Source organism: Diadema setosum, chromosome 4 (assembly GCF_964275005.1).
Source record: "Diadema setosum chromosome 4, eeDiaSeto1, whole genome shotgun sequence".
NCBI lineage: Eukaryota > Metazoa > Echinodermata > Echinoidea > Diadematoida > Diadematidae > Diadema > Diadema setosum.
Window position 1 is genome coordinate 27,688,240 of NC_092688.1, and position 113,697 is coordinate 27,801,936.

At 37.8% G+C, this 113,697-nt stretch overlaps 3 protein-coding genes across 3 annotated transcripts; 2 read left to right on the forward strand and 1 right to left on the reverse strand.

The window, feature by feature from the left end:
- Positions 1–231: 231 nt before the first annotated feature.
- Positions 232–14,461, reverse strand: LOC140227076 (uncharacterized). The gene is made up of 12 exons (XM_072307505.1): positions 14,353–14,461; positions 13,087–13,379; positions 12,526–12,721; positions 10,370–10,536; positions 8,700–8,801; positions 7,482–7,559; positions 6,603–6,696; positions 6,117–6,218; positions 4,195–4,381; positions 2,391–2,568; positions 1,428–1,553; positions 232–283 (listed from the first exon to the last, which is right to left on the reverse strand). The coding sequence occupies exons 1-12, from the start codon at positions 14,459–14,461 to the stop codon at positions 242–244; spliced, it is 1,674 nt and encodes a 557-aa protein (XP_072163606.1). The 3' UTR covers positions 232–241.
- Positions 14,462–40,461: 26,000 nt separating this feature from the next.
- Positions 40,462–92,873, forward strand: LOC140227078 (retinol dehydrogenase 12-like). Its single transcript, XM_072307507.1, has 4 exons — positions 40,462–40,648; positions 89,001–89,243; positions 92,020–92,325; positions 92,608–92,873. The coding sequence occupies exons 1-4, from the start codon at positions 40,462–40,464 to the stop codon at positions 92,871–92,873; spliced, it is 1,002 nt and encodes a 333-aa protein (XP_072163608.1).
- A 7,796-nt stretch (positions 92,874–100,669) lies between these two features.
- Positions 100,670–110,455, forward strand: LOC140227080 (uncharacterized). Its single transcript, XM_072307509.1, has 7 exons — positions 100,670–100,769; positions 102,757–102,839; positions 103,765–103,938; positions 104,575–104,724; positions 105,367–105,439; positions 107,454–107,772; positions 109,637–110,455. Exons 1-7 carry the CDS (start codon positions 100,763–100,765, stop codon positions 109,809–109,811), a joined length of 981 nt encoding a protein of 326 aa, XP_072163610.1. The 5' UTR covers positions 100,670–100,762; the 3' UTR covers positions 109,812–110,455.
- Positions 110,456–113,697: the final 3,242 nt, after the last annotated feature.

The following is a 113,697-nucleotide window of genomic DNA, read 5'->3' on the forward strand; positions in this document are numbered from 1 at the left end:
ACTTAAAAAATTCAGAACAGAAATGCAATATCCAACTTGTCAAAACATAGGAAAAACACTGAAATTCAGCAGAAACATGCTGCATTAAACCCAGGAATGCTGCACAAGCACCAAGCATACCACCTGATATTCCTCTGTCTGACTCAACGAGTCTCATCAGTTTGCTATACAAAGTCTTCTCTAAGTCACACACTGGAATCCCTTGATGGCTACAGAAGATCATTTACTGTTGGTGCACTTCCTATGCATAGCTGGCAGACTTTGGTGGGGATTTTGCTTTCTCCTACAAATGATAAATACGCACACATCTTTCAATACTCACCAGCAAGGCATGCTGAAATCATCCTGGCAGGAAAGTCAATGGATGATGTTAACAGACCGACATTTAACATACGAGCAGCAATATTCATTTATCTTTTTTTGCATGCAGAAAGATATTGACATGTGTATTTGATTCAAAATAAAGGAGGGCTGAAGACTGTTTGTACCACCTCTTTCTTTCTCTCTCTCTCTCTCTCCCACTCTCTTTCTCTCTCTCTCTCGAAGTATCATTGGAGGAAAAAAAAAACACACATGGAAAGTTGGGAGGGACCCTGAATACACCTGCTTTCACATCATCTATAAAATTCACACAAGGCTCTTTTATCTACTAATTATTCTTTCAATCTTCTTTCAAATGTCTGTACATATGAGTTATGTCTCCATTAAAAATATGGGCCTACATTGAATTAGAAACTGTAGTGAGTGTTCTTCAGAATTTAGCTACTGCAAATACAGTAAGCTTTTAAGGACTCAAAACATACAACAATATTAATACAAAGACTGGACATTGTAAAGCATCTGAATATTGCCTGGATCATGTTCACTACGATGCATTCTTAAAATCTCTCTAGAACTCTGGAATGTAAAAACAGCAAAGTGAAAAGTATGAACAGGACACATACAGTCCAAAATATACAAAGAAATAAATCAGATTCACCAGCCACATACATAAAGATGTCCCAGGGCTAGGGAATACAGAAATGACAATATGTTTACAAATTTGGTTGCTTCAGTAGTGCATTGATCAAATGTTTTTTTTTTTTTTTTTTTTTTTTTTTTTTTCACCCGTGATGTTGATGCTAATGTGACTATAGTCATACAGACTTGATGTAAAGTGGTGCCATGAACCATTCATAAACACCATAGTAGGGTTATAAACACATTTGATGCAGGAAAACATTAGACATATGGGTGCAATCATACCCATATATCTCACCTGAAATGGGTAATAAACAGGTCATTCAAATTAGCTCCCACTAACTGCCCCTCCCACTGCTCTTCCACTGCCCCTCCCACTGCCCCTCCCACTGCCCCCTCCCACTGGCCTTCCCCTGCCCCTCCCATCCACTGCCCCTCCCACTTCTGTGTCATCGAGGCCACATCACCTGGTCACTACGAGGGCTTGTAGCGTTGGCCACATAGGGAGGTAGAGTTGACTGCTCCAAGTTTTCAACCATCTGTCTGGACTCCGTCAACAGTCTATGTAGCTTGCTGGTAGGGGACAGTCCCAGCTAGTATTGTGAAAATTGACAGAGGAACATAAAGATATTTTACCAGAATGAAAAGATTGCATCTTATAACACATACTTCCTTTTTCTATCGCCTATTACGAAAGGTAAGGCCAGTTCTTTGAATAATGGGTTAGTAAAGATAAGTAATTTTTTTTACATGTCTACTCACTTGGCCCTGCCTCTAAAGAAAATTCTCTGACAATCTTTTAGACTCTTACTGCTTATGATGTTGTCTTTGGCATATTCAAGGATGTATGAAAGGATTGCCACATGCTTGGAATTTTTATTTTGCTGTGTTTTTTTTGTTGTTGTCATGTTTGTTTGCTTGTTTGTGTATTTGTTTTTGACACTTTGGCATCTTGGACTTTTCCATACAATGCTTTTCTTTCTCTTTTTTTGTTTTGTTTGTTCTATATTGACTTCTCTTTTTTTGGGGGGGGGTTCTCCTTCATATTACTGGATATGAGAATGATATTATGTATTTCTGCTCAACATTTTGAGAAACATTTTGAGAATTTTGTTCATGACTCTCATGAAATATGCTATTAAGGTGATGTCACATTGTGAATAGAGCATTATCTTGAATAGGTCACAAACTCATAGAGATTTCATCCATATCATCATGAGATTAATTTATGTCTGACTTCACTCCAATTCTCACTAGCTTGTTCCTTTGCTTTCATACTGGCTTCATTCATTAGATCTTCCTATTTTGATTCATACTGTCCATCACCTAAGTTAACCCATTTATCTTCGCGAAATTGGAAGGTCCGGTGAAAAGTCTATGTAGAGCTCACGTTCTGGCAGGGAGCAAGGTAACAAGGGCCTGTGCTATACCTGTTCTGTGTGATTGGCATCCAGTAGTTCCTCAGTATCTACACTGCTATGGTTGGCCATGACTCCTTCTCCAGCACTGCTCACCAGAGGGCTCCCTCCATTGACAGGACTGATGGAAGACGACAGGTGACCTTTCACTGGTGTGGTGGGCTTGGAGTCAAACAAGGAACTATTCTCTCTGTTTGTGTGATGTTACATTATGTGGACAGATGAAACAAAGAAAATGTTGCATGAATATCAGAACCAAGTTGATATTTATTGATATTTTCTAAGTGAAGATTTTACGTTTGCTACTAGAGCAAACATGGCATATTATTCATATTGAGTTTATCGAGTTTGTCTGAAGAAAATTACTTATTTTGCATGGGAGGACACATACAGTTAAACTCGCATAAGTCGATCTTCTCCGGACTGAGCAAAACACATCGACTTAGGCGAGTTTCGACTTGTGCGTAAGTCGAAAAAAATCGACTTACAGTTACACCACGCGTACACATGTATAATGTACATGTATGTTGTCTACTCTGGAGCCGAGAGCTGGAGCGGTGTGCCCGATATATGCCCTTCAGCAAGACACTTTATCCACATTGAATATTACCGTTATTCACTTCCAAAAATAAGAGCAAACATCTGACATTTATTCTAGCATCTTATGGAGCCGATTGTTACCGCTGTTCATTTCCAAAAGTGAAGGCAAACATCCGCCTTTTTTTTTTTTTTGGTGGCCCGGCGTGCGTTTTTGGTGACCCCGGTCGCATATTAACCATTCGCGAACTCGTGATTCGATTCGCGAAAAGACTCCGCTAAGTATATAAGGCATAGATCGCTACACTCGGCAGGGGCTACCAGGTCTGGGTAACGGAAACAAAAATCTCGCGTGAGTTCTTGCGAAACATCGTTAATTTGCGCTTGGGATCGTTACTCATCGTTACTACAAACGTTAATTTCCCCGATCGTTAGTTTGCGTTAATAACGATTCAGGTGAAACCGCTTGCGTTAATGAAACGTTAATGTTATTAACGCAAAGTTTCTTTTTGTATATACTGTATGTAAAAAAAAACTGGCGTCTCGTGATCTTGACAGCGATTTATTACACAATAAAATCTTATTCCACTTAGGCACAGTGAATCCAATGGTTTTTCCGTGAAAGTGTTCTTGGAATTTCATCGACTTAGGCGAGTATTCGACTTAAAAAATTCGACTTGTGAGTGAATTAATACACGTAAGTCAATGGGGAAAAATCGGGACTTTTTAAAATCTTCGACTTGCGCGATTATTCGACATGTGCGACGTCGACTTAGGCGAGTTTAACTGTATTACTAGAATGCCACTAGCACACCTCGCACAAAATAGAATCATTATTCCACTCAAGAAAATTTGCAGAGGTACACTCTGCATACAGACAAAGGGGGGAGAATCAAACTGACATTACAATCACATCACTTGACCAGTGACCCTGCCATTCAACGACATGGATTTGAGAAAAATACACATAGGATAATCTATACCAAGATATCAACATCTTAATGTAATCCATCAAATTTTGTGACAATACAGTCAACCTTGCTCAAGTCAACCTCACATAAGTCGAATCAACGCCTGAAGTCAAAGGTCTTTTCAAGTTCTCTTCTCTTTATATTCTATTGATTTTAATCCCTCATAAGTCGAATTTTCTCTAAGTCACAGATATTTCTTCAGTCCAAATAAGATTCGACTGCAAGGTTGACTGTACGAACAAATCAGACTACAGTGTTAAGTCAGTGTTAAGTATGTTTTAGTGCTCAGCCACTGTAGTTCAACTTACACAGAAACTTTGAGTGACTCGCTGGTCTTGCTTCGCTCTCTCTGGCTCTCGGCACTCAGCTGGAGAAGAGAGAGCTCCCTCTGTTGGCGCTCATAGGCCTGTCTGAGGGAGGTGAGCTCGGCATCGGTGCGCTCCTGCTTGGAGCGCTGGAGGTCTAGGAGCTGGTCCTTACGCCTCTCTCTCTCACCTGTGTTCATTGGAGGCATGGGAAGAGGGAAGATCAGAATCATCTTCAGTGAGCACAAACACAAAAATAACTCCAGTGAAATTGCTGCATAAATACAAAACTTTATCATATCTGCATGCTCCCACGTACAAGCGTTCATTCAGCCACCATGATGCAAATTATCAACTGAATATGTATGCCATATGCTTATTGGAAAGGGATCACAGCAAATTATTCATCTGTAGCAGACTCTAGAAGATTCATGTTTCAACCAATACTTCACCGCTTCCTCATTGGTGAATAATGAGGGGACTTAAAGGTCATATATCCCTTTTGCAAGCATCACAAAATTTTGCTCAGATGAAGAATGTCTCCTAACATCATGTATGAAATCTTATGGAAGCACACCTCAGAGTTTTTACAAAGAAATGAAAATCTAACCCTATGTCACTAGAGAATACGTTCCTTTTTTGTATCAAGAACAACAGCTTATCTTTTTTTCGGGGTCCGAACAAATTCACTGGAAATTTATAGCACTGATTCCCCCTCCATTTTAAAGAAGTTTCCACTGTTATCATTCTGAGGAAAGGTCTGAATTACCTACCTCTACAATGTACAAGCCTATGAAGAAAATGTAATTTTCAGTATTACAGAAGGGACAGACAGACTTTAGATATCAAATTAAACAAGAATGATTCACAATGGAAAGAATTCAGCCAATATATTTCAAAGCTAGCTGTCCTATACCAGTGACACCAGAAGTACATTTTCACTGGAATGCTCAATAAGGGAACTCCATGGCTCTAGTGGCCACACTCAAGTGTGAATATCCAGCAAACTCTCCTTTATGAAGCTGCTGTTTAGAGTTCATAATGAGTTATTATGTAACTTGAAGACATCAGAAGGGGGAGGGCAAGTATGTTTGTTGTTTGTTTGGGTTGGTGGTTGTGGGCAACCAACATAATGATGGCCAAGTTATGCCTGATTTGTGGAACTGCAAGTAATACAAACTTTATTTTTAGAGACAGGACCTTCAAAGAAAGGAAGATTACAACTGGTATGTTAATAATAATAATAATAAGGTCTTATTTACCCAGGGTAGCCTCTTCAGTGTCGCCACTGCTCTGCCTGAGGCCCTGCCATTATTATTACCCTAGTGTTGCTACGTACCCATTTATACACCTGGGTCAAGAGGGGCATATGGGTAAAAACATCTTGTCCATGGACATTAGCACTGGGTGGGATTCGAACTCGGGTCCTCCGATCAAGAGTCGGAAGTCTTATCCACCATGCCACAGCGCCCCCATATGTTTGGCAAATTAATCAAGTTCCTTGATACAAACCCTGAAGGTGCAATATTTTGTATGCTTCCCTCTACTGACCAATCATCACCTACATATCATGAGGTTACTTCATTCATACACTGAGGGTGGTAACAACAGGTTGAACTTCAGAAGTGTGTAAAGAAACTTTTAATTATACCTTCCTTCATATTGTAATACGGCCATATATATAGTGAGTCCAATTTTTCAGAATCAGGACTTCCCTACAATTTCGCAAGTAGTTAAATTAGCAATTGTGGAGTATATACAGCAATGGATGGAAAAATGAATGCATGGATGTTGCATTCATGTTGATATCAGAGGTAATATTTTTGCACATTCTTTCATTTGTGAATAGCACACAACTCACAAAATTTGCAAAACTACATAAAATATACGGCGTATGCAGTTTAAGTATCTACAGGTCATCTCACCTGCCAGCTCCAGCTCTGACTGCAGTGCCTTAAGCTCCTCCTTTAGTTTACCAACCTCTATCCTCTGCTGTGTGCTGTTGTTGACACGATCTGATAAATCAGCTAGGTAGATGATACAAGAAACAAACAGATGAACAGGGTGTCACACTTTCCATTCTATTCTTGTATCATCAAGATGACAGAACTGTCAAAGTATATCTGGGCGGTATAAGTTTTGTTTGACATATAACAGCAAAACAATAACAGAGCACAGTGAAAGGTGAATTGACCACTTAAACGGGGAAACATCTTGATTTATTTCAAGGTAAGTCAGTAGAGAACCAAATTCTGAGATTATATTCACATATTACACCTACATAATCAGTGACTCTAAGTGACAGACAACAGCCTCATTGCCATATTGATATTACTACCACCTCCTTCTCCTAAGTAATCATCATACTTTTCACGAGGTCTTCATTAATCTATTGTTATGGAGAATCTCACATTTCAGTCTTTCCATCTCGGACTGGCTCTCATTGAGTTGTCTCTTCAGTGTGGTCACTTGCTTCTTTTCACTCTCTCCGTGCTGTCTGGCTTCCTGAATTGAACATAAAAATATTAAAACAAACCAAAACATGGGATGAACATGACTCTCCATTCCTGAGCCAAGACATTCCTTCAAAATTCATCTTGTTAGATTCAGGCATAGAACTAATAGGATGCATCAAACTTTAAAGTTTTGCTACATTAAAAAAAGAAAAAAAAAAGAAAAAAAGAAGCCATGTCTGGCAAATGTTTTCTTTTCTTTTTAGAATATACATATTAATACATACACTCTCAGTTGTGCTTATTTCAATTAAAAGAGGATTAAAAAAAAATCAATACCATAGATAAATTTAGAGCTAAAGACTTATACACAGAAGAGACATAACTGGTAGGTTCCCAAACCAGACTACTGTATATGCTATATATTTCGCGTGGGTTTTATTTTCGCAAATTTCGCGAGTCGGGAGCTATTCGCGAAATTAACAACACGCGAAAATATTACCTTCCAAAATGAATCCCTTGCCTTGACGATACGATCATTTTACGGCTTACCGAACAGACCATACTGGCTAAGCTTGTTTACGTACATGTAGCATGTCCACGTCTAACTACTAGAATCTTGGATAGTATACACAGCCCAGTCGCTGTGGTAGCATTTGTTGCTAGTAAGTTGAAAATTCACACTTTCTTTGCCACTTCATATTTTCTCTGGTCCCCCAATCGCGAATTTAACCACTCGCGAAAATGTGTGACATCGGCAATTTGCGAAAATTTATGCACGCGAAAATTATAGCGTATACAGTATTAGTGATCAGCATTCATGTCAAGTCTCCTTACCTTGTGGGCAAGGTCCAATTTCTTAAGGCTCCCTGTGAGGTCCGATATGTGGGATGAGGCATCAAGGAGATCCTTCTCCTGTAGGGAAGAGAGAGAGTACAAATATCTCAACAACACTCACAGGCAGCAGGTGGATTCCTAGCACAGGCAGACAGAGGATTTTTATTTCAATAGAGGAATATCTCAAATCTCACTCAAAGAATGATTTACATACAGAGGAAAATCACCTGCGGAAGCAATGTATGAACAGATATAAAGATAGGTTGTATCTTAAGTATTCAAATCATCCTGTACACTGCATTTTTTTGCAAACATATTTTGCAAGAGAACTTAAAAGGCAAAAATAAAACTCCAGCAAGATTTATGGCATTTGCAGTGGTCTGTACCAGTAAATTCATTTTTCATAGTATGCACATGACATAACTATAATTTACAACCTTCAAGTAACAAATGTAATATGCAGATATATTGCATAAGGATCATTTACGTTCATTTATGCCTAGTTTTCTCCAGCATATGTAAGTGGCATGGGACTAATGGTGTTATGCCAATGTGCCTGAAATTTCCACATGGTAATACTAATAAACATATCCCTGTGAAAAAAGGGAGACTTTCTGAATGAGCCCTAGCACAGCCTCTTTTTTTCAGTACACCCACAAATACAATTGTTCAAAACAGCACTATATTCTATTTCTTTCTTTTTTTCTCAAAATGTGAGAGAAACTGTATTACAGCAATGCCAAAGAAATGTTAGAACCAAGGGTAGACTAGTCATAAGAGCATTAATAGTAATGTGTTGAATAAGCAATTTAACCCGTTGAGGACGGACTGATTTTGCTATAACACGCATTTCCCATAGACCCCTGCCCTAGTATACTCGGGACTCGTCCTCAACGGGTTAATGAATGCATTAACTTTGCTGTCATTTGTCTAAATTTTGCTCGTTGATGAATTTAGAATTTACAAATAGGTACTGTTTGATGAAAGGTTCTAATTTTTCTTCATCCAAAATCGTTGTAATATCCTGGAAGAAACACAGATGCAACATCAGAATTGTTACAGAATTGTTTGAAGTTACATGCATTGGATCTGTTCCCCACCTGAAGTTCTATTACCAGCATCAACACAACACTTTTCACATACATGTAGTCTTTCGGGGTCAAATGTCTCCCTCATTTGTCAGTGACTGGATAACATTCTAGAAACTAACAAACATACCTTCAGTTTGATAACTGCTGATAATTCTTGCTCCCTGGCCTCAAAGTGGCTCAGTTTCTCTGACAAATTGTGCATGGTAGCTTTCAGATGGACATAATCCTCCTTTGAGAAGACAAGAAGACCAGCCAGAGGTCAGTAATGCATCAATGCGCATCAAATAGTCTTACATAAAGATACAGCACCTTCAGAATTTTCCACTAATAGAACAGAAACACACACATGCAGATGCACACACAAGTTCAAGTGGAGTATAAAAACACAAACAAGGAAAATGACCTTCTTGCTTTCTCTAGATGCTTTCTTAGGCATGGAGATAAGGCTGTTACAGTGTCTTATTAGAAATGAAATAATTACAATGAGCATTATCAGTATTTCATTATTCTATCAACGTTAATTATCATCAAGTTTTGGTGATGTCATCATTACAGATTCAAGATCATTGTTATCAGTACTACTTAAATGAAAAAAAAAGGATATACCCTCTGCTTCATTCAGCATACCTGAACACTTTACATCACAAGGATGCAATGTAGATCACCTTCAAAAATACTAATCTCACCTGTTTACTCAACACCAGACAGCACTTGGAGAAACATGATTTTTATCTGAATATGGCAGTGAGTATTTTGCTATGTTTTCCCACAGGAAAACATGTTCATGTTTACAAATGGCAAAATTAATGATACCAAGTCATAGCATGATCACATCTTTAGAAAAGAATATTGTTTTTTACAGTCTATATAATCCCCCCCCCCCTCCACCAAAAAAAAAAAAAAAAAAAAAAAAAAAAAGAATCAAAATGGGTGCTCCTAGAGGATTTTGACAAACCCAGATTAGATAAGAAATGATGATTTTTGTTATCAGGAATACAGTGCACTCCCGTTACAACGAACACGGTTATAACGAAATTTCGTTATAACGAAGTAAATCTTCTGGTCCCAAAATTATCACCATTAAAGTCTATGTTACAAAATTCGCTTATAACGAACACGGTTATAGCGAAATTTCCGTTATAACGAAGTCTTTTCCTAGCGCCACAGACAAAGAAAAACAAGAGAAATGTGCTCCGTTGTAACGAAATGCGAATTGCTTTCGAAAATACGTAGCGGAACAAGCATTTTATAGCGTCTCTGCATGGGTGAACGCTTCACACCACTGTGTGTTCGCTCTTTGTGTCACACACAGTTTCTGAGGGGAACTTGCGTTTATTATTGTAATACAGTTATCCCATCACATTTCACATAGCTTTGCAGTGTATGATGAGTATTCAGCAAACATGATATGATATATATACGTGGTTTCTTGTTTTCGTTATATATTGTATTTGTTCGGATATAACGAAATTTCGTTATAACGAAAGAAAACTGCCGGTCCCGAGCATTTCGTTATAACGGGAGTCCACTGTATACAGAAAGCTGCAATCTCTTGGCTCATAACGCTATTTCAAATTTGGGGAGGTTATGTGTCCCTCCTGGAACTTTCAGCCTTCCTAAACACTTACCGTATGTTCCCTCCTCCATTAGTCATCATCAATGCAGAAGGCCATCGATCAACCATACTTATTCTATATATACATTACATCAAAAGAGAGAGAGAGAGAGAGAGAGAGAGAGAGAGCAAAAAGAAGAAGAAAAAAATTGAAAGGAATGAATTAGTGGGAAGACAGGTACCTGTGCCTCCTTTGCTTGTTGCTTGGCAGCTGTGGCCCCATCAGACAGCTGTCGGAGCTGCTGTTGCATGGTCTCAAGAGCACAGGCTTTTGATTGGTCCTGAGAAGACACCACCTTTAGTCTTGTCTTCAGACTCTTTATGTATTCACTGCGATTTTTCAACTCCCCTATAGGCAAAAATCACACAAACCACACTGTTACACTGGAAATAAAAAACAACACATAACAGGCACAACAGGGACTTGGCAGAGAAAAAGACTGAGCCAAATAAGGGACAAAAAAATTCAATATAATTGTGCACAAAGAAAAAATATTGAAGCTTATACTCAAAGTGAACTATCAGGAAAACTTAAATTAAATGGTTTTGAAGGTGATGTCCAAATGTATATCCTGGCTCTAAAGAGAGAAATTAAGTGGAAGAAGGGCAGAAAGTTTGTTGACCTAAAAGAAATGTATCAATGAGAATCAGCCCAAGAACATTTGCCAGCCACCACCACATAATATGTAAATTGAGTGAAACATGGATTCAAATATGCTTGCACAACTTTTTGCCTTGTACAAGTATACTCTAATAAAATATTGATATCGATCCTAATCAAATGATTGGTTGAGACCAGTTTTTCACTTTGTCTAACATGCCCAGCTGGCAAAAGTGTTTACTTATGACCAGTACAAATGACCGGTAGCAACAACTGCTCAGAAATATCATTTCTCAAATTGTAACTTTGTTCATTCACAGTTGGCTTGCTGGAATCTACAAAAGACTTGACAAGTCCATCACAGAGGAGGATTTGGCCAACAAAGTGCCAAATACGGGTAATATATGAGCAGAAATGTAGTTTTCAGCCAAAACTATCTTTGGCTGAGTTGTCTCATTACCTGTTTAACATTCACAAGGCTTGACATTCAGGTTTCATTAACTCTCAATTTGCCTTGGTGTAAACCCCTGTGCCCCACATTATTCAGTGAAACAGCAATGCAGTCTTGCTCAGGGAAAACACAGTTTTCAAATCTATGTGACGTTAATAGATTTAGTACCCTGGACAGGTAAAGACCAATGTTACAGATATAATGCCAAGCTTGGAGTACTTTGATGTAAAGTACAGTGCACTCCCGTTATAACGAAATGCTCGGGACCGGCAGTTTTCTTTCGTTATAACGAAATTTCGTTATAACCGAACAATACAATATATAACGAAAATAAGGAACCACGTGTATATATATCATATTATGTTTGCTGAATACTCATCATACACTGGAAAGCTATGTGAAATGTGATGGGATAACTGTATTACAATGATAAATGCAAGTTCCCCTCGAGGGGAACTGTGCGTGACACAAGGAGCGAACACACAGTGGTGTGAAGCGTTCACCCATGCAGAGATGCTATAAATGCTTGTTCCGCTACGTATTTTCGAAAGCAATTCGCATTTCGTTATAACGGAGCACATTTCTTTTGTTTTTCTTTGTCTGTGGCGCTCGGAAAAGACTTCGTTATAACGAAAATTTCGCTATAACCGTGTTCGTTATAAGCGAATTTTGTAACATAGACTTTAATAGTGACAATTTTGGGACCAGAAGATTTACTTCGTTATAACGAAATTTCGTTATAACCGTGTTCGTTGTAACGGGAGTGCACTGTATACAGTTAAGTAAAGAGTGACTTATAATTACAATTTACTCAAAATTCATTAGGGAACATCAATCGATAGCCAATCATTGCATAAAATGCAAGCTGCATGTGACAGAAATTAAATCACGTAAAACACTTTCATTGTACTGTGGCATTTGGCGATTTATAGATCATTTTGGGCAGGATTGTGCGCTTCAGCAGAATATGCAAACTTGGCATGCTGTCGACACAGTCAGGTGTGGAAACGTGGCACATAAACAGTTGAAAAAAGCTAAGTGCTAATTTACAATTCACTTTCATCAAGTACTTGATTTCTCATGTTAGGCCCATTTCTACATAGCTCAATGCATGTCATGATTTCATGAAACAATTAATACATATTAGTCAGGCAGTAGTAAAAATTATCCACCCTAGTAGAACTTTGAAACAGTCTAAAACATATTTGGCTTCATCTTATATGCTTCAGAGTGGATAATTCCCACTAATGCCCTCTGTAATGTGCATTGTTCATATAGTAAGTCACCTTCATATCGGGCACACTTAGTCTCTAGTGCCAGGAGTTTCTGTCGGTCCTGCTCCCAAGCTAGAAGCTGGCGCTGGTGGGAAGCTACCATCTCATTCAGCTCCCGATCTCTGTCTTGGAGCTCGTGGATTAGAAGCTGGAGCTCACGCCGCTGCTTCTGGATTGTGGTATTTTCAAGGTCAGAGGCGTAGCTCTTCTGCAAAAATAAAACAGAGTAGGTGGTAAGTCGGCCTTATAAATATGATGTGTGCAGCTAATCATCATTAAAACTGGGTTATATTTATCTCAAAGTTCTAGAAGCAAAAAACTTTAAATGAAAAGTGACTTGTGACTCTGAAACCACACTCCTATTTTCCTCCCCAGAATGAAAACTGAAACTATTTCAGTCTATTTAGAGGCCAGCTTTCATGTTAACATTTCAGGTTCCTGATTAGATTTGTTTTGCTATTCTACAATTTCCTATGACTTCCCTATACAGAATTGTATGATATGCATGATGAAAGTCCACTGCTACTTCACAGCGCATTCAAGTAGGCTTGATCAATCTTATGTCAACCATACCTTTGGTGATGGAGAGCCCTGCAGCAGGGATGCAGGGGAGGAGTGCAGTCTGTGGGGACTGGAAGAGGCTGGTGCTAGCTCCGTTACACTACTGCTCCTCTTTCCCATCAACCCCACCTTACTCATGTCAGCCCCTGCAGCCAAGGGAGACTTCTTAGAAGGGGTGCCAGACTGCCTGAACCCAGGTGGAGAAGGCCCAGCGTGGCGAGAGAGCAGTGTAGGGTAGGAGATAGAGGAAGGCATCCCGTCAGAAGACTTTGGTGTGCTGTGGAAGGGCTCTGATGAAAAGTTCTCTGGTCACACACAGGTTACAAAGTGCAGTCCAATCATCGATTGTTGTAAAGAACAAAATAAAAATGCAACATGTGGCAAAGCTTACTTTTACTTTGAAAATATTTGAAGACTACAGGCATGCTGGTAGGGCTCAGAGAAATATTACCTAATAAAGACCAAAACGTCTATAATTACTATCAATGAAAATCTCATAATATATGACATTACAAAAGGTGCGCCTGTCCCAAAGATCCACACTGCTGTTGGTATTCTTGAGAATGAAATTATCATTTTGGATACAGCCATTTAAAAAAAGAAAATAAACAATGTCTTCAAAAAGTATCCTTAAAAGCATCATTTCAGTTAATTACAACTTTATCTCTTAATTTCAAATAGAGATTGTGCAAAGTGACGATTCACTGAATTAACAATTCTGTGATAGTTAATCAAAGAACATTTAATGTCAGTGTTGTCGCCATGTAAACTTAAAGAGATGTATTACACTTGTACACTGCTATAGTAATGCCAGAAAAGTTTCCCTCAAATGATGACAGGCACTCTGCAGTTTTATTATTGTGACTGGACACCTATATTGTACCTAAACATTTCCTTGTTTGATCAAGGATATGATTATTACGTGGTATACTAAATAGTAACTAAATTCTCTGGATATTCCAAAATGGCTAAGCAAAGCAGCTAGCACTACATCCTTATGAATGAACATATATCATGTATCTAGATTTGTATTTGTTTTCTATGTATGAGTTCTGTTCTGTTCCAGTGATACTGGGTGCTAATCATGTATACGTTCCAGAATTTAAGTACCTTAGGTAAGGCAAATCTATGATCAACCACAGCTGTTTGTTGTTTTATTTCCATAAGTTACAAGTTTCCAGGTGAGTTCTTCTCTGATTTTAGTGAAAGCTTCAGGGTAATCTACTACTAACATAACATTGTGCCAGTGCTCCCCCGAGACTAAAACACTGATCTTACCTGTCCATCTCCTATCAGCCGGGGTTCCATGCTTGGTGGGGAAAGGTGAGGGATCTCCATACAAAGAGGACAAGTCCCTGGCAACAGGAGCTTTGCTGGTCTCTGACATGCTGTTCATTCCTGCAAGCAAAAGCAATTTCTTGGAACCAAAGGAAAGTTTTCTAAGAACACAAGTAGATATGTGATAACAATCATGGGAGAACCTCACTGTTTCTTGGACAAATGGTTAACTTGGACGAAAAAGTTGATGACTCTGGGCAATTCCGTATGGGAAGGGCAAAAACAGCAAAATTCAAAGTTAAGTAAATGCTCACAAATTTAAGTTTCCCGTACAGACGGATTGTTGTATTTACGGAAACAAAAAACCCTTTTCCAATAACTTTCCTCGTTTTTGTTGTACACACTTTTAAAGTTGGAAGACTATTTATTGTATTTATCTAAAATTTTACAATATCAAATGAAAATTTAAAATGAAACAACTTAAATATCTCTGTACTTTATCCATACTTCCACATTTTTCTTCCTATGCTTCAACAATCACATCTAATGAAGCATTCAGTCACTCTCATTATGATATTTTTTTTGAGAAATTTTCAAAATCTACTGACAAATTGACGTAATTCCGTTACCATGAAATTGAAAAAAGTTTTCTCCTGAACAAACTACTCATTGATTTTTTCTCCCCTTATAAATTTTTTCTCTACATGTGACTCCCTGAAAACTCACAAAACATTTTGTGAAATATCTCCTTTAGTTCTTCTGTAATTGTGGTAACGGAATTACATGGTAACGGAATTACACGCACATCTAATATGGAAGAGAATGATACAACCTACTTTCGTGCCAATATGTATGTGAACTGTTCATGAAATAGCTTCAGGGCATTATCCTTGAGCTTAACAGTGTTAGTGATTGGCAGTAAAGGAGTGAAATTTGAATTATATACATGGTATGATACACTGACATGACTCAGCATAGCTGGATGCCTCTGACAGCGAGTCCTGACATCAGGGTACACGCTTGACAAGACTTCTTGTGCTGAAAATCTCCTCCCTTCTTTCACCTTTACTCATGTACAAGAATTACATGGAGACTGTGCTAACTGATAACTTTAAAGATACTCATTCTCAAATTATAAAAATCATACTGAATTCTGAGATATCAATGTATATTTTCGTGCTAAAAAGTCTCATGGTTTCATACAAAATCTAAGTATAGTGCTGAGGGACTATTGAATGGGTGTGATGCAGCATAAATTGAACAAAGGTTAGAAAGAAGAGGAAGGACATAAAATTTCTTTAAAAGGAAAAGAGAGCACTGCTACTGACAGAGAGAAATGAACAGGATAATTTTTGTGAGGAAAGATCAAGAATTTGAGAGAAGGATCATACACAATGTGATAGAAGTCATTATTTGACACGGGATGCCCACTGAATGTGACACCTTTGATCTTTCTGTATGCTAAAGCTTTATTAATATCACCAAGTCGATAGTCTGACCTTTTATTGAACATGTCCTGTTTTCATCCTCAAGTCCTTTATCTTTAATGGTACATTGCAAGGGTATGGCTATGACCTTCTTTCATCTGTTTCTTAGATCTTACCTCCACAGAGACATGTATTTTGATTTTCATGCCCATTTGATACAGAGCATCTGCTACCCTTTGAAATTTGTTCTTTAATCCTTTCTTTTTAAAAGGAATAAAGACAAAAACTCTATTTGTGACGAACATTTACCCAGTCAGTAATTGTGATACAGCTCTAAAATGTAACATTTAGGCCTATACTTTCCCGTCCTAAGAAGATTTTAAATATTAAAGTCAATGGGCTTCTGCTAATACCTTTATTCTTCATGTTACCATTTGCTGTACAATGCAGTTTCCTTTAATACAAGTGGCATTACAGTGTATTTTATCATTTGCCTTCAGGCAGTCAAAATACCACTTACTGTAAAAGAGAAGATGCACACTTCTTGTGAGTAAATATATGGCAACACACAGGATGAGAAAATGGACAAAGTCAAAGAAGACAGAGACAGGAAACTTCTAGGAAATTTATAGGCCAAGTCATGGTTACAGTCAATGATCAAATCACTGTATTTCTGAAGACGTCATTAAGAAATTTTGTGTGGTCAGAAGTAAATACTAACATTATTCACAGGTTGAATAATCTGACTCTGACACAGTGAGCTGCAGATGGATAAAAGAGGCCCTCTTACCTTTAAAGATGAATTAAAACAAAATTTGGTGGACACACTCTATTGGTTCAAAAAGTTGTAGTTTGTTAAAGTTATTTTGCTGTATTCTATTTCATTTTAGTTTAGTTCATTTCATTTTGGTGGGCTTATGTAGGACTTACACTATACAGTAATTATCAAGCTATGCACTACATTATATACCAGGGGGCAACTTCAGCTATTATTAAGTTTTTAGTGATTAATATAATCCACAACATATAAATAATAATAATTGAGCACTGGTGCAGTAATGATCATATAAGAAAACTCTCTTTTCAATTTATGATTGAATTGTAAGTTGTCATTGACCCACAACTGCATCTTTTCACTTAACAAATTAAAAGTTTCAAGCATCCTTTGTGTTCATTCTTAATATAAAACATTGTGTTCAATGATGGGGCTGCACACCGTGCTCTTGCACTGTAAATTGGCACTTTATGATTTAGATTTGAATTCAGTGTCAATCCGAACACTTTTTTATTATTTTCTTGTGCATGTGCACATAATATTCATGTACAATACTTGTAAGTAATTCACACATATTATCAATAATTGGCATATTTAGGAAGAAGAAAACAGAGAAATCTGTCTTGCATGATATCAACAAAAGAAATACAAGAAAATTTGAGTATTGTTGACTGGATTTATAGAATTGTACTTGTGTAGGGCTATTCTAGCGTAATTCCGTTACCATGTGTCTTAGATGTCATTTACGTGCAGAGTGTGACATTCTTAACTTGAAAGCAGACAAATCTTGATTGATGTGGTACTTACAAGTTACCAGATCTTGATTGACATAGTTACAACTTCAAATCAAAGTCGTTAGCATGAAAATTTTATGTTTTTTGACAATAGAAATTCATTTGGCACCTATTCGCTTGTAGCAGTTCAAGGTCAAAGGCTAGAGAGTACTTTTTTAGTGGTTATATTATAGCTGAAGGCATAAACAATCTTTATCAAGACATTTCAGAATACATGAGTACCAAGAATGTGTATTTTTTCCAGTGTATTTCAGAAGGCGTAATTCCGTTACCATTTGTGTAATTCCGTTACCACTGACTTTACAGGGGAAAAGCCTGCTGCTGAGAAAATGTGATGAAATATTTGAAAAACAATCCAACTAAATTGAAGTTGACACAATCAAAGATGAAATCAGACAACAACCTATAGTGTATGTGTTATAGATTTCAGAGAAACAACTCCCAAAGTCAGAGTTGAAGTTGTGACTCAATTTTCTGGTAATTCCGTTACCATCGCACATAGACCTCCTTTGTAACCAACCAAGTGAGAACATTTAACAAATTTGTATTTGGGGTGATAGTGTGAGTACCTCTGCATCTTTTAAATGTATCAAGAGAATTCAAAGTAATCAATCCAGTGCACAGGGTGAAAGAATATGAGCCAAAATTCTCTGATTTGTAATTCCGTTACCGCGGAATTGCCCCTCTATTTGGGTCCAGATTAATCTGATAAATCATCTGTGGTGTATTATCCTGGCCCATCTATCCATGATCTAAACCAAACCCCATGATAATAGCAGAAATTTACAAGATAAAGTAATTTACTTGTGACTAGGATTATATATGTTGCAGTAACCAACTAGAATAAATGAAATGACTAGATGAAACAATACAGGAGGATGCCATACTTCCTTTGATTGTATAAATCATATCTATGTATTGTAGAACCCTAGTCCCTACCTCTATCATTTATGCTCAAACCATTAGATGGGTCTACCAGGTGTAGAAAAGGTTATGGGTCATCAGCCACGCATGTTCGAACTTGTTTTTGCCAAGGACAAGGACATCATCCATAGTGTTGACACAGTCCCTCTAATGTTAAAAAGTTCGATCTAGCTCTATCTGATTTAGGGAAGAGAGATCATGTAAATCTGGATCTGTTACTCTGAAAAGCTCAGGTTAAGCACCACTCCAACATGACTGTGAATGGAGTGCTGCTCAGTCCAAATGTAAATGCTTTTGTAGAGCTGTTTTGAAAGCATTTGGCTTATTATTGATGCAAATTCTTCAGGCAATTTTTCCACACTCTTGCCATTTGGGGAAAATATGAGAACAGATGAGATTTGAGAGTTTGATCGTGGAATCATCAGTTGTTTAGGTTTACAGCTCCTAGTTCTTATCTGGTTATTTACAAAAGTGTTCTGGAAACTCAAAAAAGTATTAATATCTAAATCGACATGGTCATGAATGATTTTGTGGAACATGAATTGTCTTCTGTGCTAAAGGAGGGGTAGCTTGAGGTTCCTTAGCATGGTAGAAAGAGAACTGTGATTACTGAAGTCTCCTGTGAATAATGGTGGCAATGAAGCTGCTCCATGTTGAACATATTTTACATATTTCACGCATGCTTATCCTATCAATGTCATTTCATTTTTTTTTTTTTTGTAATGATTCTAATGTAAAGCAACCGTATCAGCCTTCGAGCTGCTGGATTGTTTTTTTTTTTTTATTTTTTATACTTGCACAATAAACCATATTGAATTGAATTGAATTGAATTGAATTGAACAGCCTCAATCTTATCGATGTTTTTCTTTGTGTGGGGGGACCATACAGAACCGCAGTACTCCACATGAGGTCGAACCAAGCTCTTATATTGATAGGCTTGGGTTTTTACACGAGTTGGGGCATTGCTAAGTAAGATTTCTTTTCTTTTAAATGCTCGACATTGCATTGTACAGTAGACCTCCGCCTCTACCATTGTCTACCTACTCCCTCCTTAACCCCAGGGCGCTCCTTTGGTAATTTACACAGATATACTTTGATCTAAACAAGTTAAATTTTTATAAGCGTTCAGGCTGGTCGCAGTTCCCTCCTCATGCTCCTAGTCCTAACATTAGATCTAACACTTAGTGTTACTGATATACAGTACAACTTCTAGAATTGACTAACGTTAGACCCTAGACTGTCTAGTGTCTAGAGTTTTCTATGCATTAAATGTAACGTAGAGTCTAGATCTGAACCTTGAACCTTGAATGGGTAGAATGCATGTGTCTAGGCCTAGACCTCTAATCCCTGCAGCAGCTCGTAGAAAGCTAAACTGGGATTTCTAACCCTACTTGCAGATCTAGGATTTAATATGCTAGGCTTTAATTTACAGTGACGGTAAGGCCTAAATAAGCCTAGGGGGGCTTATTTAGGCCTTACCGTTACTGTAAATTAAATCAATTCTGACCTGCTTCTTGCTTACCATAACAGGCACAACATACTATTCAATACACGGGACTGTGGCTGTGCTCAAATAGAAAGATATGGAATCTCTCTGCAGCGCTTCTTGTTAATTCATGTTCCATACAAATTACGTGACTTAATCACATAATATCGGCAGTATAGACCTGTGTCGGATAGCAACATTTGAGCTTGAACATGAATCGGCAATCTTACCAAACAAACATCCAGAACTTGTCTGCTTCATCAGAAAAGCGCAATGGGCTGCGCTCTCGCAGCCGTTCGAATTTTGTGCCTCTTCGCAACCGAACCGAAGCGAGTTCACATCCACAGTATCGCACCATTAGAAAAAAAATACAGACAAACAAGAACAACAACATAAACTACTTGCCGAGTCGTTGCTAGGCTTATTTACCAATCCTTTCGTTATATTTGAATATTGTCTTTCCTGGTACGGTCATTAATTATCATGTTTAGGCTATGTACACCGAAAAATGCAAAAAGAGGATATTTTGCAACAACTGTTCTGTTTTCTCGTCGTCGTCGTTTTGTTGCTTCTTTTCTTATTGACTCATGGTGGCAGAAAACGTAGGGAATAACTGTCATTTTCTTCCAGCCTGTTAGTAGTGAGTGTTCTGCAAAGAGATTTTTCTCCTCCTCCCCCTCTTTGGTGTTCTGTTTAATCATAAAGCTGTTTTTGTCTCAAACCAATTTTCATAGAGGTATGTGTGTGATAAATCCTAGCTCAAACTCAACTGACTTTAATCTAGATCATCACTACGAACACTTCATGATCAAGTTGATTGTATTGATTAGGGTAGAATACAACACGTAAAATAATGCAAATCTGTATGAAACCTGACAAAAGCTCAGAAAATTGGAAAGTGACATAGGCCCTAATGTTAAATGTTCACATATTATCCATATGAAATAATCATATCAAACAAGATGATAATACAGAAATCAGATAATGTCACAATGTGACAGATTTTTGAGGAAGTTGGCCTACTTTGTTTCACATTTTCATGAGTTGAATCGTGCGAGGATAAACATTTTAATGGTTTGTAGTGCTAAGTCAGATACAATGACTCTTTGATATCTTGAACGTGCAAACCACTGGGGAAGTCCGTGGTAAAGGGCATCACTAACCAATGTTGTCTTGTTCGCTGGTTTATTATGGCTGATATCACGACGTTTGAAAAAAAAAATAATGAAGCTTCGAAATTCCATATAAAGTTTTAATTTGCTGTCCGATAAATGATTTAAAAATGAATCTTAAATGTTCTTGAACTTAAAATGACTTTAAAAAATTAAACGCAGAACTTGTTAGGTTACACTGTTCCAGAAGAGCGCGTATGTCAATGTACCCCTTCGCGTAGATACCGGATCCAGAAACTGAGCAAGCAGAGGATTTTCTTAAAGTTAGTTTGGGTGAGCCAAACTATTGTACGTAATCAATTATGTATAGTGTCAGTTGGCTAATTTTCATCAAGAGCTTTGCAAGGGATGCAAAAGTTTAGATTATTATACGGTAGGAGCTTAAATGTACATTGCACAGCTTGTGTGTTGTTTCTCTGGCAATTATGAATATCGCATGCAAGTCGTCATAAATTTAAATAATCTCATGCAACATCTTTAAAAATCAGGCCCCATATCATGGGTCAGAGTCGGGTCATGATTCAGGCGCGTGCATGGAAGAAGTAATTTGCCTATTGTATTCAAGAACTGAGGAAAAACATCAAGATTTTATCAGGGAGGTGTTTTTACCTCTCAGATTTTATCCATTTCCCATGTGTTTGTGAAAAAGAACTACATTATAAAACGGGCATAAGGAGGCTGCATTATCCTCTACATCCGCGCTTCTCAACATTTTTCCCCCTTTCAACCCGAGGCCAACTTTGACCCCTTATACATTACAAAAGGTCCATACAAAAAAAAAAAAGAAAAAAAAAGAGAAAAGAATCTGTTTTATTAGTTTTTGGCCGACATCATGACCCATCTGCGAGAGCTTTACACAATGGAGCCCGTCTGCTGGGCATGAAGGCGTGTTTTCGCTACAAAAAGAATGCGATTTCCGAACTTTATTGATGGCAAACAAGTACGAAAAATAGAAACAAAACAGTAATGACTTGATCAAGCTTACAGACTTGCCATGATGACAGCAAACTGCGTACTAAACATGATCTCTGTTTGTAGTGTGCTGTAAATAGTGTAATCGATAATCATTGTAATATTACTAATAATACTTCTCGAACATAAATCTGTCTAATAATATCACGACACGTTTAGTTGTGATGTACAGAACCTACTACTGCTAAATAGCTACTACTAAATAATAATCTATGTCACCACGCATGAACATGACTGTGATGGAATACGTGTTAAGCTAATTCCTGATTTATCATTTCGTAGCTATTTTGAATATCGAAAATTCCAAGATAAAGTTTCTGTATCAGACTATTGATCGTCCAGTCATTGTAAATTCCTCAATTTAAATGCTGAAAACCCTGATTTAAACTCGTGAAAAGTTGTTCAGAGCATGTCACTTTCAAATTATGACTCTTATCAAAAAAAAAAAAAATGTTTCAAGACTTTTTTTCTCTCTCTCTCACCATCAGTCATCGTAACATATACTTCAAAGAGTGACGTTGCACATCACCGAAATCTTGATTCTTGAATTACACTGTATGGCAGCGAATACAATTTACGGAGTTAAAATAAAGATTCCTTTATCAATAATGTGTACAGCTCACGAAGGTTTTGGGGAAAAAAAAATATCCAAGCACGCCGCGAGCACGAGCTTTTGCGGTGGCAACAGTAGAATTATGAAAAATAGTCTCCCTGATATGAACATTTTTTTTGATGTGTTATAGGCAATATAAGAACAGTCCATTGTTGATTTTGCTGGCTTTTACCATTAGCATTATCATTATCGTCATTATTATCGTTACCATTATTACTATTATACTATACTACTAAAGTGCTGCTGCTACTATATTACTACTATACAGTACTGCATTACTACACTAGTAGTACATTGATGGAGCATTATAGCGCATATAGTACATTCATGTACTCGTTGCTGTTTGATGCAAGATTATTTGAAAATAAAACCCTTGCCAGCAAACCTGATATGGTTTGCATGGATTGGCGACTCGTTATACGAGACGACCGTACGGGAAATCGCATAATGGTCTGTGGTTTGGGTAAATTATGGAGACGCTCATATGAGTTTCAAGGCTGTGATCATATCTTTTAGGTTCGCTGCAGACAATAAATAAGGATGAAGAACTCTGACAAGTTTAGTCCTTGCCATCAATCCAGTACTTTGAATTGCTAATTGGTTTTCTTGCAGTCTGTTTTTACACTTCAGCGATTATCCTTGCTAAATAGATGCTTTTATCTACCAAACAGGATAGTAAAGGCAGTGTATAATATAGGGGGACACAAGTTCTACTTTGCAAACAGTTTTTCTGCCACGATTTCAAAGTTTGAGGTTCGGTAGGTTCTATACTGTAAATTAACGTAAGCCAAAAGCTTACTGATTTTTTTTTTTTTCGAGGAGAATATTTTCAGAGAAAGGAAATTAATTGAATTAGTCGCATATAGTGATTTAAAAAGTTATTTAAAAAAAAAAAACTTATCACACGATATTTACCTTCTGTCAATGTAGGATCAACAAACCGGCTGTTGCTGGCGAATACGGAGGGAGGAGTCCTAACAGCTTTTTCTCAAGTCTGCAATCGATTACCATTCTCTCTGTACCGTACGTCCGTTCTAATCACTGCATCCTCCATCCTTCATGGGTATGACGAGTTTACCGGCCAAAAGCCTGCTAGGAATCATTTCCAGGCGCATTCAATTATTGTGGCAAATGCCATGGAGAGGGAAATCGGTGGAGACGTTGCTAACGTTACGGGAATATTCAGTGTTTTATTATCTTCCCAGGCATTAGGGCAACCCCCCCCCCCCCCCACACACACACACACAGAACAAAAATGGAAACAAAGCGCGAAAGTGAATGTCAAGGTATTACAATCTCATCAGCGGGGTTGATAAGAGCTCTCAGTCTGTTCCGCTACAGTATGGTCGCGGACAGTACTATTAAAGTTCCAAGGTCATGAGTGCCACAAATTTAATTACACAATACATAGTTGCATTCAAATGTTTGTATGTAAATATCAATACGAAAATCACATGATACGCAAACGTAAGCCCAATACAACCCACATCCAAAACAGCTTCGTATTTTCATGACCTGAATAGTAATGATTATCCAAATATTATTACTTGTTTGATGTCAGAAATGACGCCTTTCAACAATAAATGAAACTGGGTTTGTATTTCTCACTCATGAAATACGGTTAATGGCACAATACTCCGCGGCGATATCCAGTATAATAGCTTACTTATCATTCATTCATACATTGGGATGAGCTTACGAGTTTTTGAAGAAGAAAACTGAGGAAAAGTTACATAGCCCCCCAGGCAGAAATGACAAGTCAATGTTTTTGATAATGCCTGGCTTATTTTCAAACTGATTGGCGGGCCCAATCATTTATAATCAGTCGATGTAGTATCGACGTAGTATGAACAATGGAACCTTATTTGATATTTCAGCTCTATTATATTTCAATATAAAAGAAAATGGGTTAACTTTGAATTGATAATTTGTCATGTTGCATGATATGAATCTATCTTTTCCATCTTCTGTTTTAAATCCAATAATCTCTGACATTCATCAGGTTATAGATCCACAGTTTTTAGTTTAACACAGTGGTCAGATAAAGGTCAGACTGATGCGCTTAGCATTTTTTTACACTGATTAGCTCAAATTCAATATAGCATCTGTCTCGTTTATTTTATTTCGACGTCAAGTATAGATTATAGATTCATCTTTGATTTGGTTTCTTTCTGTGCCAAACCATTTGGCAGTTTTCTCATAATTGATTGTAAATATTCATACCGGGGTGTGTAACGTGATTGATTCACACTTTTTTCCTGTTTTATGTTTGTGTGTTAATAAATTGAAAAAAAAAATCAGTGACAGTAAAGCCCTGATAACGCCTTTGTGCTTGACAGAAATTAATAAATGCATTCCTCTGATTTCACTATACCACTACCCTTGTGAAAATTATTCAATTAATGGAATCTGATTCATTTTTATTGTTTTTCACGAATTGAATCGAAAAAAAAATCTTGTAGAGGGTACAAACACTAAGTCAATAGATTAACAATGAATCACAACTGAAGTTCTTCGCCAACTTGCCCAATCGCACACGGACAGCAGGAATTAGCATGATGACCTTCACCTAATAGCGCCCTCTAAGGTCTGAGCAAAAATTGGATCAGTCGTCTGCTTGTAAACTACCATCGAAAGACACGTGGGCTGCCTAATTCTCCCCAAGGTCCGAGGGATTTGTTTGATGAATTTAACGCCCATGATGGCGCTAATGAAAGCACGTCATCAGACGGCTGCGAGAATGTGCAAAGAAACAGCGCCACACAAAAAAAAAAAAGAAAGAAAGAAAAGAGGAATACCAGGTTGTACAACACTTTCAACACGAACAATGCCAGAGGTGGCTAAAGTGCCGGGAATTGAGTGAACAAAATATAGACTGATACCTAGTCTGACAAAGATAACTGACTACAAGTACATTCTCCGTCTTTTTTTTTCTACCCCCCCCCCCCCAAAAAAAAAAGAAAGAAAGAAAGAAAGAAAGAAAAACAAAACAAAAACAAAAACAAACTAACATATTTGCCCGAAGAGATTGCTTATCATACAATTACATACAGTCAAAGCCAATTATAAGTCTTTACAAGAAACTGTATGAGTCGAGCTTTTGAGCCTTGATGACTTTGGAAGATATTTCCAACTAAATGTAAGTCATGGATGTTTATTCATAAAAATAATTTTTGTTTGTTTTTATGTAACCAAACTATCATTCAAAAATAATTACAAGCATATTCTATGTAGAATCTTGGGAGATGACTGATCGAAACTTTTTATCTCAGGGAAGTGGGAACCTCCCTGCATGTTATCCAGGGAATTCTGGAATGCACGATGAAGATGTACGTTGAATGATCGTCTACATATTAATGTCGGTCTGTTATGTCTTTCTATGCCATGGCTCAGTCACAATATGACCACATCCTCTCCCGTCCTCTAAGTTCAAAGGGATATACACATAGCTTGCTCTTATTTGCTTGAAGTGTATGATATCTTTGCTACTGTCGCGCTTTTTTTTTTTCTGGTCTGTCCAAGGATCTATCAGTTGTCTGATAACTCCTTGGTCTGTCTGTTTGTCTGTCTGTCTGTCAGTCTGTAAGAAGCAGATCCGTAAGATCTACCAGTGTCGGTTTGTGAGTCGGTCTGTGAGTCTATAAGAACTTTAAAACTTTAAAACTGAAATCGGAAAGGGACAAAGCAAAGGAAAGGGTGACTGGATAATAAATGGCAATCTAGATAAACAGTCTGTATTCAGGGGTCCCTTTCCAAAGGATGCTTCATCTTTTTATTTCTTCTTTTCTGCCCGATTGTGACTATTTGTCTCGTTATATCTTAGTACAGATTTAAACCTTGAGTGTTCTAGTTTTCTCTTGTTTTACTTTATAGCCATGACGTTTATTTCCCAAGAAATATTGTAGACTTGATAAAACACTTATCAACATTACATTTTGCGCACAAACATACATTACTTAAGGCATTTTGTTTCCTTTCGTGAGTTTCTCAAGTCTGTCCACGTCACTGTGACGTCAGCTGGTCATTTCCTCACGTAAACAAACTCTCACCCTCTCGCTTGACCCAGTGGTCAAGGCTAAGAAAAGGTTACAGATACACCTCGATCTCCGTACGTGTTAGCTAGATGCACCTCAGATCCCCACCCTCTCCCAATGAATAGTGTATTCATACATTACACACCAGTTATACTTATAGTTGTGTTTACATTGTGCTTTTGTTGTCTAAAGTCATTGAATTTTAAAAGCTGTTAGGGTGTTGGAGGAGATATTAGAATCTCATGGGGCTCACAAGTTCTTAAACCTTTTCTCTTTGACTATAATGGGTGTGTAAATGATGATGCTATCTTGCCTTTAATCCGTGCATTGATAATAATGAAATCATGGTATGCACGTTACGAAAATCAATTCTGTGTGCATTTATGTAATATTGCAGATTGTACGAGTTGCAAGTAACAAGCTAGAGTTCCGAGTATGAAGGTAGTATTCTCTTGATGTGTATAAAGAGGTGATGCAAGGGGTGAGAAAATGATGAACATTTGGGCTGCTATGAAAATTTTATCTCTTTGCAACCTTCTGTTTGCTGAATTGATCATTAATTGTGGACCAAGGTCATTGGGACAGCATAATATTCATCTGGAATTAGCCAGTGAATACCTGCCTGAACTAGGATTTCCTGATGGATATGATGGGAATAATTTCAATACAAGAGGTCTCCATGATTTGTTTGTTTTTTTTTTTTCCGCCTCACGATTTAGTTTGGCTCTTTTTATTTATCATTTTTCAGGTTAAAGGGGGGATAAATCTGAACTTAGGAATGGCTTTGTTTGACAGTAGAACCGTGTGTATACAAAAAGCACATGTGTATTACTACAATAAAGAATAAAGGATGAATAAAAGCGCGCAATGAACGAGAAAGAGAATGTACCTATGACTTGAGTGTAGTCAACATTTTCCGTACATTGGTTATTTGTAAAAGATTTAAATTTAAAATCAAGATTCTCTTGCTCTTTTTGTTAAATTCAAGATAAAATATGATTTCAATTGCAAGATCTTAATGTCTCACGATAATGGTGAATCGCGGACGCTTGTAACATTTTTTTTTCTCGTCTCTTCCTAACCGTAATTGATAAAATGTCATTAACTAATTTCGATGAATGTTAACATTTCCTAAACAATGACAGAACAATCATGGTCACCATCATCATGCATTGCTTACAAAGCCGATTCTTATAAATAGTGTTGTCGCGGAAGATCTACGTCTCATGCTAGTTTCATTGGATCTTAATTGGCTGAAAAGACTTTGTTTATAATCTGTCTGCCTTGTTTAGTCTGCGGCTGACAGTTGAATGGTATACTGTGGTGAACCAGCACCAATATTATAGCCAAACTAAAAATGGATGATGACTTATTCATTCACAATTTTAATCACGATACACCATCCTTTTAACAGGGACATTCCGCTAAATTCTGCTGATATTCGGCAGACATATTTTTCAATTTACGGAAGCCCCGACTTGCTATTCAACATACTGCTTGAAGTTCAATGACTGCACGAAATGATTACTGGTAGATCGATGAATATTTGAAATAAATTGGCCATCGCTTCTAATATAGATTATTAGAATGGTTATAAATTATCTGATGACAATTTATGACTGATAGACAAATTAATTTGCAGTTATTGTAAAACAACATTACTGTTGTATATCAGTGAGAAATAAAAATAATCACACTATTTGAGAATTCGAAATGCGAACATTTTCTGTCTATCTATCTATCTATCTATCTATCTATCTATCTAATCTGTATGAACGAGTTTGTATACATCATCGCATATGAATTGATGTGATATTACGTCCGCTCTGCTGTTTCTGTGCTCTGTACAAGTACATAAGGATAGAGCGCATTCCATCATTTCTTGAGATGAAACCTTAATCAAACACGCGGGGACGACTGTCCTTCATAGGAAGTGATAATCGAAATCGTTATCAAACAGAAAGAGCCACTTTCATCTGATTATAAAAAAAAAAAGAGTCTGGATTTTACCTTCTTTCCAAGAGCTTCCTATTTGATGGCGTCCATTTGGTGCTTATACTGGGGATGAAGCTTTGATTGACAATAGTTTGTTACATGTATCGTCCATAACTGACCATTGTCTGAGATGTGTCTTGTCTGGATACGAAAATCCGATTTCTCGTCGTGTGTGTCTCTCCTTTCACAGCTCCAGACATTTAATCTGTAATGATTACCTGTCACAGTGGATATAGAAAGGGAAGAATAGAATTAAAGTCAGCTACTCTGTCGGAGGCAGAGAAGGAACGCAGAGAACGAAAACGTGCAAAGTTTTGCTCTTTAGCCAAAAAATCAAGATTTTGCAGCACCAAGGACGAGCGACTGTCTCAATCATGAAGACGTATGTGTGCAGGTCTTTTTTTTGTGCGTACATTTTGGGTGTCCATATAATGCATACGTTTTCTTCTTCTTCTTCTTCTTCTTCTTCTTCTTTTTCTTCTCCCTCTTACCTGCTCTTCTCTCTTATTAGTTTTCTGTTTCGTCCTCTGTTTCTTCTTTCTCTCCTAATTCTTGTCCTCTTTCTCCTCTGTCACCTTTGCCCTCTCGTCCACTAAAATATCAACCTATAGCTGAGGGAGATTGAGAGATTTGAAAATGAAGAGAGACAATTCAGCATATTGAAGGAATCACAGGAGGAATACAAACAAAAGGAATAAATAAGAGAGAGGGAGAGAGGGGGAGCCATGACAGAGATAGGTAGATAGAAAGAAGGAGGGAGAGAAAGACGGATGGTGACACGATAAAAGGTTACAGTTTAGACTACAACACGTGTTCGGCGAAGCAGTGGGCTGAGAGCACACACCCAAGGAAAAAAAAAGTGAAACATGCTTATGAAACGTTAAAATCCAGTCAATTTCAAATCTAATTCTAGTTACAATGAAACTACTCTGCATGATTTCATGTATACTGAGTAATCCAACTTGAAATTGCACTTTAAAACGACTTTGGACGACTCTGCATGTGTTAAAAATACAACGGCATTTAAACATCTTCCAACCATAGATGGTGAAAACTATATATTTTTGAACAGTAACTTAAGGAATGGCATACATCAGTCATGTACATGTATCAGTTGAATCACGTGTGGGGAATGCACCCTATGAATGCACCCTATATTGTAAATTCTAACGTAATTTATGAACCCAATTTCTGTAAAACATCTATATGTTTCTGTTGGAAATGAAAAAAAAATGAATGAACAAATGAATATATATTCTAAACACCTTTTATGCCTTTCCGCGTGAAATCACAACCCGAGTTGTGTTTCTAAATAGTTTTGAAGTCCGCTAAAACCTTACAGCAATTGTAGGGTGCATTCATCCTCAGTGCGTGAAGATAAGAGACTGAATTATCTTGGGACGTCTATAATGTTCACTAAGCATTCTTGCTTTTCTTGTGAGTATCCAATGATTTCATTAGAGCTTTTATAACAATATTAACAAATTTAATAATTTCTGGTCATAATACGTGACATTTTAGAGTTGACTGTGTTCGTTAACTTCTATGATAGCTAACTTACATTATGCTAGATCTGATTAGATGATTAGAGATGTTCGTGTAAGTAGACGCAATATATCGGTCAGTGTGACGTTGTGATTTAATACTCTGGAGAAAGCTATTTTTACCATACAGTCTGCAAAGCTAGTGGGTCACTAATATTTTGTGCTATAGCTTGCTTAGTCGCCGTCCCCATCATGCAGATGCTATGGTTGCAACCATGGGACATTCAAGCGAATAAAACCCAAACACGCACAACGCAACCACCACAGATCTATCATTGACGCCCGACATCATCACAACCCAGCAAGCTTCCCTGAAATGAACAGCAACCGACGAAGCCAGTGTCACAACCATATCGCATAGATTCGGGTGGTGTCTTGGGGCTTGTGCAGAGAACTAAAATGACTATAAACACATGAACGAAAACAATATTTGTAGACTTCAGATATAAATGTAGATACTAGAGGCGGATCAGTTTAATACCCTCATTGATCTCTTTATGATGCAATGATCAGTATTAACATTTTATTCTGTTTCAATCTTGGTCTTTTCATTTCGTAATGGAATGAGAGCATGCAGAGCTCAAGAGCTGGATGTGTGCCGGAGTGGTTAGGGGCGCAGTGCAGAGTGTGTAGAGCTAGCGTTCAACACTTCAAAGAAAGAAATCATCTTGAAAATCTCACTGAATTCTAACAGTTCTGACAGTTCCGCTTGGTGAAAAAAAAAAATATTTGTCGAAACGTAGTAATGCATGTTGAATAGCAATAATGTTACCAATGTTTGCTGATGTTCAGCTCATGCTGTCATTTTCTTTTTAACCTCTGTCAGAAGACCAGCACGTCTATTATATGAATGGAAATACGCATAATATTATGTAAGAACGGAGGCGATTCCTTCATCTTGACTTATCATTAGTTCGAACATGAATTTTGGCCACACAACTTCAAATCCCCTAGACTATAATCATGTTCATGCACATGCGCCCTGGAACCATGTCGGGGATGGGGTGCCCCTTGACCCAACCAAGAGCAGTATAAAGGTGGACCCCTCCCCCTTGGTGGGATCAGGCTCCCCCCCACCCCACCCCATCTCATCCAAAGCAAAAGTATTCCGCGACCTCTATGAATTTAAGAGAGTGGATATGTAGGGTACTATACCCTATAAGAGCAAACCGCTTTCGACAGCAAGACAGGTGCAGCTTTAAAAACACATGTTCGAAAGGTAGTGATAATTAACCTAAAGCGTTTTAGATCTAAAGCCCTTGGGTCTTGACTACCGGTTCTGTTAGGTTAAGAAAATCGTTCAGGACCTGGCACTGTTTAGGAAGGTACAGTGTGGTTTCAGTGGATTGTAAAGATTGTTCTACTCGAAAGAATGGTGAACTGAGAGATTTGATCTTGAAACGAGGCTTTAACATGTGTGCAAAAACCTTTTTTTTTCCACTCTCGTAAAGCTAGTCTGGTTTATGACTTCGTAGAATACGAGTATCAAGGGGGTATCGATCCCTCCATGCAAGTATCACATGAACCTACTGTTATAGATTGTGTTCTCAGAACAGATTCACACTAGCAATCAAACACTCTGCCTGTATAACGGGTGGAACTCCGAAGGATCTTACAATCTTCCACCTATCTTTAAAATGAAGAGGCTTTGAAATCATAATTTTAGTTTAGGTGCGCTTTGATTAATATCAATTTAAGAGTAAGAGACATGTCAATAGCTTGAATGATTTTCTTATACACGACAAACTAGGATTAACTTTGTTATTTTCTAAACTCGAATATCAGAACTTTAAATTCAGTGTCTTGTTAAACATTTCGGATTGAATCAGAAAGAAATCAAAATCAAAGTTTCATTTCCGACTTGAACAAATTTGAACTAGAAGTTATTTCAATTTTTCACTCACAAGTTTTTCACCCACCACCAGTTGCATGCACATTGTCTTTAATTTCACAGATAATTCAAAGGCTTCTAAAGAGGGCTGCTACCTTTAAGCCGCATGAGGATGGCAGGTTCAAGTTCTTTAAATTCCATTTTCGGGGGGTCTCACCTCTTTCCGCTGCGGATCATCGCTCCCCTGACTACGCATCATCCTGCGTATCATTTTCGCAGACGATACACAGGGATACATCAGTGAAATGGGCGGGAAAAGTGAGATGGAGGGACACACTGGAGAGAGGTGAAAGTCTTTATCGAGAGAAAGATAGAAAGAAAGAGAGAGAAGATGGAGAATGTACGAAGTTGCAGTAAAAGAAACTATTTATATCTTCTTATATACGATTCCAAGACAACACAACATAGAGATGGAAACGTTGTGAAGATGAGAGAAAGAGTAACGGTGATAATAAGACGATGAGGTTGAAGAAAAACAGAGTGATGGTGATTAAGGTGAAGGGTAAATGATCTAGAAAAAGAGGCAAGGAACATCAAAGTATTTCCTGCATGACACGTGACACATAACACAGAATAAGCCATATAAAGAACGTTGTCAATGCGCAATCATTCAAATAATATATATGAACCGAGAGAGCTGACAGAACGTAGAGAAGAGAGAGAGGAAGTAGAGAATGAGGGGGGGGGGGGGCGGGGACAATCAGGAAGGGAGGGGTAGAGGGGTGAGGAGGACGGATGTCGAAACGATACATATTTTCGCGACGTCGTAAATCTGGCTCTTGGTTGCTATTTCACAGTCAGTGAGCGCGAGCCGATAATATTGCATCACCGACATCTCGTCACGGGTCGGCTGGAGCGTTGACCAAAATGTAATAATGAAATGGATGTTTGGAGAAGACGATGAAGGATAACGATACTCGGAGACTCCGTGCTGATTGATTCGAAAGGAATGAGGAAAATGGAGCGGCAGAAACGTGCAGTATAGCTGCAGATGAGATAACGAGCATAATTCAAGGCGATTTTCCTTTGTCATTGCACACTTGCATATTATACATTCACTACAACAGAAACATAAGTAATTTTTTCTTCTTCTCCTTCTTTTTAGTACCTTTCTGTTTCGTTTCGTCGGTAAGACCTCCTTGCTTTGTGAACTTCTGGAAACGGCCTCTAGAATATCAGCTGACTTCTGTGATGTACATGCTCTTCCCAAAAAAGTAGTTTTGAGATTAATTTTCCAGGCTTGATAAGATAGGTATGAAGACATTATATCCATTCCACACGATTAGCCTTGTTTGCTGCAGAGTGTCACTCTGGACGAGGTGGTCTCCAAACCTTTATGACACTCCACACACATTACATTGTGTAACCACACAAAATCTGACGCAATGTGTGTGTATGTATATAATTATGTAATTTAATATACCACTCTATAATACCGTCACCGTCAAAAGACATGTATTGCTCCCCGAGCAAAGCTATCAATATTGAAACATGATGTGGCTCTTCCAAATATTTATGTTAAAGGTATTGTTTACCTTTAAGAGCTGTAATTCAAAGAATGTTGGAGTTATCACATTTGATGCATATGTGTACGTCAGTTGTATCACAAAACATCCTACCATATAAAAATTTCGAAATAGAGCCCACAACTTTAAGGAGATATTACTATTTTGCTCAGTAAACCATAACTGTAGACGGTTTATTCTAGAAACAATGTTATCATAACTATCGTTCACATTTTGTATATTTAACAATACTTACCATTGATTATACTGATTAACAATTTTACATAATTGATTGTTTTTATCCCTAACTCACATTTTAAACTATTAGTATTTAGAAACACTAAAGCAAGGGTTTTTGTTTCATCTGCAAATGATAAATAATGCCTTTAAAAAAAGTTTGAATAGATTATTCTTAGATATAGGCCTACAGAAATGTGAAACTTGATTTCATCTATTCTACTCTTCCAATTCATGCAGTTTTAAGGTGTTTGGGGTTTACTCTATCATGACTCAACAGGACATGTCTTTTAGAATAAATAAATAAACAAAAATCAATGCGGGTTGCGCGTCCAATGATATTGTTTGATTGACATTTTTGTGGGACATATACGACACAACAACCTACTGTTGAAATATGATTCTTCTACAATGAAGTGAAGCATAATGATATTACCGTAAAGGAGAATACTAGGTAAGAGAACAAGGAAGAGAAGGCAAAAGACATAATGATGGTGAGAAGTCAAGGAAAAGTGAGGAGGCTCCAGAGTGACGGAGGAAGGAAATTGAGGGAAGGGGTGAAGTTGAGACAGTAGAGCAACGCACACTACACACAAAAAAAGGCCGTCCTGGACGCCTTGTAACCGCACTAGTCAGATAGGGCATGTTTTGCGGTGACGACGATGTCGCCAGTGGTAGGACAAAATGCATAAGAAGAAAATGAGGAAACAGACAAGACGGATGGGCAGCTCGTTGATGTATTTATTATCAGATACTTTGGAGGAAACATTTACTGCAAGGTTACGTGTGTACCTATAATGCCAACTTCTTACTTCATTCTGTTTCTTTGTCTCTTTTTCCAACAGTTCAATTCAGTCATTTATCTTTTGCAAGAGATAAACGAGATGGATTCGACCGCTGTTACAAAAGTCACTTTTTGAGGGAGGGATGGGAGTGTTTCGTCACATCCCACAAGTGACGTCTGTTTTAACCAAACGAATATTGGTGACTTCCTTTCTAAATTTGGAGATGCTTTGCTTTTGTACAGGTGTTCCACAAATTATGTTACATTGATAATAGATTTGAAAGCATGCGGTATTGTGACGCATGCTGAAAGTAACTGCTCATATCTCTTCATGTCCGGCTCTTTTCACGAGGTTTTTTTTTTTTCGTTTAAATGATAATGATGATGATAATTATAATGATAACAATAACAATAGTAATAGTAATGATAGTAAGAATAATAATGATGATGATAATAATAATAATAATGATAAAATTTATAATAAATAAACAAATAAATAAATGAATAGATAACCCTTAATACGAAACAAAGAAATGAAATCTAGATACGGAATACAATTACCAGCATTGTGATATACGCTATTATAAACAAAAAGTGGAGAGAGGACCATGTGAACAGAGCCTAAATGGAAAAGGTACCTGGGAATGAAAATAGACTTCAGTTGTTGTGATAACCGGGAAAGCTGTGCGACCATAAAATCAAGACACATGCGCTGGCCATTCAAGGTTGATCAGGAATTTGCTGCATGCCTTGTATCAGTGTATATGTATAAAAACACATACGAAACATTTTTACCGTCACAACTAACCGTGTAGCGCAAAATCCACCATGCTTTTTGACCTATTTAGGCTTTGTGTGACAATAAAGCTGGACTTCAAACAGACGAAGACGAACTATCATTAAAAAATATATACATATATCAGGGATGTTATAAACTAATGCAGTTAATTGAACGTTCCTTAATCGTTGATTTAAAGGCATTATTTACCATTTGCAGATGAAACAAAAACGCAGCTTTAGTTTTTGAGAATAGTTCTAAAATGTGAGTTAAGGATAGAAACAACCAATGTAAACATTTAGATCAGTATAATCAATGTTAAGTATTGTAGATATACAAAATGTGAACAACAGTTATAACAAAATTGTTTCTAGACTAAACCATGTACAGTTACAGTTTTGGGGGAGAAAATAGTGATAATCTCCCCATATTTTAGGCTTTATTGCAATTTTTTTATATGGTATATAGGACATTCCGTGATACAACAGACCTACACATATGCATCCAATGTGATAACAGGAACCTTTTTAATCACTGCTCCCAAAGGTAAACAGTACCTTTAAGGCAAATAAGCCAGAAGAGATTTTCCAGGTCTGCAACTGATGATGCTGATATGAGGTAAAGCTTAGTAAGGACAAGTATAATTACAATGATATACTGATTAATGTTTACTGATGCTGTTGTGAGTATAATGTGGTCCCGAAAGTGAACATCAGTTGGAAATTATTGTTTTATTTACAATTCTAACTTTTCCCACAGACAGCAAGTATTGAAATAAAACATGCATTTTTCTTCCACAATTAAATAACATGGTGATGTGGATTCAAATGCATTTTGATAGTGATACATAAATTGAAATTTTTGTACAACTTTTACACAAAATCATCGATTCTCTCCAGTGAATTATGAAAAGGATGAAACGCATACCATTCTTTGACGTAATTATTAAGTTCAAATTCAAAGTTCAAATTTATTTCATATTTCCATTTCTCAATGATGACATTACAAAATTATTGACAACAAAACAAGAATACAAAATATATACAATCATGTCTTTTGATCGTAGAAAAAAAGAAAAAGAAAATATACTTGACACAAATGTACAAGGTCATATTGTGTGAAAATGTCACTAGTAAGTATAAGAAATATGATGGGGCCTACATAAAAGCTTTAAAGCTTGTAAAACTGTAGGTTCCCGAGTTCATAGGCATATAATTTTACACGGAGAACGGATATGTTTGTCTTGACCAACTAAACTATGGTTATAGATTTCATTATTACTATGGTTATAGATTTCATTTTGCGTGACAGCCGAAGTCCCAAAATTTTCAGATACTGAAAATGTTTCCATCAAATCACATCTTTTTTCTTCTTCTTTTTTTTCTATATAAGTGTCAGATGGATTCTTTAACTGACCCGAGGAAACTCAATTTCTCATAACTTTCGCTTTGAATGAGCGTGAGTTCTAAAAGAGTAGTTACATGTGTGGTGACACGATGGGAGCGCTGTGGCTCACTGGATAAAGACTCCCGTCTCCCGACTCGAGGACCCGAGTTCGATTCCCGCCCAGCGCTTACGTCCTTGGACAAGATGTTTTTACCCACAATGTCCCTTTCGATCCAGGAGAATATAAATGCATTTTTTATACTGCTAGGGTATTGATAATGGCAGGGCCCTCTGGTAGAGCAGTGGCCACACTGAAGAGGCTTCCCTGGATAAATAAGACTTATTATTATTATTATTATTATTATTATTATTATTATTATTATTGGTATCTCTATCTTCAAAAGATATCTCTTGGAGATTAATATCACGTCAAGTTCCATCCTGGAACCTTAGACTTCCAGTACTTTTCTCAGGATTCGTGAGAAAAGTAATATTATAAGTAATATAATAAGTAATATAAGTAATATTATAAGTGATATTATAAGTATTATTATTATTATTATTATTATTATTATCATCATTATTATTATTACTACTATTATTGTTGTTGTTATTATTATTATTATTATTTTTATTATCATCATCATCATCATTAAATCGTGTCTCAATGCGGTACTTCGCGGACATTTGGATTGTTTTGACTGGACAGCAAAAAACCTGAGCCATAAGAACTGACTAGAGGTGAACCATTGTCAATGTCAAAACAAGATGTTATCAATACATATGACTTGGTTGCTTCATTAATGGTAGGTCGTGTATGATTTGACAACACCTTAGTAAAACTTGACCAACACGAAGACACAACGTGTGACTTGATCTACTTTTAAGTTAAAAAAAAGAAAAGAAAATAGAAACGTTGGCGATACACTTCCCTTTACGAACTGAAAGTGAAAATCTAATCCATTTTCATGTTGGCTTTGACAAATAGAATAAATTCATAAAGACAAAACAGAAAAGAAAGCTTCATTTTATTTTGATTAAAAAAAAGTTCTGGACTCTTCAAGCTTCGTATTCAAAAGTTATCTGATCTGATATGTAGCTTAGTGGTCAACATTTTAATATAAACATTAAAAGTCCTGTTTACCTTTGGGAGCAGTGATTTAGAATGTACAAGATATCACTTTTGATGCATATGTGTAGGTCAGTTGTATCACAAAACATCCTACCATGTAAAATTTTTGCAATAACGCCTAGAATAAAAGGAGATATCACTATTTTTCTCATTAAACCATAACTGTAGACGGTTTAGTCTGGAATATTTTTTTTATCATAACTATTGTTCACATTTTGTATATTTAACAATACTTAACATCGATTATACTGGTTCAAATTTTTGCATTGGTTGTTTTTATCCCTAACTCACATTTTAGAACTATTTTGAATCACTAATGCTGGATTTTTGTTTCATCTGCAAATGGTAAATTACGCCTTTAAGCAATGCATCAAGATGCTGGCCGGTTACTCCAAATGAAAGTGATCGGCCATAAATCATTTAATTTTACAGTCCTTCAAGGGTCCGCTAGATGGACTGAAAGAAAGCATAACTCTGCTGGCCAATGCAGTGATTGGATGACAGTTAACTCCTCTTGTTATTTCTTCTTTTGCCTACATGCATTAAGTGAAAATGAGTTGTGTAATCCAAGCTATTTGTCATATTGACTGGAAGCTGGGTATCTTTGCAGACCTGCAAACGATTGTTGTTGTTTTGTTTTATTTCATTTTATTTTTCTGAATAACGGGAAGGAGAAAATGGTTGGTTTGTTTATTCAATGTGATCTTTTTAACATTTTCTTCACTGGAACCTATACGCAACTTGACAAAGAGAGTACAGTCAATACATTTGTATTCCCTTTGAATGACATTTGGGAATTGTCCCACAACGTATATAAGTGATGAAATAGTTAGCTCAATCAATGTTGCTCACTGCTTGATGTGAAATTTCCAATAAACCCAGTAGGAGTTTATAGCAACGGCATACAGTGTGCATTGTTATCGCCAATGTGCGATTCTTGATTTGGAACAAAACGTCGGCTTACTGCTTCGGACAGCAACCAAAATCGCAAGCTCAGAGAAACCTCCTGGGTACGAGAATACACAAATGAGAGTGACAGAACATCCCTCAGAAGTACACCGATAGATGACGTCAGATTAAAAAGTCTCCCACTATGAACCAATCAGGGCCGTCAAACGTATCTTGCGCTGACATCATCGATCCGTTGTCCACTGAGTGGGCGGAGTTTCTCACTACTGTCCACACTTTACAGAGAATCCCGTAGTCTGCGTCATACAGGGGCTACCATCAATAAAGGCGGATGGAGGGCAGAAAGTTTATGCCGACTAGACGGTTTGATGATCATCTACACCTTGTATCAAAAGATTAGAATATGCGTCATAAGTGCAAAACAGAAGTAAACCTGAAATAATCTGGAAAATTTATCGGAGTGAGGGATAGCTGCGAGAGTTTTCCGTAGCCCCTCGAAACTAACAACTCCACGGCTCACGTAACTCACGATCTCCCCTCTTTCTTTTCCTCTCTCGTTTCACACACATAACAACAACTCGCACACTCAAACACACACACACATGCGCACTAGCTGAACACCGCTGGTATTGTTCTCGTTCCCCTACGATGCTTACGACTGTGGACTGCGAAACCTCGCGGCTTTATATAGCAGAACTTCCCTCAGTAATCAATCTAAATTTCCTGTCTTGATCTCCTCAATATCAGTATCACCTCTTATTTCTTTCTTGATCAGCGAAATTTGCGGGCAATTTCACGTCAAGTCGCATCTACGTTGTGGGCATCATCATTGTTGTTGTTGTTTTTGTCTCCGCTGATGTTCGAATTCACTCTCTAACCTTGCTCCACACCTCATTAAAGTGTGTGCGCCTGCTGAACCAAAGGACAACATCTGATTGGCTCTCCTCACGATTGTTAGTTAAAGAGTACTATCGAAATAGTATATCGCAGGCAGAGCTGCCATAACATTCAAGTGAAACGAAGTAGTGGCCAGATTTGATCGGCACAAATTAGTTTTATTATCACTGCCCACTCCTCAAACACGGTGTTCTGATTTAGCATTAACCTGTGATCACTCTGGCAGGAAGCTACAGAAGTGACTGTTCCAACCAGCGACTTATCTTATGGATGGATTAATGACCGGATGGATTCAGGTTTGTCTTTGGTATAAGTTCCAGTCCAAGAGATCAGATTAGGATTGATTGCAACAGATCGATTTAAGGACGTCCCTTCGATGACGGTATACTAGTAATTATTCGGCGGCCAACCGGAGAGGGAGAGCGTCTGTCCCTTTTGAATCGTCGAGCCCGCTTGACTGCTTCGTAGATCTGTCACTGTCTGCTAATCCCAACCTGTAAACCTGTTAACACTACCACTTTTGGGGCTTGTGAATTGTCATCTTTTTCTACCAACATTTCCTTTTTTCTCTCTCTCTCTTTAGAATTGTGTTCTTTGTTTCGAGATCCCTCTTAGGCCTTACAGTTTGCATAATCACTTCCACTCTGAAGTGACATTTTGTTTCAAGCAAACTATTGCTGGACTTGTACAGTCTGTGTGATATCGCTTTTGGGTCTAAACTTAGAGAATATTGAAGCATCAGATCAAAACGGATAAATTTTGTGTGGATACAGTTGCAGTCGTTGGAGCCCTTGTACCTGTTGTTGGTGTCAATAACTGTCAGTTTTGGTAGACCCAGGTAATAGCCAGCATCATGATCAGTTTGAGCACGTTAAGTTTGGAGAGAGTACCCGATTTCGGCCAGCGCGGAGATCTGGAATGGACCACGATCGGTCTCATGCTCGTCGTACTCGTAGCCGCAATCTACTACTACGTCGTAAAAGTGGCGGACCGCTGCACCTGTTCGAAGCGGCTGGACGGCAAGACGGTTATTGTCACGGGTAAGTTTGCGGGTCTATACACATGATACCTTACCCCCATTTCCGTGCTTACAACGTTTAAAGAATGTCTCATTACAAATAGACAACGATGCTGATTAGCCATCAATGATGGTTAACAGATTGATTTTAAATCCTGCCATATTATATGTTATTGCTCCAGTGTTGCTGCAGTTGTTTAAATTCCTATACTCTTCGTATAGTAAGTGATATTAATATGAGGTAGGTAGTGTAGAGTAAGAGGAGTCGCCTCTAAACCGGGGGAAACCCAGCTACCATCGTGATCTCAACATGCAAGAAATATGTGTCATGAATGTGGTTATGAGTATCCCTCAGTAACGAACCATACACCCTGGTGATAAACAAACACACCATAACAAGACACGAACATACAACAAATGCCATGTGACTTTCAGTATCGTACTGACGTCCCAAGGTATGAAATTTATTGATCTAAATGACATGCACAGGGGTTTCCCTCAACTGCAACTTGCACGGTGGACGCCCAAGCGATGAATGGAGATAGAAAGAAAACGGTGCGAGGGAATTTTCATCTTTTGTCGCAATAAGATAAAGAGGCCACGCAATTTACACATGCTACTCCGATGTGTTTAGTTGTCATCATGTGCAGATGAAAATACAGGAAGTGTGGAGTGGTAACAAAGAGGACAACTGGCTGTGGTAGGTACTGAGTGATGTATTACCGATGATGGTAATTACTTTGACGGTGTAAGGGGTCCTCATTATCCCGCTAATGAATTTCTGGTTCGACTGCAAACCACCAAAACTGACGGCCACGAAGGTCCGTGACGGGGATCTAGAGCTGATGCATGCATGGTCTACTCAAAGTGCCATGAAACAGCAAATAAACTCCATCGAAATAACATTCAAATATGATTGATAAAAATTCATTATTCATTCAGAGCATAAATGTTGATCAAACATTATATTCATCCAATAACTCTTGTGGGAAAAAATATACGACAAATCACAGAGAAAATATCTATCATAGTATTTACATAAACTGCAATAGCGTATATTAATGTTATACAGATTATAGGGAATCCTGTGAAAACATAAGACTTGACGTCTTCATGAATATTTTGTGTTTGTTTGAGTAAATCTTGCAGTACTCTGAAGAATCAGGTTTTGTTACAGTGCAGTATCTAAAAACAGCGTATAATCCACGCTCGACTGTATTGAAGAATGAGAAAGACTAACATCTGGGAAGACTGAATAATTTTAGGGTAATATCAGTTATCTCTCATCATGATAGACAAAACCACAGCCACAGCCTCTCAGTTTCAAAGTAAAGCGTGGCGTATAATGGCGCCCACCCAGTCCTTTATACTGCAACGGTGCAAGCGATGTCAGCTCTCCCCAACTCTGGGTGAGAGGATACGTGAGCTTACGTTTACCAGTTAAACAATGTAGATCATTTTCAACATCTTTTTAGTGAGTAGAGATTTAAAGATCAGAAATAAGAGATAAAAGATTAGAGATTAGAGATATTGGTCAGGCATTTTTACATTTATGGGTTGTTCATTTTTCAGTGATTTAATGAAAGGGAGTTTTAAAAAATCGGTCTCCTTCGCGCTCGCTCGTCTCGACATTGTTGCCTCTAATTGTTACTGTTCGTGAAGCTTTAGATTTATTTGTGTAAATCAAATTTCATTGACATTAGTTTTTATTACTGTTCTATTGAATAATATAGAGACTGCAGGTGACGAAAAATCGCTAATTGTCAGAATGCTACACCTTGCTTTCTCCAGCCCAGCAATTGCAGTCATTTGCTAAGCGTTTGTATTTGTTTGCTAGCTACGACAAAGGCAGATATAGAATAAAACAGTTTTATGAAAAGTTTAAAATTTCATGATTGTTAATATGTTTTCATGAATTAGCGTCATTGGTGGCACGTTTTGCGTAAATTTGATTATAGAGTGAAACTTTTATAATGCCCTTGATCCACTATGGACTCCAAGTATTTTTTAAACAAAATACTAATAGCAATAATAACAGAAAGTAACTGAAAACAATTAAAGTCATGAAACAACTAGAACCCATGCCGTTTATAAGTCATAGATTGCTCAGGTGTTTTTATAACTACAGGGTTACAATATTTTGACGAACAAACGATCGATATTTTGGTCTCATTTTGAGATACGATATTTGGTGAAGATTTAGGGGCAAGTCAAATGAAAACTTGTGACGTTACGACATCATCACCATCTAATTTTCATAACTCCTGGTGACCATGCAATACCAGTGCGCTGTGAAGACATGTGGAGCTGTAAACTTCCTTTTTTTTTTATTTCCCTCATGAAAAATACACAAGTTCAAACTCAATGACTTTAAAACCTACAAAGAATAAAGAAAATCTTATACAGTAAAATCAATTCAAATATTCACATTACAAGCTTGAAAATCTTATAAATAAAATTCACACAGAATGAAATTAACAAAAACGGGGAGAATTTGAAAAAAATTATCAATAGATAAGACGAATGGATAACCCATATTCAGCTGCACTTTATAGTGCTGTTGGTCTTACAAGTATCTATGTCACGCGTGATTTTACGTGACAAGCGTATACCAGTCAGTTCCTTTGATTTTTCTCATGAGAGTGAACTTGAACTTGGAGGGAAAATTCACTTGAAGGAATGCAGCACTGCAGCGGAGACTTTTGAGCAATAAAACATGTCACTGGGGTTATCTTTGGAATGATAAAGGGAATATATCTGTAGTTGTATATACAATGAAGAGCAGAGAAGTGCAATCACAACAAACACAACGTATCTGGAGGATGATGTAGCATTCGACGTCAGATGAAATGTTTTGAGTGTTTTCATAAATCAGGCATCGTTCTTCTTGTTTTTATATTGTTTTTACAATGCGAGAGGACGAAAATACTGCCATAAATCCCATCCCCCGTGTGTCAGAAGAACCACAGGTGTCTCTTGTGCTGTCAAGTGACATTGGCACGTCAGTAGTCAAGTGATGTTCTAAAATATATGTGATATTAATAGACTATGTCCTCGCATTGTTCATATTCATGCCAAAGGCAAAAAGGATTACATCAAACCGAGGTAGAGATATAATCGAAGACCTTAAACACACAGGAGGAACTGAGCATTGGTTTTATGCGTCGTTAAAGAAATCCAAGTCATCACTAAATAATAAATGTGATATATTTGAAATCAAATGAACCGCCAAATTGAACCTGCGTGGGAAAAATACAAAAGCAGAGTCTACAACAACAACAACAACAACAGCAGCAGTAAATATAGGGTTAATGGTCCGGCGCTTCCCTGACATCTGTAATAAGTACTATGTACAGTACCTTCTGTCAACTATGCCAGAGTTTTGCAACTGATTGACAAATTGCCCTACATCGACGTAAATAAGCACTGAATTGATCAGTGTTTTAGTAGTAGCCATGATAAAAAATCATGGGCGTACAATACTCGAGCAGGATTCGAACCTACGACCTCCTGATCACCGGAAAAAAAATCTCGACGGAAAAAAAAAAGAAAATCATGAATTTGAATGCCAGAGTTTGTTTGCTTGATTATCATATACGTACATCCGGTTCTTTGTACTTTATATACCTACATGTTTATACATTATTGTTTGTATCTGCACTTAGATAGAGTGTTTATGATTTTAAAAGAACATAAATACATTTTGTATCGATTCTGGTCAAAACACAAAGGAGACATGACGACATTGTGTTAGATACATAATATTATCTATCCTCTTAGTTAACTAAGACGAAAGTAGAATAACGTTGCATATACGTAGTGAATCAGTATAGGACCTAACGGACACAGTCTGTTATGTAATGATGCCCATGGTTGGGCCCACTGCGCTGACAAAGCCGCCTGTGTTGAAAATCCATGCAGTAAGATTTTGGTACCACACCTAGACTCGAGGCGGATGAGAGGCGTTTTCTCTCTGTACAAACCACACGGAGCTTAATTAATTGATGATGATTGCGAATCATTATTGTACATCTGATTTGCAGACGAAAGCCTGATGGGGGGAAAAAAGGATGTTTGTAATTACGCACGAAACTCGGCGTGACCGTCTGCTCAATGATTAAGCGATTTTTGAATTGCCTTGACAAGATTGCATCTCGGCCACTGTCTGGGTGCCTAATCAATTTATACATTATTGAGTTGCAATAGCGCAATGAATTGTTGATAATTTCATCAACTTTACCAGCAGTTCGGAGGTACTATGTCTTGAAAGTCTGGGAGTTGATAACATGCGGTATGTTCATTATCATTGATCATCATTAATCTGATCGTCTTGTAACAGGCAGGGTATAAGTTAACTTCACATCCAGATGATTATGATGAAAAGTATAGATTGTACCAATTAAAACAGGTCAAATTCTATTAAAACATGACCAAATAAATGGAAAATGTAATGGCAAAGTTTCACATGTTTTCATGAAACGAAACCATGTGACAAATTGCAACTTCATACGCGCAACTCTCATTGGTCGAAATATTTTTTTTTTCTCTCTCTCCCGACAGAAAATAAAGAAAAAAGAAAAAAAAAATAACGGAAACATAAATGTTTTTATCTCATGGCTAGAAGCATCGTTAGAGTTAGATTTTGGGTCGTGGGAGAATGTTCCTTTCTCGTTGTTGGTCGAGGTAAAACCTGGCAAGTAACTACAAGCACTGTTGGCAAAGTGTGACAGAAATAAATGAGTTTGGACAGAATTCAGACACAGCAGTCATTCAGTGGTTATTCTTCCAGTGAATTGTTTCCGTGCACCTGCCCGCATGTTCGGAGAGTGTCCATTAACTCATTTATTTGTCATCAGAAGTCCGCCGTACGCCAAAAACGTTGACAAAACTCGGACTAAGATTATCAAAGGGAATGCACAGTGAGAGGTAAAGATCAAGTGTCGCAAGTTATCGAAACTTAACAGGAGCATTTTCACCTCTCCTTTATTCCAAAAGTCTCGTACTAGATTGGATATCTCAGAGACTGCATGTCAGGAGATATCAGTGACACCTATTTGTTCCCAGTTTAAAGTGACATATCATTTTACTTCTTCTTTGCTTATGATTTTTTTTTTTCCACGATGAAGAACTTGACACACAAAAAGAAGTCAAAATTTCAAGACTCGGCATGGTAGTCATGAATATTCGTACGGTGAATTCACATGGCATATAAAGACACATTGTAGTCGTATCATGATTATCTGAGTCTGTATAACCGACTAGTTTATGATGCTCTCGCTCATACATTGTCAACTTTTACTTCGGGTCCGTAGAGTGTTCTGACCATGGAGCTACTTAGTAGCTCCATGTTCTGACCAAGGGAAGTGTGAGAGATACACTTTCCTGTTCTGACCTATTTATTGTGTATCGGTCTTAGCAAATGGTTGAAATCAGAACCCATTTCAGTATATTATGGTATTCCGTCTTCGTTGATGATGTGAGCATTCTTAGTCGCTCATGAAACCGATATCTTCGTTTTCCTTGTCACAAATGATCGATGAATTTCACTCGCATATAACTCAAAGGAAGGATTTTTACAATACATTGATAATCAACTGACTGTCTTGTTTGACCTCCTGTTTGTGGCACTTTGAATGATCAGACGAAAACCCGCGATACGCGCTATTGTCGGCTAAGAGCATTTCTTCTGGGTCTCCTTCATAATGGTGGGCCTACATTGGCGAGCATTTCTCTCCGTACTAACCCTTGTCGAGGATTCTAGATCAGCAGTTGAATAGAACAGGAACAACTGCGTGAATTGAGTGAAAGTGAAGCGATAATGAAGAAGCCCTACGAGATGTAGATAATCTTCTTGGCCACGTCTTGCTTTCTTTCTTCTGACTTGGTACACAAAAAGCTAGGTTCAATAAGTCGCGACAAGCAAACAAATGAGAGAACAATGTGCCCACTTTTACGAATCAGCGCCCAAGAAACCGCGAGAACACGTCAATTCAATCCGCTTTACGAAATAGTTTCTTTTCTTTCTTTCTTTTTTTTTAAGCATAAAATTGTGAACCTTGGAGTAAAACATATCGATAAGCCTTGTGAGTCAGATGAAAGGTATCCAGAATAGGGGATATATCGTATCTTTTCCCGTTTCATCAGCCCGGAACGCGCTTGTTAATTGGCGGTTCGTATTTTTGCTGTGGAATCTCTGTCATCACGACTCTTGTGCACTGTTTTGTTTATTTTAATAAAAAGCTAATTTTGATTATAATTTTGGCTCGATTACATCACCTCGGGTAATGAATAGAATAACTGATTATCTCTACAATTACTCATCCCTATCGCATCCCAAATGGATGGTACATTTTGAGAGGGAAGATGATTTTCAACTGATTACAATATGCATACGTGAAAATCCGACTTCAATAAACCCCTCAACTCCCAAGATGGAAATGAGCATTACTCAGTAGTGCATGGGACCCGGATTTCAAGGCAGTAATGATTTCTAGTTGTGAAGGAAATCCTTTAGGTACAGTATATCATTACGTAAGCGCACATGAAGCACAGACCAATTGTTCTGGTGCACTTTACTTCTATCAAATATTACAAAATGGATGTGAGAGTGCAGACTACTTTTGTTCAATCTCATCCCAATAAGAAAGAGAAAGACCAAAAAAAAAAAAAAAAATCACATATTTTGTACACCGGTAGTCTATGAAGACGCACAATAGGCATATAACAGGGCTAAATGGATGACTGCTCAAGCACCCGCAGTACGAATTACTGTACTTGTTGATCAAAAGTTGATATCTGTCAGACTTGAAAAGCTGACCAACGACCGTGATGGCCACTCCTTTGTAATGATTGTAAACACTCAGTTGATCGCGAGGTTCTGGCATAATAGCCTTACATATACCCGATGACTCATCAGCTGTTGTTTGCAGCTTTATAACTCTCACATAAAATCCCACAAGTTCTCATAATCCTTTGTCTTGATTTGTCTCTCCTTGACTTAATCAGTTCCTCCACACTTTTAGTCGATTCCAGCTAATCCCTCCAGACGACTTCGTCAACTATCCTCGAGGGAGAGGAGTAAACACAGGCTTGGATAGGTGATCAGTATTATCTCTTCATTTTATCGTTCCCTCGTTGCCTACAACTTCCTTTAATTTGACCAGCGAGTCAAGCCATTATCATTCGCAGGCGTAAGATGTCTACCGGTTGTATAGGTTACACCTTACAATATCCACGGCTGCTGTTTGTGAAAGTGTTTGGCAGGTGATCGATACGTCCGATGTCAATCTTATCAGTGATGTGGGAAGACGATATCCGCAACCGTCATTTAGTCACGAGCAACTTTCGGACAGTCGTGTGAACAAAATAAAACAATTCACTGATATCGTCGTTGAAGTACTCGTTATATTTGACCTTGGTTACAAATAGGCCGTTTGTCATAGGACAGAGATCCCATTAGTTAATTCACACATTAATGAACACAAATTCGGATCACAAGCAATGCGTGCGGTTTGCTTGATTCATAATGCACGTTTGCGCTGCGCATGGTGGCACGTTATCATATGATGATTAAAATTAAGTCTCCGCAAGTGACTGATTTCAAAGCTTCTGAGATAAACACAGCGAATTAGTTGTCATCTAACAGAACATGGGGAGTTGTCAGTCAGTCGACTGCAACTCTCGCAGAGCTCGTGAGGGTTTTGATAGTTGTATGAACTGCTGTCTCACCGTTTGCTAAAAAAGTATAATCCATTTAACAGCATGGCGTAATGGTTTTGTGAAAGACATTAAAACAAAGTTAAATATGCAATCTTGGGATACCGGTTCACACACGCACAAAATGTTTTCTACATAACATTTTATACAAGCTCATACCTTATTCATCTGTTGGATCTTTGATTATTTGCTTTTTAACATTTACATTCGTTTATGGACTATTGTTGAGTCAACAGCATCATTTCAGATTATTACCCATGATTTGGCCATTCTCGATGTTTATTTTATTTTATGATGTCTGCAATCAATACTAAGGAAAGCTCCGGATGATTTTCGGACTTTTGCATTAGAACATCATTATTTAAAATTGTTGTATTAGGTGCAGAGTTACAGAATTTATAGTGATTGCAAAAGGAATAGGAATGATTTTATAATTAAATAATTCATAACAAATCACAGTTAGCAAGGATGATAACATAGCAGCTCCAACATAAGAATGCTGGAATGGTTGCCCATGGAAACAGAACAAAAGAAGAAAGCATCCATTAATTCTAAACGTAGGTGAAGTTGTAAAGCAAGTCTCATTATCATGCATGGAATTACATTGCTGCATTACTGGAATATGTGAGTCTTCTATGTCATCATCCTTGTTCAGTGTAATTAGGTGATCCGAGTATCCTCTCGGATCACCTTTTGTATTTGTACGGATTCTTTGTTAGGTGATCCGAGTATCCTCTCGGATCACCTTCTGTATCTGTACTGATTCTTTGTTCTTCATATTTTTTTTATTCTTCTTTATTTCTGGGCAAAATTTGTGCAGCGGTTAGCTCAGAAAGTGCATTACCTTTCAATGTCAAACTTATACCATATATGTATGATGTCCCAAAGACGACAGATCAAGTAAAATCATAGTGATCAGTCGACCGTGACGTCACTATGACGTCATTATATGAAAACACATTTTCAATCATATCTCATTAATGGAATAGAAATCTTCAATGAAATTTACGTCACATACATTTCAAGTTATGCGCATTTTACTCATATTCTCAAAATTCATATTTTCATTTAAAACGTGCGCGTACGCGCGCGTTTAAATATTTGTATGCTCAAATCGAGCTCAAATTTTTTTTGCACACGTTTCAGACCATTTGGAGCATTTTTTGAAAAAGTGAAAAAATTGGACGGACGCGTACGCGCGCGCACATATTCGCCCACACAGCTCATTTGGAATGGAAATTTCCCGTCTTTTTACACTTATCGGATGCCTAAAATGTCAAAGAATATTTCTACCAAGTTTCAAGTCAATCCAACTCAATATGACGTCATACGGGTCCGTCAAAGTTGAAATTCCGCGCGCGCGTCAATGGCGATATACAGTGCAACGATGCCAAAAAAACGCCAATTTTAAATCCGATTTTACTCGTCAGGATGGACGGTAACCCCCCATTTTCTGTACATATTCTGAAAGCTGATGAGTTGGACATGTTATTTCATGGGTTGGCGATGCTGGCAAAATGATTAAAAGATATCAAATTTCTTAATAAAGTAAAAAAAGTAAATTTTCAAAATGACGTCATCAAATTTCAAGTTTACTCGAGCGTATCTCACTTATCCTTTGCCAATTTACACCCAGATTTCAGTATGTTTTAGCTTATTAAATGATCTTTCATTAATATAATAACAACATTTTGATTGGATGGCGGCATCACCTCGTAAAAATGGATTGAATGTAATATTGTCAAATTTGACCAGTTTACGTGTTATCTCTATGGGAGAGCAGTTTTTTCTGGCAGTGAAAATTGACATGACTCTCTTTTTCGAGCAGTAGCTCACTTATGCTTCGGTGAATTTCTCCCAGATTTTAGTATGTTGTAGCTGAGACTTTGGGCTATCGGGAGTGTGCCCTCCATTTTTTCATACGACGTCGGCATCACGTCAAAAAACTTGGTTGAAAATGGCACGAGGCTTCGATGCAGCGTCATTTTGCTTAATACACAGGGCCTATGGAGAATGAAATAGGTCATTGCGTAGCGCATCCGACTCGTAACCCTAAGGTCCCTGGTTCGAGGCTCACCCCTGCCAATATTTTTTTTTAATTTTTTTAAACACCTTTTTTCTTCTTTTTCTTTAGTTAATCTTAATCTCCCTTTCCTTACTTTATCTTTTTCTGATTTTTTTATGCTTCTCCTTCAAATTTCTATAAAATAACATAATTTTTTCTTTATTTTTCTTTCTTTCTACTACTTTCTGTGCAATAGATGAACAACAACAATGGCTATCAGTCCCATATTTTGCACATGTTTAGTACATGTCACGTACATTATTTCATAAAATAACAACTACTTGATCAGACACCATCTTGGGTATGTAAATTAGGGTCAAAGGTCATAAATGTTTCATCCTGTGTCTTGGTGAATACATGTCCTATCTTTCCCATATTTTGCACACGCAAAGACCATGTTACAAGAATCATTTCATAAAATAATCACTTTTTGCTTAGACGCCATCTTGGGTGTGCAAAGTGAGGTCAAAGGTCAAATATACTTCATTCTGTATTTCCGTTAGTGTATACGGAATTCGGTACCAAAGATGGCAGGTCTCACTCCCTTTTCTAAATGAGAATCCAAACATCACACGGCCAATGTCCCGTCAACACAGATGAAACCTCTATGGTCACGAATATTTGGATCAGGACTCAAATCATTGATTTTCAAAGAGATCGGATCACCTAATTTGTCAGTGTTGACAAATTCCGAGTCTAGTTAGGTGATCCGAGTATCCTCTCGGATCACCTTCTGTTTTTGTACGGATTCTTTCTTCTTCTTCTTCTTTAGGTGATCCGAGTATCCTCTCGGATCACCTATTGTATCTGTACGGATTCTTTCTTCTTCTTCTTCTTCTTTCTTTATTTCTCCCCAAAAGTTGTGCAGAGGTTAGCTCAGAAAGTGCTATGTCTATCAAGTTCAAACTTATACCATGTATGTATCGTGTCCCAAAGACGGCAATCGAACTAAAATCAAAGTGATCAGTCGACCGTGACGTCACTATGACGTCATTATATGAAAACACATTCTCAATCATATCTCATTAATGGAATGAAGTTTTTCAATGAAATTTACGTCACATGTATTTCAAGTTATGCGCATTTTACTCATATTCTCAAAATTCACATTTTCTCTTGATACGTGCGCGTACGCGCGCGTTGAAATATTTGTATGCTCAAATCGAGCTCAAATTTTTTTTGCACACGTTTCAGACCATTTGGAGCATTTTTTGAAAAATTGAAAAAATCGGACGGACGCGTACGCGCGCGCGCATATACGAACGCACAGCTCATATGCAATAGAAATTTTCAGTTTTTTCACACGGATCGGATGTCCAAAATGTCAAGGAATATTTCTATCAAGTTTCAAGTCGATCCGACTCAATATGACGTCATACGGGCCCGTCAAATTCAAAATTCCGCGCGTGCGTCAATGGGGATACACAGTGCAACTATGCCAAAAAACCGCCAATTCTAAATCGGATTTTACTCGTCAGGATGGACGGTGACCCCCCATTTTCTTGATATATTCTAAAAGCTGATGAGTTGTACATTTCATTTCATGGGTTGGCGATACTGAAAAAATGATTAAAAGATGTCAAATTTCTTAATAAAGTAAACAAAGTAAATTTTCAAAATGACGTCATCAAATTTCAAATTCACTCGAGCGTATCTCACTTAAATATCGCCAATTTTCATCCAGATTTCAGTATGTTGTAGCTTATGAAATGTTCTTTCATTAATGTAAAACAACATTTTGATTGGATAACGTCATCACCTCGTAAAAGTGGATTGAAAGTATCCTTGTAAAATTTGACCAGTTTACGTGTTATCTCTATGGGAGAGCAGTTTTTCTGGCAGTGAAAATTGACATGACTATCTTTTTCGAGCACTAGCTCACTTATGCTTCGGTGAATTTTTGCCAGATTTTAATATGTTGTAGCTGAGACTTTGGGCTATCGTAAGTGTGCCCTTTATTTTTTCATACGACGTCGGCATCACGTCGAAAAACTTGGTTGAAAATTGCATGTGGCTTCGATGCAGCGTCATTTTGCTTAATACACAGGGCCTATGGAGCATGAAATAGGTCATTGCATAGCGCATCCGACTCGTAATCCTAAGGTCCCTGGTTCGATGCTCACCCCTGCCAGTTGTTTTTAAATTTTTTTAAACACTATTTTTTCTTCTTTTTCTTTAGTTAGTCTTAATCTCCTTTCCTAACTTTATCTTTTTCTGATTTTTTTCATGCTTCTCCTTCAAATTTCTATAAAAATAACATAATTTTTTCTTTATTTTTCTTTCTTTCTACTACTTTCTGTGCAATAGATGAACAACAACAATGGCTATTAATCCCATATTTTGCACATGTTTTGTTCATGTCACGTACATTATTTCATAAGATAACAATTACTTGATCGGACACCATCTTGGGTATGTAAATTAGGGTCAAAGGTCATAAATGTTTCATCCTGTATCTTGGTGAATACATGTCCTATCTCTCCCATATTTTGCACACGCAAAGACCATGTTACAAGAATCATTTCACAAAATAACCACTTTTTGCTCAGATGCCATCATGTCTGTGCAAAGTGCGGTCAAAGGTCATATATTCTTCTTTCTGTATCTTCATTATGACGTGTTATCTCTATGGGAGTGCAGTTTTTCTGCAAATGAAATTTGACATGACTATCTTTTTCGAGCAATAGCTCACTTATGCTTCGGTGAATTTCTCCCAGATCTTAATATGTTGTAGCTGAGACTTTGGGCTATCGTATTTTACCCTTCGTCTTTTTCATACGATGTCGGGATCACGTTAAAAAATGTGGTTGAATTTAAAGCTTATCTTCAATGTATTGAGATGTTTCTTTTCTTTCTGCAACTTTCTTTGCAATAACTCAAGAAAAACAGCGTCTATCACCCTCAAATTTTGCACATGACTGTTTAGTTCATGTCACGTACATTATTTCATAAAATAACAACTTCTTGATCAGACACCATCTTGGGTATGTAAATTAGGGTCAAAGGTCATAAATGTTTCATTCTGTATCTTAGTGAATACATGTCCTATCTCTTCCATATTTTGCACACGCAAAGACCATGTTACAAGAATCATTTTACGAAATAACCACTTTTTGCTTAGATGCCATCCTGGCTGTGCAAAGTGGGGTCAATGGTCAAATATACTTCATTCTGTATCTTCGTTACAGTGTATACGGAATTTGGTACCAAAGATGGCAGGTCTGACTCGCTTTTCTAAATGAGATTCCAAATATCACACGGTGAATGTCCCTAAACACAGATGAAACCTGTATGGTCATGCCTAAATTATGTATTTGTTGCTGTATCTTCGTTATCTAGTGTATACAGAATTTGGTACCAAAGATGACAGATATGACTCCCTTTTCTAAATGAGAATCCAAACATCACACGGCCAATGTCTCTAAACACAGATGAAACCTGCATGGTCATGCCTATTGCGACCAGACCTCGAATCATTGATTAAAAAAAAATCGGATCACCTTAATTTGTCAGTAATGACAAATTACAATCTCTAGTTTTCTTCTTCTTTCTCCCCAAAAGTTGTGCATCGATTAGCTCAGAAAGTCCTCTTCCTATCAATTTCAAACTTATACCATATATGTATCGTGTCCCAAAGACGACAGCGCAAGTAAAATCATAGTGATCAGTCGACCGTGACGTCACTATGACGTCATTATATGAAAACACATTTTCATGCATATCTCATTAATAGAATGGAATTCTTCAATGAAATTTACGTCACATATATTTTAAGTCATGCGGATTCTACTCATATTCTCAGAATTCATATTTATTTTAAAACGCGCGCGTACGCGCGCGTTGAAATATTTGTATGCTCAGATCGAGCTCAAATTTTTTTTGCACACGTTTCAGACCATTTAGAGCATTTTTTGAAAAATTGAAAAAAATTTACGGACGCGTACGCGCGCGCCCATATACGCACGCACAGCTCATATGCAATAGAAATTTCCCGTTTTTTCACACTTATCGCCTGCCTGAAATGTCAGGGAATATGTCTACCAAGTTTCAAGTCAATCCGACTCAATATGACGTCATACGGGCCCGTCAAAGTTGAAATTCCGCGCGTGCGTCAATGGCGATATACAGTGCAACAATGCCAAAAAACCGCCAATTTTAAATCCGATTTTACTCGTCAGGATGGACGGTGACCCCCAATTTTCTTTACATATTCTGAAAGCTGATGAGTTGTACATGTCATTTCATGGGTTGGCGATGCTGGAAAAATGATTAAAAGATATCAAATTTCTTAATAAAATAAAAAGAGCAAATTTTCAAAATGACGTCATCAAATTACAAGTTTACTCGAGCGTATCTCACTTATCCTTGGCCAATTTTCACCCAGATTTCAGTATGTTGCAGCTTACTAAATGCTCTTTCATTAATATAATAACAACATTTTGATTAGATGACGGCATCACCTCGTAATATTGGATTGAAAATAATCTTGTCAAATTTGACCAGTTTACGTGTTATCTTAATGGGAGTGCAGTTTTTCTGGAAATGAAAATTGACATGACTTTCTTTTTCGAGCACTAGCTCACCTATGCTTCGGTGAATTTCTCTAAGATTTTAATATGTTGTAGCTGAGACTTTGGGCTATTGTAATATGCCCTTCATTTTGTCATACAGTATCGGGATCACGTCAAAAAACTTGGTTGAAATCAAAGCCTATCTTCGATATATTTTCATATTTCTTTCTTTTTCCAACTTTCTTTGCAATAACTCAAGAAAAACATACTCTATCACCACCATATTTTGCACATGTTTAGTTCATGTCACGTACATTATTTCATAAAATAACAACTACTTCATCAGACGCCATCTTGGGTATGTAAATTAGGGTCAAAGGTCATAAATGTTTCATCCTGTATCTTGGTGAATACATGTTCTATCTTCCCCATATTTTGCACACGTAAAGACCGTGTTACAAGGATCATTTCACAAAATAACCACTTTTTCCTCAGATGCCATCTTGTCTGTGCAGATCGGGGTCAAAGGTCATAATATTATGTACTTCTTTCTTTATCTTCGTTATGACGTGTTATCTCTATGGGAGGGAATTTTGCTAGATGTGAAAATTGACATGATTGTCTTTATCGAGCACTAGCTCACTTACCCTTCGGTGAATTTCTCCCAGATTTTAATATGTTGTAGCTGAGACTTTGCGCTATCGTACGTGTCCCCATTGTTTTTTATATAATGTCGGGATCACGTCCAAAAAAGTGGTTGAAATTAAAGATTATCTTCGATGTATTTTCATATTTCTTTCTTTTTTCCAATTTTCTTTGCAATAACTCAAGAAAAATAGCCCCTATCAACCCCATATTTTGCACATGTTTAGTTGTTACGTACATTATTTCATAAAATAACAACTACTTGATCAGACACCATCTTGGTTATGTAAATTAGGGTCAAAGGTCATAAATGTTTCATCCTGTATCTTGGTGAATACATGTCTTATCTTTCCCATATGTTGCACACGCAAAGACCATGTTACAAGAATCATTTCACAAAATAACCACTTTTTGCTCAGATACCATCTTGGGGGTGCAAAGTGGGGTCAAAGGTCAAATATACTTCATTCTGCATCTTTGATAGTGTATACGGAATTCGGTACCCAAGATGGCAGGTCTGACTCCCTTTTCAGAATGAGAATCCAAACATCACACGACCAATGTCCCTAATCTTAGGTGAAAACTCGAATCATTGATTAAAAAAAAAAAAAAATCGGATCACCTAATTTGTCAGTCTTGACAAATTCCGAGTCTAGTTAGGTGATCCGAGTATCCTCTCGGATCACCTTCTGTATCTGTACGGATTCTTTGTTCTTCTTCTTCTTCTTTCTTTATTTCTGGACAAAAGTTGTGTATCTACGTACTCAGAAAGTACTCGGAGTATCAACTTCAAACTCATACCATATATGTATCATGTCCCAAAGACGACAAATTTTATAAAATCATAGTGATCAGTCGACCGTGACGTCACTATGACGTCATTATATGAAAACACATTTTCACTCCTATCTCATTAATGGAATGGAATTTTTCAATGAAATTTACGTCACATATAGTTCAAGTCAAGCGCATTCTACTCATATAATCAAAATTCATATTTTCTCTTAAAACGTGCGCGTACGCGCGCGTTGAAATATTTGTATGCTCCAATCGAGCTCAAATTTTTTTTGCACACGTTTCAGACCATTTGCAGCATTTTTTGAAAAATTGAAAAAATTGGACGGACGCGTACGCGCGCGCACATATACGCACGCACAGCTCTTATGCAATAGAAATTTCCCGTTTTTTCACACTTATCGGATGCCTGAAATGTCAAGGAATATTTCTACCAAGTTTCAAGTCAATCCGACTCAATATGACGTCATACAGACCCGTCAAAGTTGAAATTCCGCGCGCGCGTCAATGGCGATATACAGTCCAACAATGCCAAAAAACCGCCAATTTCAAATCCGATTTTACTCGTCAGGATGGACGGTGACCCCCCATTTTCTTTACATATTCTGAAAGCTGATGAGTTGTACATGTCATTTCATGGGTTGACGATGCTAAAAAAATGATTAAAAGATATCAAATTTCTTAATAAAGTAAAAAAAGTAAATTTTCAAAATGACGTCATCAAACTTTAAGTTCATTCGAGCGTATCTCACTAATCCTTTGCCAATTTTCACCTAGATTTCAGTATGTTGTAGCTTATTAAATGCTCTTTCGGTAATATAATAACAACATTTTGATTGGATGACGGCATCATCTCGTAAAAATGGATTAAAAGTAACATTGTTAAATTTGACCAGTTTACGTGTTATCTCTATGGGAGTGCAGTTTTTCTGGAAATGAAAACTGACATGACTATCTTTATCGAGCACTAGCTCACTTATGCTTCGGTGAATTTCTCCCATATTTTAGTATGTTGTAGCTGAGACTTTGGGCTATCGTAAGTGTGCCCTTCGTTTTTTCATACGGAGTCGGCATCATGCCCAAAAACTTGGTTGAAATTAAAGCTTATCTTCCATGTATTTTCATATTCCTTTCTTTCTGCAACTTTCTTTGCAATAACTCAAGAAAAACAAGCTCTATCAGCCCAATATTTTGCACATGTTTAGTTTATGTCACGTACATTATTTCATAAAATAACAACTACTTGATCGGACACCTTCTTGGGTATGTAAATTAGGGTCAAAGGTCAAAAATGTTTCATCCTGTATCTTGGTGAATACATGTCTTATCTTTCCCATATTTTGCATACGTAAAGAACATGTTACAAGAATCATTTCACAAAATAACCACTTTTTGCTCAGACGCCATCTTGTCTGTGCAAAGTAGGGTCAAAGGTCATATGTACTTCTTTCTTTATCTTCATTATCACGTGTTATCTCTATGGGAGGGAATTTTTCTAGATGTGAAAATTGACATGATTGTCTTTATCGACGACTAACTCAATTACCCTTTGGTGAATTTCTTCCAGATTTTAGTATGTTGTAGCCAATGTAACACTCTTTAAGTTTTGTTCAATCAAAGTTTTAATCGGATGATGTCTTCACCTCGTGAAATTAGATATAATGTAACCTTGTCAAATTTAACCAGTTTACGTGTTATCTCTATGGGAGGGAATTTTTTAGATGTGAAAATTGACATGACTCTCTTTATCGAGCACTATCTTACTTATGCTTCGGTGAATTTCTCTCAGATTTTAGTATGTTGTAGCTGAGACTTTGCACTATCACGACTCGAATCATTGATTAAAAAAGAAATCGGATCACCTTAATTTGTCAGTGATGACAAATTACAATCTCTAGTTAGGTGATCCGAGTATCCTCTCGGATCACCTTCTGTATTTGTACGGATTCTTTGTTGGTTCTTCTTATTTCTGGACAAAAGTTGTGTATCTACTTACTCAAAAAGTTCTCAGAGTATCAATTTCAAACTAATACCATATATGTATCATGTCCCAAAGACGACAAATTTTATGTATCACTGTGATCAGTCGACCGTGACGTCACTATGACGTCATTATATGAAAACACATTTTCATTCATATCTCATTGATGGAATGGAATTTTTCAATGAAATTTACGTCACATACATTTCAAGTTATGCGCATTTTACTCATATTCTCAAAATTCATATTTTCTCTTAAAACGTGCGCGTACGCGCGCGTTAAAATATTTGTATGCTCAAATCGAGCTCAAATTCTTTTTGCACACGTTTCAGACCATTTGGAGCATTTTTTGAAAAATTGAAAAAATTGGACGGACGCGTACGCGCGCGCACATATACGCACGTACAGCTCATATGCAATGAAAATTCCCCGTTTTTTTACACTTATCGGATGCGTAAAATGTCAAGGAATATTTCTACCAAGTTTCAAGTTGATCTGACTCAATATGACGTCATACGGGCCCGTCAAAGTTGAAATTCCGCGCGCGCGTCAATGGCGATATACAGTGCAACAATGCAAAAAAACCGCCAATTTTGAATCCGATTTTACTCGTCAGGATGGACGGTGACCCCCCATTTTCTTTACATATTCTGAAAGCTGATGAGTTGTACATGTCATTTCATGGGTTGGCGATGCTGAAAAAATGATTAAAAGATATCATATTTCTTAATAAATTTTAAAAAGTAAATTTTCAAAATGACGTCATCAAATTTCAAGTTCACTCAAGCGTATCTCACTTATTCTTTTGTTGATTTTCGTCCAAATTTCAATATAATGTAGCTTATTAAATGGTCTTTCAGTCATATAATAACAACATTTTGATTGGATGACGGCATCACCTCGTAAAAAGGGATTAAATGTAACATTGTCAAATTTGACCAGTTTACGTGTTATCTCTATGGGAGTGCAGTTTTTCTGGAAATGAGAACTGACATGACTATTTTTATCGAGCACTAGCTCACTTATGCTTCGGTGAATTTCTCCCATATTTTAGTATGTTGTAGCTGAGACTTTGGGCTATCGTAAGTGTACCCTTCGTTTTTTCATACGTTGTCGGCATCACGTCCAAAAACTTGGTTGAAATTAAAGCTTATCTTCGATGTATTGAAATATTTCTTCCTTTCTGCAACTTTCTTTGCAATAACTCAAGAAAAACATACCCTATCACCACCATGTTTTGCACATGTTTAGTTCTTGTCACGTCCATTATTTCATAAAATAACAACTACTTGATCACACACCATCTTGGGTATTTAAATTAGGGTCAAAGGTCATAAATGTTTCATCCTGTATCTTGGTGAATACATGTCCTATCTCTCCCATATTTTGCACACGTAAAGACCATATTACAAGGATCATTTCACAAAATAACCATTTTTGGCTCAGATGCCATCTTGTCTGTGCAAAGTGGGGTCAAAGGTCATATGTACTTCTTCCTGTATCTTCGTTATGACGTGTTATCTCTATGGCAGGGAATTTTTCTAGATGTGAAAATTGACATGATTGTCTTTATTGACGACTAGCTCACTTACCCTTTGATGAATTTCTTCCAGATTTTAGTATGTTGTAGCCAATTTAATACTCTTTAAGTTTTGTTCATCAAAGTTTTAATCGGATGATGTCTTCACCTCGTGAAAATGGATATAATGTAACCTTGTCAAATTTAACCAGTTTACGTGTTATATCTATGGGAGGGAATTTTTCTGGAAATGAAAATTGACATGACGGTCTTTATCTAGCACTAGCTCACTTACTCTTCTGTAAATTTCTCCCAGATTTTAATATGTTGTAGCTGAGACTTTGGGCTATCGTCAAAAATTCTCCGTTTTTTCATACGACGCCGAGATCACGTCAAAAAACTTGGTTGAAATCAAACTTATCTGCGATGCATTGAGATATTTCTTTCTCTCTGCAACTTTCTTTGCAATAACTCAAGAAAAACAGCCCCTATCATCCCCATATTTTGCACATGTTTAGTTCATGTCACGTACATTATTTCATAAAATAACAACTACTTGATCACGTTAAAAAACTTGGTTGAAATTAAAGCTTATCTTCGATGTATTGAGATTTTCTTTCTTTCTGCAACTTTCTTTGCAATAACTCAAGAAAAACAGCCCCTATCACCCCCATATTTTGCACATGTTTAGTTCATGTCACGTACATTATTTCATAAAATAACAACTACTTGATCAGACACCGTCTTGGGTATGTAAATTAGGGTCAAAGGTCATAAATGTTTCATCCTGTATCTTGGTGAATACATGTCCTATCTTTCCCATATTTTGCACACGCAAAGACCATGTTACAAGGATCATTTCACAAAATCACCACTTTTTCCTCAGATACCATCTTGGCTGTGGAAAGTGGGGTCAAAGGTCAAATATACTTCATTCTGTATCTTCGTTAGTGTATACGGAATTCGGTACCAAAGATGGCAGGTCTGACTCCCTTTTCTAAATGAGAATCCAAACATCACACGGTAAATATCCCCTAAACGCAGATGAAACATTTATGGCCATGCCTATTGGGATCAGGATTTGAATCGTTGATTTCCAAATAGATCGGATCACCTAATTTGTCAGTGTTGACAAATTCCAAGTCTAGTTGGTTCTTCTTCTTATTTCTGGACAAAAGTTGTGTATCTACTTACTCAAAAAGTTCTCAGAGTATCAATTTCAAACTCATACTATATATGTATCATGTCCCAAAGACGACAAATTTTATGTATCACTGTGATCAGTCGACCGTGACGTCACTATGACGTCATTATATGAAAACACATTTTCATTCATATCTCATTAATGGAATGGAATTTTTCAATGAAATTTACGTCACATACATTTCAAGTTATGCGCATTTTACTCATATTCTCAAAATTCATATTTCTCTTAAAACGTGCGCGTACGCGCGCGTTAAACTATTTGTATGCTCAAATCGAGCTCAAATTTTTTTTGCACACGTTTCAGACCATTTGGAGCATTTTTTGAAAAATTGAAAAAATTGGACGGACGCGTACGCGCGCGCACATATACGCACGTACAGCTCATACGCAATAGAAATTCCCCGTTTTTTAACACTTATCGGATGCGTAAAATGTCAAGGAATATTTCTACCAAGTTTCAAGTCGATCCGACTCAATATGACGTCATACGGGCCCGTCAAAGTTGAAATTCCGCGCGCGCGTCAATGGCGATATACAGTGCAACAATGCAAAAAAACCGCCAATTTTGAATCCGATTTTACTCGTCAGGATGGACGGTGACCCCCCATTTTCTTTACATATTCTGAAAGCTGATGAGTTGTACATGTCATTTCATGGGTTGGCGACGCTGAAAAAATGATTAAAAGATATCAAATTTCTTAATAAAGTTAAAAGAGAAAATTTTCAAAATGACGTCATCAAATTTCAAGTTCATTCAAGCATATCTCACTTATTCTTTAGTTGATTTTCGTCCAAATTTCAATATGTTGTAGCTTATTAAATGGTCTTTCAGATATATAATAAGAACAATTTGATTGGATGACGGCATCACCTCGTAAAAAGGGATTAAAAGTAACATTGTTAAATTTGACCAGTTTACGTGTTATCTCTATGGGAGTGCAGTTTTTCTGGAAATGAAAACTGACATGACTATCTTTATCGAGCACTAGCTCACTTATGCTTCGGTGAATTTCTCCCATATTTTAGTATGTTGTAGCTGAGACTTTGAGCTATCGTAAGTGTGCCCTTCGTTTTTTCATACGGAGTCGGCATCATGCCCAAAAACTTGGTTGAAATTAAAGCTTATCTTCCATGTATTTTCATATTCCTTTCTTTCTGCAACTTTCTTTGCAATAACTCAAGAAAAACAAGCTCTATCAGCCCATTATTTTGCACATGTTTAGTTTATGTCACGTACATTATTTCATAAAATAACAACTACTTGATCGGGCACCTTCTTGGGTATGTAAATTAGGGTCAAAGGTCAAAAATGTTTCATCCTGTATCTTGGTGAATACATGTCTTATCTTTCCCATATTTTGCATACGTAAAGACCATGTTACAAGAATCATTTCACAAAATAACCACTTTTTGCTCAGACGCCATCTTGTCTGTGCAAAGTAGGGTCAAAGGTCATATGTACTTCTTTCTTTATCTTCATTATGACGTGTTATCTCTATGGGAGGGAATTTATCTAGATGTGAAAATTGACATGATTGTCTTTATCGACGACTAGCTCAATTACCCTTCGGTGAATTTCTTCCAGATTTTAGTATGTTGTAGCCAATGTTATACTCTTTAAGTTTTGTTAATCAAAGTTTTAATCGGATGATGTCTTCACCACGTGAAAATGGATATAATGTAACCTTGTCAAATTTAACCAGTTTACGTGTTATCTCTATGGGAGGGAATTTTTCTGGAAATGAAAATTGACAAGACGGTCTTTATCGAGCACTACCTCACTTACTCTTCTGTAAATTTCTCCCAGATTTTAATATGTTGTAGCTGAGACTTTGGACTATCATCAGTGATTCTCCATTTTTTCATACGACGCCGAGATCACGTCAAAAAACTTGGTTGACATCAAACTTATCTTCGATGTATTGAGATATTTCTTTCTCTCTGCAACTTTCTTTGCAATAACTCAAGAAAAACAGCCCCTATCATCCCCATATTTTGCACATGTTTAGTTTATGTCAAGTACATTATTTCATAAAATAACAACTACTTGATCAGACATCATCTTGGGTATGTAAATTAGGGTCAAAGGTCATAAATGTTTTAACCTGTATCTTGGTGAATACATGTCCTATCTTTCCCATATTTTGCACACGCAAAGGCCATGTTACAAGAATCATTTCACAAAATAACCACTTTTTGCTCAGATGCCATCTTGGCTGTGCAAAATTGGGTCAATGGTCAAATATACTTCATTCTGTATCCTCGTTATAGTGTATACCGAATTTGGTAACAAAGATAGCAGACCTGACTCTCTTTTCTAAATGAGAATCCAAATATCACACGTCCAATGTCTCTAAACACAGATGAAAGCTATATGGTCATGCCTATTGCGATCAGGACTCGAATCATTGATTAAAAAAAAATCGGATCACCTAATTTGTCAGTCTTGACAAATTCCAAGTCTAGTTTGTTTTGGGTTTTTCAGAATTGGTTTATCTGCTCAAGGACCACAATAAATTCCATAAATGTATACATGGCACTGTATATACCGATTAATGTACTTCATGATCTGAAATCATGAAAATTGTCTGGAATTCCCCTTCAACATAATCATAACATGAGACCTGTTAAAAATTAAAATTGTCTGGAATTCCCCTATAACATAATCATAACATGAGATCCCATTAACCATTGAGAAATACTTTTCTTATTGTCATACTCAGCCCTTTGGACCATCTAACAGCAAAGAATGGCAGAGGAAAGACAATAATGAAAAGAAGAATCTAGTCTTTCCCCGATTATTAATCACCATTCTGTCCATCAATTTACTGATCTGTCTATCTTTCTATCCATCAGTCTTCCAATCAATTCATACCTTCATCTAGTCTGTTTATATCCGTAATCTCTTCATTAATCTAGATCAGTCAGTTTGCGAAGATTAGACGGAGTCAAAAGGAAAGAGGGAAAGAGAAATAAAAGAAGTAGGGAAATCCTCACCTATTTTCCCTTTAGAACGATTTTGAGGCCAGATCTCGCTTCCAGACAAGGGTGCAGATATCAATGGGTTTAGGGATTTAAAAGATAAATGATAAGTCAAATCGTCTCTTACACGATATCTATAAAGGTTCAGTCTCAGTTACGGAGAGAAAAGTCGCCCTAACGTCCTTTTGTTCGTAGTTTCGAAGGACTAAGATGTCCTAATACCAGATATCGTCCCTACGCCATTTGTGCATGGGTTGTCTCTCCGACCAAGGAGCTTCAAACGAAGCTCCTTGCTCCACGAAGCTCCTTGCTCCAACTTTCATTCCCTGGATTTACGTTGGAGATGGTGATATAGACTTGACGTTTTGGGAGGGGGCTGGATGCCACCTCCGATGGGGAGCGCGGCCGGGGTGGTGCACCATCATTTCCCGTCCATACCTACCAGCGAAACATGATCCCTCATAAATGCATCAATGGAAAGTTATCATGTTCACAATATTAAAAGTGCACCTCGTTTTGTTACAAGTTTCTTTACGTGAATTATACGAGCTTCATCTGCGATAATTACATACGTGTATAGAGAAATGCAGCAATTTGTAAAGTTTATTGTCATTGGATGTGAATATGTCATTGCCATTGATAAAATATGACAGTTTAAAGCTGGTTTTCTGTTTATGTATCAAGAGCATTACGGACGAATATAAGAGAGGAATCATATTAGATCTAGAGTCATCACAGAATAGAAATTTGGAGGTGAATCAAGGCTACAGTCTCTGACGAATATTTAGACTGCCATGCATGAATTATTTAGTACAATGTATTCCGTTTCGACATAATCTCAAGAAATGAAAACGATGTTAATGGGTGTACAGTTCTGGTTAAGGGGAAGATTTAGCTTTTAACATTTTGCGAGATATTCAGAAACCACTCTATGAGATGTCAAAGAGCATGCAATTCTAGGAGGTATCAAAAGTTTATTTGATGAAAATCGATTTTGAAATGGCTGAGATATCCAAAAACAAGGTGAAACAAAGAGATCCTAATAAAGGACGTGACCTGTCGCCTTTTATTATTATCACCTTTTTTTTTTGATATCTCAGCCATTTGAAAACCAATTTTCATCAAATAAGCGTTGGATCCTTCTTAAAATTACATGCTCTTTTATATTTCATAGGAGGTTTCTCATTATCTCACTTATAGCATGGACCCTAGGGTCCATGCTTATAGGAATGTTCAAAACATGAATCTCCACCTCAACCAGTACTGTACAGTCCCTTTAAGCTTGCTAAGTAATAACTGATTCAGGATGATTATGCCATTTCAAATGTATGATCACCAACGTCAATAAAACTGATCGATGTGTATTATTTGCGTTCACAAGGTTGGTATCTTTAAGTTAGGAATCGTTTTCTAACCTAATTCTGAACTAATTTTCTTTCAAAAGCACAGTACATAATGATTTATAGGAAAATATTCGAATACCCCAAAGTCAATTTAACAACCAAACACAAAATCTTATAGGAAACTACTATGTGTAACGAAGAACAAAGGACACTTTCTGAGAAGGATATCATCAAAAGATTGGGGATTTACCGACCTTACACGAATAATCAAGGTGCTGTGACAAAACGTATGGATCAAGTGGACTGCTGCCAAAATTACCTTCCCGTTGCTTTGTTGTCGACAGAATCGCGCTCGTTAATCAAGATATTTCCGGGCTGCGCAAATTACATAATCAGGGCTTGACAATTTTAGGTGGACGTAAATCCATGTGTCTACAAAAGACGACAGGCGCTGAAAGTGTACATGAAACTCGAGTCTCACCTGAACTTCTCTTCAACGCGTTATCAAGCTCAGTCATTGAAATACAAGGAAACAACATAACATGCAATGTCTTTGTTGTCTATATTTTACTCGTTCATTCAAAATACTTGTTGTTTTCGGCGGGGCTAACATTCACTAAGTCCTGATTATTTATTGTTTTGTCTTTTTTTTTTTTGGTAGAGCTACAGGCGTTTCCGTTTCGGATTACCGGTATATTTTAATAATATCTCTTGGTCTTTTGCCTTTCAGTGATTCGGTCACGACATATCCGTGAGTCTTCGGACAATCACTTAGGACTGTCAGACTATATATGCTCGCAGACACAGATACATGCACCATCCATATACACATACAATAACACATACACCATACTTATGACACACACACACACACATACACACTCGAAAAGCACATGTAGTTAAGTTACATCTTGTTGTGCAACACTATTCTCATTGTCTGAAGAGTATTGTAGCCAAAAAATTGCGACAAGAGCTTTACGAGTATACCATGCGACAAGTGAATCACCTTTTTCTCTGATTTTGTCGTAAACATATATTACGGAGCTATAGAGCCTGGTACGACAGTGATTGGGAACAGGATATGTAGGGAACGTATACGATATTGCACATTAATTCACACTTTATGGTGGGGGGGGGGGGGAGGTGCATGGAGAGGGTCAGGGCATTGGTTGTAAGTCCATGGTCAGAGTGCGGAAATTTATAAATCTCCACATTTTTTTTTTTTTTTCCTAAAAAGCGGCTTCGCCATCCCGTACGTGGACTGGTGGCTTTAGTGGCAATTAATACTACCACAGTCAGCATGAGTTTTGCGTAATGTAGATTGTAATTATTGCAGTTTCCTTAGCAACGACTCAGATTCTCACACCTGATTGGTTGTTTCCTGGCTGTCGCCATGCTAGCTGCATCTGCGGTACTTGCAAAAATATCAAATCTCTGTACAAATTAGAACTGTGAATGCAACAATTACAATTGACAAAGGGAATAAACCTGAAAGAGTACTATGTTTTCAACACCACTTGAGTCTCTAATGGGATAGGCAGGTTATTGTTACAGTGATTCATTATTCCTGGTTCGTGCAAAGAGTTACCGAGGACAGGGAGTCACCACCAACAAAGTTCCGAATAAACTGACATTTAGAAGTTTGTTTTCAAAAAAAAAAAAACAATTCCCACAAGTCAATTAATTGATGTTGTAAGATTACAGATAATGACACCCATAAGAGCAGATGAAAGTCAACCAAGTTCAGTTCAGTTCAAGTTTATTCTTTTCATCTCTAACATAATAGCACGAACATCTACTGTGAATAAAAGGAAAGAAATGTCCACGTAAGTAATATAAAAAGCAGTGTGTACACATTACTTTTGATAAAAATCAAAGAAGTAAACATTTTAGGGTTGTTGTTGTTTTTTTTTGGGGGGGGGAGGGAATGGGTGACCCACTAAAAAGCAAAGCTTGTAGATTGTGGGTCTCATAAATGTCATGAAAAAAAAATGAAATGTGAAAGGTCAGTGAAATCGTCAAAATAAACCTGTTCAATGACTTTAATGCCACGATAAATTCACCTTTGATGTGTAAAAGAAAGGACTTCCTCGCTATGGTCCGGAAGTACTTTTTCGTTGTGGTTCAATTTTCTTGTCTCTGTTATTCACCACAGGTTTCAAGCGTGTACATTCGTTCACTGACCCCATCGTAATATAGACCAAAATGATTACATATTATTGTAGTCCCAAATCGTACTCCATCAGTATCAATCTCTTTTCCTTCCTTCTTTTTTTTTCTGTGCTGTACATACAGCGTTGTTTTCTAACACTAAATACTTTTAAGAATTTTGAATGCAATTGTCTTATATCGCACAATTCGCTCTTGTTCTTTTTTTTTTATATTCAATTGTATTTGCCAATGCCTACATAACCAAAAGCGGGATAATATGCCACACCATGTCAAACCACCACATAGCACATTAAAGTACATAATGGTGATACATCTGACCCGCTCCACTTGTTGTACAACCCATATACGTTTCTTTTTAACCTAAACAAAACTTAAACTTTTTTTTTTTTTTAATCAGGTCACCCACGGTCTTTGTCCATACAGTCACAGACCTTAACAATCAATGCCACTGAATTAGTCAACTGACTTTTCTACTTCCTGTTTGCTGAAAGAATGATAAAGGCTTTGACTGTCTGTAGATGATAACCTGACATCTATTGTGGTGGTATACCTATTAATTGATCATACAATTAAGGGGCTTTGTGAATCTATTTTTGCCTTATTCAAATTAGCCTTGTGTGGGAGTCACATAAAAAGAGATGATGACACACACTGAATACACAACAAATACATCCCATATCCAATTCAAATGTTTTATATTCATATTTCATGACATCCTAACTTTCTTCATGTGGGGCTGTGGATCTAATGCTAATTAAGTAGCTCTATTATCTTTTCTGTAAACAAAGACTCCAAATCAATAATAAATTGAAAATCTTTAAATTTGTTGTTTCAGGTAAAATACCTCCGAGCAGAATCGTAATATAACTACTATTGTTTCTAAACAAACCAAAGTGTATGATGCGGGTTGTGTGTGTGTGTGTTTTCAGGAGCATAGTTTGAACATTCTTCGCATTTGACTACTTCCTATATAAGGTCATTAACGAACCTGATCACCTGATTAGAAGAGCTGATCACGGTTTAAAGTCATATACGAGTGTCCAATATCATAAGAACATTTGTATTTACGTGTTTGGGAAAATTAATGACAGAATGAGACAGTCATTCAGTGGATGGCTGGACTCAAAGATACAAACAACTTATGTTGAAACGATTTCCATGAATTATACGCAGAATAATTAGTTCGTCGCTATTCAGAGCGACGTGATTTAGATCAGATTTCGTTGCTGCCATTCCCCCCCCCCACCAAAAAACAAAACAAAACAACAACAACAACAAAACAGATGCATAAACCAGGAAAACTCCTCCTTTTCAAACATACAAACTAGCCCTCCTATAAACATTGATTCTTAAACCATCCTTCAGATGGTGCTTGACGCATTTCATCAATCGAGAATTCGTTCACATTTGGAGATGACATTATGCTACAAACACACATGTCCAACACATTTGGGTCTGAAACTCTGTGCTATAAAGAGTGTATGTGTTTGATTTTCTCCTCCTCTTCCCAGTAAAACACCGTGTATTTCCCAGAAAGACATGATTGAAATACAAATGCAGTGACTAATCGCTCGGCGTTGCGGTCTGGCATGATATAAAAAACAAACGACTAAGAATAGACTATTCCCCGTTTTGCATAGCATCCATCAACGGAGTACACAAAACGTGTGTCTTCAGACCAAATACAAGGTTGTCTGCTTTTTGCACTGAATCAACTATCAACAAGAAATCTCTGTTTGTTCCTTCTATACGTCACTGCATCATATAGGGTTGGTATTGCACGAGTCTCGCTTTGTTCTTTCAAACTGAAAAGAGGGTATAGAAAATAATCCTTGAAATATTGCCCTATACCTGCAACAATCATTGGACCTCGGCAGGTAAATCAGCTACCAGAACAGCATTGTGTGTGTGCCTGTGTTGTGGTGTGGTGGGTACGTGTGACAATTAAGATGAGTTGGGTTTTGCTTATGAAGTTTAGCGGCGCGAGACAATGTACGGTATTCAACCATTTACAAGAATGAGCGTTTCGAGCAATAATGTTAAAAATGTATAAGAGATTTTAGTCTTTCTATGTTTACCTCAACTAATTTTCGTTTACTCCATACCCCACCTCTTCTTCGTCTCCTCCTTCTCCTTCTCATCCTTCTTTTTCTTCTACTTCTTGTGTTCTCTTTACTTGTGTTACACCTTTCAAGGAACTTTCCATTTCGAATAGCCAATTAAGTCCTGATACTTGCCAAAGTCGACCCCTTAGAGCTCTAGATTTGCCCCGTTATGATTTTTTGTAATAGATAAAACACGAATTCGAAGTTGTCACGATAAATAGCATCAGAACTGCTGCTGATAATAATTACTATGCTGAATTTATCTGACGCTCGCTAAACATCAGCAAAAGGAGGAAATGCGGTTGCTTGGATGTCATGTAGCTGTGAATCAATTCATAGGTATAGCCCCGCGGAGTTTATCCACTGATATCATAACATTAGGAAATTCCACCCTGATTTAGGAAAGGGGTATGTGGAATGATAATCGCATCTCCTGGCTTATTTACAGGAATATTAAAGGGAAGATAAACCCCAAGAACAATGTGGATTGAGTGAAAGCAGCAACATTAGTAGAACACATCAGTGAAAGTTTGAAGAAAATCTGACAATCGATGCAAAAGTTATGAATTTTTAAAGTTTTGGTGTTGGAACCGCTGGATGAGGAGACTAGTAGAGGTGATGACGTATGAGTGGACTACAATATCAAGAAAATATAAAGAAAATACTACAAAAATCCATTTTTCATGAAAATTACAAATTCCATCAACTTGATATTGACATATGTTAAGGGTAGCAATTATTCCCCCTGCTTTCTGAAAGCGGTTGGTCCACTGCTCTTTCATAATTCTAGAAAAGTGAATTTTTGTTGAATATCCTTTATATTTTCTTTGTATCGTTGTCCACTCATACGTCATATCCTCTAGTAGTCTCCTCATCCAGCGGTTCCAACACCAAAACTTTAAAAATTCATAACTTTTGCATCGATTGTCCGACTTTTCTCAAACTTTCACTGATGTGTTCTACTAATGTTGCTGCTTTCATTCAATCCACATTGCTCTTTGGGTTTATCTTCCCTTTAAGAGTGATTGCCTAGCGATGTTGTCTGCCATGGATCCGTGAAGGGGGTTGTCCAATGGACGTGTTGGTTGCGGCCTGCTACCCGCCGAGACGCGACGAGCGGTCGTTACTGTAGCCGGCTTCCTCGGCTCCAGCACTGCGGGATTTCAGAGAAAGATTTGCTCTGACAACACCCTGTCACGACAATCCATAACAGGAATTGCAAAAAGGAAACGTGGAAGACTTGAACACGAACAGAACCTCTATAAAAGTTTACTCAAACGAACATAATCATGTTAAATAACAAAAATACAAGAGAAGGAGATGAGATAGAACTAGATGACCTGAGAAAATATCAACCTAGAACTTGAAGATGTTGCAGCCGGTCTCTGGAAGGAGCTGTGGCTGTTGGGGACGTTAGCATTAAACTTGATCTTTATGCAATTAGAGACATGATGAAACTAGTCGCTCTTACAACATTAATCTAGAAAAGTTGGTTATAATCGGTGATGTGTTTGTCATCCAGTGTTCCGGAGGCAACAAAAGAGTCAGATGATCCTGACAGAAAAGAACCAGTCTTGACCATGCCTGGTTTGGATAATTTCCCTATTCCGTATAGACAAGATTCTGAGATGTATAGGCTACATGCCGTCTTTTAAGTGTAATCAACCTTCCTTTGAATCAGAAATACAGCCGTCTACATTCACTAAAAACACAGGAACAGCTATCGTTTGAGCCCTTGTAATTGGGGACATGCACCAATTAGATATTTGTGCACACCAAGAAGAAGGAGCTTATGTTTCGTTTCTTTGCAACAAAAAACTGCTCACAAGATGTATATTTAGGCTGGTTTTTTTTTTTTTTTTCATTTTCCTACATCGTATTATTCTGGCCGAGTGAGCTACAGTATGGAAAGCACATTGCTGTACTGAAAGCAATGAATGACTATATCAATAGACTAAACATGAAGGGGAAACATTATCCTGCGCGATAATATAGACAACAACAACAACAACCAGAAAATGCATAATCTTATTCATTTCATTGTTCTTAACTGTACTTTGGTAAAAGGAAAATGTGAGAGAATAGATAAATTTCCCGTTATAAACAAATTATATTTATATAGATATAAACATATCATTTAAAATCAGTAATATTTCAATTCGTTTGTATTGCATTAGTTTTGTGTTATCATCTAATTATCAACGCATTAAGTCATCGCAATTTGTTTCATTTCCTATATTTACCCACGATGTCCCAACCAGAAACTCATTTACAACCTCCAGCTCAAGAGCTACCGCACAGGATGTTTTTACTTGCCGAGTAGGAAGAAGTGAATGAGTTTGTTCTTCACACTCTAGCATGCGATGGGACTCAAACCTAACCAATAAGAGCGTTCAGAGAGATAAACTAGAGAGAGAGAAGGAGTTTTCAAACTTTTCTCGAAGCATTTAACACACTCGAGGGAAATCATCCTCCCAATAATCTATCGCAGCAAAATTTCCGTTTCATATTTTGCCATTAGTGAGTCACATTAAGTCTTGTCATGACCCTGTATTATCCACTTTCTCCTTCCCGCAGCCCCCCCCCCCCCCCCCATCCATTTCTTCACGCCTAACACTGAGAGGTGACTGACGGTGATACTTACAGGAGTCCTGTGATACTTAATGCCGACGAGTTTACTTCCTTCAAGAAGTAAGATGCGGAAAGCCACAGCACGGATGTTCGATTCCCCTCCGAAAAATTAGCTTTGACGTCCTAATTCGGGGTTCTGGCTCCAGATGTGAAACGCTGAATTGAAGTTGAAACCCTTCTGTAGCAGGGTTTTACCGCCCTCTCGTTCATGAAAATGTGTTTTACTAGATAATCCCATACATGTGTGCGAATTGTATCGGATGGAAGAAAGAAAGTGGGGGGAAAGAGACTTGGCGAAAAGGTAACTCTCAAAGAGAGTGCCAAGTCTCCTTGACATTGATGAATGGAGAACATGCGACGATTAATGTATTGCGTATTTAGGGCTGATGCTCGACACAATACTTGTTATAGTGACACATCGCGTCTGTACATCATCGCTGTTGCAAAAACGAATATAACCCAGGACATACGCAGGATGCAGTTGTGTCCATTGCCATACCGCAGAGTACAGATTGAAGTAGCATTCTGATTTGATATAACTGAACTTGAAACCCGGGGAATTTGAAAAATAGGTTACCGCTGTGTCATGTTTTGTTTCGTTGTTGCATGCATACAAAACATCACAGGCGTATCCACACACCCGCATTTGCACCCACACATACAGACATAATCGGTAACACGGTGAAGGCCGAAGGAGAATGCACTATAATTCCAGTCGAAAGCTCGAACCCTTAACCACACTGACAAGGCTTGATGCGCTGCGTCACCAGCCCGGATGCTTTGTATTTGTCAGACAGAAACATAGGATGACACCTCCAGGAGACGAGGAGATAGACGCAATCCACTGCACCCGTGTCCAGGAGACATCGTCGGGTGAGCTATGAACCTTCAGGACTCATCTACCCATTGCATCCTGATGCTCCGGTTACAGGCACGAGGTCTTGATTGCTAGTAAAGGTTGGAAGACATGACGAAAACGGAGATGAAAGAGGGAAAGGAGGATAAGAACACGACGAAGAAAAACTGACAATAAGAAGAGCATGAATTATAAAAACGAAGAAAAGATGGAAGTTGTAGATGACCGGATATGAAAAAGGGAGACAGCAGAACGAATTTAAGGAAGACTAAAAGTCTTGGACCACTTTTGCACAAAGCCAACATTTCTCTCTGGGTATTATTTTACTTATTATTATCGTGAATACAAAGCCTGGATTGTGTTTTAGAATTACATATCAAAACACACCTGCAAACTGAGGGATCCCGTCAGAGAAGTTAAACAAACTCAAACACCATTCTCAATATGCCAGCACAGAAGACGTGAAAGCGATTGAAGTGTTTCAATTGATTTTACAAAGGAACAGGTCTGACCACAAGTAATTGCTGGGTATAAAGAGTGGAGGCAACTGAACAATTAAAGGCTTTGTTTCCTAACTTCAACAACCCTGACAGCGACGAACCTTATCCGATTATTTCTTCTTCTTTCTTTTTTCTCCCTTGCTCTTTATCCAGCCAGAAAGAGAAGTGGAGATCGGGGGAGAGAGAGAGCCGTATTGTCGTACCATTGGAAGTACTTGTTACCACTGGAAGTACTTGTTCTTGGCGAATTTAATCTCCAAGCCGAAATGTTACGGGCAGCAACAAATTCCCTATACTCGGAATGAGAGTTTGAAAAGAGGGAGGGGGGGGGGGGCGTCCAAACGAATAAAATGTTTATGACGATAAACTTCTGTTCGCATGGGCAATCAATGCCAGGTTTTATGAACACTAAAAAAAGAAATAGAGATAAATCATTACCGGTCTTCAATTACCCGGAAAAAAAAAAAAAAACCCGAGATGTTTTCATTTGACAAAACTGAAAAATATGGGGTTTTGAAAATCAGAAAACAACCCCAAACAATAGGAATAAAAGTACTTCTTCCCACAGCCTTTGCTCGCTTTGCAGCTTTTTGAAGGCACCATTGCAGACCCAGAAAGACTATCGACGCAAACAAAAATATGTTTGACTTTTGTTATTTTTTTCCTTCACTCTGTTGTCGTAGAGTTGGTTGTTGTGGAGTAGTTATTCTTCTGGGACGCGTTTTGTTCGAGGGAAAATGGAGAGCAGAGTGTGCCCTTAAAAGTGCACCGGATTTCTAGCTTTTCATGGACCCAAGGGCTAACTCATGTGATACCGTAGGAGAAGAAAGGAGTCTGAGGTTGACTATACTTTTCTTTTCTTTTCCCTTTTTCTTTTAAACGGCAATGACTGAGTGGCTGAAAGAGACGGAAATTGAGAGACAGCCCATTCGAAGTATACCTTCACGATGTTAAAGGGATCGTATAGTTTTGGGTGAGATGGGACTTCAGGTTTCCAACTTTTGTGTGTGTGAGAGAGATAATGAGAAACCACTTATGACATTATGAAAGAGCATATAATTCTAAAAGCAATTCAAAGTTTATTTGATGAAAATTAGTTTTGAACTGGTTGAGATATCCAAAATCAAAGTGATCCTAATAAAAAGTGGGACACACCTTTTATTAGGATCGCTTTGTTTTACTTTGTTTTGGATATCTCAGTCATTTCAAAGCTGATTTTCATCAAATAAACGTTGAATTCCTCGTAAAATAAATTATGCTCTTTAACATTTCAGAAGTGGTTTGTATGTATCTCACAAAAAGTTAAAAGCTGAATCCTCATCTCTACTAAAACTATACCATCCCCTTAAACAGTTGAGTATAGGATGTTGCTGAACAAAGTACTAGTATACGGATGGAAAATAGAAAAATGAATGAGTGATACTTTACGTTGTATAATGCCAAAGACCACTCCGAGTGAGAATGTAGTGATTTCAATTTTAATTTCAATAAACAAATGTTATATGGTCATCATTCATTATAGTCAACTTCAAATCATGAGAAGATATGACGCATATCTGCCAGCGCAGTGAGGCAAACTTGAACGACGTGCCATCCGGATGCATGTGAAGTTGAAAATTTAAGTCCTTATAATTATTATATAGTGTATAAACCAGTTACCACTGAGCTAAGCTTCTGTTGGCTATGTATTCATGGCATAGTGCAAAGTATATCAAAGAGCTTAAAAGACTCTGCTCTATTTTTAGTGATATTTAAAAGATGGATCAAGAATTTAATAATTTTGCTTGAGTACTTCCCGTGGTCATCCATTACAGCACAAGGACGTCAATCTGTGAAGATATGGTGAAGAAGATGGCGCTGATTTCCTCTTTATCACTACCAAGGCAAGCGACAAAGGACAAAAAAAAATGTGCTTGCTTCATCTTTCGATATTGAGCATTGAATATTATTTATAATATTCTCTCATCCCCCATTGTTGTCACGCTGCACTGATCTGTTTTTGTGCATTCTGATAAACATGTTTTCCCGTATTGTTTGTGTGTTTGCATTTCATTTTAGTGACTTGAATGTAAAATGTGCAAAACAAGCATACAAAACATAACATCTCGTGTCCAAAAAAAAAAAAAAAATACAATAAACAAACTGAGAATTACACCATTTACTGAACCACAACTCCCCTAGCCCGAATAAACTCCTTTTCTTCGGCGTAGTGAGTATACCATTATCTTTGAGAGAAACTTTTACTGTGCTTGATAATTTGGTTGGCCTGTAATTTGTAAAGTATATAGCGGATCTTGTCCATCTTTTTTTTTTTAGTGTTACAACGCCTTGCTTCTGAGATGTCGATAGGTAATAATCCTGGACAATCGCTTCACTGAAAATCTCAATCATCTATTCGAACTTGACCATTGCACGGAACTACCATTTCATTTGCCCTTCGCTTCACAATACCCTTTTTATTTAGGTATCGCAGACAGTGTGTATAAGACATTTTTTTTTCAGATTTACTAAGTATGTGGTATCTAATGAGCTTCATATGAGTTTTTTAATGTGATGTACGTGTGCCTTTGCACCAAAATCCGCAAGTTTGTTTCTTTGTTTGTCTTTTGTTTGTTTCTTTGTTTCTTTTTTGACGATCGATATTCAGCGTAGCGTAGCAGACATCGACCGATAAATGGCAATAAAATATCGCCCCATGCTGTCGAGAGAGCTTCAAAATATCGACCGCATACAAGGGTGCTGAAAGTTTTGAAAGAGTACACGGCACGTCATAACAAATATCATGGGGTCATTATTAGCACGTTTATAATGGTGCTGATATTATGGAGGAAAACTCCTGTAAGAGGCCTGGTTCTAAATAGCAGGGAAAGTAATAATCTTGATTTTCTTGTTCACTTTATTCCATTAAGTATGTTCACTTATGAGCATTCTCATTGTGTTCAACATTGTTTGAGTGTTCCCTGCCTTATAGATGAAGCAAAGTGTAACATTTTCTGTTCCTCCGCAGACGTACAGTTATCCCTAATATCAGGTCCTTTTCCTAGAGGGGTTACATTTTTATAACAATGCTTTTTTGCTGTAGCTTGATATGATATTATGACTGTCATTAGTATTTTGTACATCACAATTGTAACGTCATTCTCGTAGCAGGACAACTGCCGACCGAGGACAATTACCCCGGCTAAATACCGGCATGTGATAGGGTCAGAGTAAAGATTAGGGTTAGGTTTAGGATAAGGAACATGGTTATAGGTCCAGGGGAAGGGTCTGGGGTAATTGCCCAGGGGGCAATTGTCCTAGAACTCTGAATTCTATTAGGATTAACAAATGTATAGATGGGCCGATATCTTAGGGCAAAACGCGAATATTTTCCTCCAAATTCCTCCGCTGCCACTGCACTAGTTTTAACATTACTGAACTTCCCAACTCCACTTCATGAGTATAGACTTACATGTGGTAAAGAAACGAAGGAATCAAATATTTTTGGCTTGTGGTTTTTAAACGCGTCTATCGTATAATACTAGTTGGGTCTAATTTACTGTAGTAAAGTCAGCTGGAAGCGATATTGAAAATAATGGAAGGGCGGGGAACGGGGATGCTACTAAATTCCATGATAAAGTTTTACACCACTAACAAAGTGCTTACCGACCTTGATACTTGATGAGTGGGAAAAAGTCCATACTAGCATGATCTTTAATCATCAGGACTTTCAATAAGCCGGTTAATGGTACCTACATTTGAAGCAGAATTGATAGGGCTGCAATGAAACATCAGAATTTGTTCCACCTGCTTATCAACACAAACACACAGAACCTGGTGGTATCAGGATTGCACAGACTGCTTGCATCCCCCCCCCCCCCCCCCCATTCTCAGTAATACATCATTATATTTCGGTCAAGGATTTGTGTCAATCGCTTTTATTGTACATTTGTGAGGGACTTTTAGCGGGTTCTTTCAATGATAAATGCATTTCATTAGCGACCTATTATGGTTCTCTGAATGACGAGGTCTGTGATCGGTTACAATACCTCGCGAATATCATAGAGAGCTTCTAGCGGCCCAGCGTTTCTGTCAGAATCATGGGTGATGAAGTTTGCGTCTTTGAGCCACATGGGACAAAAGTAGACCTTCCAATAGCTCGAAAATGTGTGAGCAATATGTCTTTGGAGAGAACGTCAAACAGTTTCATCTGTTAACATCTTCATTCTTGTGTAAGGGCAACAGTTATGCTAACATCGACACAATGCATTCTCTCTAAGATGTATACGTACTATGATGATCGTGTATCACAAGTTATTTCACCTAGCTGGACAAATGTTGAAAACTGCTCTAGATGGATCTATATAGCCAAGCATAAGGAGGTTGGCTACTAGGCGAAATCGCCGAGTAGCTCCTTGAGCCCCGTTTGTATGCTATTATAATTATGTATTTGTATTGAATTGAGATTGTGTCTGTAAATTCCACAAGTTATCTCAGGAGAGATCCTTCATGATAAGCAGAACCAAAGAAATCAAGCAATGGAGGTGAAAGTATTGTTTTCAATGTCTGACGTTTGTGCTTCAACGTCATGTTTTACTGATCTACTGAACGTTCGGTATCATTAATCAAAATATACATAATCGTACTTTTAAATCGTACTTATGAAAGAGTCAGAAAATGAGAAGATACCCGAAGTAGCTAAATGTATAGTTTAGAAGTGAAAGTAATTTATTTGAAGATTCTACATTTCAACTGGTTTTGAAACTATGAAAAGTATATATCATTTTATATCGAATGGAACCAGAGCATAAATGGAATTTGATCGAATACGGCCCAATACACGTCATCTCACCGACATCTATTGTACTGCGAATCTCATTCTTCCAGTACTGATGTTTACGCCATACAATCTCTCGTCATCGCTTATTAAATGCAATCACAGCCGGGTGTTGAAGAACAAGAGTCAATTTAAGTTTGACAAAAATGTGATGATTTTAGCTGAGCTCCTAATAAACTGCACGACACTTGAGGAATTGTGAGTTGATTGCATGGCGTTGACACGCTGTCATCACTGCCAGTCAATCGTCGTTTGATTTTGATTTGGGAGTCGGGAGAAAGCTCTCTTTCTCGACAGCATATTACAGACATACCCCGAGCCAGTGCCACCATATAACATCTCACAGGCACGTACGTTTCAAGAGACTAGGTCACGTAGCGGCATTGACGCTGATAATTTCCTGACAGGGAAGATGGAATGTTATTATTGATTATTAACGCTAGGTTAGACACTATGACCTGAATCAAATTTACATTCGTAATAAAACATGAAACACACAAAGCATACCCTTGCCTTAAAGAGTGTTTCCCATTTTCTGTGTCTCGATGCCCGTCTAGGTTTCTCATGGGTGCGTGTCAGTTCTCAATAAGCACGAGGCGAGGTAAAATAGTGGTGTTTATTGATGTTTTCCTCAGTGTGTGGTAGACCGTTCTTTGTATCATTTTCATTCGAACACTAAATTTTGGCGCCAGTCCTTTCACAATGTCTGAAACAACTCGTTCTCATTTTTTCATCTGTCGAAGGACTGTGGTATCAACGCCCAATGTATTGTGCTACGCCTGTTTGTCCCAATCCCCTTGTTTCACGAATCTAGATAAAGTTGATAATAATTTTCAACGCCGATCCACCTATAGACTGATTTGACAAGGAAAATTAATCTGAAATAAGCAGTGACAGATAAGCATCAGACCATTGATAGCTTGATTGTTATCATAATGAGCATCATTCATATTGCAAATGTGGCCCGTAGGAACGTAAGCCGCCTGATTCGGTGAATCTATTATACCACTAACTACGCCATTTCCTAGAACTATTTCTTCTTGACTTGTATACTTTAGGATACAATGTGTATCATAACCACATCGATATTATCAGGAATGTTGGGACAATCTTTTTAATTATACCGATAATTGTATCAATGTACAATTTTAGATTTCTGCTTGGTAATTTCTTTCTATGCACGGAATATTATCCACTCTTTCCGGTCTCTCTCTGTGTTCCATACATTGTGCCAATATGTAAGATTTCATAACGAGAATAATATATCTTATGTTTAATACCTGTCTGAAATCCACGAACATTATTGTAAAACAAGGAAATGAGAGAATTTTGAAAATATTTTTCATCTTTTTTATTGATCTGTTCAGGTTTTTACTTTTTTCGATTTTGAAGACTGTTTTTTTTTTTGTATGCTACAGACATTTTTTTTTTTCTGAAGAGAAAAAAAGTAGGAGCAAATCCTGAGGCAAGGCGGTAGGTATCGGCACAGAGCAGTGGACCTGACCTTCGACTTACACTTGAACTTACTCATCAATCGTCTGTGCTCTTGTCAATTGTACGATAATTTTATATTGACTGTTTTTCCTTTTTTTTTGGGGGGGGGGGGTGGCGCAGGTTTAGAAGATAGTTACACAGATACTGTTCGCATTTGACACCGTGTCAGAGGGCTTTAGTAATGATAAGAGGGTCTAATCAACCTCCTTGGCAAGGAGGGTGGCGTCTATATCTGAGGGATCCTATACATAATTTTGTCTTTGCCACCATGCTTGCGAGATGATGAAGAACTTGTCATTCCCGCATTTTGACTTTCTTCATTTTTGACTGGAACTCATAGTTATGAAGGAATTCTGGACACAGCGGAAAGTTGTTTGTACTATTTTGCTATAAAGTGAAGTCCATCACACGTTACTGTGAGGAGATGATACAGCGCTTGGAAGGAGAAGCAGTGTTATAGTGACCAACGACTGAAAAGAAAATAGACTACTCACCATTAGAAAATTATGCTATGCCCAATGTAACCTCTAAGACATTTTTGCATACTTATTCATTCATTCAATTATTTTTCCATTTCCAACATTATACATAAATACTTAATGTGCATAGAAGTTTAATGCATAATTTACATTACAATGTACAATGAACGAAATTTGTAAGTTTACTTAACAATTTGCATTCATAACAACACTGTGTCATTATCGTGCTGTTGAAAGTCTATTGGTGATGCTATAATTGACGAACTTAAGTTATGGTTTTCTATATGATAAGCATTTAGTTTTGGATCAGTACCTCCCGTTTTTGATAGTTTATATCACTTTACGGCGAAGAACATGCGGGGCAGCGACATTACTGAATTATCAGAATTTCAGCAAAGACAGAGTCTTGATCACTGATTTTGATAACACGTTATAAGAATATTGAACAAGCAGTGTTTTTCAGTTCGCGAAACCCTGCAGTATCTTTCTATGTGGTCGAAACGTGAAAGCCTGCGGGAATAAAATTTATGATCTGTGACGTTATTTGTAGTTGAGGATCGGCAGAAACACTGGAACGGGGAGGAGTGAGCGAGTCGTAAAAATTATATAAAACAGACCTTGACATTTGTTAGTCTCTGGAGATATTTTGAAAGTTCATGGCCAAACGATGTTTCTTTCGAACGCTACCCAACATTTTTCGACAAAGTGTCAGTTGCGTTATGGTTCATGTTTGATTTAGTTGTTTTTCCGGTTAAGAGGGACAAAAGGGCGGATACAGAATAAACAGGTGCTCGTGTGGTTCCATCAGATTTTAATCAGTTTGGAATTTGAAATCCGTGACGGTCTGCTGCATCATGCCAAAAATGGTGATGTAGTTTATGGTGCTTTAACTGTTAGGTCCCTCCTGATTCAGATGAATGCTGATCATCGACTATCATACATCCATATACATAGCTGAGGGAAAAATCTTGAATCCAGTCTGGTAAGCAGTGTGCTGAAATACGCTCCCGATGCTGTATGTTGATATCTCTCCTTTGAACAACTCTCCGCAGAGCAAACTTTCTTTATCAAATTCATGATTTCTACGGACGAATCTCAAGACATGAATTATATTTGGGTTTCAGAGTTTGTGAATTTGAAAGTATAATATAAAACATAGGAATATAAGCTTCATCTTGGCAACTTCAGTGAAATCCAAGAGTCCAGATTCAAGGTCCAGATCATGTCACATGAAGGGCTCATCATCAAGTGTACTGTACACCATCAGCTAAGCTAGCATGCCAGATGTTACGCTATTACTTCAGATATGATTTAAAGTCATTCCAGGTTGATTTCTCGTGTCTATAATATACACCAAATCTAATTGTGCTATAATGGATATATATATATATATATATATATATATGTATATATATATATATATATATATATATATATCAGGGCTCCACACTAACGTTTATTTTTGGTGGCCCCGGGCCACCGGGCCACCGTTAGTGTCGAGCCCTGTATATATATAAGTGTGCATGACAATATAAAGTACAATGTAATATGCGTTGAGTGTATATGATATAACAATACCTAAAAGAGTAATTATAATGTGCAGCCTAACTTTTCTCGAGTACATTTTGAGCAAGAGAACAATACCAAATGAGCTGATGGGAGATTTGATAATTAAGTTTTATTAGAGTTGTTTTCTGCGAGGAAATAGTTGTCATACTTGTATAACAACTTGTGGATCATGGAAGTGATAAGTCTGATTGCCAGAAGCTCTTAAATATCTACGATAGTATGCGAAAATCGCAATTTATTTATTTTCCCATGGTTTAGGGTTAATTTTCAAATGAAATAATTTGATGTTTCATGTTGCTTCAAATCGTGTTTTTTTTTTTTTTTTTGGATCAACAGTTTGGGCTATTTCATATAATTTTATGATATCTTCTTCAGCAATAATTATTGTTCGAGTCTGGATATCTTTGGAGTAGGAAGCGTTGTCTGTATAACGATTTGGGTTTTAGAACTGTTTTTATCGGGTTCTCAATTCAATCGCAAACAGGGATTTTGCTTGTTATTTTTTCAATAGAATAAGTTATCCGTTTTAAGTCTGCCATTAACATCCGGTCTAATAATGATAATTAATGATTATGATTGAGCTTATATAGCGCAAAACAAAATAAATGTTCCCTATGCGCTTTAGTCACTGTTAAACCTTTTACAAACACATTATCACAAAAGCATATTGGCAAATTACATACAATATAACAATGAAAATAACATGTTAAACATACAACACACAACACAAGCTGGACGCATTAATAATTATACGTAACTTACACAAAATATTTACTTTATTTACGTCTTATGATATAATATAACATCAATCAATAAAAGAAATGATAGCTGAATCATGCGAAAGATCTTGAGTGTGCATTGATTGTGGTGACTTTAAATAGGTATGAGTATATAAGCTTCAAAACGTTACGCTCTTCTACCCGAAAGTCAACATATTTATCTAGCTGGAAACAGGGTGTGGACCGCTTACTTAGCAGGACCACTCTGTTGTAGGTGTACGAGTCCTCCTCAAGGCTATGGGTTCAAATATCGTGATTACTTCTGGTGAGCTGTTTACTCTCTAAACTCGAGAGAAAGTGCGAGACGGTGAGGGCACGGACACCGCGTAGTACCCACGACGCCACTTGAGATGAAGGGGGTAAAACGAAACAAACAAAACGCATTTGGAGTTTCGAGTAAAAATAACATGAATTCTCCCTGAATTTATCACATTCGATGAGCTAAGAGTGAAGGAATCTTGGGAGGAGGAAGTTGCGTGGTTCCAATTATGAGTAATTCACGCTGTGCGCCCAAAACGTGCAGGGAGCATCATCGGACTATAGCTGTAAACTAGGCGCGTCAAAAGTGATTAAAATAAAAAATGTAACAGGTAAAGAAGAAAAGGGTGTGTCCAGTCTAGTCTGGAAAATGCCTATTTGTTAGGATCCTGTAGGACTCTGTTCGTTTTTTGTTGACGCTGATGTGTTAATGAGATGCTTGTTATGATGGGGCTACATTCTCAGGTGTTTTGGACGTTTGCAGTTTTCGTCTCGAGCTTCCCTTTGATTCTTATAGGTGTCTGATCATTTAATATATCCATCTCAAATTCTTTTCATGGTTGTGTGTAATGGTGGGGGGTGTAATGGATTCTTCTACCTTTAAGATTTAGGACACTTGAAATTGGAATAAATTTGACAATGTGAACTAATTCAATTATGATGAGAAAGGGCCTTTCAGATGTCAAAAACTAAGGATTTTGCTATTGCATTTCTATGATTATCATACAAAGTGACAAGATTGAACATTTCATCAATGTGTATATGGGATAACAAAATAATGGTTTAGTGATCTCTGTTTTGCACGATAATCGGACATTTTGTGACTGGATATATATCTAGGATTATATTAATAGATACAGGATGTAAAAGTATAGTGAAACCTACATTAGCGGCCACCTGCCGTATACGGCCACAGAAATATCCCCCGAGAGAAAAACCATGTTGAAGACCCCGCGTGCAGCGGCCACCTGTCTAACGCAGCCAAAGGCCAGCAATTTTGTGTCCCGGGGAAGATTTTGATCTGTGTATAGCGGCCACAGATCCATACAGAGCCAGAGCCGAATCGATAATTCAACGCAATATACAGCTGTAATCATTAGTGTTAATATACGGTTAAACTAAATCTCATGTGGAAATCACAAGTCGTTATGTGAAAGCCCATGCATCATAATCGACTGTCAAATAAAGTGTAGCCGATTCATTTTTTAATGATTTCTTGTCCAAAATGCGCGTCCAATATCTTATGCTTCAGATTTCACAGATCAAATTTTCCCTCAAGAAACACGAGTAAGAACTCTAGACGATGCATTTGACTTATGTGAAACAATGTTGCTTTCACTCATACCATTTTCATTCATCCAATACACGCTTGCCCCTCTAGATTTTGGACAAGTTTACGTTTGGGGATCAGAAGGAATGCAAAAACGTGATATAAACTTACATGTAAATACTTTAACTTTGGAATCAAAACTCCCTGTTCTCCATCGGCAATTAACCTTTCCCAAACTGCAGCCTTTCTGAGGTGAATTGATGGAAATATTTTTTCCATAGTTGCAAAATGAAAGGGACTCTCAGGAGAAAGCAGAACGTGATCAGAAGGAATTTGAAGAGAGAAATAAAGACTTGCCGCGAATTTGATAACATTCAGGACTAGGAACCGCCTGCCATTCCTTGCAGCTATTTTCGCATTCCATATCACATCGACAGAAGCCGAGTTGGGGTTTGTGTCGAAAATAAATAATACAACAATTCCGGACCGTCCGCTGAGGTTTGACTTCCCCAGTACCAAGAGAGGCGGAGGAGTCTGTGTGCCACACATTTGTTTTTCTTATGATCCTAGTTATATTTAACACAAGTATTCCTTTCAACATCGTGAATGAATGGGTCCACTGTCAATCACTTTCGTTTTTGGATGTATATCAGTCATATACAAGTTCAATTTTAGCAAGGGTTTGGGGGCACCCTCTTGTCTCGGTCATTACTCCTGGACAGTCATGAATATAACGTGCATACTTTAGAAACTGTATGCAGATCACTGTGAAGCATCTACTCACTTCTCTTATGAGTATCATGAGTATGATAAGGCACTTTCAACTTGAATTGACGCGTTAGAATGCAATGTCAAATTCAAGTGCTATGGTTTCAGAAAATTGTTGTGAGTTGCATTATCATGATATGAAATAACAATCATGACAATACGCAATAACATCTGTAATGATTAAGCATGTGTAAGCGACATTATGTAACAAACGAAAACAGAAAAAGTGACCAGAAATGAATATCATTCATTAGTGGAAAACTGAGCAAAGAAAATGGGATTCCGATAATGAATATGATAGATAACGAAAATGACAATTCAGAACAAAGATTCTAGGAACAATTTTTATAATGTGTGTAAAATACTTTATTGTTTTACATGATTTCATTTTAAAAAAAGTCTAAGCCGCTCGCTGGGAAGCCAAAAATGTTTGCGCGCTCCTCTTGAGATAGGATAATAATCATCATTCGACGCAAATGCCATCATTATTTTCAGCAGCCGTCTCTTTTTAGCTCACCTGAGCCAAAGGCTCAAGTGAGCTATTGCGATCGCCCTTCGTCCGGCGTCCGTCGTGCGTCGTCCGTCGTCCGTCGTGCGTCGTGCGTCGTCCGTCGTGCGTAAACTTTTTACATTTTTATCTTCTTCTTGAAAACCCCAAGACCGATTTTCATCAAACTTGGCAGGTAGCATCCCTAGGGGGTTAGGAACTCAATTTGTTAAAATGGGCACCATGCCCCACCCAGGGGGCCCCCAGGGGGGCCCAAACCCCCCAGAATTAAGGAATCTGTAAAAATCTTCTTCTCTAGAACCAGAAGTGATAGAGCTAAGTTAATACTATGAGTTAGTACATTGATGACTGTAGTTTCAAGTTTGTTCATGGCAGAATCAGGGGTGCCCCCCTTGGGACCTAGGGGAGGGGTCCTAATGGGGCCTAAATTATACATTTTCATCTTCTTCTTGAGAACCCCATGACCAATTTTCACCAAACTTGGCAGGTAGCATCCCTAGGGGGTTAGGATCTCAATTTGTTAAAATGGGCACCATGCCCCACCCAGGGCCCCCCCCCCCCGGGGGGGGGGGGAGGGGGGGGGGCAAACCCCCCAAAATTAAGGAATCTTTAAAAATCTTCTCTAGAATCAGAAGTTATAGAGCTAAGATAACACTATGAGTGAGTACATTAATGACTGTAGTTTCAAGTTTGTTCATAGCAAATCCAGGGGTGCCCCTCTTGGGGGCAGGGGGGGGGGTTGGGAAGGTCCAAATGGGGGCCTGAATTGTACATTTTCATCTTCTTCCTGAAAACCTCATGATGGATTGTCGTCAAACTTGGCAGGTAGCATCCCTAGGGGGTCAGGATCTCAATTTATCAAAATGGGCACCATGCCCCACCCAGAGGGCCCCAGGGGGCCCCCAATCCCCCCAAATTAAGGAATCTTTAAAAAATTTCGGCCCTTATTGTACATTTTCATCTTCTACTTGAGAAGCCTGGTCAAATTTTAGTAGAGCTGTGAATAATTCAGATTAGTGACTGCGTGAAAGGTGAACTTGCGATACTCAGGTGAGCGCTAGACCCACGGGTCTCTTGTTTATGAGGAGAGATGGAACGATATCGCTGAATGATGTTTTCTTTCCCAATATTGACTGTTCTTTCCAGTTGTCGGCTGTTTCTGTTATGCAGACCGACGAAACCCTCCATGCAGGGAGGTCTCTTTCCACCTCCCTGCTCCATGCGTATATAGCCAGCAAAATACACGAGGGTACTTCACGTGTAAGTCGCGGGAAATCGCTCTGAATTAACCAGTTTTGTTGACTCATCCCACGCTCACACAACAGCCATCATAACAATGAAAAACAAAAGACCGATAATTTCTTCTGATTATCGACCTCCACAACTGAATAACATAAACTTGAGGATTTCTAGAGTGTTGTAGCTTCAGTCGCAATGTTCATTTCCGCGCAGGACTGATGAAAGTAATGCCTACAACGACAGACGTGAGTGTTATATTCTCCTATCAAATACCCTTTTGCTATACTTAGAGCGTGATGATCGATTTTCATAGCTTCCCTGTTGCGAGAAGTGTGAGAGCCATTTTTTTTTTCAGTGGACTCATTGATTCATGTATGCTGCTGTCTGTCATGTCGTTCAGCAGCACAAACATCAGAAAATTGATTCAAAATCCTTTTTCTTCTATGATATTAATATCCTGGTCTTTCATTATGCAAGCGCCATACTATCCACAGTATAATTGTCGAAATACTGCAACCTAAACAAGCAATCCTCACAACGTGTTCTTGAACCTGACTGCCGGAACAGTGCCCCCTCCCCCCCCCCCCAAAAAAAAAAAAAAACACCCAACGACAACAAACAAACAATAAACTAAAATAGAATATAGAGGGTGGGGAGGAACACTTGAACCAGGCTCTGCTCTATTAGCCTTGGAAAGTTAGTTATTGAATATTTCTATTTTGTCGGCCCGGTCGGCCCCGAGGGAAAAATTACTTCACAAATTCCTCCCGATCCGGTATGCATCCGCTGCAGAGTACTTTCAACTACGCGAAAATTACATTTTCTTTGGCTTCACTCAACCGTAGCACCAGATTCTTTACGACTTCTATGTGGGTAGGGAAGAGGATAGTGTTTTGGAGGAACTTGAAATGCTCCCAGTGCATCTGTACTTTGAGGTGGAATATCGGCCCCACGGGTATGGCCAACCTGGACGCTTGATAGACTTGACTCGACGAAGCACACGGGCTGCGTCATCTGTCTGTACTGTAGCAGCTGTATGGACGAAGAAAAGACAGGCGTTATAAGGGCTGGGAGGATTCTTACGAGATTTAGACCAAAAAAGCGTCACATTCCTTTGAAATAACAAACAATATCAGACCTTGTTTCTCTTCTATATCCCTTTGCTAATACAGGGGTTAGAGGTATTATGCACGAGATCAGTTTTTCTCGTCGTTTCAATTTTGCTGGTGCCAAGGAGAAAAGTGAATGTTACGGGGTGTTGCTCCTCAAAGACCCACTCAAAGAGAGTTTTTACAAAAACTGAAAAAGAGGGAGGCATTTTTGGATTACTTGAACAGGTGCTTGTTTGGGCGTAATTTGGGGTGATAAGGGGTAGCAGAGAGGTGTTAACTAGTTCCGTCTTGTGGGTAATAACGTGTGTCAGCTCCACTTGGGCCGGGGAGATTGAGGCGAACAGGCTCGTCATGTCTCCATCACACGTCGAATATAGGGGCGATAGCTTGGCGTGGTTTGCCTTCCTCGTCATCGCACACCGTTGCAATCGCATGGAATCGGAAGGGCATCGACTGATTTGCCCTCCACAATCTCGCCACTCCTGACAACTCGAGCTTGGCGCGGTTTCCTGCTATATCTTGGTCATCGTCTGTACCGTCACAACAAATGTGACCGGAATATTTCGGTCTGTAACCACAGAACAATTAACACCTTATAAAAATCCACAGTAATGTTGCAACACAGACGTCATACAGGTGAACAAATTAAAAAAGTGATGACATATGACAGTTCTTTCCTTGTTTTTAATTTGCTTTCATCCTTTGTGTCTGTTTGTCTTAAATCTGGATACATCGCTGTACGCCTCGCAAATGTTGTGAGCTTACGGCTTACATAACAGTAAGAAAACAAATAACTGGTGTACTTGTGGAGCTTTTGAGCATCATGTTGTTATAATTATCATTGTTAAGATATAAGATGATAATATCACTTTTTTCATGATTATTATGATACAGAATATTATAGCAATCACCAGTATCTTTGTATAATTTAGGTGTATGTACTATTTTGAGGAATGTCGTAAAGTTGATTGTTATCTTTCTATTACCATTGTCATCATTACTATAATCGTTTTGAAAGTTACAAGTCTTTGGATATATTTTGGGTTATCTTGCAGGGGCTAATACCGGTATAGGGAAGGAGACCGCCCGGGACCTGGCCCGTCGCGGAGCCCGGGTGATCCTTGCGTGCCGTGATGAGCTGCGAGGCCACGAGGCAGAGACAGATATTCGGCTGACCACGGGCAGTGACAACGTCGTGTTCATGAAATTAAATCTCGCCAGTTTCCAGTCCATCCGTCACTTCACCAAAGAATTCAGCAGCAGAGAGGAACGACTGGATATTCTCGTCAATAACGCGGGTAAGCTGTATAACAGGGGTGGTATTACATTTTATCCATATCACATTCAATCTTCTCTGCTGTGTAACATCACAGCCTGTTGGCAATCGGTGATGCAGTAATCGTTTTACAGCATTGTCCGTCGTCAAACCTGTATAGTTGATCTTTCGCCAGTGATCTCAGCCATTGCGGACAGTACTTTCACTACGAACAAATACAAGTTACCCAATTAAACGAACTCTTTGAATTTCATTTGAAAGTTTCTTTGTATTACAAAGTTAAAATTCCATCATCTTAACTTTGATTTCAAGTCCGGTTTTAATGAAACTTCTACAACTCTAGTATACTAATTCTGTGCATTACAGTCAACTCGAGCAGGGAGTATATAATACAGTTTCACCTTAAAATGAACGAGCTGCAACGAAGTGAAAACCCCTACATTACTATTTTCATGTCTGAGACCTTTACACCGGTACTTCGACATAATTACTGATTTTGGACTTGTGATGCTGTCAGTCCTGCTTCTATTTGGGGTCCATTTAATGTTTTTTGCTTAATAGGTTGACGGTGTAATGATTGATTGACTTTAAAAAAATAAAACGTTCATGTGTGGCGTCATGGGTTGATATGGTGGATTAAAGGATTTTATAAAGAAATTTCGAGTAATATTTTTCCGTCTTGCAAACAGCTGATGAACATAGTTATGAGTGACACTCAGATACACTAACATTAAACTTTTAAGTATAAAGATGTACTAGTACACAAGGCCTAATAGTGAATTTTATTTAACAGTTTGTTTTCCATTACAATGTAAATTGAATGCATTGTACCAGGTTCTATGTTAAAGATTACAGTCATGTGACAATTTGAACTAGTCACCGAAAGCACTGTCGCTCACATTAAAACTAACCGAAGACATCATCCGCCAGTGCCTTGACACGATCAGAGCAACCTTCATTTAAATTGACATTATTTACTGTCATTACCATTTTCATCTAAGGCACCAGTCCCTTCTGTTCCAATTTATGAAACCTCTTGGTAGACCTATACATACGTAGCGGTAAATGGACCGCGACATTCGCTTGATTGTTTTACTCCGTAACCAAATGTTCTGCTAGTCTGGATGAAATTTTGAAGCCTTAGAATTGATGAAGTCATAGCAATGAGGACTGCCAATAGTCTGCTTTACATCATAGATTATTGGGTGAATCCGCAGGATAGAAATTTAGACCAAAAGATATCCGTCCAAATACACCAACGAGTCCATATTAGCAATCACGGCGGGAAATCTCATTTAGCGGAAAACGTCATGAAACATTTATTGAAGAAGACAAGAGAAAAGGACATAAATATCTCTTTCTTTTTATCTCTTAGAATCTCAATGTCACAGGACGTAACTTTGAAGGTTTCAGGACCAATCATGTTCCAGATAGCATGAATTAGAAGGGCAACGAGAAACAGACTTTCGATATGAATCACCGTTTCCATCAACCCTGTGATTCTTATCAGCTCGTAGTTTCACTGTGCTCCTATAGTATCCCGAAGGAATCAGGAGAAGGAACGCTCTATCCACAACGAAGCCAAGCCACTTAATTCTTTCTCTGGAACACGAACACTTTGTAGTGTAAGAACAATGAGACAGGAAGAGAAATAGTATAGTGCCGTCTAAGGACAAGTGACAAATTCAGGAAGCACTGGTCCAGAATCCAAACAGTCCAAAGGGTGCCACAAACCGTTATCCTCCGATCTTGATCTATACTCGCCATCCAGATATGGCGATGAGTTGATAATCCCTCTTCTCTGTTCGTCTTTTTCTCTTTTTATCATTCTTCTCCGTATTCTTCTCTCCTCTATTTACTTTTCTTCTTCTTTCCTCTATTCACTTTCCTTCTTTTTCTCTTATCAAGTTCGCTTCGTAATGGCAACCTTTCTTGCCTCTCTCTTCTATTTCAAGTAAATGGGATTAAAATGTTTCCCTGTCAATGAATGAAGTAGAACTATGTCAAAATATACGGTCAGTCTCCATAATTTTGCAACCAGTAGAGATTATAGTCTAATTTCCCCTCTTGAGTGCTATTTTGTATAAGCCAGATAGGGCGTCGCAGGGAAGTTGATCAAATTAAACACATTCAATAAAAAAACAACAACAAATTATGTTTTCGTCCTCTAGAAAATTGACACCAAGGCAATAAAAAAAATATGGTTTGAAAATCTCCCAACAACAACAGCAACAAAAATACCCAGATAGACATTACTGACGAATGATAAGTTGCGCACCATACCACAAGGTCTATGTTGAAGAAATACAATAAAGTACTGATTGGCAAGTAATAGTCTTAAATCCTAGCTTGTCCCAATTTATCCCATGCAAATATTCATGATTTTACACCAGTGTAACATTAGATTTAACATCAAGTGTGTAGGGATCCTTTTTGTGTCCTGGAAGTGATGTTGTAGTTCATGTCTTGCAAGTTAGACATGATTATTCCATTCCTCCAACTGAACATGCTGCTCGTTCCTTTCATTTCTTGCCAAAATCATAAACAAAAAAAAAAAAACAACAAACGAATGTTACATAGAGATAACCGTACATTTGTTTGTTTCTTCGTTTGTTTCATTTATTTTCTTCAACATAATTTCATACATAAATCACATTTACCTTTTCAGTGTTTTGTTCCGAAAAGGAACAATTCGTTGCTTTATTGTTTATACAAAGTTTGCTTTGTGGGCGTTTGGGTGCAGTGTCTAAACTGCCGTGTGTCTTTCACACCTTGTTTTTCTTTTCCTCTTTCAATAGGTGTCATCAATGATGGATCTCTGCGAACGGAAGATGGTCACGAGCTCGTCTTTGGTGTCAATCACCTCGGCCACTTCCTCCTCACCAGCTTACTCCTGGAGAAACTCAAAAAGAGCGCACCATCGAGGGTGGTCAACGTTGCCTCCTCGGCCTACATGTTGGGGGCGCTCGACTTCGAGAAGCTCGACGTGAACGAGGGTCGGGTGAAGTCTTACGCCAGGAGCAAATTGGCCAACGTTCTTTTCACACGGCAGCTAGCCCTCAACCTCGAAGGGACTGGAGTGACGGCTTTCAGCCTCCATCCTGGTGAGTAGCCTTCTCTTTCCGGTGGCTTTTGCTTTTCTTTGTTGCCACTCGAAGTAATGTCGAAAGGACTTCTGATCAGTTTCTATACTACTAAATTTATGCGTCTGTGAAAATTATTTATTCTACCCTTTATAACTTATCAGCTTTACATTAATTTGCAAAGGAAGACTTAATACAGAAGAGAAAAAATAATACAAAACAACAAGAAAAAAAACCACCTAAATTAATGTCATTGACAAGAATTCTATATTTCTCTCCATGAAAACTTCAAAACCTATCCAGGCTCCATCAACACCGAGATTAAACGGAACTGGGCCGGATGGTTGCGCGCACTTTCGCCAATCATCTCCTTCTTCTTCTTGAAGTCTGCCAAGGCTGGTGCGCAGACGTCAATCCACTGCTCCGTGTCAGACGACATCATCCCGCTCTCCGGCTCCTTCTTCAAGGGCTGCCAAGTACAGAAACTGAACCGAACGGCTCGGAGCGACGAGCTGGCCCGCCGCCTCTGGGACGTCAGTCTCGAGATGACCGGTCTCAGGTCTTCGTGATGGTTGTCATAGAAACGTCCTATTGCGCTCGAAGAGTTGTGACATGACCTATGAGAACAATGCCCGAGGCAGTGTTGTTTGATTAACAGCATTGATTGGCTTCTGAGATATTTCTCTCTGTGTATTAAGACTGTTCATGATCAGACTGGTATCGCTTTGATATCAGTGAACATAGTTCAAAGTATTCAACAAAGCATCATTAGTCTTCCATCAATGCTTTTCTTTGCAGAAAGGATATTCATGTAGGTAAAACATCAAGCAAGGATTTTGTTGAGAATAGACAATGAATGCACGGTAACCATTGTGTATAGAGCTCACATAGATCAATGCATGTACATGTATTACCAACTGAATTGAACAAGCTATGACCTTCATTGACAGCTGATGTTGTGCATCTAATCAAAGGTAAAGCTCACTTATCCCGTACTTTTGTTTATATTTTGTTTTTCGGTCATTTACCCGAATGAACGAAAATGGGGAATCGTACCGCTCAACGACTTGAACTTATACACCCTTAATGGGATCGTATAGTTTTGGTTGAGCTCTAAGTTTAGGTTTCTAAACGTTTTTGGTGAGATAATGAGAAATCTCCTCAAAAATGTGAAAGAGCATGTCATTCCAATAGGAATTCAACGTTTATTTGATAAAAATTGGGTGTGAAATGGCTGAGATATCCAAAACAGAGCAATCCTAATAAAAGATGGGACCCACCTTTTATAAGGATCACTTTGTTTTACAATGTACTTTGTTTTTGATGCCTCAGCCATTCCAAAGCAGATTTTCATCGAATAACTTTTGAATTCTTCTTAGAATGGTATGCTCTGTACTTTATTATAAGGGGTTTCATGATACTTCGCAAAAAGCTAAAAGCCAAATCCTCACCTTCACCAACTGTACCAGCCCTTTAATATCATTACCATTTTCCATATTCATTCATAGCATTTGAATTCAGAATCGAAGGCTAAATATTCGCACACCAGGGCCCCATTTCATAAAAGATGTTAGGATGGCAACTCTTGCTGGAATGGCAACTTCCAATAGCAACAGCCAATCAGGAAGCTGGATATTCATCGTTACCATGACAATTGCCATTCTAGCGAGAGTTGCTATCATATCAACTTTTTATGAAACGGGGCCCAGATTGACTTTACATGAATTCCGCTGTGTTTTAGCGTGTTGTTATTTTTTATTTATGTGTATTTATTCTACGCGAAAAATGTGTAAATAGTATGTATACTTTTGTAAATTATAAATTTGAATTACAAATAAAATGTTGCAAGGTTATCACATGTTTTTTCATCTCCCAACCTTTCAGTTCGTTATTGTTATATCGTAACCCGATCTCTTCAGTCATTTATTCTTTAAGTCGACGTGACATGAACGCACGAGCATGAAAATATTGAGCACATTTCGAAATGAAACTGAAGGTATTACTCCAATTGTAATGTCTTTATTACTTTTATTACTACTCGCTACTTGCAATGTTTGTAGACTGCTACACATGCTAGTATTCAACCCTGTTGGAGACAGTTTTGAGTAGAGTGTTCTCACAACACTCAACTTTACACATTTCTTTGTAAGTCTCTCACGTTACTGATTGCGTGTACATTGTATTCACTTATCTATGTAGCTATCTATCTATCTATCTATTCACACAAACGTCAATTAGTCAGCTAGTTGGCTAGCTTTTCTGTCTGTCCATCTAGGTATCTGTCTTGCCTGTTCATTCATTCATTCATTCATTCATTCATTCATTCATTCATTCATTCATTCATTCGTTCATTCATTCCTTCATGCGTTCATTCGTTCGTTCGATAATTTATTCATTCGTTCGTTCGTTCGTTCGTTCATTCATTCATTCATTCATTCATGCATTCATTCATTCATTCATTCATTTGTCTCCAGAGTGTATAATGTGTGACAATAATTCTTTGCAAACACAATGATAGTACATAGCATGAACTGTCACAATGGATCGTATCATTTCTTAAGACATGTACTTCAGTTTCCCTGCATGTGTGACTTGTTGTGTGTCAGGTTTTGTGAAGACTTATTTGTGTTTCTTATAGTTTGGGTACACAATTCTATCCTTGAACTACAGAAACCTCCACTGAAGATAGCAATTCATATTGAAAATAATGTACTTGCACCATGTACAAACAGAACAATTAAAAAAAAATAAAGATGAATAAAAAAGGAGAAAACATTAAGTAGAAACATCATTTTCACAGTGACTTTTCTCACTCAAAATCATGATGTTTATGATCTTCTTTGTCTTTCGAAACAAGAGGAGAAATTGCATATGTTGAAGACAATAACCAGCAAGTAAGTTTTTGCGCTTACGAGACTGGGTGAATTCATCTCTGAACATAATCGATGAGAGTGTATTTCATTGTGACAGTTAAAACTGCATGTTTATATTTTGTCATTGTGTGTCACTGATTCAAGGGACGTTAATTAGATTCAACGTTCTCTGGGTTTGTTTTCGGTTGTTGTTTTTTTCGTGGTGACTTTGCATTCAATAAATTATAAATTCTTCTATAAAGTAATCAAGCAGTGGTCGGCATCCTTACTTCGTGATACGCCTCTGTGTGTACACCACCCCCCCCCCCCCACATACACACATACACTACTAAAAGTGGCAAACAATTATAACTATGAGGAAGGAAAGGCAACGGCTGAAACGGATAAATGGTGCACTGTTACTTTGTTGGAATCATTTTAGTCTAAAATAATTTAACAAATGCAACTGATGTTTATAGAATAGTGCTGTTGGCTTGAAATGTTATTGTTAGAAAGGAAATTCGTCGTTCAACAATTCAAGATGGCTGTAATACATCAAGTAAAATTAAACAGCACAGATCGGCGAAAAGATCCATTGACGTCGGAAACAGCCAAGAAAGTTTAGGGACTGCATACTTATGATGCTTACACAGAACAATAATAAGATCACAATCAGGCATGTATTATTTTACTAGCAGTCAAAAGAGGAGATAATGTAATCGCTTTATAAGTCTCACACTGACTTTAATGAGTATTTTGAAAATCATTAAAATTTAGCAAACCCTTCGGTTATGTCACCATTATACCGTACTGGTGACTGAAGCTTTTGAAACTATGAGTCAAGATTGTAATATCATTAATAGTAACAGTGAATTTTGATAACAATTGGAAATGGCTTTGTGTGTTTCGTATTTACATGAAATTCAATATATACATTATGTGAATGCTGGTATGTGTGTGCGTGTTTGTGAATGTGTGCATTATTATTATTATTATTATTTTTAGCTCACCTGAGCCAAAGGCTCAAGTGAGCTATTGCGATCGCCCTTCGTCCGGCGTCCGTCGTGTGTAAACTTTTTACATTTTTATCTTCTTCTTAAAAACCCCAAGACCGATTTTCATCAAACTTGGCAGGTAGCATCCCTAGGGGGTTAGGAACTCAATTTGTTAAAATGGGCACCATGCCCCACCCAGGGGGCTCCCAGGGGGCCCAAACCCCCCAAAATTAAGGAACCTGTAAAAATCTTCTTCTTTAGAACCAGAAGTGATAGAGCTAAGTTAATACAATGAGTTAGTACATTGATGACTGTAGTTTCAAGTTTGTTCATGGCAGAATCAGGGGTGCCCCCCCCCCTTGGGACCTAGGGGAGGGTCCTAATGGGGCCTAAATTGTACATTTTCATCTTCTCCTTGAGAACCCCATGACCAATTTTCACCAAACTTGGCAGGTAGCATCCCTAGGGGGTTAGGATCTGATTTTTTTAAAATGGGCACCATGCCCCTCCCAGGGGCCCCAGGGGGCCCAAACCCCTCAAAATTAAGGAATCTTTAAAAATCTTCTCTAGAATCAGAAGTTATAGAGCTAAGATAATACTATGAGTGAGTACATTAATGACTGTAGTTTCAAGTTTGTTCATAGCAGATCCAGGGGTGCCCCTCTTGGGGGCAGGGGGGGGGGGGGTTGGGAAGGTCCAAATGGGGGCCTGAATTGTACATTTTCATCTTCTTCCTGAAAACCTCATGATGGATTTTTGTCAAACTTGGCAGGTAGCATCCCTAGGGGGCCAGGATCTCAATTTATCAAAATGGGCACCATGCCCCACCCAGAGGGCCCCAGGGGGCCCAATCCCCCCAAATTAAGGAATCTTAAAAAATTTGGGCCCTTATTGTACATTTTCATCTTCTACTTGAGAATGCCTGGTCAAATTTTAGTAGAGCTGTGAATGATTTAGATTAGTGACTGCGTGAAAGGTGAACTTGCGATACTCAGGTGAGCGCTAGACCCGCGGGTCTCTTGTTTTTTTTTTTTTTAGTTCAGTTCAGTTTATTTTTTTCATCAAGCAAGAATTGAAACAAAGTGCAATAATATAGTATAGACCAATCACATATTTTGATTAATTTCAATCAAGGAAAAAAGAAATAGAAAACGAAAGTGAATCGCATAGTATATTATCAGATAATATATACGTATAGCATAACTGGAATACATATAGGCATGCTTTGAAGGATAAGAATAAAGCTAGTGATTAAAAGGTCTGTCTTTAATGTTTAGTATAAATCTGTCTGAGTTCATATTTTTTTAATTTCTTATCTGGAGGCAATGACAGCACTATGGTATGGATATAAAGAGTTTTCAGTACAAGGGACTTTTCACAAATTTCACACAAACAGACCAGTTCTTGTATTGAGTGGATGGTAAAAATTCTTCTATTTTGATATAAACCATGAAGTAAGTATTGGCGGGTGGTCCCCTCGGTTTTTGAGTGAAGGAAGTATGTGATAGCTCAGGGAGGAGAAAGAGTATTTTGCAAGTGATGTGTTAGTGTTATTCAGACATCTGCATATATGTGGGGTTTGCAAACGAAAAGCTTCAAACAGCACTCATGGGGACGCAGCGGTGATGATATACAGTATGTCCCCCCCCCCCCAAAAAAAAAAAAAAATAAATAAATAAATAAAATGAATAAATAAATACAATCAAATTTTCGCATTGATAACTATCAATATGATCAAACTGTTTAATCAATTCTACTTCAGGGTCTTAAACATTACATCTTAGCTATATTTTGCAGAAAACCCCATCCAGTTTGGTTTGGTGGTTACAGAGAAATTAGGATTTTCGTAAAGTATGTCATGGGTCTGATTCTTCCTGGATGCTCTTGGAACTGCATAATGTGTGAACAAAATGGACGGAACTTGGAGAGAAGGGATTCCTGACATGCTCTACAAAATTCCTCATTTCTCTTTGACCACTGAAGCAAATCGGATGGGGATTTCTGTAAGATGTGGGTAATAAGTCAAAGTTTCATATCCTGAAATCGTATTTGGATTGATTTTCTAATTTCAAAGTTATCATCGCAAAGGTTCCCGTTGTGATTTTTTTTTTTTTTTTTTTTTTTTTGGGGGGGACACCTACGGTAATCATATACTAGTATATAATCTTGGTATTTTTGCACTATTTCTAACTGAAACTATACTTTTCGTTCGAAGAGTAACATTTATAGATATATTCCACTGCATTATTGCAGGAGAAAAGAAGAAAAAACTGATAGGAATAGCGGAAATATGAGTAGACAATGGCATGATTCAACAAAGGGGCCAGCCCCGCTGACCTGACACGAAGCGTTGAATGCTTTCATGAGGGCGTAGTTCACTGAAGTATTATTATGCTTTCCACAAAACCACCCGTAGGCAACGAGACAGTTGGATACAGCAAGGCAACATTGCGGTAACCATGTAAAGAATAATTTCCCAGCTATACTGGTGAAAATTTTAAATAATACGGCAATTCATTATCCTATCTTTGTATTCAATTTTCTCTCAAGAACAAGAATCTGTTAATTTCATCACTAAATTCAACAGTATACGGTAAGAAAATTTGTAGTCGCTATTCTCCTCATTATTATTATTTTCTGCTATAGAATTATAGCGAATGGGGACCCCCCTCCCCCGATATCTCGCACAAGGACAGCTTCAAGCTTGTTAGTTGAATGGAGATCCATGAAAGCTGATCCATGAAAGCTGAACTTCGCTAATGAATGTTCCTGTAAGATAACTCACAACTCATGTTATAATATTTTCTATTCAAAGTGAATCCACTAAACGTGATGGGTTTTTTTCACATGTTAAAAAAAACCACTATCATCTTGAGACCATAGAATTTCATTAATGTAATAGTTGCACAAAACGGCAACCTCTGTAAGAAAATTTGTCACTTTTTCACCTTAGAATTATATATTTTAGAATTTTGATTGATGTTAACTGCCAAGTAGGTATACAAGAGTGTCAACATAACATTTATAACCGTGGGTACAGTTCGTCATTCCGAAGGTTCGTCATTCCGAAAATATGAAATAAGGTGTAACGCCTCAAACATTCGGATAAACTATCCCATTTTCATTTTCGAATTAACGAATTAGGGAATTTACCCTGTATGTGTTTTGGAATAACGAACCTGATTTCTTTTTCGGATGAACGAACCTTCGGAATAACGAATATAAACCAATACCTGGCACAATGGACCAAAGTAGGCCTAATAATGTCCCTAGAGCGTAGCTCACAACATTGTAGCTTTTCTTTTTTCCTGCATGTATTATGGGCTGGAAAGACAAACGGCTTATGCTTACTTGTTATCAAAATATATCTACAATTCATAACAATTAGGAAAAATATGTCACCGTGGACGTGACGAAAAAAGATACATTTTGACCAAACAAAGATTCAAAGTTACTTCCACTTTTCAGCCCTCTTGAAAAGTATTATTGTATAGAAAATCAGGAACAACAGATAGAAAGAACTCAAAGTTGCCACCTTGAGGAACAGACTCGACACACACAAAAAAACAAGAGAGAAAAAAAAATTAAGCTGGCCTTTCTGTGTTACAGAAAATAATGTTACGGAGATGCTGATATCATGCAGATTCATAATAAGGGTACATTAACCAGACAAACCAATATATCCCCTATCTATTTATGCAACAATAACTAAGATTAAAAACCTCCACCAGAACAACAACAGCAAAGACAAAGATCGTATACGCAAATTGACCAAACTAAGGTCTATATACAGTATATAAAAGAACTCTCCTAATAAGATAGATCTTTTAGTAGAATTACATCTGCATTGTATTCCATTGATTTATAATTTTGTTGATTGGAGGATGTTACATTCAAATTGTGCTTAAGATAGCATCAGGAAAGTGGTATCTCGATTATATTAATTTCACAGTTAGAAATACACTTACAATGAATACTGGCAAAAAACTGACAACAAACAAAAACAACAACAAACAATTGAATAAAAAGCATCTGTTCATTGGCCTCCAGCATTTTCCCCTCTCGCATTGGTGATATGAGGATGAGTGTTGACCAAAGAGGACCTCTTTGGTGTTGACAGAAAAGCGACTTTTCACAAGTTATTGAAGCAGGATCGTGCGTAATCCACGTTATTGAGTACCGGCTGGCTTCCTATATTTTCCACTGGCAGCATAAGATGTGTGAGCTGAGTGGCCATGGGGTAGGGTTGGAATTTTGTCAAAATGCTTTTCTTTTCTGTTTTTCCAAGCCCAGAAGTATCCCCCTCTCCGGTTCCGCGGCTTGCGGCCCATGTTTGTTCCGTGCTATTCTTTTGCTTTTTATTGAACGTGGATGCCAATAATGTACATATATCAACGTTGGGGGCAGCAAACAAAGCTACAACTACGGCCTTACGGTAATGCGTTTGTGTGCAGTGCAGTGTGGATCGAAATCGCTATGTTATACGTACGTTTGTACGCCGTGTTTCATTATTCGTGTGATGCGTTCTGCGACGGCGTTGGTGAAGGTTGTAAGTCAACCGCTTGTCAGTATTTTTATGCGCTTTAACTTTCTCTGCAATCTATCAACAGTATGCCAGGTAATTAATCTATTCATGGCTCTTTTATATCTGTTTTGAAACGCACTTCTTGCTTGTCTGGGCTCTTTCCTAGGGTGGGTGGGTTTGATTGACAATGATTGTCTTCACTGCCGCAGCGCGCAGGTTTACCCGGCATGACCCGCCCGGACCCGACGTCCGACGGGAACCATAACCCACTACACTGCACTGACCCTGCCTACCCTGCTGACTGTATAGTGTTACACGAGCCATAACCATGCCATTATTTCAAGCAATTGGCAACTTTATTTGGTTGTTATCATTTCTTTTTGTTGTATATTCCAGTCTTATATTTATAATGTTTGTAATGCTCTGTTTGTCACTCTGTTTGTCACTCATGTCACTCATGAACCGGACGTCAATTCTGTGCTGTGGCCAAAGACGAATGAATGCGAGTGATAAATACAAATATACATGCAGACTAACACTGTTAGACTGGTTGTATGTAGCAAGGAAGTACTACTAGGCTCGCCTAGACCTCCTTGGTTGTAGACAGCTAATGTAACAAGACAAAAAGAGACGTTAGGAGCAGAAAACCCTCATACAACTGTAAATGTTGTGATGCTGTCTTGACCGAAAGATTGGTCTGTATGTGGTCGTCGGGGGGAATGTTCCACGGAGACTGCGTCTGGCTTCATGGATCCCTCCTAATCTACGGAGGAGGGCGATAACATAAAAAAAATAAAAGACTCCTCTGGACAGACGGATCTTTCTGTCTAGATGCTGTCATACTAGTCACTACAGGTGTAGCTACATGTACCTACAGTAGCTACACTATCATTATGCATTCCATTGAGTTTGACCGAAAGATCAGTCTCTTAATTTATCTGGTCGTCGGGGATATGTTATAAATATGCGGAGACTGTGTCTGGCTTCACGAAACCCTCTCCCTCTTTTGTATGGAGGAGAGCGGTAGACGCCTAAATGTAAAAAAATGATGAAATTTAAAAATTCTTTGGAAACGAACTAATATGGCTGTAGAAATTCTATTGGGAATAATAATATCCTGGACTAGAATGGCAAGATGCATGATCCATACAGTGTAATTGTCGCTTGTTCTTGTTCTAGCCAACACAGTGCTAATTGTGTAATATATCTCTTGGCAAATTGTATTAATATCTAAAATACCATGACATGTTCCTAGTGGTGATCTGGTAAGACATGATGAACTGACCTACCTGTCTTTGCCAAAGAGTTAGTAATTTGCATAGAAGAACATAATAATCGGCTTGTTCATTTGCCTTCACTCACCAGGAAGAAGAAGAAGTCACATGATGATGTTGCAAGTACATGTACTCAAACAATGTATAGAACCTACTTGCACATGGAGTGTCTGTTATTTCACATACTTGTATATTCCAAACATAATTTTCACCTGTAGTCGTACTTTGTGCCAGTTATTTTTTAGAAACTAAAGCTTTGTCATCAAAGCCTTGAATTGCACATCTTTCCAATTTATTATGACTTACAAGATGTAGCTTACAAAAGCATTGATTTCTGTTGATATGATACTGCACTCTACATCAATCAAATTGTCACATGCTCAGTGTTTCAGACATGTATTGTTCAAAGAAATTGTGGGGTACTAGTGTACACCATCCAGAAAGAAGTTTTACATAATATGTAACTTACATATTATGTAAGTTTTATTATCCTGAGGAGAGATATGAATTATTGACCTCTACAATATACATACAGATACTACCAGCTTTTGAAAGGAATTTAATTTCCAGTTTTGCAAAAGGGACACATTGGCATTTATTTGTTCTTTTTTGTGATAATTGAACATTACAGCTGCATGTTTTTCCCGTTCTTGCTCCGATTATTTCCATACACTGGTGTAGCAATAATGAGGTCAGCAGCATTATTTTGATTTTGTGGTTGAGTGAGAATCACAGAAACATTGAGCTATGAAGTCATCTCAGTGTCTGCTACCTGAACTCTTTCCATCATGATTTTTTCATCACAGGAGAACAAGCACCCAGGGTAGAGGAGGTGAACTTCAAAGAAAAGTATCGCTCATTGAAGAGAAAAATGAGATTCCTGATTTATGTAAGTAAAAGAGGTCAATGAATTAAATACTTTATACATAGGTACCATAATGATAAGTCTTATTCTTGTTTCATTGCTAAACAAGCCCTTTTTCTGCATTTTGCAGAAATGCATATTTTGGAGAAACAACAAGTATATTCTTTCACTGTAATAATTGCACCATTCTAGATTGTGTCTCTGGCTAGTGACTTCAATAATCGAGAAATCTGTCATACATTTGTACATGCACCTACAGTATTGTAAGTACAAGTCATGCGTACAATATGCAATTTTACATAGGTACATGTACGTGTAATCTTTTGAAGTAGAGCTGATTTCCAAGGATGTTAGAATGTTTTGTGATATGTTCAGCTGTCTGTTACCATGTGCAGTGATTGTTGATGTGAAATGTCCAAAAAAACAATAATTTTGTTAACTTAAGTGTATTATTGGAAACATTACCAGTACTTACAGTATTCAAATGTGAGATCAACCAGGAATATTGTGCCACATGAGAAGAAAAAGGAAAAGAAGAAGAAGAAGTGATATTATGCTTGATGTGGAAATGTTTACTTTATTTGTTGCAGAATCAGACAAAGGGCTCCATAGCCTTCAAGACCATTGTTTTGTAGATCATTCTTTTGAGACTCATAACCTACCAGTGTCTCAGCTTGACCAGTTTTGGTGTTAATAAAAGTTTGTTCCCTGTCATAAAAGTAATCATGGACAAAGCTTTCCATGAGGAAGAAAAGACAACATAAACAAGAACAAAATAGACTTGTAGAAGTTCTACACGAGTGTTCACAACAGTTCACTTGATAACACCGGGCAAATAAAAGAAATAATTGTATTTGAAATAAGAGAGTAATTAGACAGGCATATTTTGAAAAAAAAAAAAAGTAAAGAAAGATCCCTATCTAGACTGAACCTCTTGTCCTCCTCCCAGGAGCAAGAATGTTTTCAGGAGGAGCTGCGGAGGGCTCAGCGAAAGCTGCTGAAGATTTCCAGGGACAAGAACTTCCTCCTTGACCGCCTGCTTCAGTATGAGAGGGTCATTGACCCTGGTACAGACTCAGATTCCACTCTGTCATCAGAGGACAGTAGTAAGGAGACCAAGAAAGTGAGTTGGCTTCATCATCACCAGAGTAGTATTGACAGTTCTCAGATTCTTGATTAACCCATTGAGGACATGCTGATTTTGCTACAACATACATTTCCGATAGACACTTGCCCGAGTATACTCGGGACTCGTCTTCAATGGATTGATGAACATGTCATAACCTACTGAATAGATGGCAAATTTTGCATGATTGGTTATGTTATTGTTGTTTGTTTTTTGGCTGTAGGCCAATTTAGTGAACATGTTTAAAGTTGTGCAAATGAAAGCATGTATATCATTACATGATTCAATTTTGCCATAATATTTTATTTGCATGTTTTTATGTTTTTGAGCTAGTTCTGAAAAGGGGGAAATTCATGAAGTTGTTTTTCACCTCAAAGTCTTTTGTGTTTTCAGTAGTTTTGTTTTGGCACATTTCACTGAATGAACAGGATATAATCTGCTTTTGAATGTATGTCTTTTGCAAGTGTTTTTGCATGATTTATATGAACAGAAGAAAAAGGTTTGATGAAGATTTCCACAGGACAAAATATTTCAACGTTTGCAGCCCTTTCATTTTTGTCATTCAGTCAATGAACATAATATATAATCTCTTTCTGAATAAGTCTTTTGCTTGTTTGTTTGCATGATGTGTAGGAGCAAGAGAAGAAGGTTGTAAAGAAAAAGCGTCGACCCAAGAAAAAGCCTGCCAAGAGACTACAGGGCACAGCCCTGATTGGTGGCAATCGAACTCCCCTCCCACATGAACTGCACTCTCCGCCACAGGCCCTGCATGAACAGCTGCCAGTAAGTAGTCTCACTTCAGGCTAGCAAGATGGAATGGTCATTCTTTTCTATGGGAGTTGAAGGTCTTCATCAGCCTGGGGAATGATTCATTTCTTCATACATGTCCAGTACTTGCCATCAATGATTATATATCTTCCTAAGCCGTAGTTATTGTCATCAAGGAAAAAATACCATTTATTGTAAATGTTTACTAAAAGTAACCTGTTTCTCTGAGGTATTGTAAGGATATTGGAGGTACTAAACAGAATGCACCAAGTTCCCTTTGGCAAGTGGTTTACTCTAAATGAGTCCTAGAGAGGGATGATGAAGAAGCAAGCTTGTCTTTGTCAAATTATGCCTTTCCTGACAGCATAGAAGATGGTTGTTTTTTATTGTCTCATCAGCCAGGAATAGAAAAAAAAAAAATTGCTTTTACTTGTTTTCTCCATGTAAGAGCAAAGCGTTACTAGCATGTTGTGTTTTTGTTGTTGGATGTGACAGCAGATTTAGTGTGCAGGGTTGCATCAACTGTGCAGCTTTGGGAAATAAAAACAGTTTGTAGTCTTTATTGTCCTATTGTTTATATATTAATAGTGTTAAGTAGAAACTCAGTGAAACCTAAGTGAAACCTCCTTTCTTTGTAATTACTTTCATGATGAATAGCTCCTGGCGGAACTCATGCGCAAAGCTGCCGAAGGTCTACCTATTTCTCAGCCACCTACTATGACTGTCCCAGGTAAGCCCTCCTTGATCCACTATTGGTCAGTTCCCCCTCCTTAGGGAGGATTGAGGTAGTTGTTATATTATATAGGCCTGTACCCCCTTCAAGTCATATTAGTGCTAGTCCCGAGGTACAATGTGTACACCAAGGAAAACAAAATATCCTAGTACTCTGTAGCCATCTATGTACATCTTTAATTGGCAGATTTATTCCTGCAAAATCATTTTTGATTGCAGATCAGTGATACGTAATAAACAGACATGGTAGATACAGTAAATGTAGAATGACTGTCAGTATTCTACCTTTTATACTGGCCAGTGATGTTTCAAATTGTTATCTTTCTGATGTATGACTACCATGTACATTTTGTTGTGCTCTTCACTCCTTTGAAGCTCAGAGACCAACAGTTTCAGAAATGGATTTTCTTGCATTTGTATGAAGGCACTGATTTTGTCCTAGAGATTGTGCCTTAACCCTAAAAAGACTGGGCTATTTTGGTAGCTCGAAAGACTGGGGGGGGGGGGGGGGCCTAAAGGGCCCCCCCTTAAGATCTCGGCCGTGGATCGCGCGATCGCCGCGGAAATTTGCACAATGGTAGTGTGCGATGTAATCTACAAGATCGTATATTTAAATTTTACAAAATAGTCTTCTTTTATTTTATTTTGATTAATTATGCTAATTTATGCGAGAAATCAGACTCTTTGATCTAAATCAGTAAATAAAGCTCCAAAAGTGCTCATTTTTGGTCTAATTATTCTTTGTGGCATTCTTTGCAAATGTACTTGAAAAAAAAAATTCGGTATCAAGATTAATTTCTTATTTATTTTATTGTTTTATGAATTTCTTATGTATTTCTTTGTTTTTTCAACCTTTTGTTTTTGTTGTTTTTTTTAACAGAATTTGTGGCAGACACTTTCTGAAGCATAATACTCCTAAAACAAATTAATTTTAGCCATTGAGAGTAAAAATAAGCATATTTATATGAACCATGTGAAAAAACTCAATTTGCATTGACTTTGTACACAAAATCACATTTTTGAGCCATTTTCGGCCTCACGTGCATGTACAAAAAGTTATGTAACTTCAGAACTGTACCCCCGGGCGTCACAAATTTGGTGTCAAAATGTGCGGGAAACTCGAAAGAAAAAAGTCATAGAGCATCGCGGCGAGAGCATTGCGTGTTGCAGAGTAATCGCGCGAAATGTCGGGGGGGGGGGGCCTAAAAGGCCCCCCCCTCGACATTTCGCGCGGGGGGGGCCTTTTAGGCCTTTTAGGCCCCCCCCCCCCCCAGTCTTTTTAGGGTTAACACAATATCCTTGATACATTTTGATGAGAATCATGCTACTCTTTCAATGAAGAATGCATGGAATCAGTTAATTTCATGTCCAAAACAAACGAGTTGTAGAAGTGCACATGATGGTGATATTCATGTTACCGTAAATGATAGTGTATTAACCACACTTTTTTCCTGCTGAAAAAGGTCAAAATTCAGGGTGCTGTTTATACACTGTTACAGTCAATATGTACTGAATGTTTGCATTAAGTGTGCAGGCAATGTTCAGTGTCCAATGTGTGAAATAATTTCCTTTTTGTTAGGCATTCTACTGCATATTTCCTTCTTTTTTATGGTACAAAAATCAACAAATTTTTCCCCCAAACATGTCACTCAATTTAATCAACATGTCAGCAGTATCTCCACCTGTTGCATTGCCGTTTCCACGCTTTTCAGCGCACTGTCCCTTTTCCCCTGACTGCTGAAAAAAAGGGGGTGCGGTTAATACGCTGCTATTTACGGTACTGACTTGATGTGCAGTGCTACATGCTTTACCAACCTTCACATGACTGAGGTTTTTGCCCATACCTTGTAATCTCAGTAATCTGTAACTTGTTCCCTTTTACCCCATTGCTGTCATTCTAAGTCATTTTCTTTCTTAGAAGAAATACTGTCGTGGTATTAGTTAAATTATGCTGTTTTAATGATGTACAATTTGTTCTGTATTTATGTAGTCGTACATATTCTCTGCCACAGGTTTGACCTCTCCACACGACCCACAGCAGCCATCTCTACCCTCCCCTCACTCTCTCCTCTCCCCACACCACCACCATCACCCTGTCCTGCTCTCTCCTACGGGGGGTCTTGGGCTCCCTCCAACAGCTATGCCACCAGGTATTGACCCCCGTGCCTTTGACAGGGGACTGCAGCAGCAATTCTCAATGCAGGGTCTCCTGGGCATGGGAGCAGGTCCTATGGGGCTGGGTGGGGTACCCCAGATGGACCTGAATGCTTTGACCGCTGCAGCAGCCTTGGACAAGGTCAACCAGGAGAAGAGCAAGAAAAAATCAAAGAAGTGAGTCCATTGATATCTGATCAACAATAAGAAATTGTCATAGAGTACCAAAGTGTGATGTCATAGCCATTCATCGCCATGGAAACTTGGTTCTAAACAACCTCACCTGGCCTAAGTGTTTATGCGCACACCTGCTTCCAACCCAATCTATAGCAAGTGACTGTGACATCATCCCTTTGGTACTCTACTGACTAAAACTCTTTCATACAGTGGCAGCAAAGGGTTGAAGACACTTCCAACATCATAGATGGAACAACTTTAATGCCACTCAAAATAAACATAAACTTTTAACAAATTGGAAATGTGGTGTGCACATGCATGGAACTTCTTTTGTTTTTATGCATGTATATGTGTGTGCAAAATTATTAAATATGGAAACACTAGTCAAGCAGTCATGATTAATGAGTGATTTGCCCTTTTTTGCTATTCCCATTGTTATGGAGATAATCTGGAATGTGGCATGCAGGTCCGCAAGAAGGGCAAGGAGCATGTTCCCCTGAAATGTTCAATTTTCCTGTAGTGCAAGTTGTACTCTGTGTCAATCTCACCACATCATGGTAATGGACTGTCATGCCTACAGTTCATGAATGGCTTACCTTTGCATTCCATGTATAATCAACACTAAGCTGTTCATGTGTGGAGTATGTTTTTCTTTTCAAAGTCACTTAGTTTAATGACATCATACAGATAATGCAAAGATTAGAGTGTGTTAGTGATGAGGCAGCACACTCGAGGGTATTAACAGTGTACAATGGTGCAACATCATGAGTATGTAAGAGTGTGCTGCATCTCAACTAACATCACAAACTTACATCTTTGCATTGCTTGTTTTTATAAACTTGATCTATGTTCTGTGATATCAGCTGGTTAAAGTTAGTATTTCAATACAATGGGTCTGCTCATCTATCTTCCATGCAGACGACCGTGTTGTAAATCAAAGGGATTGTTTGGATTTGTGCCTTCACGCACAGCTGGCTGCACAGCACTATCATTAGTCTGCCATAGGATAACATACAGTGAAATTATGCTTTTTTGCTGCACACATTTTGTACTCCTGTGCACTAGCAGAAAAATAAAGAGAGCACCGTGACTCATTTCAGCACTTCTTTTTGCCTGCATTCCTAATCCCATTTTATAATCCTTCTTATCACTCGTGTTTGTTTGCATGTTGTGAGTTTTACTTGAAATATGCAAGGTGTACATGTAGGTGTCAAGGTCAAAATGACACGCTTGAACTAAATGACTGTCTGACTTCTTTCATACCAGGTTAAAAAGATTTGCCCCGACAGGAAATTTAACTTGTTTAGTTACATTATTCATTTGGTGCCACAGTAGAAAGGTGAAGGAGAAGTCTCTGTCCCAACAGTGATTACATGCTGATTAAAAGATTAGGGTCTCAAACCTGTAAAACGAAGGGACTCTCCCATACCCATCATTTTGTTGTACAAAGGATTCTCAAATGAATCATTGAAATTTGATGAGAAAGTTGTTATGCCAGTTTGATAAAAAGTAGGTAGCTGTAGGTATGAATTTGTGTGTAAAGCAAGCCCATGTAAAGGCAGGACATACATTTCTTTCAATTTATAGAGACTACTCTGTATATTTGTTTTGTTAGAGGTTGACAGAACATAATTATATACTTTTGGGGTGGGTAAATGGCAGTCTTTCTGCATGGACCTGTGAGTGGAGTTTGTATTTGGAAATTTCAGATTGAAGAGAAGTTTGTTTAATCAGATACCAATTACATTACAAATATAAATCTTTTTTATATGTATTTTGAAGATTTTGTTTTAAAAAATCTTTAGCAATTGGGAATGTGTGTGCATGTGAGAGACCTTAAGATGTCTCTTTATCTTTACTGCAGAGATTCGTCTGAGAAGCACACAGCTACATCACGCAGTCTGTCTTCATCACAGCAGACCATCCCACTCTCCCAGGCCTCCTCCTCCTCTCTGACCTCCCTTCCCCACCCAGAGGGGATTCCTCTCGGTGAGCACAAGGAAGACCGTGTCACAGACCTCCCAGACTCCAAGGCTTGAGTAAAAAATTTCTCCACCATCATGTCTCGTGTTCCCCCTCAGCTTCATCTGTGCAGAGCTGCGGCTAAACAATGACAAGGATGCCCTTCTGTTATGAAGGCAAAGATTGGACTTTAATTGAGGGACCACCACACCACTAGATATTTTCTCTGACACTCTTCGGTCCATGAGGTGCAAGAGACCAATTTGTTGTGAGATTGTCTTGTCCATTCATTCATATGTACATCTTAAAAACTCGATGTGATGCTTTGGGTCCTCCTAGCTCAATTTGGCCATCACAAAGCTGAGAGGTTTAAAATACTTTTCTCTCAAATGTTTTTCTACTCATGTGGGTAGTTACGGTCCTCAGTGATTTGAATTGTTTAGTCTAATTTGAATTTATGTCATATTTTGCAAGATGATAGGGGAATGAATTATGCATTACTTATTTCTCTTTTATATTATTATTATTTTGGGGGTTGAAAATTTGTGCTGGTTTTGATTATAGCAATGGTACATTAGAAAAACTGATCTGCTCTCAGGAAGACAGATTAGGAAGTACCTGTTGCCATTTTAACAACAGAGTTCTCAAAATATCAAACTAAAAGCAACAACATCAGACAAAGATACAGTCTACCTCACACAAGTCAACCTTGCACAAGTCAAAAAATTGGCTAAGTGAAGGAAATTATTTTACCCTGGATGGGTATTAAATGGGATAACTCATGTGTAAACAAAGGATTTTTTTTTTTTCTTCTTTTTTGTTCTGGTCCCTTTGGTGAGATTGACTGTATGTATAGTAAAATGTGTGATGAGACAAAAGTAGGACTATACATGTATGTGTGAAGATCATTTGCACACTAGATTTGGAACCCAGTATGTACCGGTTGTTTAAATGTCATACAATTATAAACAGAAGGGAAGAGTCAGAGAGAAAGAAAAAGAAAAAGGCGAAACATGGCTAAATGGCAAATGTACTATTTAGGAAACACTGTGTGTAATACATCGGATATTTCTCTCTGTCTCTCTCTTTTCTCTTTGTATTTTTTTTTTGTTTGTGTATAGTACAGAATATCAGTTTCATGTGTTCCATATTTGCTGCATGTGTTGCACATACAAGGTGTATGTGTACCTCAGTCATGCGTATGTGTTTATTCTATATTTGTGTTCAAAGATGATATTCTCACATAGGGCTAATCGTTGTTAGACTCCCCAAGAGTTGGTGGGATTATCTCTGATCCCTACTATAAACACAATCTCACATTGATAAGCCCATATTGTTCATCTTGGGTGCATTCAAGCACTCTAAAGCAAACCAAAGCGAACTGAACTAAAGCGTATCGTACTGAACTGTGCCAGATTTGGAGTGTTCGAGCGCTTTGTTGAGAAAGCGTACCTCACGAGTTATTTTCAGAGGAGGTCACACGTTTTGTAGCAACAGGGTCATTCACCTGGCATGCTTAAACTACTTACAGATGTCCCGAACAAAGAGAATGAACTATTTGCATTATGATGTCTACATGTTATGCACATTCTTCACATGTGAACTTTTGGTACGCTTTTGGTACCCTTTTGGAGCTCATAGGGAAGTGTTCCACTTTGGGCTTGGTTCAGTATGGTATGATACACAGAGTATTCGAGTGCTCCTCTTGCCCTGGTATGGAACGGCTCAGTTTGCTTTTAGGGAAGCGCTCGAACGTACCCCTTGATATCATACTAGACTTTTAAAAACATACGTACTTGTCCACATCGTATCTCGTGCATGTGGACTATAAAGCACATGGACTGCTCTCGGCTGTTTATGCCCAAATCCTGATAACAGTGTATCATAACTAAACTACTGGAAAGAATGACAGCTGCCTAGCACAAATTGTGGAAAGGTAAAAGCATTGTTGTATGCAGCTGAAAGTCAGAACATTGTATGTTCTAATGGAGTGGGATTTTAGTGTGTCAAGGTGCACTATCAGTGGTATTAGATACAGGCAGGCACTTCAATCGGAAAAACGTGTACAACTGTACTTTGTATCATGTTTTGTGTGAGTAGCAGTGGAGATTTTATGTGTCCTCCGTAAAAAGCTGAACACACCATGTATTTCCAGTACTGATGTTTTGTTTGTAAGGGTTCATGACTATGATTTCATAATCTGCACTGGAGGAGTACATGTATAGAGTAGTTTGTGGGGTGAGCACTACAGCTAAGTAAAGTAGATTCTATGATTTAGCATACTACATTTCTTGTGTTTTCATGAAGACATTCAGCTGCAAAAATCCTTGTTTTATGTGATTTTTTTTAACTACTTCGGGGCTTGTTTATATATGCACAGTATTGTTCACATTGAATAATACACAATGACACTTGGGACCAAGTCAGCAATGTAGTTTTGTAAGGTTTCTTTTTGTATCCAACCTAGAAACAGGTTTTTCATTCTAATTGTAATAATAGCTGAAAAGTAGTAAGAGTTCAGAAACGGGTTCCTAGTCTTTATGTGGACTATTTAAACTTGTGGGCTTGTATGTTAAATATCTACAAAGTATGAGGATAGCTTTATTTGGCAGATGTATTGTGACAGAGAACTGACCCATTGCCCTCAGTCAGATGAAAAGCACACTTCTGTACTGATACTTTACTATAACTGATGTTTGTACAAGACTTGTAGAAACAATTATACTGTGCATGTATGTGCTGTGTGTATCATTCTGAAATGTTTTGGCATTGTCTCAAACAAGTTGTCACAATGTTTCTCTTACATCTGCGTGACAGTATATGCATGGAGGGGGTTATTGTATACGTCAAATATTTCGCGAGATTTTTATTTTCGCGAGTCAGGTGCTATTCACAAAATTAAAGACACACAAATATATTGACTCTGATCCTAATATGAGTGTGATGTGCACGTGTACATTTCTCCGTATAGTACTGTCCACCATGATCGCGAATTTAACCACTCGCGAAATCATTTGGAAGTCCCCATTCGTGAAAATTTAGACTCGCTAAATATATGGCGTATACAGTAGTTGTTAAGCACTGGAACTCGAGTACATGTACACACTGAGTCAAAATAAGCTAGAAGTATCATTGCCAAGTTGTCAAATAGATTTTTTTCAATTGTAAATACCAAAGGACTGTATTTTCAGGACAAACAAAGAATGTTGGTGTAAACACAATGCGGTCATTTGTATGAAATCTTATGCTAAAAAGAACAAGATTAAAATTGAACGGGAATTAGATTCAATGGAATGCAGAGTCTATTGCACTTTGATATGCTGGAACCTGTCATATTTCAGCATCATAAAACAAGTTTAAATATAGATCTATTACACATTCATTGGTCACTGAGGAGATCCTGATGTGAGCAGTATACATACACAAAGTCACAAAATGAATTCTGTTCATGATTTGGTGTGGAATTTTTAAACTGGCAAAGTTCTTTTTTGTGGGGTATTTTTGTGTGCTTTTATTTCATTGTCAAGGCTTAAATGTGTACAAAAAACCCTCACTTAGGTGATTAAACCCCCTGCCCCACACTATTACCTTGTGTGAGTAAAGAGGGCATTGAGATGAAAAGCACACTTCCGTACGATACTCTACTAACATTATTATTTTACTCGGATAAAGATCAAATATTTCATACACACACAAATAAGAATTTTCTCAGTCTGTTTTCATGTACAGAATAATATATTACACAACACAAAGTGGAAACAAAATTTCATTTGTATTGCTTAAATTCTGGAGAAGTAGTTTGCTGCATAGGGTTTTCCCTTATTCATTTGTCATGATCATGTTACCTTGGCACATGACTGTTATTCTCAAAAATAGTTTTGCACAATTTTGAGTTAGCTTTGTGTTAATATTGAGGAAACCGTTTGCCCAGGAAGTTTTTTTTTCCCAATTATTTTGTCATTA

Coding starts and splice junctions, on each gene's coding strand:
- LOC140227076 (XM_072307505.1), bottom strand. CDS start 14,461: ATGTCAGAGACCAGCAAAGCTCCTGTTGCCAGGGACTTGTCCTCTTTG. Junction 2,569..4,194: donor GAGTCACTCAAAGTTTCTGT/GTAAGTTGAACT, acceptor TCACACAAACAG/AGAGAATAGTTCCTTGTTTG. Junction 1,554..2,390: donor ATGCCAATCACACAGAACAG/GTATAGCACAGG, acceptor TCACAATACTAG/CTGGGACTGTCCCCTACCAG.
- LOC140227078 (XM_072307507.1), top strand. CDS start 40,462: ATGATCAGTTTGAGCACGTTAAGTTTGGAGAGAGTACCCGATTTCGGC. Junction 40,649..89,000: donor CAAGACGGTTATTGTCACGG/GTAAGTTTGCGG, acceptor GTTATCTTGCAG/GGGCTAATACCGGTATAGGG. Junction 92,326..92,607: donor GGCTTTCAGCCTCCATCCTG/GTGAGTAGCCTT, acceptor AAACCTATCCAG/GCTCCATCAACACCGAGATT.
- LOC140227080 (XM_072307509.1), top strand. Junction 103,939..104,574: donor GTAGTAAGGAGACCAAGAAA/GTGAGTTGGCTT, acceptor CATGATGTGTAG/GAGCAAGAGAAGAAGGTTGT. Junction 104,725..105,366: donor CCCTGCATGAACAGCTGCCA/GTAAGTAGTCTC, acceptor CATGATGAATAG/CTCCTGGCGGAACTCATGCG.